The 144,179-nt window shown below is 48.4% G+C and overlaps 2 protein-coding genes and 2 long non-coding RNA genes across 19 annotated transcripts; 1 reads left to right on the forward strand and 3 right to left on the reverse strand.

The window, feature by feature from the left end:
• Nucleotides 1-4,307: 4,307 nt before the first annotated feature.
• On the forward strand, nt 4,308-116,502 carry LOC144738251 (ribonuclease inhibitor-like). Of its 12 annotated transcripts, XR_013589193.1 has the most exons (20): nt 4,308-4,466; nt 7,526-7,660; nt 18,269-18,403; nt 26,634-26,769; nt 35,036-35,114; nt 39,409-39,611; nt 42,887-43,272; nt 43,535-43,918; nt 44,178-44,561; nt 46,222-47,896; nt 59,231-59,317; nt 63,388-63,471; nt 70,827-70,913; nt 98,893-98,976; nt 99,539-99,625; nt 102,097-102,180; nt 102,748-102,834; nt 104,435-104,518; nt 105,293-105,516; nt 111,821-116,502. XR_013589193.1 is itself a non-coding variant. In XM_078621241.1 (19 exons), exons 7-19 carry the CDS (start codon nt 42,906-42,908, stop codon nt 105,378-105,380), a joined length of 3,582 nt encoding a protein of 1,193 aa, XP_078477367.1. In that variant the 5' UTR covers nt 4,308-4,466; nt 7,526-7,660; nt 18,269-18,403; nt 26,634-26,769; nt 35,036-35,114; nt 39,409-39,611; nt 42,887-42,905; the 3' UTR covers nt 105,381-106,137. The 12 variants fall into 12 exon arrangements, 11 of the variants coding, with proteins under 11 accessions (XP_078477367.1, XP_078477372.1, XP_078477373.1 ...); XM_078621241.1 differs by lacking the exon at nt 111,821-116,502 and having other exon boundaries at nt 105,293-106,137; XM_078621246.1 differs by lacking the exon at nt 111,821-116,502 and having other exon boundaries at nt 43,535-43,891; nt 105,293-106,137.
• Nucleotides 81,594-99,659, reverse strand: LOC144738246 (uncharacterized). The gene is made up of 6 exons (XM_078621237.1): nt 99,465-99,659; nt 87,418-88,669; nt 83,122-83,270; nt 82,677-82,821; nt 82,083-82,241; nt 81,594-81,892 (listed from the first exon to the last, which is right to left on the reverse strand). Exons 2-6 carry the CDS (start codon nt 88,412-88,414, stop codon nt 81,594-81,596), a joined length of 1,749 nt encoding a protein of 582 aa, XP_078477363.1. The 5' UTR covers nt 88,415-88,669; nt 99,465-99,659.
• On the reverse strand, nt 108,963-117,582 carry LOC144738256 (uncharacterized). Its single transcript, XR_013589202.1, has 3 exons — nt 117,468-117,582; nt 111,830-111,923; nt 108,963-109,182 (listed from the first exon to the last, which is right to left on the reverse strand). It is a non-coding gene; the product is annotated as an uncharacterized LOC144738256 (long non-coding RNA).
• A 9,469-nt stretch (nt 117,583-127,051) lies between these two features.
• Nucleotides 127,052-136,639, reverse strand: LOC144738254 (uncharacterized). Of its 5 annotated transcripts, XR_013589197.1 has the most exons (8): nt 136,470-136,639; nt 133,925-134,042; nt 133,057-133,126; nt 131,369-131,484; nt 129,409-130,464; nt 129,084-129,242; nt 128,003-128,098; nt 127,052-127,870 (listed from the first exon to the last, which is right to left on the reverse strand). It is a non-coding gene; the product is annotated as an uncharacterized LOC144738254 (long non-coding RNA). The 5 variants fall into 5 exon arrangements; XR_013589196.1 differs by lacking the exon at nt 133,057-133,126; XR_013589195.1 differs by having other exon boundaries at nt 133,057-134,042.
• Nucleotides 136,640-144,179: the final 7,540 nt, after the last annotated feature.

The raw sequence follows: 144,179 nt of genomic DNA on the forward strand, positions 1-144,179 counted from the left end.
TGGCGTCCGTGTTTCCCGCCAATCAATGGCGGCCCCTCAAAAACGGCGGGAACTTCCAGACTTTTGGCGCGAAGCGCCTTTTGGCGGGATCCCGCCAGCCTCGCTCCTTCCTCCAACCCCGCAGCCGTTTTCCCGCCCCGCTGGAACGGAGATCTCGGCCAAGATTGCAGCGGCGGCGAGCAGCAACTCCGCCAACCGGGAATGCGCGTCCTGGAGGCTGGTGTCGGAGGCAAGCGGAGCGTCGGCCATCACCGCGAAGTGCTGCATCGGCGGCAACTCCTCGTCCTCTACTCCCGAGGTCGGTGTCCCCGGTACGCCGTCGTCATCCCGACCTCGCTCGTGGGTACGGGTAGTCTTCCTTGTGTCCATACTTCTTGAAGACAGGTTTACTTCTGACGCCAGTTGTAATGTAGTAACTCGGCGGGAGACGACTTCACGGGTAACACACTCTTTATTTTATCAAACTTGGTTACAGGTGACTAACACCTACTTTGTATCTCGGGTGACAAACACCCACTTAGCTACTTGGCGACTAACGCCCACTGAGCTACTCGGATGACCAACATCCACTTAGTACTCGGGTGACAAACACCCACTTAGCTACTTGGCGACTAACGCCCACTGAGCTACTCGGATGACCAACATCCACTTAGTACTCGGGTGACAAACACCCACTTAGCTACTTGGCGACTAACGCCCACTGAGCTACTCGGATGACCAACATCCACTTAGCTACTCGGCGACTAACGCCACTGAGCTACTCGGATGACCAACATCCACTTAGCTACTCGGCGACTAACGCCACTGAGCTACTCGGCTGACCAACATCCACTTAGCTACTCGGCGACTAACGCCACTGAGCTACTCGGATGCACTAGGTCGTCAGCTCCGTCTTCGGGTCTTCAACTGGGTAACTCTCCCCGAGTGCTCTCGCGCGTCCCCCTTTATACCCCACCTGCGGACGTCGCTGCGAGCCCCCACTTATTCGACCAATCGCCGGGCGCTGGCTACGATCCTCTTTTCCCACATCTCATCGTGCCTCACCACTCACTCCGCGCCGCCCCGTCATCTGTCACTCCCGGCGCGCGCGTCCACACCACGCCCACAACGCGTGCCCAACCCCGCACCCCGCGCCGCCCCGTGATCCATCACTGTCACAGTCGGCGCACGTCAATACCACCACTACATATGTATGTGTGAGTCCATTTGTGTGTGTAACTACATGTGTCTGCCTTTTTTGCCCGGGCAACGCCGGGTACTAACCGCTAGTGGCAGTATATAGTACGGTATATGCTCGTGTGATGTAAGAGAATAAAGTTTAGATGGAAGCATATTATATAATTTTTACGACGTAGAATTAACGCATAGCCTGGTTGATTACGTATTTCAAAGATTGCTAAGTTAGAATTTAAGTGTGAAAATGTTTTCTGTCTACACTCGTTTTTTGTCGTTCTTAGGTTCTGCTCTGTCTGTGTGTCGCCGTTCCTCTTGTTTTTATTTTTTTGTCTTTCTTTGAAATTTTCACACTTAAATTCTAACTTAGCAATCTTTGAAATACGTAATCGACCAGGCTATGCGTTAATTGTGTGTTGACCGACTCTCTGTGTCGTTTTACATAACATTTCGATACTTTGCTAGGTTATTTAATTTAGTGTGTTCTTTCTCCCTCTAAGCCTTCGTAATCATTGACATGTAAATTATTTCTCTAACCCCCTCCTTCTCTCTGCCTCCGCCCCCCTCTGTCTATTTAAGGCCACCCCACAGAGACGATCACCCCTCTCTGTACCTGTGTTGCTCGATCTATGTATCTTGGTGCTCCCTCTAAGCCTTCGTACTCATTGACATGTACATTTTTTCTCTAAACCCCTCCCTCTCTCTGCCTCCGCCCCCCTCTGTCTATTTAAGGCCACCCCACAGAGACGATCACGCCTCTCTGTACCTGTGTTGCTCGATCTATGTATCTTTGTGATATCTGTCTGCTTATATGTCTGACTATAGTTGTCTGGTAAGATTTTATGTCGCTATTTCACTATACCTGATGATGATTGCTTGTGTTGCAATCGAAACGTCGTATGCTATTATTTAATTTATTATTTTATCTTTATACGTGACTTTACCGAAAAATCCAAAGAATAATTCCTGCAGTCACGAAAGCTCCAAAATTAAGATTGAACCACTTCTACGGGGAAGTTCCAAGTTTACCTTTTTCTCTCTCTGTGGGTTTTTTTCTCTCTCTGCCTGTATATTTAGTGTAATTTTTTCTGTCTACACTCGTTTTTTGTCGTTCTTAGGTTCTGCTCTGTCTGTGTGTCTCCGTTCCTCTTGTTTTTATTTTTTTGTCTTTCTTTGAAATTTTCACACTTAAATTCTAACTTAGCAATCTTTGAAATACGTAATCGACCAGGCTATGCGTTAATTGTGTGTTGACCGACTCTCTGTGTCGTTTTACATAACATTTCGATCATCATTACCCCATTAACTCCCATGTTAAAAGCTGAGCTACGTTTCAGCCCCATAATGTTGCACTCTTGAGCAAATTTATTACCGTGAGAGATACAAATTATAATTTAAAAGTAAATTAATAAAACATCAAATGTAACACCACACATTAAGAACCACAGTGCTTGCAGGTACCACCCACCCTTCCCCACCCTGCCACTGACCCTTCCCCACCTACCCACCCACCCTTCCCCTCCCTCCCACCCACCCACCCTTCCCCTCCCACCCACCCACCCTTCCCCTCCCACCCACCCACCCACCCTTCCCCTCCCACACCCACCCACCCTTCCCCTCCCACACCCACGCACCCACCCACCCTTCCCCTCCCACACCCACCCACCCACCCTTCCCCTCCCACACCCACCCACCCACCCTTCCCCTCCCACACCCACCCACCCACCCTTCCCCTCCCACACCCACCCACCCTTCCCCTCCCACACCCACCCACCCACCCACCTTTCCCCTCCCACACCCACCCACCCACCCACCTTTCCCCTCCCACACCCACCCACCCTTCCCCTCCCACACACACCCACCCACCCTTCCCCTCCCACACCCACCCACCCACCCTTCCCCTCCCACACCCACCCACCCACCCTTCCCCTCCCACACCCACCCACCCACCCTTCCCATCCCACACCCACCCACCCTTCCCCTCCCCCACCCACCCACCCACCCTTCCCCTCCCTCCCACCCACCCACCCTTCCCCTCCCACACCCACCCACCCACCCACCCTTCCCCTCCCACACCCACCCACCCACCCTTCCCCTCCCACACCCACCCACCCACCCTTCCCCTCCCACACCCACCCACCCACCCACCCTTCCCCTCCCACACCCACCCACCCTTCCCCTCCCACACCCACCCACCCACCCACCTTTCCCCTCCCACACCCACCCACCCACCCACCCTTCCCCTCCCACACCCACCCACCCACCCACCCTTCCCCTCCCACACCCACCCACCCTTCCCCTCCCACACCCACCCACCCACCCTTCCCCTCCCACACCCACCCACCCACCCTTCCCCTCCCACACCCACCCACCCACCCTTCCCCTCCCACACCCACCCACCCACCCTTCCCCTCCCACACCCACCCACCCACCCTTCCCCTCCCACACCCACCCACCCTTCCCCTCCCACACCCACCCACCCACCCTTCCCCTCCCACACCCACCCACCCACCCTTCCCCTCCCACACCCACCCACCCACCCTTCCCCTCCCACACCCACCCACCCTTCCCATCCCACACCCACCCACCCTTCCCCTCCCACACCCACCCACCCACCCACCCTTCCCCTCCCACACCCACCCACCCTTCCCCTTCCAGACCCACCCACCCACCCTTCCCCTCCCACACCCACCCACCCACCCTTCCCCTCCCACACCCACCCACCCACCCACCCGTCGCCTCCCACACCCACCCACCCACCCTTCCCCTCCCACACCCACCCACCCACCCTTCCCCTCCCACACCCACCCACCCACCCACCCTTCCCCTCCCACACCCACCCACCCACCCACCCTTCCCCTCCCACACCCACCCACCCTTCCCCTCCCACACCCACCCACCCACCCTTCCCCTCCCACACTCACCCACCCACCCTTCCCCTCCCACACCCACCCACCCTTCCCCTCCCATACCCACCCACCCTTCCCCTCCCACACCCACCCACCCTTCCCCTCCCACACCCACCCACCCACCCTTCCCCTCCCACACCCACCCACCCTTCCCCACCCACCTACCCTTCCCCACCCTTCCCCGCCCACCCCTCCTCTAACCACCCCTCCCCTAACCACCTTTCCCCTCTCCTTTCTGCTGCTACTGGAGGAGACTTCTTGGTGCCACTGCTGGCGTCAGGCCCTGAGACTGAGAGGGCGGCAGAGGAGGCGACACGGGGAGCCGGGCCGCGTCGCATCTGTCAGGGGCAAGAGACGCAGGCGACTCATCACTTCACAGCGTCGGTAAGTGTGGGGAGTTTATGGTGCGTGGGGGGCGATTGGTGGTGTGGTCCAAAATATAAAACTGCCTGTCGGCTACACGGCAAATATTTTAATTGGTGTATAAATGTCTGTGTGTGTATGTGTAAGATGGCGTAGTACGTGTGAGTGTGTGTGCGGTGTCTTTTTAGCGAGGTTACTGTGTGTGTACCTAAAATGAGTATCTGGGGCGGTGTGTAAATATAACACACGTGGTTCTGAAGACCCATCACATCGTGTGCCATTCCGGCCTTAATAGGGGAGCTACATGGGGGATGTTTGTGCTGGAGCTCGTGCTGTAGATGTAGAAGACGCGCGACCGTGGATCCTCTTTAGGGAGCACGCGTCTGCTGTGTGTAGCGTGGAGCTGCACGAGCGAACACCGACACAGCGATTTCCATAGCGAGTTACGAGACGCGCGTTGGAAAGCGATCGCGCTGAAGTGTGTGGCTGGGTTGATGAAGCGAGCACCACCTTGGTGTGCTTGGCTTGTATGTTCAGTCGTGATTAATCATTTTAATCCATTGTCTTTCACACCTGCCCACCGTGTCTTTGCAGTTTTCAATTTCTCTGTTAACCTTAATTGCTAAAAGATGTAATTCCATAAAATGTTTCACCAGCAAATTCTCTTGAGATTTAATGTCTCGTGCGCAAGCATGCCCGGGGTATCTGGGCTGGAACATTTGCCCAGTGCTTGGCGCACTGCACTATGAACCCTTGGACTAAAATCAGAGGCAAATTACAAATGAATCAGTCCCGCCCCCCTCGCTTCATCAACCTGCACTCGCCAGCGTGGTGAAGTATAGCAAAGCAAGAAACCACACGACCGACAGGGCTGAGGGTGCCCATTATCCTGCAGGACTTTACTTTATTATCATATTCAGGTCTGGTTGTGGATTTGATTATTTTTCTTTAGTTGTCTGTGTTGCATATACAACTTGGTGAGATGTTTCCTGCTTCATTTTGGTGCATTTACTGCTTTTTTCAGTGTATCTCTGCACTTGGTGTGTCGGTTGGATTTGTTGGTTGCATTGCGAGGTTAATCTGATGCGGTTTACCAGTACAGCACTTAGTGGCTTTCGTCACTTTACTGCACTTTGCATCAATGTATTGTATGGTAAAACGTAGTTTAACAGGAGAAGTGTCGACTTTAAAGTCGCGGTTTATGTGGATGATTCGATTGGCTCATACCTCCCTGTTCATAGACATTGCCAATCAGGGCTGAGGTCTATTACTCATGCCAAGTCAGTCAAGTGAGAAAGTGATATCCCTCACTGTCCCCTTCACCCCATGGTGCTGCCTATGGGACTCATTCTCATGTAGATGCCCGAATTCACAATGCGATATAATGGGGTCAAACCTACCTCGCTGTAAATATTTAAATGAACATAAAAATTGGATCTTTATCAAGGGTGCCATGTAACTTGGAGTCTTGTCATTCACAGCACAGTCCTCAATATATTCCGTCTCGCCGTCTTCAAGATCTTCCATTGACTCGCTCCTGCCTGCCTCTCCCTCTCATGGGGCGCCATGGGGGCGAGATGTTATCTCCCTAGTCTGGTATGCGTGAGGTCGTGGGTTTGGTCTTGACCCTGACGCCTGTTGTATATTTGTAGTTGGCATTTCTCCCCATGTTCACGTGGATTTTTCTTCAGATCTTCCGTTTTTTCTCTCCACACAGAATTATGCATTTAGATTATGTAGTTGCTATACATTTCCACGTGTTAAGCCACTTCGTTGAGCTATCATTTGTTTCCAGGTAGCTTCTCAAAAAGAGCTGAATAGCTCATGGACTTTACCTGATTAAAAAAACAATAGTCACTCCACTCATTTAGCCTTGCTCTCCTCTATCGCCCCTCTCATCGCTGTCTACTCCCCTCCGTCCTCTCTGCCCAGCAACTAAGGGAGCTTTTAGTCAAACTTGACTCATTAGCAGGTCACTTATTCTCCCCTTCTGGCACAATTCTCTGAGCCTGTCTCTCACCATCCACCCACTTCACCTGTGCCCGTCACTGTCTGTTCTCGCTGTATGAATGTATGCAGTCTGTACACGCCTCCTTATTCCCCATGATGCTTGTCTGATTGTTGTGCACTGCATGTTGAGATGCAGATATATTTGAGATGCTCTGTAAATGCACTCTCCATTGTATTATTTTCCACCCTGCTCCCTCCACTGCCTGTGTGCAACAAGGCTGGATTGGCCACATTCCGAGCTTGACGCAAATTGAGTTGTTGTGCCTTGGGCGTAAACATCAATGGGTGTCCATTTGTCAGTTGTCTTATTTTCTCAAATATTCTAGATGTGTGTGCTGTATGAGAAAGCTCGTGACTGAGCCCACGCCCCGTATCCCTCCCATTACATTCTCCCCTCGTACTATTTGACTGCTCAGCAGATCAGCAGAAAATTTCAGTCACGCAACTCTCTGCACATCAATCAATCAAGTATTTATTTCTATTGCACTATTTCGTGCAAAGGATGTCATTCAACGTCCTGTACAGATGAAAAAAAACATTATTAATAGACTAAATCACAAGAAGAATAAAAACAAATTCCATACAAAACAAAATTGCATTATAATAAATTACTGTCTAAGGCATATTAAAAAATACACCCGTAAATAATCTTAAAAGCAAGTTTAGAAAGGTGAGTTTTTATATTTAACTTAAACTTGCTTAATGATTTTAATTTGTAGCTTTCTTGACTGCAGGAATTACTCTTTGGTTCTTTCGGTAAAGTCACGTATAAAGATAAAATAATAAATTAAATAATAGCATACGACGTTGCTATTTATTTTATACCTGATGATGATTGCTTGTGTTGCAATCGAAACGTCGTATGCTATTGCTTAATGATTGTGAAGCCCTGGCAAATGATAATTGAAAAATGAATTAATAAATCATCAAATGTAACACCGCACATAAAGAAAAACAGTGCTTGCAGGAATCACCCTTCTACACCCACCCACCCTTCCACCCTTTCACCCACCCCTCCCCTAACCCCTCCCCCACTCACCCCTCCTCTCTCCTTCCTGCTGCTACTGGAGGATACTTCTTGGTGCCACTGCTGGCGTCAGGGCCTGAGACTGAGAAAGCAGCGGAGGAGGCGACACAGGGAGCGGGGCAGCGTCTGCGCGTGTCAGGGGCAAGAGACACGGGCGACTCGACACTTCACAGCGTGGGTGAGTGTGGGGAGTTTGTGGTGCGTGTGGGACAGTGGCTGGTGTGGTCCAGACTATACACCGCCTGTTTAGGCTACACAGCAGATTTTTTTTTATTGGTGCATAAATGTCCGTGTGTGCGTGGAAGATGGCGTAGCACGTGTGAGTGTGTGTGCAGTGTCTCATGAGCAAGGTCACTGTGTGTGTAACTAAAATGAGTATCTGGGGCGGTTCTTAAATATCACACATTGGGGAGACAAAGGCGGTCCCACGTAGTTCTGAACACCCACCCCATCGTGTGCCATTCCGGCCTTTATAGGGGCTCAATAAGAGTACTGCCCCACCAGTCTTTGGAGCTACATGGGGGATGTTTGTGCTGGAGTTCGTGCTGTAGGCGTAGACGACGCGCGACCTCTGTAGGGAGCGCGCGTCTGCTGTGGGTAGCGTGGAGCTGCACGAGCGAGACGCCGACGCAGCGATTCCCTTCGCGAGTCACGAGACACGTGCTGGAAAGCGATCGCGCTGATGTCTGAGGATGGGTTGATGAAGCGAGCACCACCTTGGTGTGCTTGGCTTGTATGTTCAGTTGTGATTAATAATTTTAATCCACCATGTCATGGAAGTTTTCAGTTTTTTTTATCCTTAATTGCACTTTTTTCTTTTCCATAAAATATTTCACCTGCAAATTCTATTGAGATTGAATGTCTAATGCGCAAGCATCATGCTAATTTATCTGCTCCAGCAGCTGCCCCAGTAGACCCACCTCTCTGCCCACCCACCCTCCCTCTCTATTTAAGGCCTCGACACAGAGGCATTGGGTCTCTGTGTGTCTATGTTGTGTTTCTTTCTCTGTGTCTCTGTGTTGTCTCTCTCTGTTTGTGTGTCTCCGTGTCTGTGTTTTGTCTCTCTCTCAAATTTAGTTCTACTTGATGACGGTTGCTTGTGTTGCAATCGAAACGTCGTATTTTATTATTTAATTTATCTTCTTTCTACGTGACTTTACCGAAATAACCAAAGAGTACCATCATTTGTTGCCAGGTAGCTTCTCAAAAATAGCTTAATAGCTCCAGTGGGCTTTACCTGATGAATATACAAAAAACAGGACCCTGCGGGGTGGGCTGGTAGGAACGACTAACCAAAGAATATAAACATAATGTATTATTACACTTGTTTAGCCAGGAAAACCCCAATGAGTCTAAAGGTTTTTGTAGGGTCCTGGCAAGTGTTTGCAGTAGGGGGCGATGTTGCTACACCTAATCGGACGATACGAAGGGAGAGTTTGAGGCCTAATTCTAGGCTTTAGGCCTAGCTGTAGGCTTTAGGCCGATGTGAGTTAATTTTTAATTTAAATGTTTTAATTATTTATGTAAAAGCTTTAAATGTAAATGTTTCTATTTAAAAACATCAGGGAATGTAACATTGTGAAACATTAACTCCCTTTCACACACGCGGGGGTACGATACGAAGGGAGAGTTTGAGGCCTAGTTCTAGGCTTTAGGCCTAGCTGTAGGCTTTAGGCCCCTGTGAGTTAATTTTTAATGTAAATGTTTTAATTAAAAGCTATATCAGGGAATTATAATTTTTAATTTAAATGTTTTAATTAAAAGCTATCTCAGGGAATAAAAGCTATCTCAGGGAATTATAAGGGAATGTTACACCTGTTTAGCCAGGAAAGCCTCACTGAGTCTAAAGGGTTTTGTAGGGTCCTGCCAAGTGTTTGCAGTAGGGGGCGATGTTGCTACACCTAATCGGACGTTGGACGGACGGACGATATAATCTATTGTAGGCTGGTTCACTTCGTTCCTACCAGTAATATTCACTCCTCTCCTTTAGCCTTGCTCTCCTATCGTCCCTCTCATCGTTGTCTACTCCCCTCCGTCCTCTCTGCCCAGCAACTAAGGGAGCTTTTAGTCAAACTTGACTCATTAGAAGGTCACTTATTCACCCCTTCTGGTACAATTCTCTGAGCCTGTCTCTCACCATCCACCCACTTCTCCTGTGCCCATGACTGTCTGTTCTCTCTGTATGAATGTATGCAGTCTATGCACGCCTCCTTGTTCCCCATGATGCTTGTCTGATTGTTCTGCACTGAATTTTATTATTCAGATATATTCGAGATGCTCTGTAAATTCACTTTCCATTGTATTATTTTCCACTCTGTTCCCTCCACTGCCTGTGTGTGACAAGGCTGGACGGGCCACATTCCGAGCTTGACGCAGTTTTAGTTGTTGCGCCTTGGGCGTAAACATCAATGGGTGTCCATTTGTCAGTTGTCTTTTTTTCTCAAATATTGAAGATGTGTGTGTTGTATGAGAGAGTTCGTGACTGAGACCACGCCCCCTCTCCCTCCCATTACATTCTCCCCTGGTACTATTTGACTGCTCAGCAGATCAGCAGAACATGTCAGTCAACTCTGTATGTCAAGACTTTCTCGAGGCGAATTTTTGCTGGTCAAATTCAGAAGAGTGCGGAGAAGTATGGTCCAACAACCTTTACGACCGCGACGGCATGGGGAGGACTGCCTGCAGCAGTGCATATGAAAATATGTATTTAATGTTGTTGTAAGAAGGAAGTCACTGATGTACAATATCTAGTTTCAAAATTACAACCAACACCATCAACAGTATAAACAGCACCATAAAAATTATAACCGCAATGAATGATTCTGAATATCGTTTTTAATTTCTATTTGTGTGCTTTACTTTTTTTACCATCTGAAGTATATTCCCCGTCATAGACACTATAGCAACCATTCATGCTGTCTAACAAGTAACAATTTTCATTTAAAAAAATCCTTATTCATGTTTGTGTGGGGATATGGAAGTAAAATTTACTGTAATTGAAAGTTTGGCTCCTGAATAAGAAATATATCTAAATTTAAAAGGTTAACATGACAAAAGCTAAACTCTTTGGTTGTTTCGGTAAAGTCACGTAGGTAGAAAGAACCAAAGAGCATGGATTCCTGCAGTCACGAAAGCTTCAAATCAAGAATTACTAAAGCTGTGGATTGCATGAGCTCTTTAGAGCGGTATGAAGCAGAGCGATTTTGCAACTTGTAGTATAATTCTTTCGAAAGTGAGAGCAGTGCAATATCACGCACCTCACTCGACAAACTGGACTAGTTAATTAAAAACCTGCGCAACAAATATGTTGGTTTGTTTTCTGTTTTCATTTTTACGTTTTTTTCTTGAACCTGCAACCGGGAAAAAACAGAGGTTAAAGAGATTTGCGCACGGGTCACGTGATTAGGAGCCACGCTCCCACTAGTTGTTTACGCTCCTCCTAACGGGGGGCTGTTTGGGGTTTGTCGGGTTCCTTTCCCTCCCAAAGGTAGTGCTAAAGATCGGGAGAGGAGCATTAGAGGGGGGAGGGGAAGGGTGGGGAGGGATATTCGGGGCAGGGGGGTTAGAACCAAATCAATGAAATGAATGGGAAAATAAAATAATATAAAGAACATAAGTGTGAAGCCTGCCTCTGCCTTTATCCCTCCTGGGGACCACTGTCGGTCAGAGTGTGGTACAGTGGTGTGATTCCTGTTACCCCCCCCCGCCCACTGGTTCTGTTCTTTCCTCATTACGTCTAGGTGTTTGATGTTACACGGGATTCTGAAGGAATAGGGTACATGTTGCCTCATGTAGTCATTTTTTCTTCCTCCCTTAATCGTGTAGCTGAGGTGCTCCATCGCTCCTAATGGAAATAGAGATCTCTAACAAGGCCTCCAGTTTCCCAGGACAGTTTGTATTACCAGAATATAGAAGACTTGGAGTAATGTGTGTTGGTGTGCGGATACCCCCACCAGTTTCAGGCCCCACAAGGATGAATCCATTTAAGGGCCGACCTCGGTGCCACAGATCGAGTTGAAGTAGGTGGCGATGTTCCAGTATATATTGGCAATGTCTGAGCATATCCACAAGGCATGCAAACATGCCTGTGTAGTGCCTTGTGGGCATCTGGGACAGTCTGAGAAGGAGTTAGAGATTTTCTATTAGATCACTTTCAATGGGAGCGACCTAGAACCGACTGCCTATGCTCACTATCCCTGCCCCCCCCCCTTTTATGTGGTGGGGCGGGGGTTGAGATGTCATATCCCAGCACTGCTTCCCACAGTTTCTTGTTTTTTAGTCGTATCCGCTCTTCGTCCGAGTTGAGCTGACACGCCTCTGCTCATTTGTACGTCTGTATTTGTCTCCACGAGCCAGTCCATTGTGGGGTTGGTCAGTGGCGGCTCCTGCAAAATCTCTCAGGGGGGGGCAAATGTCTGGATGATTGATATGGATAAGGTCCATCCATGCAATGGATAAATTAACAGCTTAAGCATGTAAAGGCAACTTCACTTCTTTAATATTAATGAAAAATAAAGTGACTCTTACAATACATCTTGTTTGTTTCTATACTCACTATTAATACAATCCACTCAAGTTTCTTTTATTAAAGATTCCACTAGGTGGCGACAAATTATATTGTTGGATGAAACGTGCTTACATATGATGACGTAAGCACGTTAGTGCGAGCCCTCCCGGAAGCCATAGAGAATGCATTGGAGCGCCCGCCGTTCGAAAAAAAAACATCTTTGAATGTAAGTCTATGGGGCCACTCGGGGCGATTCTCAGCCGGAGTGAAATCGCCCAAAAAGAGGCGGTACTCCACAGAACGTGACATGACGCTGATTGGACTATATCCAGAGGCACAGTGACGGCTAGCGTGACTCTGTGGTTGAATGACATTGGTGGTGCGTCGCCCAATCGCCCTAATGAAGAAACCGCCCCTGGGGTTGGTGCTCTGGGCAATGTTTTTGGTTGAGGCCTTGTTGATGGCTTTCCTGATGTATGGATACTTGTAGAAGTGTGACTGTGGGATATTCTGCTGTGCCTCTATCTGATGGAAATAATAAAGTTTCTCTTCTTCGGTCAACAGGTCCCCGATCTTGTCATTATTAGCTGATTTTCCATGCTGGCCAATTAATTAATTTACTCTGTATTTTAAGGGATGCAGAGAGGGAGAGAATGGGATCTGTCAATCTCTGCAGACTCCAAAGATGGTGGAAACGGTCCAGTGTGGCTTGAGGCCCCCTGAGAGAACAATCCCGGCGAGCGACCAGAGACTGATAGAACATGCTCCCCACTTAAATCTTGATTTAAAGCTTTCGTGACTGCAGGAATTCATATTATTTGGGTCTTTCGGTCAAGTGACGTAGATAGGTTCAAAGAAAATAACAAAAAACTACGACGTTTCAATCACTACACAAGCGGTCGTCTTCAGTCAAAGGAGTTAGCCTCTGGAGTTAGCCTCTGAAGGTAAAATGTTTGTAAAGGTTTTGGGATGGGCGTGGCCCCTGTGTTTCGGCAGCAACCAGGGTCCTGGGCAGTGCACCACTGCCAATGCAGCAATAATGACAATGCCGCACCACTGCCAATGCAGCAGCTATGTTAATGTGAGAGATTAGCATGCAAATGTAAGATTGCAGAGTTGCCGCCACGTTGGCGTGCAAGGTGGCTGTGTTAGTATGAGAAATTTAACCTGTTAATGTAATATCAGAGAGCCGAAAATAACAACTAACATCGGAACGTAGGATGGAAACATCACAGCCAGTTATGACTTAAACTGGTTAATAACGTCCTTCCAATGATTGCTCAGTTTGTACCCATCTATATATATATGGATGGCTTCATGAACGAATCTTTGTTCATAGCCAGTGGGTTTGCAAAGTACCTTCGTCTTGGAGAAATCTATTTCGCGTGAGCCCACCGTATTAAAACAATGATCAGCCACGGCGGAGGTATTGGTCCTCCCGTGTTTCAGATCTGCCTTATGTTCACGAACACGGTCCGAGACATGTCGCTTAGTTTCCCCAATGTAACTACTGCCGCAGACACAGTTTAGTTTGTAGATGCCGGGGTATTGCATGTCAGGGATCACATCCTTCACAGATAGGCTCAGATAATGGATTTTATGTAATGTCTTCAATCGAACCTGGATCATGTGTTTGCTCATGATTTTGGAAGTATTTTTGGTGACTCCTGCTATGTATGGCAAGGTGATGGTTTTGATTGGGTCCTCAGATGGTTCTTTCCCAGCGGTTGGGGTGATAGCTTTATGAATTGTGTGGTCTGAATATCCATTCATCCAGAGAGCTTGGGCACGTGTTCCAATTCACGAGCTAGGCAATAATGGTCGGAAATACATCGAGTTCTACGGTGTAGAGTTTTGATGAGGAAATTCTTCTCGGATGGATGGTGGTGGGAGTCAGGTTTTAGGTAGGCATCCGTATGGGTGGCATGCCTGTAGACAGTGTCCCATTGAGCCATATTGCCTCTTTTCGATTTAAACATCCAAGAATGGTAACTTGCCATCCTTTTCCACCTCCATGGTGAATTTGATCGCTGGGTGTATGGAATTGAAAAATGTTAAAAGTAAAAAGGCAGGAAGCAAGGATGAGAACCGTAGGTGGCGAAGGGTCAGGATTGGCCGAAGGGAGTGGGGTGATAGAAGCTTCCAGAGACGGGGCTTGGGAGGTATAAAATGGAACATTGGAGATGAGACAGAGCTCAAGTCTCAAGAACCAGCCCTGGGCATCGTTAGCGCTGTGTAGGAATGAAGGCTCTTAAAAAGTCACAACTTATGTCAGCGTCACTACACATCCATAGGTCTGCTTTTGCCAGGTGGACATATTTATCATCCGCCCTTGTAAAATGTGATTGCTCAGCAGATTATTTCAGTCATACCCCACTTTGTACGTCAAAACTTGCTTGAGGCTAATTTTTGCAGGCCAAATATAGATAAGTGTGGAAAAATATGGTGCAACAACTTCTTCGACTAACAGCATGAGTAAGACTGCATGCAGTCCATCCAAAAAGGCTTCATCATTTAAAGCTGGTATCAAGCATGCAATACACGTGTGCTAAAAGATCCTACTTAACCATTTGATGATCGTTGAGTCTCTGGATGTCAGCATTTCTGCTCTGATATTGCAAATTGTGGATACTTAGACTTTTTTTTTCATTTTTCTTAGGGCACCCCTCACTTTATGCTCAAATGACTCAGAGCAGGAGTTGTGGGGTTTTCGGTTGCTGTTGTTGTGGTGGCTTGCATGAGCTCTTCAGAGGGATATGACAAACAGTGATTTTTGCAACTTGGAATACAATTACTTCAACCTTGCTAGTTTTCTCCTCCAACTGCTGACCAGGTTGCCACTAGCATCTGTCATTGCACATTAAACATTTAAGTAGGCTCCCTGGAGTTAACCGACGTTTGCAAAGACATCCTTGATTAGACTGAGAGTTCTTATTCCATTGCTGCAGCTTTTCCATCAGACAGCCTCTGATTGTTCCAGACCTGGGTTTTGCATTGCCTTCTTCGGTCCTTGTAGTCTTCTATTGGCCCTTGTCGCAGTGTTTAAATTATTGTTTTTCCATTCAGCACCACGTTTCATTACTAATAAATTCTTTCCGAATACTGCAACGGGTTCTTGGGCAGGTCTTGGTGGCGTTTTTTTCATATATTCTTGAAACTGGTCCCAATCTGTCGGTTCCTCATTCGTCAGGAGCATGCGTTACCACTGCCCAGCTCTACATTACAGCCATTCCCACCAGCAGAATTATATTCAGAATGAGCTGGATAATATTTTGTTGAACATAGAGCGTACTACTAAGAGATGAGGTTTATGATCATCCCTACAAAAAACAAAGCATCTGGTTGGGTATTCTATGTCATCGTAATCTCCCCGCCATTCCGCATGAGTGGTGGGGCAGTTTTGGACAGAGTGGAAATTTTTTCAATACCTGGAAAGGGTGCTTATGACCAGCTCCAGTTTGGCAGCAGATGTTATGCTCCGAATCAGCGCGCTGTGAAAGCTGCCTTGCCTGTCGCTCCACGTAAATCTCTGGGTCTTCTCAGCCAGATATCCCCTCCCTTCCCTATATTTGAGAAAATTGGATCCCTTTTAAAATAACATCTACACTGGTTTTGCATATTCAAGTTGTCTACAATCCACCGTGGGTTTAACAAACTGGATTGTGTGAGCAGCTTAGATCCTTGAAAGATCTGGACAAATTCCCATCAGTGAGCTTCTAAGGCAGGTGAGGCAGCATTGGCTGTGACATGTAGCCCAAATGCCCAGTCACTGCACACCCAAGTAACTTCTGTTTGGTCAGATATAAGGGGCAAAACGCGAGTTTGACTGCTGTGTAACAGAAGGATGTGGAGCTGATTGGACTTGCCGCCAGCTCGTACCAGTGGTGTCAAATCAGCCTCTCTGGAGTAGTTTTGTGAAGGATGTCCACCTCCAGCAATAACGGAGGGCAGAGGAGTGATGCTCACAACAGCGAGCAGAGTGCAGGACGAGTAAAATGCAGCAAGTTGGAACAGTAGGGAGCGCAGGTGGTAGATCTGCCAGTCATTCATGCCACTCAAGCTATGGCACCTTTATCTATATTGTAACCTCCTGCTCATGAGATCTCGACAGTCCACATTACCTCAATGTGTACTTAGCCTGGCACAAGCACTTTGTTGACATGACAATTTTTTCGTGACATATGGCTGTTATTGTGTGTATGTATCCCACACCTTCATGTGCCGTACCGGCCTTCTTAGGTGCTCGCTCACAGAACTAATCCCAATAATCTGTCAAAAACTATATGGGAGATTTTCGTCGTTTGTATCTGTGTATATTTGTGTGCATAGCCTATGTGTGTGTTTGTAGCGAGTCATGGTACACAACAAACACAGCCACAGTTATTATTAGCACATGATATCTACACTACTTTTGGGCCCTCCTCTAAACTGAGTCTGCATTAAATGAGTGCCTGGTACAATAGGTAATCAGCAGAAACTATGGGACAAAGGTGTGGTACTGGACATGTATACCCCCCTTTGCCGTGTGGGCCTTCAAATGGGCTCAATAAGAGTACTGCCCCACCAGTCTGTGGAGCTAAATGGGGCATGTTTGTGCTGGAGCTCGTGCTCTAGGTGTAGAAGACGCGCGTCTGCTGCGTGTACTGTGGAGCTGCATGAACGAGACACCGACGCAGCGATTCCCTTCGCGAGTCACGAGACACGCGCTGAAAAACAATCAGGCTGATGTGTGAGGATGGGTGTATGAAGCAAGCACCACCTTGGTGTGCTTGACTTGTATGTTCAGTCGTGATTCATCATTTTAATCCATTGTACCTCACACCTGCCCACCGTGTCATGGCAGTTTTTAATTTCTCTGTTATCATTAATTCCAAAATTGGTTTTATTCCATGAAATATTTCACCTGCAAATTCTATTGAGGTTGAATGTCTCTTGCGCAAGCATGCCCAGGGCATCTGGGGTGGAACAGTTGCTCAGTGGTTTGTGCCCTGCACTACGAACCCTTGGATTAAAATCAGAGGCGAGTGACAAATAAATCAGTCCTGCCCCCCTCGCTTCACCAACCTGCACTCACTCGCCAGTGTGTTGGATTTTTCTGAGGATCTTCTGGTTTTCCCTCCATATTTCGAATTATGCCTTTACATTTAGGTGCTATAAATTTGCAAATGTTAAGCAACTTCGTTGAGCTATCATTTGTTACCAGGTAGCTTCTTAAAAAGAAACAATCGTCACTCCACTCCTTTAGCCTTGCTCTCCTCTATCGCCCCTCTCATCGCTGTCTATTCCCCTCCGTCCTCTCTGCCCAGCAACTAAGGGAGCTTTTAGTCAAACTTGACTCATTAGCAGGTCACTAATTCACCCCTTCTGGCACAATTCTGAGCCTGCTCTCACCATCCACCCACTTATGTGCCCATCACTGTCTGTTATCTCTGTATGAATGTATGCAGTCTATAGAAGCCTCCTTGTTCCCCATGATGCTTGTCTGATTGTTGGGCACTGCATTTGAAATGCAGATATATTCGAGATGCTCTGTGAATGTACTCTCCATTGCATTATTTTCCACCCTGCTACCTCCACTGCCTGTGTGTGACAAGGCTGGATTGGCCACATTCCGAGCTTGACGCAGATTTAGTTGTTGTGCCTTGGGCGTAAACATCAATGGGTGTCCATTTGTCAGTTGTCTTATTTTCTCAAATATTGTAGATGTGTGTGCTGTATGAGAAAGCTCGTGACTGAGACCACGTCCCGTATCCCTCCCATTACATTCTCCCCTCGTACTATTTGACTGCTCAGCAGATCAGCAGAAAATTTCAGTCACGCAACTCTCTGCACATCAATCAATCAGGTATTTCTTTCTATTGCACTATTTCGTGCAAAGGATGTCATTCAACGTCCTGCACAGATGAAAAAAACCATCGTTAATAGACTAAATCACAAGAAGAATAAAAACAAATTCCATACAAAACAAAATTGCATTATAATAAATTACTGTCTAAGGCATATTGAAAAATGATACCATTAAATAATCTTAAAAGCAAGTTTAGAAAGGTGAGTTTTTATATTTAACTTAAAATTGCTTAATGATTGTGAAGCCCTGGCAAATGATAATTGAAAAATGAATTAATAAATCCTCCAATGTAACACCGCACATGAAGAAAAACAGTGCTTGCAGGAATCACCCTTCCACACCCACCCACCCACTCTTCCACCCTTTCACCCACCCCTCCCCTAACCCCTCCCCCACTCACCCCTCCTCTCTCCTTCCTGCTGCTACTGGAGGAGACTTCTTGATGCCGCTGCTGGCGTCAGGGCCTGAGACTGAGAAAGCAGCGGAGGAGGCGACACGGGGAGCGGGGCAGCGTCTGCGCGTGTCAGGGGCAAGAGACGCGGGCGACTCGACACTTCACAGCGTGGGTAAGTGTGGGGAGTTTGTGGTGCGTGGGGGACGGTGGGTGGTGTGACACTTCACGCCGTGGGTGAGTGTGGGGAGTTTGTCGTCGTGCGTGGGGGACGGTGGGTCGTGTGACACTTCACGGCGTGGGTGAGTGTGGGGAGTTTGTGGTGCGTGGGGGACGGTGGGTCGTGTGACACTTCACGGCGTGGGTGAGTGTGGGGAGTTTGTAGTGCGTGGGGGACGGTGGGTGGTGTGGTCCAGACTATAAACCGCCTGTTTAGGCTACACAGCAGATTGTTTTAATTGGTGCATAAATGTCTGGGTGTGCGTGCAAGATGGTGTAGCACGTGTGAGTGTGTGTGCAGTGTCTCATGAGCAAGGGCACTGTGTGTGTAACTAAAATGAGTATCTGGGGCGGTTTTTAATTATCACACATTGTGGAGACAAAAGGCGGTCCCACGTAGTTCTGAACACCCACTCCATCATGTGCCATTCCGGCCTAATTAGGGGCTCAATAAGAGTACTGCCCCACCAGCCTGTGGAGCTACACGGGGGATGTTTGTGCTGGAGCTCGTGCTCTAGGCGTAGAAAACGCGCGACCGTGGATCCTCTGTAGGGAGCGCGCGTCTGCTGTGGGCAGCGTGGAGCTGCACGGGCAAGACACCGACGCAGCGATTCCCTTAGCGAGTCACGAGATACACGCTGGAAAGCAATCGCGCTGAAGTGTGTGGCTGGGTTGATGAAGCGAGCACCACCTTGGTGTGCTTTGCTTGTATGTTCAGTCGTGATTCATCATTTTAATCCACCATGTCATGGACGTTTTCAATTTCTCTGTTATCCATAATTGCACATTTTTCGTTAATTACATAAAATATTTCACCTGTAAATTCTATTGAGATTGAATGCCTCATGCGCAAGCATGCTCAGGGCACAATGCTAATTTCTCTGCTCCAGCAGCTGCCCCAGCAGATCCACCTCTCTTTCTCTCTGCCTACCTCCCCTCTCTCTCTATTTAAGGCCTCGACACAGAGGCATTGGGTCTCTGTGTGTCTATGTTGTGTCTCTCTCTCTGTGTGTCTCTGTGTTGTCTCTCTCTGCTTGTGTGTCTGCCTGTGTGTCTCCGTGTCTGTGTTTTGTCTCTCTCTCAAATTTAGTTCTACCTGATGACGGTTGCTTGTGTTGCAATCGAAACGTCGTATTATATTATTTAATTTATTTTCTTTCTACGTGACTTTACCGAAATAACCAAAGAGTACCATCATTTGAAGCCTAGGCAGCTTCTCAAAAATAACTTCATAGCTCCAGTGAGCTTTACCTGATGAATACACAAAAAATATTCACTCCTCTCCTTTAGCCTTGCTCTCCAATCGCCCCTCTCATCGTTGTCTACTCCCCTCCGTCCTCTCTGCCCAGCAACTAAGGGAGTTTTTCGTCAAACTTGACTCATTATCAGGGCGCTTATACACCCCTTCTGGCACAATTCTCTGAGCCTGTCTCTCACCATCCACCCACTTCTCCTGTGCCCATGACTGTCTGTTCTCTCTGCATGAATGTATGCAGTCTATGCACGCCTCCTTGTTCCCCATGATGCTTGTCTGATTGTTATGCACTGAATTCTTTTTATTCAGATATATTCGAGATGCTCTGTAAATGCACTTTCCATTGTATTATTTTCCACTCTGTTCCCTCCAATGCCTGTGTGTGACAAGGCTGGACGGGCCACATTCCGAGCTTGACGCAGATTTAGTTGTTGTGCCTTGGGCGTAAACATCAATGGGTGTCCATTTGTCAGTTGTCTTTTTTCTCAAATATTGAAGATGTGTGTGTTGTATGAGAAAGCTCGTGACTGAGCCCACGCCCCGTATCCCTCCCATGACATTCTCCGCTCGTACTATTTGACTGCTCAGCAGATCAGCAGAAAATGTCAGTCAACTCAACATGTCAAGACTTTCTCGAGGCAAATTTTTGCTGGTCGAATCCAGCAGAGTGTGTAGAAGTATGGTTCAATAACCTTTACGACCGCGACGGCATGGGGAGGACTGCCTGCGGCAGTGATTTGATATCTCATTTAAAAATTACAACCAACACCATCAAAAGTATAATCAGCACCATCAAACTTATAACCGCAATGAATCATTCTGAATATCGTTTTTAATTGTCATTTGTGTGCTTTACTTTTTTACCATCCGAAGTATATCTCCCATCATAGATACTATAGCAACCATTCATGCTGTCTAACAAGGAACAATTTTATTTTTTAAAAATCCTCATTCTCCTTCGTGTGGGCATATGGAAGTTACATTTACTGTAATGGAAAATTTGGCTCCTTCATAAGAAATATATTTAAAATTAAAAGATTAACATGACTAAAGCTGTGGATTGCATTAGCTCTTTAGAGCGGTGTGACGCAGTGCGATTTTGCAAGTGGGAGTATAATTATTTTTAAAGTGAGAGCAGTGCAATATCACGCACCTCACTCGACAAACTGGACATGTTAATAAAACATCCGTGGATCAAATATGTTGGTTTGTTTTCAGTTATATTTTCTTGAACCTGAAATCGTGAACAAAACATAGGGTAAACAGATTTGCGCACGGGTAACATGATTAGGAGCCACGCCCTCTGGGTGTTTATACTCCCCCTAACGGGGGGCTGATTGGGGTGTGCCGCCTTCGGTTCCCTCCTAAAGGGAGCGCTAAAGATCGAGAGAGGAGTATTAGAGCAGTGGAGAAGGGTGGGGGAGGGATAGTCAGGGCCGCGGGGTTAGAAACAAATAAATGAATGGGAAAATAAGAATAATATGAAGAACAACTTATATGTGGAGCCTGCCTCTGCCTTTATCCTTCCTAGGGACTACTGTCGGTCAGAGTGTGGAAGAGTGGTGTGATTCCTGTCACCCATTCCTCCTCCCCACCACCGCCCACTGGTTATATTCTTTCCTCATCACGTCCAGATGTTTCATATTACACGGGATTCTGAAGGAATAGGGAACATATCGCCTCATATAGTCGCTTTGTTATTCCCTTAATCTTGTTGCTAAAGTGCTCCATCGCTCGTAATGCATATAGAGATCTATAACAAGGCCTACAGTTTCCCAGGACAGTTTTTATTCCCTTGGTATAGAAGTCTTGGAGTAATGTGTGTTGGTGTGTGGATATCGCCACCAGTTTTAGGCCCCACAGAGATGAATCCACTTAAGGGCCGACCTCGGTGCCACAGATCGAGTTGAAGTAGGTGGCGATGTTCCGGTAGAAATTGGCAATCTCAGGACATATCCAAAAGGCATGCAAACATGCCTGTGTAGTGTCCTCCTTGATGTCGACGTGTGTGTGCGTGTGGTGTTCGGCGCACACACTCAGTTGGAGACGAGGTAGTTGCTGGAGGCACCGTCTCTCTCTATTTGCCAGACCAACGCTGCCATGTGGCTTGGCCTAGACACGACCATATCCACGTTACATCGACAGCGTCAACCTTGACAGCCAACTACTGTCCGGCCGCGCAATGATCATGTGAAGGCGGAGGCAATGACGACAGCGACGACGAAACGAGTCCACTCCCAGAACCGGCAGCATGGAGCTCTCAATCTCTGCTACTTATATTCTACTCGGCGAGGCCTGGCTCCGCCCTAGCCACGCCTCCCTTCTCGAACCCACCAGAGAGTTCCAGGGGCCTCCCTATGAGGTCTTCCGTGACCCTTGCCCCAGTTTTTCCGCCCTGCAGGCTCACCCGTATGTATGCTCAACGGAGTGTGCGCTAACTGTCCACCACAGTTGCCGCTGCAGGACAACAGTCAGCGCTGTGTCACTACACCTGCATAGCGCCTTGTGGGCATCTGGGACAGTTTGGGAAAGAGTTAGAGATTTTATATTGGATCACTTTCAATGGGAGCGACCTCGAACCAGCTGCCCATGCTCACCATACCTTTGCCCCCATTTTTTTTTGGGGGGGGGATAAGATGTCATACCCCAGCTGTGCTTCCCACAGTTTCTTGGTTTTTAATCTGGTCTGCTCTTCACCTGAGTCGAGGAGATGGCACGCCTCTGCGCGTTTGTACTTCTCCTTTTTCTGCATGAGCCAGTCCATGATGGGGTGGATGCTCTGGGCAAAGTTGTTGGTTGGGGCCTTGGTAATGGCATCCCTGGCGTGTAGAAATTTGTAGAAATGTGACTGTGGGATATCGTGCAGTGCCTGTATCTGATGGAAATTATACATTTTCTCTTCTTCGGTCAACATGTCCCCGATCTTGTCAATATTATATGATTTTCCATGCTGGCCAATTAATTAATGTACTCTGTATTTTAAGGGATGCATTGCCCCATACTGTCTATGCAGAGAGGGAGGCAATGGGATCTGTTGATCTCTGCAGACTCCGAGGATGGTGGAAACTGTCCAGTGCAGCTTGAGGCCCCGTGGTTTATCTTTGGAGGGTGCGAGAGAACAATCCCGGCGAGCGACCAGAGACTGATGGAACATGTTTTCCACTTCTTCCATATCCCCCTCTTTTCCGAGTTAATCCAGTGTTATCATAAATGCGTATCGGCACGTGGTTATTCGATTAAGAATCCCATTATAAATCTCTTAGAGCATGTATGCATGTATGTATGTTGAACTTATTTCGCAACGTACGTAGCCAACCATACTATTCGACGAATATTGTGGCAGAGAATGGCAACACAAGAGATTTCACCAAGCATCTTCTGGAAACCGCTCAGGGTGGTCTTACTATTCGTACCCACGAGGGACGATACTGCCCACACTCTCTGCTAGGAGATGGGTACTCACCACATGATGGTAAAACAACACGTTATAATATTTGATCCATGTATAAAAGTTAGTAGTTTCGTGCGTGTGTATATGTCTCACGGTATTTACATCCAAAATGTAACGCTGTTTCTTTTCGGCCTGTTGGTTGGCCAAAACAAAATTCACATTCGGGGATGTTAACACAAATGATTGTTTTATATTTAAAACACATTTTAAAGTTTAATTACAATGGAATAAAATAATTTCTCCGAGATTCCTGTTGTGAAACCCACGGAGAGAGAAGCCATAATCAACAACAGGCTGGATTGATCCCATTATTTCACAATTTTACAAACACAACGATTGACATTAGCAATGTGGTAATGTCAATCGTATTTTGGCAGGAACATTGTTAAAGTCACGGATTTTGTTGTTCAAATTAACTCTTGGCTTCTGCCTCCATGTTCACAGAGATCGTGAATAGAGGCTGAAGTCTGTTACTTGTGCCCAGTCAGTCAAGTGAGAAAGCGATAGCCCCACTGTCCCCTTCACCTCATGGTGCTGCCTATGGGACCCATTCTCATGTAGAAGCCAGAGTTCACAATGCGATATAATGGAGTGAAACCTACCTCGCTGTAAGTGTTTAAATGACAGTAAAAATTGGATCTTTATCAAAGGAAACCATGTAACTGGGAGTCTTGTCATTCATAGCACAGTACTCAATTTATTCCATCTCGCCTGTTTTGTTCATTGGTAAAGCTAAGGTCTTGGTGATCAAATACATGATCGCCCTCGCCGTCTTCAAGATTCTCCATGGACTCGCTCCTGCCTGCCTCCCTCTCATGGGGCGCCATGGGGGCGAGATGTTACCTCCCTAGCCTGGCGTGCATGAGGTCGTGGGTTTGGTCCCGACCCTGATGCTTGTTGTATATTTGGAGTTTGCATTTCTCCCCGTAGCCACGTGGATTTTTATTTGGCTCTTACGATTTTCCCCTCCACATTTAGAATAATGCATATATACTGGTAGGAACCTCCTGGTTACACCAGCCCACAGGGAGGGGGTGGGGGAGGGAGGGGCTGGGTGGAGAGGGGAGGGTGGGGAGGGGCTGGGTGGGGAGGGTGGGGCTGGGTGGGGAGAGGAGGGTGGGGAGGGGCTGGGTGGAGAGGGGCTGGGTGGGGAGGGTGGAGCTGGGTGGGGGGTGGGGAGGGGCTGGGTGGGGAGGGGCTGGTCACCCCGTGGTGCCCTTATAAAACTCAACTTTTAACCTACTCACGCCGGCTTGTGCCCGCCCTCACAGTCGGGCAATGACCCTGGCCATTGACCAAGCAACCCAACGTTCCTACCAGCTCCCTCCGCAGGAATGTGTTTTATTTAGTTGCTATGAATTTCTACATTAAGCCACTTCGTTGAGCTATCATTTGTTGCCAGATAGCTTCTCAACAAGAGCTGAATAGCTCAGTGGGCTTTACCTGATAAATATTAAAAAAACAATCATCACTCTACTCCTTTACCCTTGCTCTCCTCTATCGATGTCTTCTCACCTCCGTCCTCTCTGCCCAGCAACAAGGGAGCTTTTAGTCAAACTTGACTCATTAGCAGGGCACTTATTCATCCCTTCTGGCACAATTCTCTGAGCCTGTCTCTCTCGCCACCTAGCCACTTCTCCTGTGCCCATCACTGTCTGTTCTCGCTGTATGAATGTATGCAGTCTATACACGCCTCCATGTTCCCCATGATGCTTGTCTGATTGTTGTGCACTGCATGTTGAGATGCAGATATATTTGAGATGTTCTGTAAATGCACTCTCCATTGTATTATTTTCCACCCTGCTCCCTCCACTGCCTGTGTGTGACAAGGCTGGATTGGCCACATTCCGAGCTTAACGCAGATTTAGTTGTTGTGCCTTGGGCGTAGATGTAGTGGTGGTATTGACGTGCGCCGACTGTGACAGTGATGGATCACGGGGCGGCGCGGGGTGCGGGGTTGGGCACGCGTTGTGGGCGTGGTGTGGACGCGCGCGCCGGGAGTGACAGATGACGGGGCGGCGCGGCGTGGGTGGTGAGGCACGATGAGATGTGGGAAAAGAGGATCGTAGCCAGCGCCCAGCGATTGGTCGAATAAGTGGGTGCTCGCAGCGACGTCCGCAGGTGGGGTATAAAGGGGGACGCGCGAGAGCACTCGGGGAGAGTTACCCAGTTGAAGACCCGAAGACGGAGCTGAAGACCTAGTGCCCCGAGACCCCTAGTCCCGCCGTCCTTGTGGGGACCGGGGCCCTGTGTGGCTCGGAGGCGAGGCTGTGGGACCCGGGGTCCGACGCCCCCGTGGGTCGGGCTGGGGACCCACAGTCGAGACGGATACCCCGGGCAGGGAGTGTCCCGAGTAGCTCAGTGGCGTTAGTCGCCGAGTAGCTAAGTGGATGTTGGTCATCCGAGTAGCTCAGTGGCGTTAGTCGCCGAGTAGCTAAGTGGGTGGTTGTCACCCGAGATACTAAGTGGATATTGGTCATCCGAGTAGCTCAGTGGGCGTTAGTCGCCAAGTAGCTAAGTGGGTGTTTGTCACCCGAGATACTAAGTGGGTGTTTGTCACCCGAGATACTAAGTGGGTGTTTGTCACCCGAGATACAAAGTAGGTGTTAGTCACCTGTGAACGAGTTTGATAAAATAAAGAGTGTGTTACCCGTGAAGTCGTCTCCCGCCGAGTTACTACCTTACATAAACATCAATGGGTGTCCATTTGTCAGTTGTCTTATTTTCTCAAATATTGTAGATGTGTGTGCTGTATGAGAAAGCTCGTGACTGAGCCCATGCCCCGTATCCCTCCCAATACAGTCTCCCGTCGTACTATTTGACTGCTCAGCAGATCAGCAGAAAATTTCAGTCACGCAACTCTCTGCACATCAATCAATCAAGTATTTATTTCTATTGCACTATTTCGTGCAAAGGATGGCATTCAACGTCCTGTACAGATGAAAAAAAACATTATTAATAGACTAAATCACAAGAAGAATAAAAACAAATTCCATACAAAACAAAATTGCATTATAATAAATTACTGTCTAAGGCATATTAAAAAATACACCTGTAAATAATCTTAAAAGCAAGTTTAGAAAGGTGAGTTTTTATATTTAACTTAAACTTGCTTAATGATTTTAATTTGTAGCTTTCGTGACTGCAGGAATTAATCTTTGGTTCTTTCAGTAAAGTCACGTATAAAGATAAAATAATAAATTAAATAATAGCATACGACGTTGCTATTTATTTTATACCTGATGATGATTGCTTGTGTTGCAATCGAAACGTCGTATGCTATTGCTTAATGATTGTGAAGCCCTGGCAAATGATAATTGAAAAATGAATTAATAAATCATCAAATGTAACACCGCACATAAATAAAAACAGTGCTTGCAGGAATCACCCTTCCACACCCACCCTTCCACCCTTTCACCCACCCCTCCCCTAACCCCTCCCCCACTCACCCCTCTTCTCTCCTTTCTGCTGCTACTGGAGGAGACTTCTTGATGCCACTGCTGGCGTCAGGGCCTGAGACTGAGAAAGCAGCGGAGGAGGCGACACGGGGAGCGGGGCAGCGTCTGCGCGTGTCAGGGGCAAGAGACGCGGGGCGACTCGACACTTCACAGCGTGGGTGAGTGTGGGGAGTTTGTGGTGCGTGGGGGACGGTGGGTGGTGTGGTCCAGACTATAAACCGCCTGTTTAGGCTACACAGCAGATTTTTTTAATTGGTGCATAAATATCTGTGTGTGCGTGAAAGATGGTGTAGCACGGATGAGTGTGTGTGCAGTGTCTCATGAGCGAGGTCACTGTGTGTGTGTGTAACTAAAATGAGTATCTGGGGCTGTGTGTAAACATCACACATTGGGGAGACAAAGGCGGTCCCACGTGGTTCTGAACACCCACCCCATCGTGTGCCATTCCGGCATTTAATAGGGGCTCAATAAGAGTACTGCCCCGCCAGTCTGTGGAGCTACATGGGGGATGTTTGTGCTGGAGCTCCTACTGTAGGCGTAGACGACGCGCGACCGTGGATCCTCTGTAGGGAGCGCGCGTCTGCTGTGGGCAGCGTGGAGCTGCACGGGCCAGACACTGACGTAGAGATTTACATAGCGAGTCACGAGATAGGCGCTGGAAAGCAATCGCGCTGAAGTGTGAGGATGGGTTGATGAAGCGAGCACCACCTTGGTGTGCTTGGCTTGTATGTTCAGTTGTGATTAATCATTTTAATCCACCATGTCATGGAAGTTTTCCGTTTTTTTGTTATCCTTAATTGCACTTTTTTCTTTTTAGATTTAAAGCTTTCGTGACTGCAGGGATTCATCTTCTTGGTTCTTTCGGTAAAGTCACGTAGAAGGGAAGTAATAAAATAATAAAAATAAAACATAATAAATAATTCTCACGACGTTTCGGCTACAACGCAAGCAGCCTTCTTCAGGTGAAGAATGAGACACTACCAAGCTAGGAGCTTATATATATACGCTGAGTTGGAGGTGCAAGAAGAGCGCCTTAACAAAAAGAATGTGCATCTGAAGAGGAATTTAGCATATTCATGGGAAATGCGTAGGAGGTGGGCGGGGGGGTTTCAAAGTCATATTATGCCCATGCATTATGCAGGATCAGAAGCACCAAGGGAGGGTGCAGGGAGTAGCATTAACAAAGGAAAGGAATGTTAATAGTATGTAGCTGCAGTTACGAAACAACCACGTAGAAAATTCAACCGCATTAATTGATCAGACCAAACAGTTCTCGTTGAAACCTTCTGCAGCCAGGCCACCAAGATTATACGGCTTGCCAAAGATACATAAAGAAGATACACCTCTTCGTCCCATTGTCTCTACTATCAACTCCCCCACCTATAAATTGACTCGTTTTTTGTCTGAAATCCTACGGCCTTTCACTGGAAAAACCACCTCTGCGGTACTAAACTCTACTGACCTGGTATCGACAATCAAGGGGATTGCCCTGTCCCCAGACGACCTGCTTGTCAGTTTTGATGTGGTTTCCTTATTCACCAAGGTTCCTGTACCTGACACCATCGCAATCATTGAAGACTTGGTTCATCAAGGACTGAATGCTGGGGTACCCCCCCTGGTGAGACACTGCTTAACCAATACATACTTCACCTGGAATGGAACTTTCTACAAGCAAACTGAGGGCACCCCAGTGGGCTCCCCCCTATCTCCGGTTGTAGCCAACATCTTCATGGAGAAATTTGAGACGGACGCCATCCAGACTGCCACTCTACGCCCGACCTTATGGAAGAGGTACGTAGATGACACTTTTGTCATCTGGCCACATGGACGGCCTGCTCTAGACCAATTTCACGACCACATCAATTCCATACACCCAGCCATCAGATTCACCATGGAAGTCGAAAAAGATGGCAAGCTACCCTTTTTGGATGTCCTAATCAAAAGGAGACCTGATGGTTCAATGAGCCACTCTGTCTACAGGAAAACCACCCATACGGATGCTTACCTAAAACCGGATTCCCACCACCATCCATCCCAGAAGAATTCCCTCATCAAGACTCTATATCATAGAGCCCAATGCATCTCCGACCAGGAACACATTTCCAGTGAACTCAAACACGTACGCCAAGCTCTTAAGGCTAATGGTTACTCCGACTACACAATCCGCAAAGCCATCACTCCAACCATCAAGAAGGATCCTGTTGAGGAGCCTTTCAAGACCATCACCTTACCCTACATTGCTGGGGTCACAAAAAAGATCTCCAAAATCCTGATTAAACACAAGATCCAGGTCCGATTCAACACAGTACATAAAATCCGTGATCTGGTACCGTCTGTAAAAGATGTGGTTCCAGACATACAGTACCCTGGCGTCTACAAACTAAGTTGCCTCTGTGGTAGCAGTTACATTGGGGAAACCAAACGACATGTCTCGGACCGCATCCGTGAACATAAAGCAGACCTGAAACACGGTAGGACAAACACCTCAGCCGTGGCAGATCACTGTTACAACTCAGTGGGCTCACATGACATTGACTTCTCCAAGACAGAGGTTCTCTGCAAGCCATCTGGCTATCATGAGAGATTCGTTCATGAGGCGATCCACATATACAAACACAGAGACAATTTTAACCGAGAAGATGGATTCTGGCTTAGCAATCATTGGAAGGACGTAATAAACCATTTCGGATCTTAACTGATTGTGTTCACGTTTACGGTGACTTTCAGACCGCGTTTCCACTCACTGGCATTGTATTCTCCGCAGGGAATGGATTCTTTGCTCCGCTGCAAGTTTTTTTTCCCCCCACGACTCACCCATTGACACGACGGTCAATGGTACAGTGTATAATAACAAATAGTATAACATTTATATGCTTAATACAATGTACAAAGTAATATATAGTATCGTAATTGTATAGTAAACATATAGCAGTGTGATACACATTAAGGTGGGTAGGTTAATACATAGTGTTATATTAAAATGTATAAGGTATAGCGTGGCTTATAGCTATACAGTATGTAATTTAATGTTGGGTTTATCTATGGCAGTATATAATACGGTGTATGCTCGTGTGATGTAAGAGAATAAAGTTTAGATGGAAGCATATTATATAATTTTTACGACGTAGAATTGTAATGTATTACTTGCTGTGAGTAACTCAGCTTATTGTAGAGTATAGTAAGTATACTGATGGTGCTATGCAGTTTATACTTTAGTTTTTTATGTAGTTTATACTTTAGTTTTCTACGTGGTTGTTTAGTAACTGCAGCTACATACTATTAACATTCATTCCTTTGTTAATGCTACTCCCTGCACCCTCCCTTGGTGCTTCTGATCCTGCATAATGCATGGGCATAATATGACTTTGAAACCCCCCCGCCCACCTCCTACGCATTTCCCATGAATATGCTAAATTCCTCTTCATATGCACATTCTTTTTGTTAAGGCGCTCTTCTTGCACCACCAACTCAGCGTATATATAAGCACCTAGCTTGGTAGTGTCTCATTCTTCACCTGAAGACGGCTGCTTGCGTTGTAGCCGAAACGTCGTGATAATTATTTTATTATGTTTTATTTTTATTATTTTATTACTTCCCTTCTACGTGACTTTACCGAAAGAACCAAGAAGATGCACTTTTTCCTTTAATTCAATAAAATATTTCACCTGCAAATTCTATTGAGATTGAATGTCTCATGCGCAAGCATCATGCTAATTTCTCTGCTCCAGCAGCTGCCCCAGCAGACCCACCTCTCTGCCCACCCACCCTCCCCTCTCTCTATTTAAGGCCTCGACACAGAGGCATTGGGTCTCTGTGTGTCTATGTTGTGTTTCTCTCTCTGTGTCTCTGTGTTGTCTCTCTGTTTGTGTGTCTCCGTGTCTGTGTTTTGTCTCTCTATCAAATTTAGTTCTACTTCATGACGGTTGCTTGTGTTGCAATCGAAACGTCGTATTATATTATTTAATTTATTTTCTTTCTACGTGACTTTACCGAAATAACCAAAGAGTACCATCATTTGAAGCCTAGGCAGCTTCTCAAAAATAACTTCATAGCTCCAGTGAGCTTTACCTGATGAATACACAAAAAATATTCACTCCTCTCCTTTAGCCTTGCTCTCCAATCGCCCCTCTCATCGTTGTCTACTCCCCTCCGTCCTCTCTGCCCAGCAACTAAGGGAGTTTTTCGTCAAACTTGACTCATTATCAGGGCACTTATTCTTCCCTTCTGGCACAATTCTCTGAGCCTGTCTCTCACCATCCACCCACTTCTCCTGTGCCCATGACTGTGTGTTCTCTCTGTATGGATATATGCAGTCTATGCACGCCTCCTTGTTCCCCATGATGCTTGTCTGATTGTTCTACACTGAATTTTTTTATTCAGATATATTCGAGATGCTCTGTAAATGCACTCGCCATTGTATTATTTTCCACTCTGTTCCATCCACTGCCTGTGTGTGACAAGGCAGGACGGGCAACATTCCGAGCTTGACGCTAATTGAGTTGTTGCGCCTTGGGCGTAAACAGCTATGGGTGTCCATTTGTCAGTTGTTATTTTTCTCTCAAATATTGTAGATGTGTGTGCTGTATGAGAGAGCTCGTGACTGAGACCACGCTCCCTATCCCTCCCATGACATTCTCCCCTCGTACTATTTGACTGCTCAGCAGATCAGCAGAAAATTTCAGTCAACTCTGCATGTCAAGACTTTCTCGAGGCGAATTTTTGCTGGTCAAATCCAGAAGAGTGCGGAGAAGTATGGTCCAACAACCTTTACGACCGCGACGGCATGGGGAGGACTGCCTGCAGCAGTGCATTTGAAAATATTTAATTATTGTTGTTGGAAGAAGGAAGTCACTGATGTATAATATCTCGTTTAAAAATTACAACCAACACCACCAACAGTATAAACAGCACCATAAAAAATTATAACCGCAATGAATGATTCTGAATATCGTTTTTAATTTCCATTTGTGTGCTTTACTTTTTTTTACCATCCGAAGTATATTCCCCATCATAGACACTATAGCAACCATTCATGCTGTCTAACAAGTAACAATTTTCATTTTAAAAAATCCTTATTCATGTTTGTGTGGGGCTATGGAAGTAAAATTTACTGTAATTGAAAGGTTGGATCCTGCATAGGAAAGATATCTAAATTTAAAAGGTTAACATGACTAAAGCTACGGATTGCATGTGCTCTTTAGAGCGGTATGACGCAGAGCGATTTTGCAACTGGTAGTATAATATATATATATAAAATCGCATGTCTGTCTGTCTGTGTGTGTGTCGCCGGACCATACGCACTTTCATTGGACGGCGGTTGCCCCTGGCAACGGGTAGCGACGCCTTTGGCGCTTTCATTGGACGGCGGTTGCCCCCGCCAACGGGTAGCGACGCCTTCGCCGCGGGCTGCAGTTTCATTGGACGCCCATTGCCCCTGGCAACGGGTAGCCACGCCTTCGCCGCTTTCATTGGACGGCGGTTGCCCCTGGCAACGGGTAGCGACGCCTTCGGCGTGGGGTGGACGCCATTTTTAATTCCCGTTAAAAATATGCGCACGCATTTGTGCTATAAACTCGATATACCCAGCGTTGCCCGGGGGGAAAATAAATTTTAAATCTTATGAAAACTTTCAAACATTACATACCAATGAAAAAACAACTGTGTAATTACTTTTAAACCCGACGCGCCAAGAATGGATTCTGTGAATCGCGCAAAGGAATCGAAGGTTCTAGATTCCTTTAGATTCGGACGATTCCCGTTTACTATAAGTTGGTTAAAGTCGATATAAACTGCTACGAACGGGAAATATCCGGCCTTTACCGGGGCAAAAATGTAATTAAAAACTCATGTAAAAATAAAAAAACAATGAAATAACAATGAAAATGAAACTCTATCATTCAAAATGTAAACCCCCAACATACCAGGAATCGATTCTTTGAATCGCACAAAGGACTAATCGAAGGTTGTAAATTACTTTACGATCGCGCTTCCTGTTTATTATAAGTTGCTTATAGAGTTGATATAAACTGCTACGAATGGGAAATATCCGGCGTTGACTGGGGCAAAAATATAATGGTGAGGGCGGTTGTGAGTGGCGATTGTGAGTGGTGATTAGTGAGTGGTGAGGGGAGGTTGAGTGGTGAGGGAGAGTGGTGAGGGTGAGTGGTGAGGGTGAGTGTTGAGGGTGAGTGGTGAGTGCTGATTGGTGAGGATGAGTGGTGAGGGTGAGTGGTGAGTGGTGATTGGTGAGGGTGTGATTGGTGAGGATGAGTGGTGAGGGAGAGTGGTGAGGGAGAGTGGTGAGGGTGTGATTGGTGAGGATGAGTGGTGAGGGAGAGTGGTGATGGTCAATGGTGAGGGTGAGTGGTGAGTGGTGAGGGTGAGTGGTGAGTGGTGATTGGTGAGGGTGTGATTGGTGAGGGAGAGTGGTGAGGGTGAGTGGTGAGTGGTGAGGGTGAGTGTTGAGGGTGAGTGGTGAGTGGTGATTGGTGAGCGTGTCATTGGTGAGGATGAGTGGTGAGGGAGAGTGGTGAGGGAAAGTGGTGAGGGTGAATGGTGAGGGTGAGTGTTGAGGGTGAGTGGTGAGTGGTGATTGGTGAGGGTGTGATTGGTGAGGATGAGTGGTGAGGGAGAGTGGTGAGGGTGAATGGTGAGGGTGAGTGGTGAGGGTGAGTGGTGAGTGGTGATTGGTGAGGGTGTGATTGGTGAGGATGGGTGGTGAGGGAGAGTGGTGAGGGTGTGATTGGTGAGGATGAGTGGTGAGGGTGAGTTGTGAGGGTGAGTGGTGAGTGGTGATTGGTGAGGGTGTGATTGGTGAGGATGAGTGGTGAGGGAGAGTGGTGAGGGTGAATGGTGAGGGTGAGTGGTGAGTGGTGAGGGTGTGTATATATGTGAGGTTATTAAGAAATATATTTATCACTCGGGCAACGCCGGGTACTTATGCTAGTTATTTCTAAAGTGAGAGGAGTGCAATATCATGCACCTCACTCGACAAACTGGACTAGTTAATTAAACATCTGCGCAACAAATATGTTGGTTTGTTTTCAGTTTACATTTTAACGTTTTTTTTTCTTGAACCGTGAATAAAACCGGTTAACCAGATTTGCGCACGGGTAACGTGATTAGGAGCCACACCATCTGGGTGTTTACGCTCCCCCTAACGGGGGCTGTTTAGGGTTTGTCGGGTCCCTTTCCCTCCTAAGGGTAGCGCTAAAGATCGGGAGAGGAGTATTAGAGGGGGGGGGGGAAGGGGGGGTATTCGTGACAGGGGGGTTAGAATCAAATCAATGAATAGGAATTCATTGATTTGATTCAAATGATTACTAATCTACAACTCGCATCGTAACAATAGCCTGATTACTAATCTAGTATATAATTACAATCACTCCCCCCTTGAATCTTTGCACCTGATGAGTTAATGAGTTAATGATGACGTCACCCTGCTGCTGCTCTATATAAGAACGGGAGAAACAGCAGCGCCTCACCATTCTGGCGAATTGCCCGATGATGCTGGATGCAATTACCAGCGAAACGTCGTACTCAAATTGTAAATGTTGTGGCTTCAACACACCGGTGGGCTAAAGCAGTGAACTATTTGTCTTTTGTCAACGTGACACATTTTTTACTGATTGGCCGTGTCGGGTGGTGGAGGGTTACGACACATTTATAAATAACGCGATCTAAACCCAAAAACGTTGATTATGAATGAATAGGAAAATAAAAGAATATTAAGAAAAACATAAGTGTGGAACCTGCCTCTGCCTTTATCCCTCCTGGGGACCACTGTCGTTCAGAGTGTGGTAGAGTGGTGTGATTCCTGTCACCCATTCCTCCTCTCCACCCCACGCCCACTGGTTCTGTTTTTTCCTCATTACGTCCAGGTGTTTCTTGTGGGCATTTAGGGCAGTCTGGGAAGGAGTTAGAGAATTTAAATTTCAATGGGAGCGATCTAGAACCAGCTGCCCATACTTACCATATCTCTGCCCCCCCTTTTTGGGGGGGCGGGGATGAGATGTCATACCCCAGCAGTGCTTCCCACAGTTTCTTGGCTTTTAGTCTGGCCCGCTCTTCGCCCGAGTCGAGGAGATGGCACGCCTCTGCTCGTTTGTACGTCTTTATTTGTCTCCACGAGCCAGTCTATTATGGGGTGGGTGCTCAGGGGAAAAATTTTGGTTTGGGCCTTGTTGATGGCGTTCCTTAATGTGTAGATACTTGTAGAAGTGTGACTGTGGGACATCGTGCCATGCCTGTATCTGATGGAAATAATAAATGTTCTCTTCTTCAGTCAACAGGTCCCCTATCTTGTCAATATTAGCAGATGTTCCATGCTAGCCAATTAATTAATTTACTCTCTATTTTAAGGGATGCGTTGCCCCATACTATCGATGCACAGAGGGATATAATGGGATCTGTCGATCTTTGCAGACTCCGAGGATGGTGGAAAGGTCCAGTGTGGCTTGAAGCCCCGTGGTTTATCTTTGGAGAGTGCGAGAGAACAATCCCGGTGAGCGACTAAAGACTGATGGAACATGCTTCCCACTTGTTCCATATCCCCCTCTTTTCCGAGTTAATCCAGTGTTTAATGTTCAGTGTTATCCTTAATGCATATCGGCAAGTGGTTATTTGATTGGGAATCCCATTAGAAATCTCGGAGAGGCTTTACGCATGTATGTATGTTAAACTTCTTCTGCAACGTACGTAGCCAACCTTGCCAATCAACTAATCTTGTGGTAGAGAATGGCAGAACAAGAGTTTCCACCGAGCATCTTCTGGAAACCGCTCAGGGTGGTCTTACTATTCGTACCCACGAGGGACCACACTGCCCCACACTCTCTGCTGGGAGATCGGTACTCATCACATGGTAAAAAAAAAAACACGTCACAATATTTTATCTATGTATAAAAGTTAGTAGTTTTGTGGGTGTGTGTATTTGTCTCATGGTACTCACATCCAAAATGTAATGCCGTTTCTTTTCGGCCTGTTGGTTTGCCAAAACAAAATTCACAATCGGGGATGTTAACACAAATTATTGTTTTCCATTTAAAACATATTTTAAAGTTTCATTACCATAGAGTAAAATAATTTCTCCGCAATTCCTGTTGTGAAAACCCACGGAGAGGGAAGCCATAATCAACAACAGGTGGGATTTGATTCCATATTTAACAATTTTACAAATAAAACGATTGACATTAGCAAAATGGTAAAGTCTAACGTATTTTAGCAGGAACATTGCTAATTTAAAAGTCACCGTTTTTGTTGTTCAAATTAACTCTTGGCTTCTACCTCCCTGTTCACAGAGATTGTAAAAAGAGGCTGAAGTCTGTTACTCACGCCCAGTCCATCGACGGAGCGATAGACCCCCCCCCCCACTGTCCCCTTCATCCCGTGGTGTTGCCTATGCGACTCGTCGTTATATAAAAGCCTGAGTTCACGTCAATTGAACCGAAACCTCTGTTTAATAATAATACATCAGATAAGTTAGGGAGAGGGTCCGCGATTGCGTGTGTCAGGGACAAAAGAGGCAAGTGACTCAACACTTCACAGCGTGGGTGAGTGTAGGGAGTTTGTGATGTGGGGTAGGGGGGTGAGGTTAGGGGGCTATAATCACAGCCTGGGGCAAGTGGTGTTAGCGAGCGCCTATAATAGCCAGCATGGGGGACGATGGGTGGTGTGGTCCAGACTGTAAACCGCCTGTGTAGGCAACACGAGGGATTTTTTGTTTGTGTATCAATGTCTGTGTGTGTGGAAGATGGTGTAGCAGCGGATGCGAGCCCATGTCCTTGACACCAGGACCTACCGTGGAGCTGATCTGCCCTCTGACCATCGACTAGTCATCTGTAAGATGCGCCTGCCATTCTTCCACTCCGGTGGTGGGTGTACACCCAGGATCCCATTCCAACCAAAAGTGGCCTGGTCTCAGTTAGCTGATGAAAGTTGCAAGCGAGAATTTCATCATCGCCTGCAGCTGGGGTTGGCATCGTCCCCCACTCCACCTGATGTCGAGGGTAAATGGGCGAGGTTTAAGACTGTGACTCATGCAGCTGCAATGGCTGCTTTGGGTACGCGGTCCAGACCTCCCCAGAAACCCTGGCTGACAGAGGAGGTGTTCAGGTTAATTGAGAAAAAGCGACAGGCCCACTCTCATCGCCTACAGCATCCCACGTCAGAGAATGAGGAGGTTTACCGCAGCCTTCGCTCGGAGGTTCGGAGAGCCGTAAGGCGCTGTAAGGATGGGTGGTGGTCGCGGGTTGCTGAGGAGATGGAGTCTGCCTCAGTGGCCCGCGATCACAAATCACTATTTAACTCCATCAAAAAAGTAACCTGCAGCGCCACACCTATTACCATCATTAGAGGAAAAAACGGTGATCCAATCTCCGACCCCCAGGAACAGGTTTGCAGATTTGCTGAGCATTTCTGTGAGGTCCTGGGGGAGGGAAAATCTCTCAGCCAGGAAAACATCATGGCACAAAGTGGGGATAACCCTGCTGAGGCTGCGGTGCCTCAAATATTGGAAGAGGTCACCCCCTGTGAGTGGCTGGCTGAGGTACCAGCTGTTAAGGAAGTACTGAGGGCGATCCGGAGTCTGAGACCAGGGAAGGCACCGGGCAGAGATGATCTCCCAAGCGAAATGCTGAGGGAGGGTGGCGTTTGTGCACAGACTGCCCTATATGACATCATAACAACAGTCTGGACCACTGGACGAGTTCCGCAGGACTGGAAGGATGCCCTGGTGGTCCCCCTCTTTAAGAAGGGGGACCGTACCGACTCTAACAACTACAGGGGCATCTCACTCCTCAGTGTGCCGGGTAAGGTCCTGGCAAGGATTATTCAACATCGCCTTGCTAGGCACGCTGAGGAGAGGCTTGCGGAGCCCCAATGCGGTTTCAGGAAAGGGCGGTCCTGCACAGATGCCATATTTTCTGTCCGTCTGCTACAGCAGAGGTGTAGGGAATTCCAAAAAGACCTACATCTCTGCTTTATTGACCTGGTCAAGGCCTATGATACCATCAGTAGGACTGGGCTCTGGGTTGTTCTTCGTGCTTTCGGAGTCCCTGACCCTCTGCTCACGATCATTAAGGACCTTCATGATGGTGAGCGGGCCCGGGTAAAACTACGTGGCCGGGAGTCGGAGCCTTTCCCTGTACACCTTGGGGTGCGACAGGGATGTCCTCTGGCTCCCACATTATTTAACATCTATTTCGACTGCGTAGTTCGTGAAGCCTTCAATAGCTGTTCCGGGGGAATTTCCATTTGGTACAGATATAATGGGAGGCTGATCGACGCCCGGGTGCGATCAAGGAATGGCTCCCTATTGGTCAACCACGTTATGTATGCCGATGATTTGGTAATAGCTGCTCATTCAGAAGAGGAGTTGGAGACGCTGCTGCTGAGACTGGAGCGTGCCACTAAGAGGTGGGGCCTTACCATCAGCCCCACCAAAACTAAGCACCTGCCTGGGTATTTTGTACCATCGGACACTCCACCCCCACAACTCCCAATTGGTGATGGGGCAGTTGTGGAGAGAGTGGAGAGTTTCCCATACCTGGGCAGTGTGCTTATGACCGGCTCCAGTTTATCAGCAGAGGTCTCACTCCGAATCAGTCGAGCGGCATTATCTTTTCATCGGTTGCGTAACGCTGTGTGGAAGCTACCTGGTCTGTCGCTCCGCACGAAGCTTCAGGTCTTCTCGGCCACGGTCATTCCCTCCCTTCTCTATGCTTGCGAAACGTGGACCCCCCTAGTGGAGCATCTTCACCGGTTGGAAACATTTAGGCTGGCCTGCCTACGATCCATCCTGGGTTTAACCAGGCTGGATTGTGTGAGGAGCTCACAAGTCCTTGAAAGATCTGGGCAAAGTCCCATCAGTGAGCTCCTCCAGCAGGCAAGGCTGCGTTGGCTGGGTCATGTAGCCCGCATGCCCAGCCACCGCATGCCTAAACAGCTTTTGTTCGGCCGGATCGAGGGGGCTAAACGGGCGCGGCACGGGCTAGAGAAGAGATGGAGTGATGTGGTACAGGAGGACGTGGAGCTGAGTGGACTTGCCGATGACTGGTACCAGCGGTGTCAAGATCGGCCTCTGTGGAGGAGGCTCGTGAAAGACGCTACTGGGCAGTTGGAGGCAGTCGCCCTCCAACAACAACGGAGGGCGGAGGAGCGACGCTCACAACAACGAGCGGAGCGCCGGGTGGCTAAAGCACAGCAAGTTGGTACAGTAGGGGGCACAGGTGGTGCATCAGCCAGTCATCTCGGTCATCTCGGTCAGTCGACCCGTGGCACCTGGGTCTGCCCCGTGACCTCCTGCCAGCGGGCGTTCGACACTTCACGTGGCCTCAAGGTGCACATGGCCTGGCACAAGCGTCGTGGTGACGTCACCGCCACTTAGTGGCGAATGGCGGTTGTTGTTGTTGTTGTAGCACGGGTGGTCAGTGTGTGTGTGTGTGACTCAAATGAGTACCTGGGGCGGTGTGTAAACATCATACATTGGGGAGACACAGGCGGTCCGGTGTAGTTCTGATCACCTAACCCGGCATGTACCTTGCTGACCTTTATAGGGGCTCAATAACAGCACTTGCCCCACCAGTCTGTGAAGCTACATGGGGGGGTGTTTGTGTTCCATCATCATGGCTTGGTTTCGCGAACGAAGATCTAGGAAGGACTTCCACGTCTTCTGCAGGCACGCTGGTGGCTGAAGAGGCCTATGCGGGACAAGCAGGTCCTGCCACAACAGCTGCAAGTATAGGTCTGATCTGGGATGGGTGCTGAGGGATCATGGTTCCTCCTCCTTTTGTCCTCCATAGGGCCCTGCGGGTATCTTCGAAGAAGGAGGTGGCCTGGTGGACTGTGTGCCGCCAGGAGTTGCGATCAGCTGCTTGTGTTGCCCACTGATGGTGATCGATGCAGCAAGCAGCGAGGGACTTCTTCAGGGAGTCTTTGTATCGCTTTCGTGGTGCCCCTATGTCGCGATGGCCAGAGGACAGTTCCCCATACAGCACAATCTTAGGTAAGCGGTGGTTCTCCATCCTGGCGATGTGCCCTGCCCAACGAAGCTGTGTCTTGAGGACCATGGCCTCGATGCTGATGACCTCCGCTGACTCGAGGACGTGTTTGTGTTAGAGCTCGTGTTATAGGCGTAGAAGATGCGCGACTGTGGATCCTCTGTAGGGAGCGCGCGTATGCTGTGGGTAGCGTGGAGCTGCACGAGCGAACACCGACGCAGCGATTTCCATAGAGTCACGACGTATGTGCTGGAAAACAATGGCACTGAAGTGTGAAGATTCATGGATAAAGCGAACACCACCATGGTGTGCTTGGCCTGTACGTTCAGTTCTGATTCATCATTTTAATCCATTATATCTTCCACCTGTCCACCGTGTCGTTGCACTTTCCAATTGATCTATTTTTCTTCATTGCACTGTCATTTTTTAAATTATATATTTCACCTGGAAATTCCATTGAGATTGAATTCTCATGCGCGGGGATGCCCAGGGCATATGGGGTGGAGCAGTTGCACAGCGCTTAGCGCACTGCACTACGAACCCATGGCCGAATATCAGAGGCGAGTGACAAATGAATCGGTCCTGGCGCCCTCGCTTCACCAACCTGCACTGGCCAGTGTGGTGAAGTATCACAAAACAAAACAAGCAACTACGACCGACAGGGAATAGGGTGCCCATTATCTAGCAGGGCTTTACTTTATTATCATATCCAGGTCTGGTTGTGGATGTGATTATTTGTCTATAGTTGTCTCTTTGTTGCATATGTAATGGGTTCCGGAGACACTTGTAGAGGTAACTTTATTACAATACAACACTCCAACAGTCCTGATACTCTGTTACAGCCTAGGTACACAGCCTAGATACACTACTCTGGCTACGCTCTGGGGTCCTCCGGCTACAATTACCCGAGGGGAGGCTAATTGACCCGACCCAGCCAAGGTGCGGGTCTGGACTCTGGCTTCCTCAGAACTCGCCCTTACAAGGACGTAGAGCCGGGAGTCCCAGAGTCCCACCACCGGCCCTCACAGCGTCCCGGCCCTTACAAGGACAAGTGGGACGAGGGGGGTCCAGGGTCCTAGGCTGGCTGGCGGGTCTTGGGTCTTGAGCTGCGACTGGCCCCGATGGGCCAGGGAGCTGCTCTTTTATGCCTCGTCCCCAACGAGGGGTGGGGTTGTGTGCGCCCCCAGATATCCCACAGAGCACACACAGCCCCCCCGTTGGTGGCGCCAAGGGGCTTATGCGTCTGGGTTGCCTGGGATCCTAGTGCCTGGCCTTGAGGCGTATCTGTCTAGGATCCCAGAGCCCCCAGCAGCCCCTCTCCTCTTGGCCTGGCACAGTGGCCCCTCTTATGGCACTACACATATACGACTTGGCGAGATGTTCCCTGCTTCATTCTGGTGCATTTACTGTTTTTTTCAATGCTGGTGTTTGTCACGTGAGGTCAAAAACAAAGAAAAGATTTTATTTACCAAGTAAAATCCACTAAAGAATGGCTCACTTGCGTTTACGAACATGAATTCTAGATTTGAAGCTTTCGTGACTGCAAGGATTCATATTCTTAGGTTTTTTCGGTAAAGTCACGTAGGTAAAACATTAAATTAATGTTTTACCTACGTGACTTTACCGAAAAAACCTAAGTTTACGAACATGGTGTACAAAACTTGTTATAGTCTTATGCTCTCCTTGCTGTTGTAAATGCATGTGGTGCATGCTCACTGACGGAGCTGCTTCATTATTATTGATACTAATAAGGATTTCTTTTCATTCATTTATTATGTAAAACAAAACACGTTCCTTCGGAGTGGGCAGGTAGGAACTTGGTTGGACAGCGCATTCGTGCACGACAGCCAGACAACTCATACCTGGTGGGCAGTGTGGAACCTGTTGTTCCTACCTGTATAAAAGATAACTTGACTTGAGGTAGCCACGCAGCCAGCCAGGTAGCCAGGCAGCCAGCCAGGTAGCCAGGCAGCCAGCCAGGTAGCCAGGCAGCCAGCCAGGTAGCCAGGCAGCCAGCCAGGTAGCCAGCCCCCTTAACTATCGGCCCCTCCTCCTTGCTTAGGCCCCTCCCATTACCCCCCTACCTTAGGCCCCTCCCCTGACCAACCCCCCATATCCTTAGGCCCCTCCCCTGACCCCCCCCTCCCTTAGGCCCCTCCCCTGACCCCCCCTCCCTTAGGCCCCTCCCCTGACCCTCCTCCCTTAGGCACCTCCCCTCTCCGTACCCGGCAGTAGGTCTCCACCAATCAAAGAGCTGTTTGTAAGGTCTCCACCAATCAAAGAGCTGTGTGTATTATATATTTATTTATGCACGACAGACAGACAGTCAGACAATAAATCCCTGGTGGGCAATGTGGAACATTGTTCCTACCTGTATATAGGGAGGCGTTCATCCAGCGGAGAGAGACAATGGCTGCTAATGCTGTAACGTGCTGCTTATTTTGAAGGACTCTTAAGAGACGGTGTAGGTGGAGATTCAAAGGCATAGGAAGGTGGCTGCATAGACACCTGGACCACTGCTGTCCTGGATAAGTGATTTATTTAACATAATGAACATCACCGTAAAATTGACGCTGCCTCATGTGTGTACTTTAAGTTTTGGCTTCCCCACACAAACACACTGTACCTCTGCAAAGATCATGCTCACTAATTTCCGTGAAGCGTTTGTGACGTCATACCACTGCTAGACAACCTCAGAGCACCCCCTCTACCCATACATTGAGAGCATGTGAGTGCCCACTACATGGGGACCACCCAAGATCAAACCGGGGTTACACCCTCTGCCATTCCACCTCCATCCTAATCGACACTCAACTAGAGGTGACGCTATACCTCGATCATTGCACATCACAGCGCAATTCGCCGTCTGCGTGGCATCACGGTGGTCGTGGCAGTGAGCGCGTGGTGTCAGGCAGCTGCTTAATCTGCTAAACCTGTGTGGTGTTTTGAATTAGGTTTACATTTTACTTTTTTTGTCGTAGTGTTGTGTTCATATGAATGTTCATATGCTTGTACTGAAGAGTGTTTTGAGATGCCTAAGGTGTTTCGATGCTATTTAATGTATTTCCATAAATTCCAATAACAATTTGAAGTTTAAATTACAATTTAAAATATCTCAATGTATTCACAATCAAATACCTAAAGTTACAATTGTACCTAACCGAGACCTCTCAGATTTTAGTAGCACCATTTTATTTTAATAATTATATTTCCTTCCCGTACCTGGCTAAAATTACACTATGCCTACAGGTGACACGTGGTTTGTTTTCATTTTCTTCAGGTGACTCGATGCATTTGTCATGATGGCATCAAAAGTTTCTGCATATGAGATCATTAGAAGCAAGAAAGTGAAACTGCAGGAATACCTCCAGGCGAAGTCTTCAGAAGTGCTTGACCATTTCTATCAAACAGAGATAGTCCTGAAGAATGAATACACGACCCTCAAAAGTGAGAATGACCCCATTGCACGAACACGGCACCTGGTTGACCTGGTGCTCGACAAGGGAGAAGATGTCTGCATGAGATTCCTTAAAGACGTGCTGGTGCCACTGAGATCCGAGATCCCTCTCTTGGATCAGTGGATTTCACAGCATGAGCAGCAGCTCAACGTAATGGGTGTCGATCTGAGAAGAACTGCAGGTAAAGCTATCCCTGGAGCAGCTTCTCGTGAGTAATGGTCATATGCTTGCACTGAAGAGTGTTTTGAGATGCCTAAGGTGTTTCGATGTTATTAACAATCGGAGCTTACATTACAATTTCAATAACTCAATGTATTCACAATTAAATACCTAAAGTCACAATTGTACCTAACCGAGACCTCATATTTTAGTAGCAGCATTTTATTATAATAATAATTGTTTCCTGTACCTGGCTAAAATTACACGACTATGCTTACATGTGACACGTGGTTTGTTTTCATTTTTTTCAGGTGACTCTGCATTTGTCGTGATGGCATCAAAAGATACTGCATATGAGATCATTAGAACCAACAAAGTGAAACTGCAGAAATACCTCCAGGCGAAGTCTTCAGAAGTGCTTGACCATTTATATCAAACAGAGATAGTCCTGAAGAATGAATACACGACCCTCAAAAGTGAGAATGACCCCATTGCACGAACACGGCACCTGGTTGACCTGGTGCTCGACAAGGGAGAAGATGTCTGCATGAGAATCCTTAAAGACGTGCTGGTGCCACTGAGATCCGAGATCCCTCTCTTGGATCAGTGGATTTCACAGCATGAGCAGCAGCTCAACGTAATGGGTGTCGATCTGAGAAGAACTGCAGGTAAAGCTATCCCTGGAGCAGCTTCTCGTGAGTAATGGTCATATGCTTGCACTGAAGAGTGTTTTGAGATGCCTAAGGTGTTTCGATGTTATTAACAATCGGAGCTTACATTACAATTTCAATAACTCAATGTATTCACAATTAAATACCTAAAGTCACAATTGTACCTAACCGAGACCTCATATTTTAGTAGCAGCATTTTATTATAATAATAATTGTTTCCCGTACCTGGCTAAAATTACACTATGCTTACATGTGACACGTGGTTTGTTTTCATTTTCTTCAGGTGACTCTGCATTTGTCGTGATGGCATCAAAAGATACTGCATATGAGATCATTAGAACCAACAAAGTGAAACTGCAGAAATACCTCCAGGCGAAGTCTTCAGAAGTGCGTGACCATTCGCAACAAGCAGGGATAGTCCTGCACAGTGAATACGCATCCCTTAAAAGCGAGAATGACCCCAATGTGCGAACACGGGACCTGGTTGACCTGGTGCTCGAGAAGGGAGAAGATGTGTGCATGATATTCCTTAAAGACGTGCTGGTGCCGCTGCAATCCGAGATCCCTCTCTTGCATCAGTGGATATCACAGCATAAGCAGCAGCTCAACTTGATGGGTGTCGATCTGAGCAGAACTGCGGGTGAAGCCATCCCTGGAGCAGCTTCTCGTGAGTGATGCTAAACTTCACATAGCCATTCGCATGTCTCTGGGCAAGTTTAGGTGAAGGGGAGGAAAGGAGGAATGGATAATGAAAATGTGTGTAAATATAAAAACCTTACATCCACACTGGACCCCAACATTCATTAATTCACCATATCCCACACCTCCCTTTCCTTGGAAAAGACTTAAACATGGTGATTTTCTCCCGCCTCTTCAGACACAGACATTGTATTTAAGCTGGAAGAATATAATGAGCTATGAAGCTCTCTTTCAAGTGTCAAGCCCAAGATGGTTGGCCATGGCTGCAAACCCATCAGCTGCCATGGTCTCCATGACTTCGTACATTCTGGATTCCACCAAGGCCATGTCGTTGAAACTGTTCCCCTATGCAGGGTGAATGACCACCTCTCAAATAATTATGCTTCTAGTTCTTGACTTTTGGGCTGCGTTGGATACCACACACCGCTCCATCCTCTTGAATCGTCATGGCTATGCAGGTCTTGTCTGACAAACTTCTCTTCTGGTTCTGCTTAAACCTCTGAAATTGATTCATATTTTTCCATGCAAGGACTGCCTTCTGTTCAGAAGCCCCAATTCTGTGGTGTTCCACGTGGCACAGTCCTTGGCCATCTGCATTTCTCAGTACAATCTCCTCCTTTTGAGAAATAATTATTCATTTTTATTATCGACTATAACTCATATTTCTAATGACACCCGACCTTATATTGCCATTGACTCATATAAAGGAACCTACTTTCCTCTTACACCCTGACTTGGATTGGTTATAACTTCCTCCAGATAAAATGTAATTTTTAAGCCCTCGACGTTTATAAAAAGTACACTATTTCATGACTCGAAGTATTTGATTACGGAGATATTTAACACTGTCAAAGTTATGAGCCACTGGGTTCAATGTTTCCTTGGGAAGCCGATGGAAGTTGTTGAGCAAATTTGTCATAGGAAATCGCCAGTCTCCCAAATGTAGTGAATGCCACAGTGCTTGCTGATGATGCAGTAGCCAGATTAGTTGAAGTTCAAGTGAACCTACGATGCATCACGTGGGATGCTACGAGTTGTGTGATTCATGTGGCTGTTGTTGTGGTGCACGAGCTGCATCTTCTCTGCCTGCAGAGGACCGTGCCTGGTGTACTGCACTCCACCACAGTGTAGCGCCCGTGCTACGTGGTGTAGGCCAGCTTGAGATGGGAGAGGAAAAACGGCCCAATACCAGTGAAAAATACAAAGTAAAATTCAACATCCTAAACAACAAAAAACAATCATTGTAGGACAAGGCAGCAGTGACTTTTACACACAGATTTATAGAATTAGGTTGTGATGATTTGATGAATGCTAAATTAGGTGATACTATCTTTTTCACATACAAAACAAACAGGACAAGTGGTGGGAACATTTTTTGTCAAGATAAAAATATATTTTACAAAGGTACAGTGTTTATAAAAATTGGATATATGTAGAATACATATCGGGAAAACTTCCACGCAATAATTCATGATGCACATGATGTTGCTACATTATCCATGGTGAACGAATTTGCTATGCTTTTTTAAATTATGTAGTTGATTTCAAACATATTTGTCTGATATATGAATGTTTTTATAGTGTAAATGAAACTAATTTGTTCGTTAATATATTTCTGTTTAATTTAGATAACCCTGGTGATGATTACAGAGAATTCTTGCTGAAGCGGACATCATTAACACAAGACTACAACGCACGACCTGGAGAACCTGCAGTGTTTTTACTGGAGAGGATGGTGAAGCCAATTTTGGTTCTCTACTACCGCCATCAAGAAACCAAGGAGCACGAGTTACTAGCGAGAGGCAAGCAGCACGAGGAGCTGATGAAGAGAGTACAGAGAGAAGGGATGACTTACAAGAAGCTCTTTGATCCCATTGGAAAAAAAACACACCCTCGACTTGTTATTGTAGTGGGGATTCCAGGCAGTGGTAAAACCATGTTGAGCAAATGTATTGTGCACAGCCTGCTGTCAGGTGAGAGAGTGTTTGCACAACGCTTTGAGCACATTGTGCTCATAAGATTCAGGGAGATAAATGATATTGGAGAGGTGTCACTTGCAGAGCTGTTTTCTGTGCTGCACTCATGTTTGGGAAACAAAGCGAATGAGGTTTTCGCAAACCAAGAGAGAACCCTTTTTGTTATGGATGGATTGGACGAGTTTGGAAAGTGCCTTCACTATGCCAATGCTTGCACTGATCCACAGAAGACAGCAACAGTAGAAGCCATCATCGCTGCCCTAGTGAATGGAAACCTCTTGCCCAAGGCCTCGGTCTTGATAACGACCAGACCCATTGCCATGGAACAGCTGAGTGGAGTGAATGTTGATCGAGCTGTTGAAATTTCTGGGTTTTCCAATGAAGATAAAATTGAATTTTTATGCAATTTTTACCAAGATAGGAGTCTAGCAGAAAGGGCACTCAAGCTCCTGCAGGAAAATGAAACGGTGAATACATTGTCCCAGAACCCTTCATTCTGCCATATAGCAGCCATTATACTGAAGGAAAATTTACAAAAGTCTGATCATTCTGAGATTATCCTCAAATCAATGACCGACCTCTTCACACAATACGTCTTTGGGCTCATAAAACACCATGGGCGTGGCAGCCACGGAGTCAAGGAAATTGTATCGTCTCTTGCCAATATGGCTCTGAAGGGGGTTAAACAGAACATCCAGATATTCAGCCAAAAAAATCTAGAAGAGTGTGTTGTTAGTTCTTCTGAACTAGGAAGTACATTCATCAACAAAGTGTTCACATGTGAGGGCATTAAACAAGGGAGTTGTTATTCGTTTTCACACTTGACAATGCAGGAATTCTTTGCAGCTATAGCCGTGCATCTGTCACATTCAACATGGCCAGTGAGTCACATCATCAGAGCTATTGAGAATAGCAAAGATGGAAGGTTTGATGTGTTTCAGAGGTTTTTTTGTGGACTAGCATCAAGCACTCCATGGAAGTTCTTTGAGGGTATGTTGGATCCTCCATCTGCAGATTCTCAAAAAAAAATAATCATGTGGCTCAATCGCAGCATAAAGACTCAGAAGACAGACAAACACAAGCTCATCAGTCTCCTGCACTGTGTGCACGAGCTGCACGACATCAAGTCCCTGAGTGATGCCACTTGGTCCATGACTAAGATAGAACTGGCATTCACAAGGCTGTCCCTGCCAGACTGCGCTGCCATCTCCTGGATCCTGCTGCATCAAGATAAACCTGTGGAGATACTCAACCTGTCAGGCTGTGGCATCGGCACTGAGGAAATGAAGAGGCTTCAGCCTGGACTGCATAGATGTAAAGAGCTATTGTAAGACTGGCACACCTCGCATTCACTACTTCACAAATTGTGTGTGTCCGTGTGTGATATCAACTCGATCAAATGAGTACCAGGTGCAGTGTGTAAAACATCGCTACTTAGGAGACAAAAGCGGTCGGTCATGATGCTGGCCACCCCACCCCATCATATGCCATGCCGGCCTTCATAGGTGCTCCCTAACAGCACTTTCCCCAGGAGTCTGTTAAAGCTATATGGCAGATCTTTGTTTATAACACAGTACAATGTAAAGAGTATATAACACTCCTCGCTTAGTAACTGTGCACACACAGTACAATGTAACCCCATACTGAAGTAAACACTCGCTCTTGCATAGCCCAAGCATGAATACAACTTTTGACAAATTCTTCCCCTTGCCACTGCCATCATTGTCCTCACTCCTCACTTCACTCCTCCCCCGGCACTCCACGCTCACCCCTCCCCTTATACCCAACATTAACCCCCCAACCTGCTCCTGCCTTCACTTTTCCCATAACCCATCCCCCACCCTTGCCCATCCCTTCACTCTTCTTCCCCCATACTCACGCCCACTCATCCATTGAGGGATAATGTTTTGTGAGTGAGTGTGTGGGGGCCGTTGGCCCCCGGGGTCTCTCGCGCCATCATCCCCTATTCCGTTTATGTTACCCCACCTCCCTAATACCCGCTAGGGTTTCGCCGGCCTTCGAACGCGACGCCCCTACCCATACGGCTTCACGCAGCGCTCCCACGCTGCAAGCATAAGTGCGCACGGCATCATCAATCAAACGCCATACTCCCCCTCTTTACGCCGCTACGTACAGCTCTCGCACGCTGCGAGCGTGCGCCCGTCTACAGCCCTGTGCGGCACTCGCCTCCACGTCGAATAACCACGTTACCAATGCGCACCCGTATCCGACACGTAGCGAACGTACGCGCACTCACGCACACAGCTCCACACGCGATACCCACTCTTGCGCCGCTCTGCGCCGCGCTCGCCGCCCGCTGGCCGCTCACGTTATGATCGCGCACCTGGGGTACGCCGATTACGCACGCCGCGAGCTTACGCATACACAGTACCACACGCGTTCACACTTATGACACGAGATCACACGAGGCCACGATCAGCTATTAATGATTTATTGTCTGCTACCTGGGACTGGTGTTAAATCAGTGAGTCGACGAGGCTGGCCTATTCCACTAAACCTGTACCTATTCCCTATTTATCGGTTATGACCCTACTTCACCTCCTTACTCACCGTTAAGTGTCCACGGCGGTCCGCTGATCCTTGTGCTAACAGCGTACCTCGGTGCGTCCCATGGACGTCCGGGTCGCTGGCTGGAGCTGCGTCTGGTCGCCTGGCGCTGGAGTAAGAGAGCGATTTCCCCTTTGCGCTCCCCATTTATCCTCCCTACCTCAAAGGGAATGCGGCTCTGGACAATAGGCTCGCGAACCTCTGGCACGCGCACCGCGGTTCCGGGCGATTTTGATATGCTAATTAATGCTCAACCTGCGCGGCGCAAATGCTCAACCTGCGCGGCGCAAATTCATACATTCAGCTCAATCATTTACCCTCCCCAACAATTGTGCCTGCGCACTCAAGCGCAACTATCCCAACCTTCCGGGTACTATGCGCAAGAGCCCCTGCGGTCCTGCGACTCATGCTGTCCCGTCCTTCCCCTGCTGGCCTCGTCGACGCGTGGGGGGGGGTGTGTGTGGGGGATGCGTTTCAACCGTGGTGGCCGAATGCCCTTCGCCGCGGCCACACCATATTAAGGCCGGTCGCAGCGCCGCGGTGCAACGTAGCGTCGGGGGAGGTCATCCAATTCCCTGATCGCCGGAAACCGTGAGAGTTAATCCCGATAAGGGTTTCTCGGATAAAAACCGGTCGATCAGGTGTCCTCCCCTTCCCGCTCTATGGGGGGGGATGCGTGCGGGTGTGTTCATGTGAGGTGAGGTGAGGGGGACGTGGGGTCGGCTCCGTCGCTTGGTGGTTGCGAGGCCGCAGATGGGGCGCCTGCTGAACGGCTTCGTGGTGGCGGCATTACATAGCCCCCCGAGGTGCCAGTCCCCGTCCCGGGTTGACTGGAGCACCTTGCTTGGGCCGCGCCCACGAGGAAACGTTGTGGGGTCCGGGGGATCCGTCCGGACCTGGTGGCTGGTCTCGGGGCGGGTGGCTCCGTCCTCTGTAGCTCCTGCGGCGGCCTCCTCCTCCACTCCAGCGGCTCTCCCCGTCCTCCGGCACCTGTGGGCTGGGGCACAAACTCAGCAGCGGAAGGGTTTAGGGGCCGTCGTCCGCGTCGTCTCCTGACTGGATCGGGGCGTCTCGGGGTCCCGGCGAGGCCCATGTAGGGTGCGAGGCCCCCCAACACGAGGGGTGCGGGTACTCCGGGATTTCGGGGCCTTCGGGTGACGGGGTTCTCTCTCGCCGGGGCCGCTTTCCACGGTTTTAAGCGGCGGACGTTGACCACCGTCTCTCGATCCCTCTCCCCGCCATAAATTAGTACCGTCCAGGGGGAGATCTGTCGCACCACGGTCCAGGGTCCCCGCCAGTAGGTCGTCAGTTTCCCCACCTGCCCGGCCCCGACGCGAGGGGTGTGTAGCCACACCTTAGCGCCTGTCAGGAATAAGGGGGGTTCCATGCGGGGTCGGGTGCCCTGTTCCTGCCGCCGATGCGCGGCTTCCCCATGCGGGTATGCTCGGCCTCGGGCTTCTCGCAGGGTCTCCAACAGGTGTTCCACGGGGCGGCTTCCCTCCTCCGGCTGGGGGGAAGGGACGCCGAATAGCAGATCTGCGGGTAAACGAGACTCACGGCCGAACATCATTAAAAACGGGGTTTGTCCCGTCGACGTGTGTACGGTGGTGGCGTAGGCGAAAAGGGCGTAGGGGAGGTGTTCGTCCCAATCCCGTTGATTTGCGGCCGCCATACGTTTGAGTTTCCCCGCTAGGGTCTGATTCATGCGCTCCACCATACCGTTCGCTTGGGGGTGGTACGCTGTGGTTCGGTCCTTCTGGATTCCGAACTCTCGGCACAGTGCCTGGAACAACTCGGCCTCGAACTCGCTACCCTGGTCGGTGAGGACTCGTTCTGGGATCCCGTGCTTAAGTACGTAGTGTTCCACGAATGCCCGGGCCACCACCAAGGCCGTTTTATCAGGGATGGCCACTGCCACGGGGTAGCGGGTGAAATACTCTACTGCGACTAGGATATATCGGTTGCCTCGATGGGATCGCGGGAATGGCCCCTGTAGGTCGATCCCGACCAGCTGATTCGTGCGGCTGACGCGGAGAGGCCTTAGGGGTACCTGGTATCGTGCCGGTTTCGTCCCGCACTGCTGACAGGCGCGGCAGCCCTGTACCCAGGCCGCCACGTCTTGTGCCAATTTGGGCCAGAGATACTGGCGACGCAGGGTCTCTCGAGTGCGTCGTTCCCCATCGTGGCCCCCGAGTGGGTGGTCATGCACCAGCCGAAGCAGCTGGGGTCGCACCTGGGCAGGAACACAGATGCACCCCGGCTGGCCGGCCTCGGTTAACTCCCGTACCACTCCGTTCTGCACACACAACCGGGCATACAAACCACTCCAGGGTCCTGGTAGGGCGCTCTTTTCCTCCCGCAGTGCCGCCTCCACTGCCGCCAGATCGGGATCTCGCTGCTGGGTCTGTCTCAGCTGCTCGTCGTTCAGGCCCGGGAAGGCGCAGCCGACGTCCTCCTGGATCCGTCCGATCGGGTCCCGAGCCGCGGGTCCCGCGCTTGCCGTGCGGTCGACGGGATCCTCGGTGCCACCTGTGAGGGTCTCTGTAGCGCACACTGCACTCTCTCTCGCTGGGGGAGGGTCAGTGGCCGCGGCCGCTCGGGGGTCCGTTGCCTGCCTGCAGCGTCCCCCCACGAAGCACGGGCAGGCCTCCTCCGCCCTTGTCTCGGCGTACACCGTGGGTCGCCTCGACAAGGCGTCCGCGTTTGCATGCGTCCGGCCAGCCCGATACTCGATTTGTAGGTTGTACTCCTGCAACTGCGCCAACCACCGGGCCATCTGCCCCCGCGGCTCCTTGAATGTAAGAAGGAACTGCAGAGCATAATGGTCAGTGCGTACGCGACATTTCCTGCCGTACAAATACGGCCGGAACTGCTTACATGCGAAAATCACGGCGTACAACTCTTGGCGGGTCACGCAATAGTTAAGCTCGGCCCCACTCAAGGTCCGGCTGGCGTACGCGATGACTCGTTCCGTCCCATCCTGTACCTGTGACAACACCGCGCCCAGCCCGCTGCTGCAGGCGTCGGTGTCCAAAATAAAATCGGTGGTAAAATCGGGGAAAGCGAGGGTGGGGGCGTGGGTGAGGTGGTTTTTGAGAGTTGTGAAGGCCGTCTGGCAGGCCCCCGTCCACTGATAGGGGTGCTTAGGGGAAGTGAGTTGGGTGAGGGGGCGTGCAATCTCGCTGAATCCCTTTACAAATCGACGATAATAGGTGGCAAGCCCCAAAAATGATCTGATCTCCGTCAGATTCCTTGGCCGTGGCCACTCCACTACGGCGCGTACCTTCTCCGGATCGGTGTGCACGCCTGCCTCGCTGACGCGATGCCCGAGGTACCCCACCTCGCGTTGTGCGATGTAACACTTACGTGGCTTGAGCTTGAGATGAGCCGCTCGCAGTCGCTGGAACACCTCTCGTAACCTGGCCCAGTGCTCAGACAAAGATCTACTGAACACTATCACATCGTCCAAGTAAATCAGGCACTGTTACCATTGCAAGCCCCGCATCACCAACTCCATCAGCCGCTGGAACGTCGCGGGCGCATTGGTGAGTCCGAACGGGAGTACTCGAAACTCGAATAGCCCCATCGGGGTGGTGAATGCGGTTTTCGGCCGATCCTCCTCCGCCATCTCCACCTGCCAGTACCCGGACGCGAGATCGAGGGTGGAAAAATATCGCGCTCCGGCGAGGCTGTCAAAAGTGTCGTCGATGCGGGGTATGGGGAAGGCGTCGCCGAGCGTGACTGCATTCAATTTACGGTAATCGACGCAGAACCGGGTTGACCCATCCTTTTTCGTTACTAGTACCACCGGGGCTGACCAGGGGCTCGCCGAGGGCTGAATTATGTTATCGCGAAGCATGTCCCCAACCGCCTCTTTGATCTGGGCGCGTTCGGGTGCGCCCACTCGGTACGCAGGGAGTTTGATGGGTCGCGCTGCACCGGTGTCAATTTGGTGCTTAACAAGGTCAGTCCGAACCACGTCCGAGTCGTGTTCACTGAACACGTCGGCATACTCCTGCAGTAACTCGCGCAGCCGATCGGCCTCTCCCTTAGGTAAATCTGCCCATGGTACATGTAACGCGTCGAGTAGGGGAACGACCTCGGCTCGGGGAGTCGGGCCGACTCGCCAGGCCAGGTCCTGGTCACCCTCAGGACGACCGGGGTCCTCAGCCCAGAGTGCGAACACCGAGTCGTTAGAGTGGAGTGCGTGCAGGGGGTGTACGGTGGCTATCGGGGTGCGCCGTCGCAGTATCGCTGGGGTACTGTGAGGGTTAAACATCCGCATAAACAATCGGTCCCCATCTACGTTTACCAACGTGGCGGATCCCACTATCCCATACCGTTTTGCCAACTCCGGGTGAGGAGTTAGCATTACCTCCCCTGATGGTCGGAGCGCGGGGTCGGTGGGGGATGTTGCCACCGGCACCAGCATCTCGGTGAGCGGCCCGATGGTGACTGCCGTCGCCAGGATAGCGGCCACAGGTGCGAAGCGGGGGCGCGTTGGTTCTCGTCCCAGGAATGGAATCCGCTCGCCGTTGCTCTCCATGGTGGCGCATCGCTGGCGGGGTTGCACGTTGAGTCCCAGCTTTTCTAAGAGGTCGGTACCTGCAATACACTCGTGACACAACGCAATCGACACGTAGAACTCCTGGGTGCACATCTGGCTGCCTATGCGGACCTCTAGGGTGGCTCTCCCCAGCAACCCCATTCCGGCTCCGCTCGCCGTGTGCAGCGCGCGGTCCGGTGCCTGCAGGTGACGCATGTTGACCCCGATCGCGCTGCAGTGCGCTGCGCTCACGAGCGAGGCCACCGCCCCCGTGTCCAGCAGGATTCGGGTACGCACTGTTTACTTCCCCTTCCACCAGCGACGTGGCCCCCTTGATCCCCGCCACCAGCTCCCGTAGCCAGTCGCCATGAGTCACCGTTTCCGTGGGTGTTGTTTCTGGAACCTGTGTGGAGATCACTCGCTCGCCATTATTCTCACAGCTTGTTTGTGTCGGGGCTACGTCGATTTCACCCCCCGGTGGTCCCCTCTCTAGGGGGGCCTTAGTGTTTGACCTTAGCTCTTGTCTAGCTCGGGCGACCTGAGGACAGTCCCTCCTGAGATGCCCTAGCCGATCGCACACATAACACGCCCGGGGAGGGGTGGCGGCTCCGTAGTGGGCTCTCTGCCCACTCCCTCCTCCCCCAGTGCGCTGCTGCTCATACTCTGCTTCTAGTCGGGCTATCCTTCCAGTTAGCCCTCCTACCGTGGAGTCTAGTTCCCCCATCTCGGATCGGATGGTCTCAACGGAGGATTGCAGCTTGGTCATATTCTCACCTACGTTGGTTATCTTACCGTCCATATCTCCTATGCCGGTCTGTAACCCGGCTACCCAACCCGGGGTTGTTTCGCTGGGTCTCTGGGACTCCCTTGCCCGTCCCCTTACTGCGATGGCGAGCTCTTCCTCCTCGTCGGAGAGTAGGCTCGCTACGGCGCACTCTCGTCCCCTCCCTCGAGGATGCGCACGCTCACCCGAGAGTTTCTCGCATTTGCGCGCGCGCTCGACGAGGGTGTTAAAGGAGAGGCGTGTACCGTCGACATTTGGCTGCCACCACGGGGTATGTGCCAAATATCGCTGGATTTTACCGGCGGCGAGGCCCTCAATTATTTTGGCCTCGTACTCTGGGTACGCGAGCTGGGTCAACATGCGTACATCCTCGGCGTAATCTCGTAAATCTTCGCCGGATTGGCGGCGGCGTGCCTCTAAGGCTGCCTGCGCATCCTCCTCGTCATAGGCGCCGTTCGAGTTCGCACATTAATTTTTCCCACTGAGTTTGTGCGCTTGCGGGCAAAGCTTCCACAAAGTCAGCTGCCCGCCCATCTAAATGTAGTTCTAACTGCTGCAACGCCTCCTCATCTGACCACCCATTAACTTTTTTAGCCCCCCTGATGCTGCGGGCAAACGATTTCCATGATGGAATTCCTTTGCCCGTAAATGTGCATTTGATTTTAATCTGGGTTGGGGGGCCTCTTTCCCTTGGGGGTGCGGGGGATCGTCCCGTTTCTGACACCAATATGTGGGGGCCGTTGGCCCCCGGGGTCTCTCGAGCCATCATCCCCTATTCCGTTTATGTTATCCCACCTCCCTAATACCCGCTAGGGTTTCGCCGGCCTAAGAACGCGACGCCCCTACCCATACGGCTTCACGCAGCGCTCCCACGCTGCAAGCATACGTGCGCACGGCATCATCAATCAAACGCCATACTCCCCCTCTTTACGCCGCTACGTACAGCTCTCGCACGCTGCGAGCGTGCGCCCGTCTACAGCCCTGTGCGGCACTCGCCTCCACGTCGAATAACCACGTTACCAATGCGCACCCGTATCCGACACGTAGCGAACGTACGCGCACTCACGCACACAGCTCCACACGCGATACCCACTCTTGCGCCGCGCCGCTCTGCGCCGCGCTCGCCGCCCGCTGGCCGCTCACGTTATGATCGCGCACCTGGGGTACGCCGATTACGCACGCCGCGAGCTTACGCATACACAGTACCACACGCGTTCACACTTATGACACGAGATCACACGAGGCCACGATCAGCTATTAATGATTTATTGTCTGCTACCTGGGACTGGTGTTAAATCAGTGAGTCGACGAGGCTGGCCTATTCCACTAAACCTGTACCTATTCCCTATTTATCGGTTATGACCCTACTTCACCTCCTTACTCACCGTTAAGTGTCCACGGCGGTCCGCTGATCCTTGTGCTAACAGCGTACCTCGGTGCGTCCCACGGACGTCCGGGTCGCTGGCTGGAGCTGCGTCTGGTCGCCTGGCGCTGGAGTAAGAGAGCGATTTCCCCTTTGCGCTCCCCATTTATCCTCCCTACCTCAAAGGGAATGCGGCTCTGGACAATAGGCTCGCGAACCTCTGGCACGCGCACCGCGGTTCCGGGCGCTTTTGATATGCTAATTAATGCTCAACCTGCGCGGCGCAAATGCTCAACCTGCGCGGCGCAAATTCATACCTTCAGCTCAATCATTTACCCTCCCCAACAATTGTGCCTGCGCACTCAAGCGCAACTATCCCAACCTTCCGTGACTATGCGCAAGAGCCCCTGTGGTCCTGCGACTCATGCTGTCCCGTCCTTCCCCTGCTGGCCTCGTCGACGCGTGGGGGGGGGGGGTGTGTGTGGGGGATGCGTTTCAACCGTGGTGGCCGAATGCCCTTCGCCGCGGCCACACCATATTAAGGCCGGTCGCAGCGCCGCGGTGCAACGTAGCGTCGGGGGAGGTCATCCAATTCCCTGATCGCCGGAAACCGTGAGAGTTAATCCCGATAAGGGTTTCTCGGATAAAAACCGGTCGATCAGGTGTCCTCCCCTTCCCGCTCTATTGGGGGGGATGCGTGCGGGTGTGTTCATGTGAGGTGAGGTGAGGGGGGCGTGGGGTCGGCTCCGTCGCTTGGTGGTTGCGAGGCCGCAGATGGGGCGCATGCTGAACGGCTTCGTGGTGGCGGCATTACAAGTGCGTGCCTGCTTGAGTTGGTGGGTGACTTGGTGGATGGATCGATGAGTATGTTGAGTTAGGTGAGGATGTGAGTGAGTTGGTGAATGAGTGAATTAGTGTGTGAGTGGGTTGGTGAATGAGTGAATTAGTGTGAATGGGTGAGTAAATGTATAGTAAGTAGGTGGGTCCACAGTGAATGCTGCACTCGCTGCACATTAAAGTACAAAAGGAAGAAAAAGTATGCATATGCATGACTGCATTAACGCTTTCTATCATCTTCAGCAACATTTAATTAGCGATAATGATAGCCCTCACACTAGGTCCAGGAAGTGAGGTGACCGTCGGCCACACTGAAAAAATGGAGCCCTGATAGCGGCTCTTCAGTGAAGAGTGAGGGTAACGGTGTGATCCACGTGGCCGATTTAAGCCCCCTGGTTCACAGTGGATCATGGTTAGTGATGGTGTCCCCCACTACAGAGACAGCTGATATGTAATGGGTGTCAATCTTAGTTGTAAAGCATTAAAGAGACAAAGATCCCCCAAGTAGCCCATACAAACTGTTGGGGAAAGTGAGGCCAGTATCAGAGAACAAGCACACACTACTACACTGCACTTTAGATCACAAAGACAATCTACCAGTGGAGCCTGCATACACTTTTGAGGCAAGTGCTGATCGCACTTCCCTAACTAGTACCGTCATTGGCTGTCTTTCTCTACCCATTGCTGAGGTTTACACACCATACCAGGTATTCATTTAAGGCTCAGTCACCCTAGGGGAGTTCCAGGACCAGATTTTTTATCACTCACCACTGATGCTGTTACCAGATATTAAACGCAGGTCACTTAGTTATTATTGGAATGTACCAACAACTTTCCCACCATTCCCAAAAACGCATAAAAATACACAATGACAGACACTCGTATATACACACACATACATGTACACACACAAACGTACACATAGTGTACATATAAACTTACACACTCCTACACATGTACAAGTACAGCCTTTAGCCACTCTACTGCTGGAAAAGGTACTCCCACACCATGCAGGTCTTGGGGGTTATTTGACCATACATCACCACTTTTCAACCGAGAAGATGGATACAAATTGAACAATCATTGGAAGGATGTTATCAACCAGGTAATGCCTTAACTGGTTGTTGTTGTTTCCATCATTACCTGCCGGTTTACTGCTCGCTCCGCCCACGTCCCCCCCACCCCCAGTCTCACGTCCTCTTCCCCGAGCGCTCACGCGGCTCCCCCTACCACATCCCCCCTCTCTCTCCCCCCTTGCCTGCTCCCCCCTCTCTTACCTATATAACCTCTTGCCACGGCAGCTCTCCTGCCGACTTCAGCATTTTCTTGCTGTGGTTGTCCCACCTGTTGAAGATCGCTTGTGTTGCGATCGAAACGTGATTTATTTTATTTTATTTCTACCTACGTGACTTTACCGAAAGAACCAAAGAGTATGGATTCCTGCAGTCACGAAAGCTTCAAATCAAGATTATCACCACTCTTGTCAGTGTGGGTTTGTGTAGAGCATAGATGAATGTTGTTCCATTGCCATCACGCAGCTCCCCAGGCTTACAACACCTGTTGTTATGCATGTTAGTCACGGGTAGAAGCACCATCCAGACTCGATCCTATTTAGATTTTCAGATTTATTAGATCTTACATGTACACTAATATGCACACTCTCATATATGAATATACACACACTCACATGTACATGTACACTAATATCCATATACACGAATACTTGCACATTACTACACACACACTTATACACACCCCTGATTGAGTCTGCAGTTGTTTTAATGTTACAGTATTTTTTACATTAAAATAAATGCAAGCAATCTTCATATAATAAGGATTCACATCATAAGGCGCAATTCGTCCAGTGATCTGAGTGCGCCATGGACAAAATTAGCTAATACACGCATGTATGTGCAGGCAGTCCCAGGTTTATGGTAGTCCGAATTTACGGAAATGCTTCCATAAATCATGTAAAAAAAATCAACGTGTGGAAATGTTTGCATTAGTTACATAAGTGCAACTAGTGCAGCGAGTTGAGCTTGCGGATGTCTACTGCGGAGCGAGGCTTAAGCCCCGCCTCAACCGAGCTTTACGAGGATTAAGGTAAATTTTTGTATTGCATTACGTAATTATTTTCCTTTTGTAGCATTACGTAATTGCTTGTTCTCTATGCTTAGAACTATATATGTTCCCATGTTTCTATTGCTGGTTTTCATTTTAAGTTTATTGCATGAGTTATTTACTTGAGTTACTCTGTGCGTGTTGACGAGGTCTGGCAAAACAACACCATTATAAACACAAACACGTTTCAGATTATAAAGGTGCAGTGCAGTATAAATGAATGGATGATTGTGAGTAAACTGATATTTGTGAATGCCACCTATTATATATAAAATGTATAACACAGAAGCATTAAACAATGAGCAGCTTTGCTCATGAACGTGTGTGCTGTGGTCACGTGCACCGCCATTGTGAGTGTCCCTCACTCACCGCGTGTTTGACTCCGCGGCTCCCGTGGGCTCAGTGAGTCAGCGCTGTCCCTTCTCCCGTCCACCCGGTTTAGTCTGAGTCTCAACAAGATCGGAGATAGCGGCCTACGACTTTTAGCGGACGTGATGTTGGGGAGAGAAGGGAGTTTGGAGACGTTAACGTGAGTAATGTCCTGATGCACTCACACTTATATAAGTAAACCAATTAACTTATCAGCCACACTTATTACAGCACTTTTAACTACTGTTAAATAACAATACAATTACAATTGTCACATTACCTACTCTAACCAATGATATTGTCTTATTGGTTCTTTCGGTAAAATCACGTAGAAGGGAAGTAATAAAATAATAAAAATAATAAAATTATTCTCACGTTTCGTCCACAACGCAAGCAGCCGTCCTCAGGTGAAGAACAGGTCTGTCGAGAAGACCCAGGCTAGGAGCGTCTTCTCGACAGACCTGTTCACCTGAGGACGGCTGCTTGCGTTGTGGCCGAAACGTCGTGAGAATAATTTTATTGTTTTATTTTATTACTTCCCTTCTACGTGACTTTACCGAAAGAACCAAGAAGACGAATCCCTGCAGTCACGAAAGCTTTAAATCAATATTGTTTTAAACGATATTGTGTTAATACAGTAGATCATCGATTATATTATCCAACGGCTTCGGAGGGTCGAGGGTACTGAATAAAAACACCAGATAATCGCGTCATTATTTAAAATAGCTGATTTTTGCCCAGATGTTTATAGGTGTTCTGTATATATGTAGTGTTTAAAATAGTTTGCGATGTGAAAATCGCTTAAATAAACATACAAAGACAATAAATATCCTGCTGTAAACAGTGACTAATTACTGTACCGCATTCACCACCCCAATATCGAAGACTCTGCATGGGGTGATGTGCGTACTACGCTCTTGTTCAACAACTTGTGTTTGACAACAACTACTTGTGTTTAACAACGACTTGTGTTTGACGACAACTTGTGTTTGATGACGACAACTTGTGTTTGATGACGACAACTTGTGTTTGACGACAACAACCTGTGTTTGACGACAACAACTTGTGTTTGACGACAACAACTTGTGTTTGACGACAACTTGTGTTTGACAACAACTTGTGTTTGACGACAACTTGTGTTTGACGACAACAACTTGTGTTTAACAACGACTTGTGTTTGACGACAACTACTTGTGTTTGACGACAACTTGTTTTTGACGACAACCTGTGTTTGACAACAACTTGTGTTTGACGACAACAACTTGTGTTTGACAACAACTTGTTTGATGACAACAACTTGTGTTTGATGACAACTTGCGTTTGACGACAACTTGTGTTTGACAACAGCTTGTGTTTGACGACGACTTGTGTTTGACGACAACTTGTGTTTGACAACAACTTGTGTTTGACGACGACTTGTGTTTGACGACAACTTGTGTTTGACGACAACTACTTGTGTTTGACGACAACTACTTGTGTTTGACGACAACTACTTGTGTTTGACGACAACTACTTGTGTTTGACGACAACTACTTGTGTTTGACGACAACTTGTGTTTGATGACAACAACCTGTGTTTGACGACAACTTGTGTTTGACGACAACTTGTGTTTGACGACAACTTGTGTTTGACGACAACTTGTGTTTAACAACTACTTGTGTTTGACGACAACCTGTGTTTGACAACAACTTGTGTTTGATGACAACAACCTGTGTTTGACAACAACTTGTGTTTGACGACAACCTGTGTTTGATGACAACAACCTGTGTTTGACGACAACCTGTGTTTGATGACAACAACCTGTGTTTGACGACAACTTGTGTTTGATGACAACAACCTGTGTTTGACAACAACTTGTGTTTGACGACAACCTGTGTTTGACAACAACTTGTGTTTGACGACAACTTGTGTTTGATGACAACAACTTGTTTGATGACAACTTGCGTTTGACGACAACTTGTGTTTGACAACAGCTTGTGTTTGACGACAACTTGTGTTTGACGACAACAACTTGTGTTTGACGACGACTTGTGTTTGACAACAACTTGTGTTTGACGACAACCTGTGTTTGACAACAACTTGTGTTTGACGACAACTTGTGTTTGACAACAGCTTGTGTTTGACGACAACCTGTGTTTGATGACAACAACTTGTTTGATGACAACAACTTGCGTTTGACGACAACTTGTGTTTGACAACAGCTTGTGTTTGACGACAACTTGTGTTTGACGACAACTTGTGTTTGACGACAACAACTTGTGTTTAACGACGACTTGTGTTTGACAACAACTTGTGTTTGACGACAACCTGTGTTTGACAACTTGTGTTTGACGACAACTTGTGTTTGACAACAACTTGTGTTTAACGACGACTTGTGTTTGACGACAACTTGTGTTTGACGACAACTTGTGTTTGATGACGACAACTTGTGTTTGACGACAACTTGTGTTTGACGACAACTTGTGTTTGACAACAGCTTGTGTTTGACGACAACCTGTGTTTGACGACAACTTGTGTTTGATGACAACAACTTGTGTTTGACAACAACTTGTGTTTGACAACAACTTGTTTGATGACGACAACTTGTGTTTGATGACAACTTGTGTTTGACGACAACCTGTGTTTGACAACAACTTGTGTTTGACAACAACGTGTTTGACAACAACTTGTTTGATGACAACAACTTGTGTTTGATGACAACTTGTGTTTGACGACAACCTGTGTTTGACAACAACTTGTGTTTGACGACAACCTGTGTTTGACAACAACTTGTGTTTGATGACAACAACTTGTGTTTGATGACAACAACTTGTGTTTGACAACAACTTGTTTGATGACAACAACTTGTGTTTGACGACAACTTGTGTTTGACAACAACTTGTGTTTGACAACAACTTGTGTTTGATGACAACTTGTGTTTGACGACGACTTGTGTTTGACGACGACTTGTGTTTGACGACAACTTGTGTTTGACAACAACTTGTGTTTGACGACAACAACTTGTGTTTGACGACAACAACTTGTGTTTGACGACAACTTGTGTTTGACGACAACTTGTGTTTGACGACAACTTGTGTTTGACGACAACTTGTGTTTGACGACAACCTGTGTTTGACGACAACTTGTGTTTGATGACAACTTGCGTTTGACGACAACTTGTGTTTGACAACAGCTTGTGTTTGACGACGACTTGTGTTTGACGACAACTTGTGTTTGACGACAACAACTTGTGTTTGACGACAACAACTTGTGTTTGACAAGCGTCTGACTCGTGCAGCCTTCAGATCGGTGCTCTGGCGAACGCCGAATTGCATGCAATTTTATCCAGATCGCACTGTATGTTTACTGCATCTATTACTGTAATTATTAGTCATGAAAAATGTATATACGTTCAGCATTTCATCGTTTAATTTGTATGTAGTGTGTAATGTACTGTATATAGTATTTGACACTGAAATAAAGCACAGCTACTTGTTTTGTCACGCACATGGTGCCGATCGCCGGACTGGTCCAGCCTTTGCAGCGGTTTCACCGGATGTTGGAAGCCAGATAAGCACGCTCTGGATATAATCGATGGTCATCTGTATTTAACGTCATAGATAAAATTTTGACTTAAAACTTTCGTGATTTCAGGAATTCATATTCTTGGGTCTTTCGGTAAAGTCGCGTAGATAGGTTAAAATAAAATAACAAAAATAACAAAAAACTACGTTTCGATCGCAACACAAGCGATCGTTATCAGAAGAAAGAGCAGGGAAGCTGCTGAGGCAGGCTGTTTTAAAGGGTTTAAATGGATGTAGTCACCCATATGACCCTTGGACTACACCCATTCAAACCTTTAAAACAGCCTGCCTCAGCAACTTTCTCGCTCTTTCTTCTCCTGATGACGATCGCTTGTGTTGCGATCGAAACGTCGTGATTTAATTTACTTTTATTTATTCTTATTTTCATCTACGTGACTTTACCGAAAGAACCAAAGAGTATAAAGTGTATTTGTTTAGCCAGGTTTTTAACCTGGATAGTTTCAATTGCAAGTGTGATCTTTGTTATTTTATTTGAACCTATCTACTTGACTTTACCGAAATACCCAAGAATATGTGCAGTCTTCACAAACACGACCCTAAACCACTGTTCCGTCAACCACCACCACCTCTCACCATCCCCCACTCTGTGCCCAGACCCTCCACCCATCCTCTCTGCCCCCACTCACCGTCTCTTCTCTCCCTGCAGCCTGGATGAGTGTTCACTGATGGACAGGTCGGGTTCCTCTCTCAGTGTCATCCTCAAGGCCAACACAGGATTGAAGAGACTCAGGTAAGCTTTGCTGTTCGTTTCTCACATGTGCTCTGTGCACGAACTGTGCTAATTGTTGGTGCAACGCGTCGTGAAGTAAACATTTAAATGTGAACACATTTAATCTTGCTGTCCTGCTTAATCGAGTCCACTTTCAAAATGTTTTACTGTCATCTTAACACATTTGTTTAGTTTAACAAGTAGGCTAAAGCAATATTCATATTGTTAGTAGATACATTAATTGTAAACGTCTCCCTGTGTTCGTCGATGAAAATGTACTTGTGTGTGATCCTCTGTTGTAACTTTGGGTTTATATAAACGCAAACACTTTTCATATTATAAAAGGTACAGTGCAGTATAATTAAATGGATGATTGTGATTAAACTGATATTTGTATTATATATAAAATGTCTAACAGAAGTGTAATGCGGGCGTAAGCGACCTTCCGGAGGTGACGTCACGGGGGGTGGAGTCATGTGACGTGGGGGTAAGGTTCGGGGCTTTAAGCGGGTAAACCGGAAGGGGAAGGCAGTCGGGGTGTGAGCGGAAAAGAGTGAGGCCACGCGGGCAAGTGTGGAGAAGGGGGGGCGCCGACGGCGATCGGGAGCCAACCCCGAAGATAAGAGCAAGCTGCGGAGTGGTGTGCAGCTGGGGAGGAGACAGCCAGGAGGGCTGCGAGTTAGAGGCAGCGGTGTGGCTGCCAGGAGGAGCTGCGGAGAGAGAGAGAGAGAGGGCTGCTTGATAGAGGCAGCGGTGTGGCTGCCAGGAGGAGCTGCGGAGAGAGAGAGAGAGAGCAAGAAGCTGTGAGAGCTGCGGAGGGAGAAGAGCAGCAGAGAGTACAGCCAAGGGGGGCTGTGTGAGAGAAACAGCAGCGGAGCTGCTGTTGTGGATCGGGCCGACATTGGAGTCAGCACCGTGGAGAAGCTACAGAGTAAAGACAGCCGTGTGGGTGTACAGCACGAACCGAATAATAAAGGACACTGAGCCAGACATCGTGGTCCAGTCGTTTATTACACTGGTGTCGGAAGTGCAACGGCATGTCGAAACAAGTGAGGAAGAAAGTTAATCCGGCGCCTGCATCGGCTTCTTCGTCCGACGACGACGAACTCCCTCCAACCACGGATCCTGTTGGGGTGGTGGAGGAGAGCCAGGCTGAGGCGACCACGGGAACGGGAGTGGAGGATGTTGGCGCGGTGGCGGGTCCGTCGACATCATCAGACGCGGATCAACGATGGCAAGCGATGGCGGTACAACTGGAGGCACTTAAGGACGTCCTGGCGCATCTATGCCATCTCGTCACGCCAGGGACGATGGATGATGCAAGTGGTGCTCCGCGGGCCGCCACGTTGCCTGTCCTGCCGCCGCCATTGCCCACGCGGCAAGAGGCCGCCATTTTGCGCGCTCCGTGGCGCCAAACCGCCATCTTGGCCACGCCGCGGGCCGACGCCATTTTGAATTTGCCATCACAACCACCACCATTGGAAGACGGCGGGAAGAGGAGTCGGAGTCGCCACCTTACAACGGTTAAAGAATTTTCCGTCGGTGGGGACTGGAGCGCGTTCGCCTGCCGCTTCTTGGCGGCGGTACGCACAGCAAGATGGACCGATGCGGAGGCTTTGGAGGTGTTGCCGACTCTCCTGGACGACGAATCTGTCCGATTCTTCCGTTCCATAGCGACCGATAAGAAGGCAACTTTATGTGGTGTTTTTCAAGAAATGGCCGATGCTTATGAGCCACCAGATGATGCGCATCGGCGATTCGCTCAACGACAACGAGCACCAGAGGAGTCGCCCGTGGCGTTCAGGGGTGCGGTGCTGGAGCTGGCCATGGCAGCTTATCCTGAGACGCCACAGGACCTGCTTGAGCCTCTCATATTAGGGAAAATGTTGGAGCTGTCTCGGGATCTAGGGATCCCCATGCCTGTGTGTGGGCATGAGAAGCTAACTTCCCGGATGGCTGCTAAGTGTCTCGATGCGCAATTCAACCTCCGTCGCTGGAAACAAGTGACGGCGTGGACGGGGGGGCCCGTCAAAGATGGGGATGCGCTGGGATGGAACCCTGCGCAGGCCGTCTATGTTCCGGATGACCGGGGCCCTCAACAACTGACGGCCGCCTCCGCTCCATGGACGGGACGCGGCGGGCCGAGACCACGCGCGGTGCTACCAGAACGGGGCCGTCAGGAGGCGAGGCCTGCGCTTCGGCGCAACGAGGCCGAATGTTTCCGCTGCGGGCGTAGGGGCCACTACGCCAGAGACTGCTGGGCCCGCTTCCCGGCTCCGCCGCAGCAGGAGGCCTCGGCACCGGTCAAGTCGGCTAAAGATCCTCCGAAACAGGCATGTCGGCACGCACCAGACACTCGGCAAGGCTTTCCACCTCACCCACCACCTGTGTTGCGCGATCCTATTGTTGTTGTTAAAGAAAGGCCATCGACGGGGCCTTGTCATTCAGTTACGCAGTGGCGCAAATTGGCACGGAGAGTTGTCGCGGCCGCTACGGGTTCGTCCACTGTACCGGGGTCCATACAAGGTGTGGACGTGCGCATTTTGGTCGACTCGGGGGCGACTGCGACTATTATATCGGATGTCATTTTCCATCTGTTGGGCATTCCGTCGGGGGCTGTGCGTCCGGTTTATGGGTCGTGCGTCGCTGCGAACGGGGGTAGCATGGGCATCGTGGGTCAGGTGGATGCTAAGATATCTATTGGGGATGTGTCGGCCTCGGGTGTTGTGTTGATATCGAGATCTTTGGCGGTTCCTTGTTTGTTAGGCACCGATTTTTTGGCTAAGATGCCCATTTTGATCAAAATCAATGAGAATTGTATTGAACTGCCGGGGGGCCGTCAAATCTCGTTTCTGCCGTCGCCCTGGGGGCGACCTGCTTCGGCCGTACAAGTGCAGGCGCTGTCCGTCGCATCTGTGGACATCCCACCTGGTACACAGATGCTTATACCCTTGCGGTATCGGAAGCCCCTGCCTGATCGGCTAGGAGCAGTAGGGGTCTTGTTGTCACCGTCCGCCACGATAACAACCGGGTTGGCGTTAGTGGGGGCACAGACCATCGTCCGGCCGGATCAATTACCGTTTTTACAGGTGCTTAATGCGGGGGGAGAAAACGTCCGTGTCCCGGCCGGTACGGTTGTGGCACATGCCACTACGGCGTTTGCGACCCATGATTGTCCACATAGCCGGGGAGTTGTTGCTGGGGTTTCCGAGCCAAGGAGTTCGGATGATCGTTGGGTTGCTCAATTATGTGACGAAAATTCTTCCCTGTCCATGGAGCAACGTGGTGCGCTGCGTAAATTGTTGTTGACATATTCCGATGTGTTCAGCTCCGATGATTTGGATTTGGGCCGCACTTCCTTGCTTTACCATCACATTGAGACGGGCGATGCTGCCCCTATTCGATTAAATTCGCATCGGATGAGTCCTGCGGAGCGAGAACACGTACGGGGGGCAGTGGAAGACATGTTGGCTGCGGACATTATATCGCCATCTAACAGCCCATGGGGCGCTCCAGTCGTCTTGGTTAAGAAGAAGGATGGCAAATTGCGATTTTGTGTTGATTTCCGCAAATTGAATAAGATATCGGTGGCAGATGCGTACCCTCTGCCGCGTATGGATGACTCCCTCGACGCATTGTCGGGGGCTAAGTTCTTTTCCACACTGGACCTCTCTTCGGGATTTTGGCAGCTTCCCCTTGACGAGTCCTCACGGGAGAAAACCGCATTCCGTACGCCTCAGGGGTTATTTCAATTCAACTGTCTCCCGATGGGATTGAATGCGGCCCCTGCTACATTTCAAAGATTGATGGAGCTCGTTTTGACGGGGTTGCAGTGGGAGACATGTCTTATATATTTGGACGATATCATTGTCTTCAGCCGCACATTCGATGAACATTTGACGCGGCTGGAGACAGTGTTTACGAGGATGCGTTCTGCCAAATTGAAATTCAAACCAAAGAAATGTCACCTACTGCAACGGTCCGTCCGCTATTTGGGGCACATTGTGAGCGCTGAGGGAGTGTCCACGGATCCGGAAAAGACGGCGTGCGTCCGGGATTGGCCGACTCCGGCCACCGTGGGGGATGTTCGGCGGTTTTTGGGATTTGCCTCGTATTACCGAAGATTCGTGCCGGGTTTTGCGACGATTGCGAGGCCCTTGCATCTCCTTACGGGTAAAGGACGGAAGTTTGTTTGGGGACAGCCGGAGGAGGCGGCCTTTCGGAGTCTGCGTGATCTATTGGCCACGGCCCCAACATTGGATTATCCCGATTTCGATCACCCATTCATTCTTGATACGGACGCGAGTGACACAGGTATTGGGGCGGTGTTATCACAGTCTAAAGGGGGTGTAGAGCGTGTCGTGGCGTATGGTAGCCGAGTCTTGTCTCCTGCGGAAACCCGCTACTGTGTCACTCGCAGAGAACTATTGGCGGTTGTTTTTTTCCTACGGCAATTTCGACCATACCTCTACGGTCGTTCTTTTATTGTGCGTACGGATCATGCGGCCTTGCAATATGCCCTTAAAATTGACCAGCCATCCGGACAGTTGGCACGTTGGTTGGACACGCTACAGGAATTTTCCTTCCAAATTCAACATCGGAAGGGTGTGCGCCATGCGAACGCTGACGCACTTTCCAGATTACCGTGGCGCGGCCCTTGTAAATGTGAGTCGGGGACGCATAGGTGTTCGCCGATTCCAAACCCCCCTCAGCCGCTCACGCTGGCCGTCGAGAAGTCGGACACTCCGATGGAACCGGGACCGGCTGACGGGGTTTTGAATCTGCCGCGGTCTGTCTGGATCCGGGAACAGATGATGGATGAGTCATTGGTGTCCTTGCGGAAGCGGTCTGCTAAGGACAATGGGAGTCCGAGTACGGCTGTGGGGCCGCAAACCGCTCTCCGAGATGGTCTGCTTATGTGGCGGGAGGGGTTCCAGGAACGTTGGCGCCTGGTGGTACCAACGTCCTTGCGGTTCGAGTTGATTAGAACCCTCCATTGTGACACTCTCTTACATTTAGGGGTGCAGAAGACCTTGTTGACGTTGCAACGTCATTATTTTTGGCACGGCATGGCGACAGATGTCGTAGGGCACGTGCGCGCGTGCCCTGCGTGTGCACAACGTAAGCCGCCGAAACATCCTTACGTGCCGCCTCTCCAGTCGATTCAGGTGTCTCGAGTCAATGAATTGGTGGCACTGGACATATTGGGACCTTTTCCACCATCGGCGAGGGGTAATAAATATTTGCTGGTAGGGGTTGAGTACCTCTCCCGTTGGCCGATGGCCTGGCCGTTGCCCGATCAGTCGGCCGCGGCCATTACCGACGCCTTTTTGTTTGGGTATATTATGGATAAGGGGGCGCCTGAGAGACTCCTCACGGACCAGGGCAGGAATTTCTCTTCTAAATTATTGGCGGAAGTGTGCGCGGGCCTTGGGACTAAGAAAGTACGGACATCCCCATACCATCCGCAGACGGATGGTATGGTTGAACGGCTGAACAGGACATTGTCTGCCATGCTTTGCCATACCGTGAGTGAACAACAATCAGATTGGGATCTGCACATCCCCGGGGTGCTTTCGGCGTACAGGATGACGCCTCATGCGGCTACAGGATATTCGCCGTTTTACCTTATGTATGGTCGGGAAAACGTGCCGCCGGTGGATGTGCAATTGGGAACTGGGGTGAAGGGACCTCGGAAACCACTTCCTGAATACATCCAGGACACGGTTCGCCGAGTCACGGAGGCGCGGGAGAATGCCCGCGTGGCTACGGCCAAAGCCCAGGCCCGGAACGAGCGATATGCGCGACGGTCTGAGGGGGAGTGCCCTTGGAAGGTTGGGGACCTAGCCTGGCTTCATTGTCCACAGGTATGTCCGGGGACCTCGCCGAAATTGCACAAACCCTGGCATGGTCCCGTACGCCTCATTGCGGTTCCCAACCCACAGACAGCACGCGTCCAGATTGGGTCTCGTCGCTGGGTTGTGCATACGTCGCGCTTGAAACCATATGTTGCTCCCTTACATGATGCGTCATCCCCCAATATTGCCTTGCCGGGGTCTGTTGCTGCTGACTCTCCCCTGCCTGCGTCCATTGATCTCGCTAGAGCGCCTGTCGTACCTGTTCCAGACAGGCCGGCCGTGACATTGCGGGGGACGAGGGGCCCTGCTCGGAGGACGCCTGCCAGGTCTGCGGGACCTTCGAGCCCTGCAGCCCTTCCGACCCAGCTGCGGGCACGGTCACAGGACAAGCCCAAGACTAACTCTTTAGAGACACGGGACGGCGGTGGACTTCCAGCTGCGACAGGGGGATTACCCCCTGTCGTTCCTCGACTTTCATCGCGTTCCCGTTCTGCGAGTGGGCCGCCGACCGTCCGGGACGGGCCGGCGACCCGCACACGTTCCAAATCGCTTACGTTTCGTTGATTGTTGCTGTCTTGTTATTTTTTTCTTACAGTTGTATTTATTGCATGCTTTTGTACGATCGTTGATGTTGATTGCGTTGTTGTTGTTCTTGCTGTTACATTATATGCTTAGTGTCCTTTAGGGGGGGAAGCTCGGTTCGCCGCATTACGATTTGCTATTGGTCAGCCGAGGTCGGCTGGGATTTTTCTACGGGGGAGGGTGGTGTAATGCGGGCGTAAGCGACCTTCCGGAGGTGACGTCACGGGGGGTGGAGTCATGTGACGTGGGGGTAAGGTTCGGGGCTTTAAGCGGGTAAACCGGAAGGGGAAGGCAGTCGGGGTGTGAGCGGAAAAGAGTGAGGCCACGCGGGCAAGTGTGGAGAAGGGGGGGCGCCGACGGCGATCGGGAGCCAACCCCGAAGATAAGAGCAAGCTGCGGAGTGGTGTGCAGCTGGGGAGGAGACAGCCAGGAGGGCTGCGAGTTAGAGGCAGCGGTGTGGCTGCCAGGAGGAGCTGCGGAGAGAGAGAGAGAGAGGGCTGCTTGATAGAGGCAGCGGTGTGGCTGCCAGGAGGAGCTGCGGAGAGAGAGAGAGAGAGCAAGAAGCTGTGAGAGCTGCGGAGGGAGAAGAGCAGCAGAGAGTACAGCCAAGGGGGGCTGTGTGAGAGAAACAGCAGCGGAGCTGCTGTTGTGGATCGGGCCGACATTGGAGTCAGCACCGTGGAGAAGCTACAGAGTAAAGACAGCCGTGTGGGTGTACAGCACGAACCGAATAATAAAGGACACTGAGCCAGACATCGTGGTCCAGTCGTTTATTACAGAAGCATTAAACAATGAGCAGCTTTGCTCATGAACGTGTGTGCTGTGGTCATGTTCACCACCATTGTGAGTGTCCCTCACTCACCGCGTGTTTGACTCCGCGGTTCCCGTGGGCTCAGTGAGTCAGCGCTGTCCCTTCTCCCGTCCACGCGGGTTTAGGCTGAGTCTCAACGAGATCGGAGACAGCGGACTCCGACTTTTAGCGGACGGGATGTTGGGGAGAGAAGGGAGTTTGGAGACGTTAGAGTGAGTAATGTCCTGATGCACACACATTAATATAAGTACACCTAAACAATATATACACACACGTGGACACAAAACAAAGTATGACTACTATAATAGCCCAGAAATGTGTAACGCGCGTGACGACACTCCACATGCCACACTCCCTCCCCCGTCATTAATAATAAAATAATCATGAGCGGGTGGATTTTTACACTCACGCAGGTCGAGCGGAATTTTTTTTTTTACACATTCTCTTTTAATTAGACTTTTCTTAATTGAAAGTTAACCAAATAAATAACTCTACGCAGACGTTTCTTTACAGAAGGTGAGGGGGGGACTCCATGTGGAGTGACGTCATCCGCTCTTGATTATTGAGGGGGTGGGGGGCGTGGTCCACATGAGTGACGTTATCAGCTCATGATTATTAATGAGGGTGGGGGGCGTGGTCCACATGAGTGACGTTATCAGCTCATGATTATTAATGAGGGTGGGGGGCGTGGTCCACATGAGTGACGTTATCAGCTCATGATTATTAATGAGAGTGGGGGACGTGGTCCACATGAGTGATGTCATCAGCTCATGATTATTAATGACGGAGTTGCGTCCCGCACGTGAAGTCACTCCACGTGCCGCACCCCCCGTCAGTAAGAAGGACGAGCGGAAATATATTTTTCGCAAATTCGCTTTAAATTTGACGTTTTTTTTTATTGAAAGTGAATCCAATAAATAATTCTACGCAGCAACAAAGTGGATTTGGGGTATTTATTTTTTCTTCAGCACTTGAAACAAAAGGTAAGTCTAATTTATGCTTCTACATTTTAGTTAAAGACATTTCTCCGTGATTTTCCAGATATTGTACTGCAATCCAATTTATTTGAACCCCAGCAACCGAAAGCAGAAGAGAATAAAGTATAAGAGCAGTGAATTTGAACAAATTTAAGGTCAGTTATATACAGTGCTATTGTGAAATGCAGTTAAGTGTTTACTGACAAACTTTCGTGCAAGATTCACTGCCATTCAATTAACACAATATACAATTATACTCTGCTCATTTTTGTTCGTAAAAATTACAGCTTCCGTCCTAGGACGGGCAATAAGCAAGTAGCATAATGTTGTATTTTAACGTCTTTTATAATTTCTTTTTTTGCACTCATCAATTAAGTTATAAGCCACACTTATTCCAGCACTTTTAACCACTATTAAGTAACAATACAATTACAATTGTCACATTACCTACTCTAAACAATGATATTGTTTCAAACTATATTATGTTAATACAGTAGATCATCGATTATATCCAGATAATCGCGTCATTATTTAAAATGGCTTATCTTTGCAGATTCTTGAATAAGATTATGTTTTTAGGTGTTATGTATATATATATATTTAGTCTTTTAAAATTTAACACGTAGGCTTTCGCGACCAATATTGTTCATAATCAACGATTTTTTGGGTTTGGATCGCGTTATTTATAAATGTGTCGTAACCCTCCACCACCCGACACGGCCAATCAGTAAAAAAAGTGTCACGTTGACAAAAGACAAATAGTTCACTGCTTTAGCCCACCGGTGTGTTGAAGCGTGAAACCACAACATTTACAATTTGAGTACGACGTTTCGCTGGTAATTGTGATTTAAAGGTTTTTATTAACTTTTCAGCGGGTACAAGGAAAACCAAAGAGAGTACTGAAAACCACTCCTTCCCAGGCGCCCCGGTTGGCCCCTTCGAGTCTCCGTCACATCCGCGGGCTCCATCCACATACAATGCAACAAAAAAAAGCTCACCGCCATAACGCACACCGCCCCGTTCCCCTTATTCACATTCATCACCACCATTCACCCATGCGCTGCTCCATCACATCGCCTTCCCTCGATCGAACACGTACATTCCTCGCCCACACGACTTAGCAGGCCGGCTAAGATGTGCATGGCCATCCTTCACTATCCCTTCCCTATACCCGCCGGTCCCCTCGCTACCCCACCCCGGGAAGGGGCCACTTCCACTTCACACCTGCGGCCTTGTATCCCAGCCTAACCCGGTCTACTTCCATCACCCTTTCTAGCAACCTCCTCGCCCAATAGCACACCTCCAACGGTGATATAGGGGACCCATCCAACTCTTTTCTGCGAGCTCCCCACAAGGCCTCCTTTGTCGCGCCTATTATGGCCCACGTTCGATCTCTGTCATCTCCCCGCACCTCCCTTAAGACTCCCCACATAATGTCCCGACTTATCACCTGCGACAGGTAAAACCAGGACAACAGCGGACTGCTCAGTCTCCACACCTCCTGTGCGAAGGGACACTTCACCATGACGTGCACCGCGTCCTCATCTGTGTTGCAGCCCCTCGGGCATTTGGGCGAACGTGCCATTCGGCGAGAAAACATGAAGCCCCTCGTCTCCAATCTATCCCACACCGCCAACCAGGACAGATCTCTCTGTTCTTTTGTGAGCGCCGTTGATGAAGTGTTCCTCCACACTTGACGGTACATAGTCCTCTTCGCGCCCATCACCCCCTCGCAGGCCTCCCCTTCGTTTACTTTGGCCAATACCTCCTTGGAGTTCCACGGTCCCCCTCTCTGACTCAAATTGTACTCTTTTATGTAGTCACCCACCGCCGCATTCAGCCATCCTTGTGGCCAGGCCAAGGGCATGCCCGCCGGTAATTGGGTCATCCCAAGCCCCCTCAGGAGCCACATCAGGCGATACCTTAAATAACAAGCGGCCTTCCCCCGGGGCTCTTCGGAAAAGAATAACCTCAAAGTGTTGCACACAAAAATTGAGGACAGCACACGTGCAATATTTGGGGCGCCCTTCCCCCCGTTCGACGCGTTTACACATCACCACCCTCTTCACTCTATCCATCCCGCCTCCCCAAATGAATTGAAACAACAGCGATTCCAGGATTCTTGCCTCCCTCCTACCTGGCGGGTACACATATGCGAGGTAGTTGAGTGTTGGTAAAACCACCACCCTCACTACCAGAATCCTCCCTTCCATCGTGAGCCGTCTCCCGGCCCACTTGCCTAACTGTCCCTTTACCTGCTTTATCCTCCCGTCCCAGTTTCGTTCCGCCGACCTCTCTCGGCAAAAGGACACTCCCAAGACCTTGACTTCCTCCGTCTTTATCCCCAACTCAGGCGGCCGGCCCTCAAATAGTCTCGGGTCCCCGAAGGCCATCAATTCGCTCTTCCTCGCGTTCACTTTCAAGCCGGAGGCCAGGCCGAAGCGGTTTGTCTCCTTCATGGCCCCCCACACTGATGCCACGTCCCTACAGAGCACGACTACGTCATCCATATATAGCGCCACCTTCCCCTGTTCCTTATTCCCGGGGATGGTCACTCCCTTAATCTCCTCATTGTTTCTCATTGCCTGTGCAAGGGGTTCCATACACATTACAAATAGAACCGCGGACATCGGGCACCCCTGTCTCACCCCTGACTCTACTGGAATTGTCCCCGAGAGCTCCCAATTTATCAGTAGTCTGGTCTTGAGCCCTTGGTAAAGACGCCTCACCCAATCGACCAAGGGTCCCCTCACTCCTATTTTTTCCAACACTGCGAACATATACTCGTGCGAGAGGTGGTCGAAAGCCTTCTCAAGATCCAGGTTAAGAAGCCCTAGGGGGCATCCCCTCTCTCCTTCTACCTCTATTGCCTCCCTTAATAAAATCAGGGAGTCCGAAATCCTTCTTCCTGGCACCGCACACGTCTGGTCAGGTTCGACTACTCCCTCCACCACCTTCCCCAGGCGCGTCGCAGCTATTTTTGCCATAATCTTGTAGTCCGAGTTCAGGAGGGTAACTGGACGCCAGTTTCCCCAACTCTCTCCGGTCCCCCTTCTTATACATCAGTGTGATGAGCCCCTCACACATTTCTTCTGGCACCAGTCCGCCCTCCAGCATTTCCCTATACATCTGCAGCATATCCCCTTTCATTAAATCCCAGAATGTAATATAGAATTCTGCTGGAATTCCATCCAGTCCTGGCGTCCTATTCTTATTCTGCCTCCTCACTGCCTCCTCCACTTCCTCCATCTGGATCCTCCCTCCCAGTACCTCTGGGTTCTTAACCTCATGTCTTAGCTCCCCTAGTAGTGCCTCCCTTATTCCCTTATCCGTTCCCTTCCTCCCATACAACTCCCCATAGTACTCCTCCGCTATCTCTATCATACCCTCTGTCGTTGCCTGCCTGCCTCTGACCGGACTCACCAATTCACTAAGTGTGTTGTCTCCTGCCTTGCATTTCTTAAAGAAGAAACTCGTACATTTCTCTCCCTGTTCCGTTGCCCTGACCCTTGCCCTGTATGCCATTTGTTTGACTCTTTTCTCCAATACCGAGGATAACCTTCCCTTCAATCTCCGTATATCCTCACCCACCGGGAATCCCAGCTCAAGTAACCTGTGCTTCTTCTCAATTCTAGCGTTCCACAGCTGCAGTTCCCTGTTTACACTCCTCCTTCTACTATGTGTCTGGAAGAGGGCCTTTATCCGGCCCTTCACCATGCTCCACCACTCCACCCTCGTGGCAAAGCATTCCTGCAGGGTCGTCCAGTCTTCGTACTTCCTTACAAAGTCTTCCACGACCCTTCTGTCTTCCAACAGGCTTACATTCATTTTCCAGGTTCCCTTCCCCATCTTCAGGCCACCTGGAATACCGAGCTTTGCCTTCACCAAGTTGTGATCTGACAAGGGGAAGGGTTCCAGGTCTGCTCCATCCACCTTCACATTGGCAGACACAAAGATGAAATCTATTCGTGATTGCGTTCTACCGCCCTTGTCCGACCACGTGTATCCCGGTCTCACCGGGTGTACCTTTCTGAAGGTGTCAGTCATTTTAAAATCCTCTATCAGCTCCTTCAACTTCCTAGAGGAAGGGTCGAGCCTCCTCCTCCCAGCCACCGATAATAGGTCTGCCAGGCACAACGGGCAGTTAAAATCACCCCCCATTATGACTTGCCTTCTCGTCACGAGCAGGGTCGCTACATTATTCCATAGGTCCACTCTTTCTGTGCACGTCGTGGGGGCGTACACATTTATTAGTCTCAGGTTTGCCTCTCCATAAGACACGTCCACATAATGGAGGCGGCCCGGGATCACCTCTTGGGACCCGACTATCTGTATACCCCTCCTGCCTAGGAGGGTAACCACCCCCGTGCATCGATTTTCATTACTCCCGGACCAAAAGTAGTAGCCATCCCAGCTCTCCAACAGCTCCTCCCGGCCCAGGGTGTATGGTAGGTGGCATTCCTGGAGGAAGACCACCTCCCACTTGGTAGCCTGTAGCAGTTGTACTATTGCTCCTCTCCTCCCCTTTCCCTTCAAGCTCCTCACATTTACGGACGCCACGGAAAGTTCCATGTTGGGATGTGTCTCAGTCCGAAGCGGCCTTCTCCGCTCGCCCTCCGTAACTGTCTTCATTCGCCAGTTCCCGCAATTTCATTTTGCCCCTTGTTCTCAAGGGTTTCCCCCTGCGCCGGCTCTCCACCCTTTCCTCCATCCCCTCCCTCGAGGCCTCTGTGTCCAGCGAGGAGTCTGAGGATTCCGTGCTGCCTAAAGGGGCGCCTCTTTTTGGGGCTCTCCGTATCCTCCTTTTCCTTCCGATTGGTCCCTTCCATGTCTCGCTACCGCCTTCCTCCTGCTGTCGTTCCCCTTTTCCTTCATCCTCCTCCACCGCCTCCGCCCAGTCTTCCACGGTCGTCTCGGAGATGCTGCCCATGCCGTCGCTCTCCTCCCCCGCCAGCCCCTCTTCCTGCTCACTCGATGTCGATTCTGCTCTTTTTGCATGCCTCTCCCCTTCTCCCCCTCCATCCGTCGCTGGTGGCTGCTGCTCAGCCACCTCCCCACGTCCTTCCCTCACCAGTTCCTTATCCGGGTCCAGTTTGGTCCCACCCCCTTCCTCATCCCTCGCTCCTCCTACCCTATACGCCCTAACCTTGTTGGCGTACGACTCCGGACAATTTTTGTACAGATGTTCTCGGCTACCGCAGAGGTTACATTGTGCCGGAACACTGCATTCTTCTACCTCGTGGTCCAGTGCCTTGCATCTATAGCAGACCTTTGTCTTGCACACTGCGGCCAGGTGACCGCTGCCCCCACACCTCCTACACAGTTTAGGTTGTCCGGCATACACAACATATCCCCGGTTGCCACCTATGTTCAGGGCACTCGAGATGTGTCTCAAGGTCCCTCCCTCTGTTTTCAGCCGCACCCTCCATTGTCTTGCCCCTGTCCATATCCCCACCGAGTCCCTCACCTTTTTACAGCCCGACAGTACCGAGCAGTGCTGTCTTAGCCAGACCTCCACGTCGTGGTCATGTAGGGCTTCATTGTATAGGAAAATAGTCACCACCTTCGTGTCCAGCTCTGATAACAGTTGTAGCTTCATTGATATCAATGGCTTCTCCTCCGCCTTTTCCTCGAAGCGGGTCATAAATCTTTGTAGCAGGGGGCTTGAGTTGAAGCTTACATCAAACGCCCTCCCTCCCGGCAGAGTTATCAAACAGTACAAGTCTGTCGGCTCTATTTGTAGCAAGCCCATCATTATTGACTGTACAAAGGTTGCTCGGTCGATGGTCACTTCTTCCGCTACCTCGTCCTTCATCATTACTCTGACGCAATTATGTCGTTTGACATGAGGTGGTGTCAGACTCACCCCTGCCCCGCCTCGCCATTTCCCGTCTCGTTCCCGGGGCCTCCCAGCTCCCACCGGTCCAGCGTCCACTGTCGCGTTCTCCCTCCGGGCCTCCCCCTGCCCCAGGGTTGCTGGCGTCTCCCTGGCTTCGTTCCACACCCTCCGCTCGGGGGCACCCGCCTCTCTCCTCGTCGGCTCCTCTCCCTTCCTCGCCCGCTGCCACCAGGCGTCCTCCTCCACTCGCCTCGAGGTCGACGCTCGCGCCTCGTCCCTCTCCTCTGCGGGTCTCCCTCCTCCAGGCCGTCTCATCGCACCATCCTCCTCCTCTTGGCTCACCACCCCAGAGCCCTTGGTCGCCATGGCCCCGAGGGCCTGCGAGGCTGCCACTGGCCAGTCAGCCAGGGAGCCGAGACTAGGCTCGACACCAGCAGAGACACGGTAGAGACAAACCAGCCGTATTTAAGGTTTTTATTTCATTTCCAACAAGAGCAGGCCTCTGCTTTGTACAGCCAAAATAACAGAAAAAGACAGAAACAAAAAACACATGAACGTAACCGGAACAGGGGGTCTTTTTTACAGCAGATGCACCGAGTACGCCGCGGTCGAGTTCCCCTCTTCCACACCCTTTACTCCGAAAAGGCAAGAAGTCACCGTCCCAACGAGGGGGGGGGGGTACGTTCATCCACCCATTCTCGCCGAAAATGGGGGGGGGGGGGGTCGTTCCGAATTCAACCTATCCCGCACTTGGGTGGCGGCCATCGCCACTTCGCGTTTGTGGCACGCCTGCCCTTCGTCTCCCGCTCCACCTCCACCACCCTTTCCAACAGCCCCCTGGCTAGGCGGCATACCCCGTGGGGCGACATATACATGCCTTTAACCAGCTTCTGGCGGCCCGTCCACAGGGCCTCTTTTATGGCGCCTATTACAGCCCACGCCTGAGTCCAAAACTCGCCCGCCCTCTGTCTGAACCTCCCCCAAATTATATCAGACACCGTTGTCTTTACGGGGCAAAAATGGGACAGCAGAGGCCGGCATAACTCCCACACCTCCTGGGCAAATGGGCACTGTATGAGGGCGTGAGAAGTGTTCTCACTCAGGTTACAGCCTCTCGGGCAATCAGGAGAGCGGCCCATTCTACGGGAGCACATAAACTGTCGGCATTCCAGCCTGTCCCATGCCGCCAGCCAGGATAAATCCCGCTGTCTTTTCGTCAGGGCTGCCGACGTTACGTTCTCCCAAATTTGCCGGTGCCCAGTGCCCCGTGCACCTGGCACCTCTGAACAGACCTCCTTTTTGGAGATTTCCGCCAGGACTTCCCTGGGGACCCAGGACCCCCGTGTCCTGACCGGCTCGTACTTCGTAACGTATTCATTCACCGCGGTGCATAACCACCCCTGGGGCCAAGCCAGAGGGGTGCCACGCGGCAACGAAGCCATGCCTAGCCGCCGCAAGAGCCATGCCAGCCTGTACTGTACAAGATACGAGGCTTTCACTTGGAGGCCACTGGAGAAATACAGGCGCAAAAATCGTGTCCAGAATGCACGCGACGTTCGGGGCCCCCCTCCCACCGTTCTCGGCCCGTTTATACATTATCCCCCGTCCAACCCGGTCCATCCCATTCCCCCAGATGAACCTGAAGAACAGGCGCTCCACTCTTTTCGCCATCTGCGCGCCCAGCGGGAAAACGTAGGCCAGGTAGATGAGGGTCGGGAGGATTTCCACCCTCAGGACTAATATTCTGCCTTCCATTGAGAGGCACCTGTCTGCCCAACCAGCCAGCCTGCCCCTCACCATGCTCTCCTTTCCCTTCCAATTCTTTGCCGCCGATTCTTCCCTGTAAAATGTGACCCCCAGGATTTTGATCCCCTCCTCCTGGACTCTTATACCTGGGGGGTGACCCTCGAATAACCTGGGGTCTCCGAATATCATCATCTCGCTTTTTCTTACATTGACCTTAGATCCCGATGCCAGGAAGAATTCATGCGCGAGCCCTAGGGTCGCCCATACCGAAGAGACGTCCCCACAGAATATAACGACATCGTCCATATACATGGCGATTTTTGCTGGTTCAGTGCACCCTGGCATGCACACCCCTCTAATCTGCCGACTTCTTCTGACAGCCTGGGCGAAAGGCTCCATGCACAGTATGAAGAGCACTGGTGACATCGGACACCCTGGCTGCGAGGTTGTGGTATAGCTTCCTGATCCAATCGATCAGCCGTTTGCCCACTCCCATACGCTCCAGGACCGCGAACAAATAATCATGTGAGATGCTATCGAAGGCTTTTTCTTGATCTAAACTTAGCAATCCCAATGAGTTACCCCTCTCCTGTGTGACTTCCACTATCTCCCTCAAGAGAACAAGGTTGTCAGATATTCTCCTCCCCGGGACCGCGCACTTTTGGTCTGACCCAACCACCTCCCCCACCACCTTCCCCAGCCGCGCCGCAATAACTTTGGCTAGGATTTTGTAATCGGAGTTGAGCAAGGTAATGGGGCGCCAGCTCCCAAGGTCGCTGCGCTCCCCCTTGCCCTTGTATACAAGGGTTATCACTCCTCTTGTCATCGATTCTGGCACTGGGCCTTCCTCCAATATTTCTTTATACATGTGCCACATATCCTCTTGGATGGTACTCCAGAACGTGATATAAAATTCCGCTGGTATCCCATCCTCCCCTGGTGCCCTTTGCCGATGTAGCCCCGCTACCGCCTCTTCCAGTTCTGCCATCTGGATAGGCTTGTTCATCTTACCCGGAGCCTCGATTACCCTGTCTACCTCCCCTAGCATGGTGTCTCGTGGCCCCACCTGTGACTGTCTACTCGTGTATATTTCCTTAAAGTAACCCCTCGCAGCCTCTACTATTTCCTCCATTTGCGTAAGCTTACCTAGGCTGGGTCTTATTAGTTTGCGAATTGTTTTGTCCTCTTTCCTGCATTTCTTGAAAAGGAATCTCGTGCATTGCTCACCTTCTTCCACCTCCTTCACTCTCGCCCTAAAAGCGAGCTGCGCTGCGCGCCTCTGCAATAACCCGGAAACCTCATCTTTCAGCTGGCTTATTTCCCCCATGACTGGAAATCCCACTTCCAGCAGTTTATAGGCTCCTTCCAATCTCCCATTCAATTTTCGCAGAGCCCCCATCACACTCCTCTTCCTGCCCAGGATCTGGAAAAAGTCCCTAATTCGCACCTTTACCATCCCCCACCACTCGGCCATAGTGGAGAAGCAGCATTGTAGGCTCCTCCACTGCTCATATTGACTGACGAATTCCGCCACAACCTTTTTGTCTGCCAGCAGCCCCGTATTCAGTCTCCACATCCCTCTTCCCAATCTCAGGTCTCCTGGAATACGGAGCCTCGCGGCAATCAACTTATGGTCAGAGAAGAAAAAGGGTTCAATCTCCACCCTCTCTGCCCTCACTTTAGCAGAGACGAAAAGATAGTCGATCCTCGAGTGTAAAGTGCCCAAACAGCTGGACCACGTGTAGCCCGGCCGTTTTGGGTGCTCCAACCGGTAAGTGTCTTTCAGTTCGAAGTCACTAATCAGGGCAGCTAACCTCCTGGAAGAGGGGTCCAATCGCCGGCCTCCGGTGGCTGGCAACGTATCTGACAGAGACAAAGGGCAATTAAAATCTCCCCCCACAATTATGTGTCTTCTTGTTAGTAGCAAGGCAGCCACATTCTCCAGGAGCTCCACTCGTTCCGGGGAGCGTGTGGAGGCATACACGTTGATCAGACGGACCGCCACGCCATCGTATGAAGCGTCAATATATTGGAGTCGTCCCGGGACCACCTCTCGGGTCTCCTGTATTTCCACGTTCCTTCTTCCGAAGAGAATGACAACACCCGAGTTCTTATTAACGTTACTACCGGACCAGTAGCATCGTCCATCCCATTCCCTGGCGAGCTCCTCCCGACCGAGGGAGTATGGCAATCCACACTCCTGCAGGAAGTAGACGTCCTTTTTCAAGCCCTGTAGGTAGCTCAACACAGCCCTCCTCTTGGCCCTGCCCCTCATCCCCCTCACATTTACCGAGGCTAAGGAGAGGTCCATTCAGATTTGCCCCCCCCACCTACTCAGACACTTCGTCTAATATTTCGTAGCAGTTTTTATCTGCCAAGACCAGCAGCTGCCCCGCAGTCTTGAGCTCCGGGCCCGACCTTCTCCCTTGGTTGGTCTTTGTCCCCACCCCTCCATCGTCCGACGACCTCGCGTCCGTCGAGGAGCCCGTTGCCTCCAGGGCCCGTTTGGGGGTCGTCCTCGCTGGGCCGCGTGGCGCTTTCCGCTTCCTTTTCATCACCTTCATGAATTTCTCCCTCCTGGTGCTCCCCCTCTGCTGCTCCTCCCCATCCTCCCCCGCCTCCACCGCCTCTGCCCAGTCAACCACCGTTGGGTCGGGGGGGTTTTCCCACGGGCTCCTCGTCCTTGTCCCCGGGGTGCTCCACCTGCTGGCCCGTGGGATCCGCGTCTTCCTCCGACGTCATCTCCCCCTTCTCCCTCTCGTCCTGCAGTGGCGTACCCTGTCTGCCCTCCTCTCCACCCCCATCCTCCATCTTCCCACCGGGCTGCGTTGGCTTCAGCCCGTCCTCGGCCACCTCCCCTTCTCCATCCGCCACCCTGCTCCTATGTGCCCGGACCTTGTTTGCGTACGACAGCGGGCAGTCCCTGTACAGGTGGTCTTTATTCCCGCATAGGTTGCACAATGCCGGGGCGCAGCATTCTGTCACAACGTGGTCCCGTGCCTTGCATCGGAAACATATCCGTGCCTCGCACGCTGCAGCCAGATGGCCGCTTCCCCCACATCGCCTGCAGAGCTTCGGCTGCCCCGCGTATACCACGTAGCCCCTATTGCCACCAATGTTCAGAGCGCTCGGGATGTGTTGCAGAGCCGCTTCTGCCGTTCTCAACCTCACTCGCCATTGTCTGGCGCCCGTCCAGATCCCTAAAGAGTCCTTGACCCGCTTACTGTCCGAAAGCACCAGGCAGTGCTGCCTCAGCCACACCTCGACGTCGTGGTCTGGCAGAGCCTCGTTGTACAGAAATATGGTGACCACTTTTGTATCGAGCTCAGAGAGCAGTTGGAGCTTCAGCAGTGACAGTGGCCGTTCCCCCGCCTTCTCCTCGAACAAAGTCATAAAACGCTGCAGTAAGTTACTTGTCTTAAAGCTCACGTCAAAAGCCCTGCCACCTGGCAAAGCTATCAAGCAAAACAGATCTGCCGGATCCACCTTCAGAACTTCGACCATCACCGTCCGCACGTACCTCGGTCTGTCGATGGTGACCTCCTCTGGCACGTCCTCCTTAAAGGACACCCGCACGCAGTTATGCCGCTTAGCGTGTATCGGGGTGAAGTTTCCCGCCGATCCTCCACGCCACTGCCCTGCGCGCTCCTGGGGCCGCCCTGCCCCCACAGGTTCAGGACTTGCCTGGACAGCGTCGCTTTGAGCACCTTGCGCCTGCAGGCCCGCCGAGCTCGGTGCTTCCTCCGCCTCCTCTCCTGGGCTGGCCGACACCATTTCACTCCTCGTCGGCTCCTCTCCCTTCCTCGCCTGCTGCCACCAGGCGTCCTCCTCCGCTCGCCTCGAGGTCGACGCTCGCACCTCATCCCTCTCCTCTGCGGGTCCCCCTCCTCCAGACAGTCTCACCACACCATCCTCCGCCTCTGCAGCAGCCAAACTGGCCCGCTTACCTCGGCTCAACACCCCAGAACGCTTGGTCGCCATGCCCCCGAGGGCCTGCGAGGCTACCACTGGCCAGGCAGCCAGGGGGCCGAGCCTAGGCACGACACCAGCAGTGACACGGTAGGGACGACCCAGCCGCGGTCGGCGATTTAAGGTTTTTATTTCCTTTCAAGCAGGAGCAGGCCTCTGCTTTGTACAGCCAAAAGGACCGGAAAAACCACACAAACGTAACGGGAACAGGGGATCCCCTTCACTGCCGACGCACCGAGCTACGCCGCGATCAAGTTCCCCTCTTTCACACCCTTCACTCAGAAAAAAAACCAAAAATTCACCGTCGCAAAAAAGGGGGGGGGGGGGGGTGCGTTCATCCACTCATTCTCGAAAGGGGGGGGGGGGGTCGTTTCGAATTAGCCCATCCCGCACTTGGGCAGCGGCCACCGCCACTTCGCGCCCGTGGCTGCTCCGCCCGCTGTCGCCCGCTCCACCTCCACCACCCTCTCCAACAGCCCCCTGGCCAGTCGGCACACCTCGGGAGGCGACATATAGGCGCCCTTAATCAGTTTCTGGCGCGCCATCCACAGGGCCTCTTTTACGGCACCTATGACGGCCCATGCCTGAGCCCAGACCCCACCCGCTCTCTGCCTGAACATCCCCCAAATCATATTAGGCGCTGTGGCCTTTACGGGGCAAAAATGGGACAGCAGGGGTCGGCTTAACTCCCACACCTCCTGGGCAAATGGGCACTGTACGAGGGCATGAGCAGCGCTCTCTCCCAGGCCGCAGCCTCTCGGGCAATCAGGTGAGCGGGCCAATCTGCGGGAGCACATAAATAGTCTGCACTCCAGCCTGTCCCATGCGGCCAGCCAGGATAAGTCCCGCTGCCTTTTGGTCAGGGCTGCCGATGCTACGTTTTCCCAAATTTGTCGTGCCCGGGTACCCCGAGCACCTGGCACCTCTGTGCAGACCTCCTTTTTCGACATTTCCGCCAGGACTTCCCTGGGAACCCACGACCCCCGCGTCCGGTCCGGCTCGTACTTCGTGATGTATTCATTTACCGCGGTGCACAACCACCCCTGAGGCCAAGCCAGGGGGGTGCTGCGCGGCAACGACGCCATGCTTAGCCGTCTCAGGAGCCACGCCAGTCTATACCGAACATAATATGAGGCTTTCACCTGGAGCCCATTGGAGAAATATAGTCGCAGCGTATTACAGACAAAAATCGTGTTAAGGATGCACACGACATTCGGGGCCCCCCTCCCACCGTTCTCAGCACGTTTGTACATTGTTTCTCTCTTCACTCGGTCCATCCCTCCCCCCCAGATGAACTTGAAAAACAGGCGCTCCAACCTTTTTGCCATTTGCGCCCCTGGCGGGAACACGTAGGCCAGGTAGATGAGTACCGGGAGGATTTCCACCCTCAAAACTAACATTCTACCTTCCATTGAAAGGCGCCTGTCTGCCCAACCAGCCAGCCTGCCTCTCACCATGCACTCTTTTCCCCGCCAATTCTTAGTCGCCGAGTCCTCCCTATAGAACGTGACTCCTAAGATTTTGATACCCTCACCCTGGACCGTTATACCTGGCGGGCGGCCCTCAAATAACCTGGGGTCACCGAATATCAGCAGCTCACTTTTGCTTACATTCACCTTTAATCCTGAGGCCAAAAATAATCTATCCGCAAGTCTTAGGGCCTCCCATACTGAAGCAACATTCCCACAGAAAATGACAACATCGTCCATATACGTTGCAATTTTTGCTGGTTCCGCACACCCTGGCATTCTCACCCCTCTAATCAGCCGACTTCCCCTGACAGCCTGGGAAAAAGGCTCCATACACATTATGAATAACACCGGCGACATCGGGCACCCCTGCCGCACACCGGACCCAATTGGAAACCCTTCCGAGAGGACTCCATTTATTAGCAGGCTCCCTGTGAGCTTATGATATAGCTTCCCTATCCAGTCTATAAGCTGTTTCCCCACCCCCATTTGCCTCAAAACCGCGAACAAATAATCGTGCGAGATGCTATCAAATGCCTTCTGATCCAAACTGAGTAGACCCAATGAATTACCCCTCTCCACAGTGGTTTCCACCACCTCCCTCAACAGAACGAGGGTATCGGATATCCGCCTGCCCGGAACCGCACACTTCTGGTCCGACTCCACCACCTCCCCCACCACCTTCCCCAGACGCGCCGCGATAACTTTGGCCAGGATTTTATAATCGGTGTTCAGCAGGGTGATCGGGCGCCAGCTCCCGAGGTCGCTGCGCTCCCCCTTCCCCTTGTATATAAGGGTTATGACCCCTCTTGTCATTGAATCTGGCACAGGGCCTTCCTCCGTAATTTCCTTATACATCTGCCACATGTCGTCCCTGAGGGTACTCCAAAACGTAACATAGAATTCAGCCGGTATCCCATCTAAACCTGGTGCACTGTGCCGACGTAATCCCCCCACCACCTCATCCAATTCTGCCCTCTACCCCCCCTAGCAGTGTGCTCCGCGCCCCCTCATCTGACGGCCTGCTCCTGTACAATTCCTTGTAGTAACCCCTGGCGGCCTCCGTTATCCCCTCTGTGTTCTTGAGTCTACCTAACCTGGGACAAACCAATTCTCGGATTGTGTTGTCCGCTTTCCTGCACTTCTTAAAGAAAAAACGCGTGCAACGCTCACCCTCCTCGACCGCCTTCACCCGAGCCCTGAATGCAAGTTGCGCGGCCTGCTTCTCCCACACCGCAGAGATCCTATCTTTTAGTTGCTTTATTTCTCCCATGACGGGGAATCCCAGTTCCATCAGTTTATATCCTCCCTCCAATCTCTCATTCAATCCCCGCAACACAACCCCTACGCTCCTCCTTCTCTGGGACTGGAAAAAGGACTTAATTCGCCCCTTCACCATTCCCCACCATTCAGCTATCGTGCCAAAGCAGCACCGCAGGCTCCTCCATTCCTCGTACTGCCTGACAAATTCCTCCACCACCTTTTTGTCCTCCAGCAGTCCCGAGTTCATGCGCCAGATTCCCCTTCCCAACCTCAGCCCATCTGGGATTCTGAGCCCCCCCGCTATCATCTTATGGTCAGAAAAAGAGAAAGGTTCGTTTTCCACTCTCTCCACTTTAACCTTGGCAGAGACAAAGAGGAAATCAATCCTCGAGTGTGCGGTTCCCAAACAACTCGACCACGTGAACCCTGGTCGCTTTGGGTGTAACGACCGGTAAGCGTCAATCAAATCAAAATCTCCAACCAAAGCCCCCAGCCTCCTAGAGGAGGGGTCCAACTTTCGACATCCGGCGACTGGCCGCGTGTCCGCCAGGGTTAGAGGGCAATTAAAATCACCCCCCATGACGATGTGTCTTCGTGTTAGCAGCAAAGCTGCCACGTTCTCTAGCAACTCCACACGTTCCGGAGAGCCTGTGGGGGCGTACACATTGATCAGCCGGACCGCCGCCCCACCATATGCAACATCGACATAGTGGAATCGTCCCGGGACCACTTCTCGGGCCTCCTGCACCTCTATGTTCTTTCTACCTAGGAGGATAACCACTCCTGAGCACCTATTAACATTGCTTCCGGACCAGAAGCAGTGTCCCTCCCAGTCCCTAGCCAGATCCTCTCGACCAAGGGAGTATGGCAAGTGGCACTCCTGTAAAAAGTAAACGTCCTTTTTCAGGGACCGTAGATAATGTAGAATGGCCCCCCTCCTAGCCCTGCCCCACATTCCCCTCACGTTTACTGATGCTACGGTAAGGTCCATACCCAGCATCGTCTCTCCCTACCCAGACCCGTCGTCCAATAGTTCATACAGGTTTGTGTCAGCCAATCCCTGCAATTGTTCCCCTCTCCTAGGCTCCTTGGGCAGCCCTCTTCCCTGGTTGGTCTTAGCCGCCACGGCACCATCTTCCGACGACCTCGCGTCTATCGAGGAGTCTGTTGCCTCCAGGTCCCGTTGGCGGGTCGACCTCGCTGGGCCACGCGGCGCTTTCTGCTTCCTTTTCACCACCCTCTTGAATTTCTCCCTCCTGGTGCTCTCCCTCTGCTGCTCCTCTCCGTCTTCCCGCCTCCACCGCCTCCGCCCAGTCAACCACCGTTGGGTCGGGGGGTTTTCCCACGGCCTCCTCGTCCTTGTCCCCAGGGTGCTCCACCTGCCGGCCCGTGGGATCCGCGTCTTCCTCCGACGTCATCTCCCCCTCCTCCCTCTCGTCCTGCAGTGGCGTACCCTGCCTGCCCACCTCCCCACCCCCGTCCTCCATCTTCCCGCCGGGCTGCGTTGGCTTCAGCCCGTCCTCGGCCACCTCCCCTTCTCCATCCGCCACCCTGCTCCTATGTGCGCGGACCTTATTTGCGTACGACAGCGGGCAGTCCCTGTACAGGTGGTCTTTATTCCCGCATAGGTTGCACAATGCCGGGGCGCAGCATTCTGTCACAACGTGGTCCCGTGCCTTGCATCGGTAACATATCCGTGCCTCGCACGCTGCAGCCAGATGGCCACTCCCCCCACATCGCCTGCAGAGCTTCGGCTGCCCCGCATACACCACGTAGCCCCTATTGCCACCAATGTTCAGGGCGCTCGGGATGTGTTGCAGAGCCCCTTCTGCCGTTCTCAACCTCACTCGCCATTGCCTGGCGCCCGTCCAGATCCCTAAAGAGTCTTGGACCCGCTTACTGTCCGAAAGCACCAGGCAGTGCTGCCTCAGCCACACCTCGACGTCGTGGTCTGGCAGAGCCTCGTTGTACAAAAATATGGTGACCACTTTTGTATCGAGCTCAGAGAGCAGTTGGAGCTTCAGCAGTGACAGTGGCCGTTCCCCCGCCTTCTCCTCGAACAAAGTCATAAAACGCTGCAGTAAGCTACTTGTCTTAAAGCTCACGTCAAAAGCCCTGCCACCTGGCAAGGCTATCAAGCAAAACAGATCTGCCGGATCCACCTTCAGAGTTTCGACCATCACTGACCGCACGAACCTCGGTCTGTCGATCGTGACCTCCTCTGGCACGTCCTCCTTAAAGGACACCCGCACGCAGTTATGCCTCTTAGCGTGTAGCGGGGTGAAGTTCCCTGCCGAACCTCCGCGCCACCGCCCTGCGCGCTCCTCGGGCCGCCCTGCCCCCACAGGTCCAGGACTTGCCTGGACAGCGTCGCTTTGGGCACCTTGCGCCTGCAGGCCCGCCGAGCTCGGTGCTTCCTCCGCCTCCTCTCCTGGGCTGGCCGACACCATCCTACTCCTCGTCGGCTCCTCTCCCTTCCTCGCCCGCTGCCACCAGGCGTCCTCCTCCGCTGCCACCAGGCGTCCTCCTCCGCTCGCCTCGAGGTCGACGTTCGCGCCTCGTCCCTCTCCTCTGCGGGTCTCCCTCCTCCAGGCCGTCTCATCGCACCATCCTCCGCCTCTTGGCTCACCACCCCAGATCGCTTGGTCGCCATGGCCCCGAGGGCCTGCGAGGCTGCCACTGGCCAGGCAGCCAGGGAGCCGAGACTAGACACGACACCAGCAGAGACACGGTAGATACAAACCAGCCGCGGTCGGGGCCCTCCTCATCGGGCAATTCGCCAGAATGGTGAGGCTCTGCTGTGTCTCCCGTTCTTATATAGGGCAGCAGCAGAGTGACGTCATCATTAACTCATTAACTCATCAGGTGCAAAGATTTGAGGGGGGGGGGTTATTGTATTTATATACTTGATTAGTAATAAGGCTATTGTTACGATGCGAGTGGTAGATTAGTAATCATTTGGAATGTGTTCTATTGTGATTATGCTGCATTAATAATCAGTTAGTGCTTGTTTCCCTTATAAGGAATTGTAATGCATCTTATTTAATAATACGCTTCCAGGCCGCACTAAGCCTGTAGCTGTCTGAGCGATTAAAGTTATTTCTGTTTCTCTCAATCTCAATGGATTCTCTAATTAGTCTTTGCCAGTAGTAACTAGTTTTACACAACACTTCAACGTTGTCAAAATCAATTGAGTGTCCCTGTTGGCAGGCATGTTCTGCCACTGCCGACAGTTGTGTTTGCGATAGTTTAATATTTCTCTGGTGTTCTTTTAGTCTTACACTAACGTTACGCCCTGTCTGTCCAATATAGCATCTGCCACATACACAATTAATCCGATATACACCTTCTGTTGATAATTTAGGTAATTCGTCTTTAGTGCACGTTACTAGTTGTTGAATTTTGTGTACTGTACCAAATCTTACTGTAATGTTTTGCTTTTGCAAAACACGGGCTAATATGTCAGTTACTCCTGAGATAAATGGTATTTTTATTGTTTTAACAATCTGATCGCTTTCAGCAGTGTTGCTTTGCGATCGTGATTTGGCATTTAGTGCTCTGTTAATTTGAGCATTATTGTAGCCATTCTGTCTTAGTGCTTCTTTAACATGTTTAATCTCTCTCACTAGACTTTCATCATCTGACACTGTTTTAGCCCGATGTATGAGCGTCTTGATAAGAGAGGATTTCTGAGCTGGGTGATGATGTGATTCTGCATTCAGATAGGCATCAGTGTGCGTTTGCTTTCTGTAAACGCTGTGTGTTATTTTACCATTTAGGCCATGCCCAAGTAAAATATCCAGGAACGGGAGTGTGTTATTCACCTCCATTTCCATGGTGAACTAACTGAATGGCCGGGTTTTGTGCATTGAGATGATTAACTTTGCCATTACCCCACGCACAATTCCAGTGGATGAGATAATTGCTGAGGTAGAATCAGCAGTAAGACTCCTTCCACATAATGAGGCAAAGATGACTAGACACGAGGTTGCCAAAATAATTGAGAATAGTAAAGTACCGAAAGTAAATATTAGCTCGAACGAGGCAAAAGCCTTAAGAGAGCTTCGTCTAAATAAAGATATTCAAATCCTAGCAGCTGATAAGGGCCGCACTACTGTAGTGATGTCACGAGCCGATTATGATAATAAAATTAAAGATTTATTAGAGGGAAGTACCTACATTAAAATTAAGCGAGATCCAACTAATACTCTGGAACGTAAGACTACTGCAATCATTGCAAATTCATTAATCCCAAAAAATGAGCAATTCCTAATTAAGCCAAGGGCTTCAAAACCACCTAGACTGTATGGGCTAGCAAAGATCCATAAAATCGGCATCCCTTTACGACCCATAGTCAGTACAATTGGCTCTGCCACATACAAATTAGCAAAATATGTAACTAAACAAATACAGCCCTACATCGGTAGGACATCATCATTCATAAGAAATTCAGAACATCTTGTGAATATGATCAAAGATATTAAACTTAACCCTAATGATATTTTGGTGAGTTTTGATGTGATTTCGCTATTCACTAAGGTTCCAGTGAGCGAGTCGCTTAAATTACTTGATACACTGGTAAAGAATACAGATTTACCAAAAGATATTCCGAAACTCGCTGACCATTGTTTAAATAACACTTACTTCTTATGGAGAGGCGAATTCTTTAAACAAAGGGAGGGAGCAGCAATGGGCTCTCAAATTTGTACATGGAAAACTTTGAAACCAGAGCACTTGCCTCGAGCACATTAAAACCATCCTTTTGGTTTAGATATGTGGATGACACTTTGGTTGTCTGGCCACATGGTAAAGATACACTTAACGATTTTCTAAATCATCTCAATGCACAAAACCCAGCCATTCAGTTCACCATGGAAATGGAGGTGAATAACACACTCCCGTTCCTGGATATTTTACTTGGGCATGGCCTAAATGGTAAAATAACACACAGCGTTTACAGAAAGCAAACGCACACTGATGCCTATCTGAATGCAGAATCACATCATCACCCAGCTCAGAAATCCTCTCTTATCAAGACGCTCATACATCGGGCTAAAACAGTGTCAGATGATGAAAGTCTAGTGAGAGAGATTAAACATGTTAAAGAAGCACTAAGACAGAATGGCTACAATAATGCTCAAATTAACAGAGCACTAAATGCCAAATCACGATCGCAAAGCAACACTGCTGAAAGCGATCAGATTATTAAAACAATAAAAATACCATTTATCTCAAGAGTAACTGACAAATTAGCCCGTGTTTTGCAAAAGCAAAACATTACAGTAAGATTTGGTACAGTACACAAAATTCAACAACTAGTAACGTGCACTAAAGACGAATTACCTAAATTATCAACAGAAGGTGTATATCGGATTAATTGTGTATGTGGCAGATGCTATATTGGACAGACAGGGTGTAACGTCAGTGTAAGACTAAAAGAACACCAGAGAAATATTAAACTATCGCAAACACAACTGTCGGCAGTGGCAGAACATGCCTGCCAACAGGGACTCTCAATTGATTTTGACAACGTTGAAGTGTTGTGTAAAACTAGTTACTACTGGCAAAGACTAATTAGAGAATCCATTGAGATTGAGAGAAACAGAAATAACTTTAATCGCTCAGACAGCTACAGGCTTAGTGCGGCCTGGAAGCGTATTATTAAATAAGATGCATTACAATTCCTTATAAGGGAAACAAGCACTAACTGATTATTAATGCAGCATAATCACAATAGAACACATTCCAAATGATTACTAATCTACAACTCGCATCGTAACAATAGCCTTATTACTAATCAAGTATATAATTACAATAACCCCCCCTCAAATCTTTGCACCTGATGAGTTAATGAGTTAATGATGACGTCACTCTGCTGCTGCCCTATATAAGAACGGGAGACACAGCAGAGCCTCACCATTCTGGCGAATTGCCCGATGACGCTGAACGCAATTACCAGCGAAACGCGTTCCTGAACCGGTTCTCCCTGATACACTGCTGCGGCTCGTCGGTGTCCCGTGGGTTCTCCAGCCACCCCGGGGTGTGCGAGGGCCCCAGACCGGGTGGTCTGGGGTGGCCTTGCTGCCGGAGGGTGGGGGAGCCGCGGGCGCTGTGGGAGGAGTGACCCAGCTGCAGCGAGCACATGGAGATGGAGACGGAGTCGCGGCGCACGGCGCAGCCTGAGGAAGACACCCGGGGCGCTGCGAGAGACCGTAGGAGCGGGGCGGGCCCGTCTGGTGCGAGGGTGATGTCGGGTGAGGCGCAACAAGGGAAGAGAGTGGGGGGGGTGGAGGGGTTGGGGAGCGCGGGGAGGGAGGAGCGGGGAGGAGAACGAGGGGGAGCGCCGGGAGGAGGGGGTGGGAGTACCCCCGATCGGAAGGGGGAGGAAGGGGCAGGAGAGGCGCCCGCAGCCCAGGGGCCGGGAGGGGGGCAGTGGAGAGAGAAGACGGCGGGGGTTGGCCCGGTGGGTGCGGGGAGGCCCGGCGGGGGAGCGGGGAGGTGGCGCGGTGGAGCTGGGGCGGGCCTGACCCCGTTGCAGGCCAAGAGGCACAACTGCGTGCGGGTCGAGTTTAAGGAAGATGTGGAAGAGGGGGTCACCCTGGACAGGACAACCTTCGTGAGGTCGGTTGTGCTGGGAATGCTGCAGGTGGAGGTGGAGGACTTGTACTGCCTGATTGCCCTGCCGGGGGGGAGGGCATTCGACGTGAGCTTCACCACCAACATCCTGCTGCAAAAATTCCTTGCCCGTTTCGAGGAGAAGGCGGGGGAGAAGCCGCTGGCGTCTATGAGGACGCGGTTGCTATCGGACCTGGAGACGAAGGTCGTGACCGTGTTCCTTTATAATGAAGCGTTGCATGATCAGGACGTGGAGGTGTGGCTGCGGCAGCACTGTGTGGTCCTGTCGGGCTGCAAGAGGGTGCTGGATGCGGCGGGGATATGGACGGGGGCCAGGCAGTGGAGGGTGCGTCTGAAGACGGAGGGGGGGGCACTGAAGCATGTCCCGAGTGCTCTGAACATCGGCGGAAACAGGGGCTATGTGGTGTACGCGGGACAGCCAAAGCTGTGCAGGAGGTGTGGGGGAGGGGGGCACCTGGCAGCAGCATGCGTGGCGCGCGTTTGCTACAGGTGCAGGGCGCTGGACCACACGGTGGAGGAGTGCGGGGAGCCAGCCCTTTGCAACCTGTGCGGCAGCAGAGGGCATTTGTACAGGACCTGCCCAGAATCATACGCTAACAGGGCGCGGGCATGGCGGAGTGGCCAGGTGGAGGAGGCGACGGAGGCTGCCGAACGGGAAGCGAACCGGGAGCGGGAAGGGGAAGGGAAAGGGGAGGTGGAGGAACCGCGGCCCCCCGAGGAGGGTGAGGGAGGGGGATCGGCGGAGGAGGGAGCACCACCACCACTGGAGGGGGCGGAGGAGGGAAGGGGAGACGGCATGGAGGGGGAGGGAGGGGGATCGGCGGGGGAGGGAGCACCACCACCACTGGAGGGGGCGAAGGAGGGAAGGGGAGACAGCATGGAGGACTCGGGAACGCCGCTGGGGAACTGGTCGGAGGTGACAGGAGAGGAGGGCGAGGTGGGGCAGCGGGTGGAGGAAGGGGCGGATGAAGCATGGGAGGAAGTGGGGGGGAGGAAAAGGAAGCGGGACAGAGTCCTGATAGGAGCTAGTCCCCAGGAAGACACGAGCCCTTCAGGATCCACGCCGGACTCGGGAGAGTCGGGGTGGAGGTGGGGGGAAGGGGGGGAACGTTTGATCCGGGGAAAGCCCCGTAAATCAAAGGGGAGGAAAACGGTTAAGGGAAAGGCGGGCAAAGGCAGGAGGAGGGAGCGCGCGCCGGAGTCCGACACGGGATAAATCACGCCCCGGCATGGACATATCCGCAGCATCGGTCAATGTGAGAGGGATGAAGGGGAAGGGAAGGAGGGGGGCAATCATGCAGTGGCTGCAGCTCACCAGAAGCGATGTAATCTTCCTCCAGGAATGTCACCTCCCCTACACCCTAGGGTCGGAGGCTCTGCTGGACGGATGGAAGGGACAGTACTTTTGGTCTGGCAGCAACGAGAGCAGGTGCACAGGTGTGGTCACCCTTATAGGAAGACGGGGAATGAGTGTAGAAGGGACCCAGGAAATAATACCGGGTCGGCTTCTCTGTCTAGACGCTACTTACCAGGGCGTGCAGCTTCGGCTGATAAACGTGTACGCCCCGGTACGGTGCATGGAAAGGAAGGAGGTGTGGGAGAGCCTGGCGGGCCTACTGGCCACCAGGAGGCAGGTCATCGTGGGGGGCGATTTTAATTGCCCGTTAGGCCTGGCGGACCTGGTGTCGGTAAAGGGGAGGAGGAAGTTAGATTCCTCTTCCAGGGAACTGAGGGAGCTGATGGGGACCTTTGGGATGGTGGATACGTTCAGGAGGATGCACGGCACGCGGCTAGAGTTCACGTGGGCGGACAAGAGTGGGGGAGCACAGTCACGCATTGACTTTATCTTCGTTTCCGACAAGGTAAACGTGGGCAGCGCGGGGGTGGAACCTTTTCCCCTCTCGGATCACAGAATGGTGGTGGCGGAGCTTGTGATCCCGGGGGGGGTGAAGAGGGGGAAGGGCGTGTGGAAGATGAATGTGGGCTTGCTGGCGGAGCAGGAGTTGGTGGAGGATTTCAAGCGAGCGTATGCCAGCTGGAGGACGCTGCAGGTGTGCTTCCCCACGAGGGTGGAGTGGTGGGGGCATGTAAAGTGTAGGATCAGAACGTTCTTTCAGTGTTACAGTAGAAGAAAGGGGGTGGGTAGGGATTTGAGACAATGGAACGCTAGGTTAGAAAGGCTGTATGGGCTGCTAGGGCTAGGGTTCCCGGTGGGAGAAAGGATAGCGGAGATGAAGGGGAGGGTAGCCTCAGTCCTGGAAAAGAGGGCTAGGCAATTAGTGTATAGGGCGAGGGTCAGGGCAACAGAGGATAGGGAGCAGTGTACACGTTTTTTCCTTAAGGCGGGTAGGGAGGGAGACAATGAAATGAGGGAGCTGGTTAGTCCTACTAGGGGTAGACAGGTGACGACGGAAGGGATGATTAGTGTAGCGGAGGACTTTTATGGGGAGTTGTATAAAGGGAAAGGGATAGATGGGGGGCGGCGGGAGGAGCTGCTGGGAGCATTGGCGAAGAGGGTTGAGAACCCGGAGGCGCTAGGGGAGAGGGTTCAATGGGAGGAAGTGGAAGGGGCGGTGAAGGGGCTGAACAAGAACAGGACCCCAGGCCCGGACGGGATCCCGGCGGACTTTTACATAAAATTCTGGGAACTCCTGAAGGAGGATGTTGTGCAAATTTGTAGGGAAACGTTGGAGGAGGGGCAGGTACCGGACGACATGCAGGAGGGCCTGGTGACACTGATTTATAAAGGGAAGGGGGAGCGTAGGGACCTGGGAAGTTGGAGGCCAATAACCCTCCTGAACGCGGACTATAAGATCGTGGCAAGGGTGGTGGCAGGGCGACTGGGGAAGGTGGTGGGTGAGGTGGTGGGGCCGGACCAGACGTGTGCGGTCCCGGGGAGGAGGATCGCGGACACTTTGGTGGTCTTGAGGGAGGCAATTGAAGGCGAGAGAGAGAGGGGGTGTCCGTTGGGGATCCTAAGTCTGGACCTGGACAAGGCCTTCGACCGCCTCTCTCATGAATTCATGCTGGCGGTGATGGAGAGGATGGGGGTGTGCGGGCCCCTGGTGGAGTGGGTGAAGCGACTCTATGGGGGGCTCAGGGCCAGGCTCCTGATAAATGGGGAATGCTCCGGGATCATCCCAGTGGGATCGGGGGTGCGGCAGGGATGCCCGATGTCCCCAGTGCTATTTGTCATGTGCATGGAGCCGCTGGCGCAGATGATAAGGAATGACCAGAGGATTGGGGGGGTGGTAATACCGGGGAGCAAGGAGCAGGGAAAGGTGACCCTGTACATGGACGACGTGGCCGTGCTATGCAGGGACCTGGCATCGGTATGGAGGGCAATGGAGGGGATGGGGAGGTTCTGCGCGGCCTCCGGATTGAAGGTCAGTGTGGGGAAAAGTCAGCTCATGGTTTTTGGAGACCCGAGGCTTTTCGAGGGTCGGCCGCCGGAGCTGAGTCTACAAACAGAGGGGATAAAGATACTGGGGGTGTTTTTCTGTGGGGATAGGATGGGGGAAGGTAACTGGGAGAAGGGGGTGAGGAAGGCAAAGGGCTGCCTAGGTAAGTGGGCTGGGAGGCGGCTCACGATGGCCGGTAGAATTATGGTGGTTAAAACAGAAATATTACCACCCCTAAACTACTTGGCGCAGGTGTTCCCGCCAGGTGGGAGGGAGGCTAAGGCCTTGACCACGGCGATTTTCAGGTTTATCTGGGGGGGAGGGATGGAGAGGGTGAGGAGGGCCGTGGTGTGTCTGCAGGTCCAGAATGGGGGGAGGGGTGCCCCAAATGTGGGGTATACCCTGCAATCGACCTTTGTCTGCAATGCGCTGCGGCTGTTCTTCTCTGCGGAGCCGCGGGGCAAGGCAGTGTGGTATATGAGGTACCGACTGACGTGGCGGTTGCGGGGGCTCGGGATGACTGAGGCAGGAAGGAGCACCCCTTTGGACTGGCCGGGGGGCTGGGTTAGCGACGTGGTGGGGAGCTACGTCGGGCAGCACGGCCTGAGCCGGTGGGGGGGTCGGTGGGCCCCCAGGGAGGTGCGGGCTGCGGCGGAGAAGGAGGAGGCCTGTGACGAGGTGGCCGGTGCGAGGAGGGAGACGCACGGGAAGATTTGGAGGAATGTGGCGTCGGCAGTGCTCACGAAGGAGCAGCGGGACCTGTCATGGCTGGCTGTCCGAGACAGGTTGGAGACGCGGGGTTTCTTGTACAGCCGCCAAATGGCGCATACCCCCAAGTGCCCGAGGGGCTGCAACGCGGATGAAACTGCGGCGCATGTGATGATGGCGTGCCCTTTCGCCCAGGAAGTCTGGAGGAGGAGTAAGCCGTTGCTGGCCCGTTTCGCTCTATCAAGGGTGACGGCACGGGACGTCATGTGGGGAGAGCTGCGGGGGGTGGGGAGGGAGGACAGGGACCGGGTGTGGGCTGTAATAGGAGCGACGAAAGAGGCGCTGTGGAAAGCGCGAAAGAAGGGGCTGGAGGGGTCCCTGACGTCCCCGTTGGAGACATGCTATGCTGCGAAGAGACTGTTGGAAAGGGTGGTAGAGATGGACCAAGGGAAAATGGGGCGCGAGGCCGCAAGGGAACGATGGAAGTGGCCGCTGCCCAGGGTGGGCTAGGGCGGGGGGGGTGGGAGGTCCTCGCCGGCATCCGGGGGGTGAAGGTGTGCGTGGCTGGAAGGGGAGGCTTCCCCTCCGATGCTGTGGCACGGGTGATCCCGGCCCAGAGGATGGGTCGGTGACTGAGCGGGACCTTTAGGGCGCGAGTGAGGGGGCGCCCCCTCGGGATTCGGTTTGTTTTTCGGTTTGTTGTCACCGCCGAGATACTGAATAAAATTTAAAAACCGCAATTACCAGCGAAACGTCGTACTTAAATTGTAAATGTTGTGGTTTCACGCTTCAACACACCGGTGGGCTAAAGCAGTGAACTATTTGTCTTTTGTCAACGTGACACTTTTTTTACTGATTGGCCGTGTCGGGTGGTGGAGGGTTACGACTCTTTTAAAAGTGTTTGTGATATGAAAATCGCTTAAATAAATATACAAAGACAATAAATATCCTGCTGTAAAAAGTGACTATTCACTGTACCGCACTCACCACTCCAATTTCGAAGACTCTGCATGGGGTGGTGTGCATACTACGCTCTTGTCAACAACTTGTGTTTTTTAACAACTTGTGTTTGATGACAACAACTTGTGTTTTTTAACAACTTGTGTTTTTTGACAACTTGTGTTTGACGACAACAACTTGTGTTTGATGACAACTTGTGTTTTTTAACAACTTGTGTTTGGCAACAACTACTTGTATTTAACAACCACTTGTGTTTACAACAACTTGTGTTTGACAACACCTTGTGTTTAACAACAACTTCTGTTTAACAACAACGACTTGTGTTTGACAACTTGTGTTTGAGAATCGTCGGACTGATGCAGCCTTCAGATCGGTGCTCTGGCGAACGCCGAATTGCACGCAATTTTCGCCAGATCGCACTTTATGTTTACTGTTTCTGTTACTGTAGTTATCAGTCATGAAACATTTATATACGTGCAGTATTTTCATTGTTTAAGTTGTATGTAGTGTATAATGTCCTGTATATATTATTTGGCACTGAAATAAAGCATAGCTACTTGTTTTGTCACGCACATGGTGCCGATCGCCGGACTGGTACAGCCTTTGGAGCGGTTTTACCGGTTTCACCGGATGTTGGAAGCCAGATAAACATGAACTCGATATAATCGATGATCATCTGTATTTAACGTCATAGATTACATTTTGACTTAAAACTTTAGTGATTGCAGAAATTCATATTCTTTGGTTTATCTGTAAAGTCAAGTAGATAGGTTTCAAATAAACTTAACAAAAAACTACGACATTTCGATCGCAACACAAGCAATCGTCATCAGGAGAAAGAGCGGGGAAGCTTCTGAGGCAGGCTGCTTTAAAGGTTTGAAATGGGTGTAGTCACCCATATGATCCTTGGACTACACCCATTTCAAACCTTTAAAACAGCCTGCCTCAGCAGTTTTCCCACCCTTTTTTCTCCTGATGATGATCGCTTGTGTTGCGATCGAAACGTCGTAGTTTTTTGTTATCTTTGTCATTTTATTTGAATCCAGCTACTTGACTTTACCGAAATACCCAAGAATATGTGCACAGTCTCCACAAACACGACCCTTAACCACTGTCCCACCAACCACCACCACCTCTCACCATCCCTCACCATCCCCCACTCTGTGCCCAGACCCTCCACCCATCCTCTCTGCCCCCACTCACCGTCTCTTCTCTCCCTGCAGCCTGCTTGGGTGTTCACTGACGGACAAGTCGGGTTCCTCTCTCAGTGTCATCCTCAAGGCCAACACAAGATTGAAGAGTCTCGTGTAAGCTCTGCTGTTCGTTTCTCACATGTGTTCTGTGCACGAACTGTGCTAATTGTTGGTGCAACGCGTCGTGAAGTAAACATTTAAATGTGAACACATTTAATCTTGCTGTCCTGCTTAATTGAGTCCACTTTTTAAATGTTTTAGTGTAATCTTAACACATTTGTTTAATTTAACACGTAGGCTAAAGCAATATTCATATTGTTAGTAGATACATTAATTGTAAATATCTCCCTGTGTTCCTCGATGAAAATGTACTTGTATGATCCTCTGTTATAACTTTGTGTTGAGAAAACACAAACACTTTTCATATTAGAAAGGTACAGTGCAGTATAATTGAATGGATGATTGTGATTAACTGATATTTGTGAATGCCACCTATTATATATAAAATTTATAACACAGAAGCATTAATCAATGAGCAGCTTTGCTCATTAACGTGTGTGCTGTGGTCATGTTCACCACCATTGTGAGTGTCCCTCACTCACCGCGTGTTTGACTCCGCGGTTCCCGTGGGCTCAGTGAGTCAGCGCTGTCCCTTCTCCCGTCCACCCGGGTTTAGGCTGCGTGAGAACAAGATCGGAGACAGCGGACTCCAGCTTTTCGCGGACGGGATGTTGGGGAGAGAAGGGAGTTTGGAGACGTTATAGTGAGTAATGTCCTGATGCACACACATTAATATAAGTACACCTAAACAAATATATACACACATGTGGACACAACACAGTATTACTACTATAATAGCCCAGAAATGTGTGTAACGCGCGTGACGTCACTCCACATGCCACACTCCCCCCCCCCTCTAATTAATAATAAAATAATCATGAGCGGGTGGATTTTAACACTCACACAGGTCGAGCGGATTTTTTTTAACGCAAATTCGCTTTAAATTCGACTTTTCTTTATTGAAAGTTAAACAAATAAATAACTATACGCAGACATTTCTTTACAGAAGGTGAGGGGGGGGGGGCTTCATGTGGAGTGACGTCATCGTTCTTGATTATTAATGAGGGGGTGGGGGGCGGGGTCCACGTGAGTGACGTTATCAGCTCATGATTATTAATGAGTGGGGGGCGTGGTCCACATGAGTGATGTCATCAGCTCATGATTATTGATGAGGGTTGGAAGCTCCATGTGGAGTGACGTCATTCGCTCATGATTATTAATGACGGAGTTGCGTCCCGCACGTGACGTCACTCCACGTGCCGCACCCCCCGTCATTAAGAAGGTCGAGCGGAAATATATTTTTTTCACAAATTCGCTTTAAATTTGACGTTTTTTTTTTATTGAAATTGAATCTAATAAATAATTATACGCAGCAACAAAGTGGATTTGGGGTCTTTATTTTTTCTTCAGCACTTGAAACAAAAGGTAAGTCTAATTCATGCTTCTACATTTTAGTTAAATAGACATTTCTCGGTGATTTTCCAGATAATGTACAGTACTGCAATACAATTTATTCGAACCCCAGCAACCGAAAGCAGAAGAGAATAAAGTATCAGAGCAGTGAATTAGAACAAATTTAAGGTCAGTTATATACAGTGCTATTGTGAAATGCAGTGAAGTGTTTTATGACAAACTTTCGTGCAAGATTCACTGTCATTCAATTAACACAATATACAATTATACTCTGCTCATTTTTGTTAGTAAATATTACAGCTTCCGTCCTAGGACGGGCTAATAAGCAAGTTGCATAATGTTGTATTTTAACGTCTTTTATAACTTTATTTTGTATGCACTCATCAATTAAGTTATTAGCCACGCTTATTCCAGCACATTTAACCACTATAAAATAACAATACAATTGTCACATTACCTACTCTAAACAATCATATTGTTTCAAACTATATTGTGTTAATACAGTAGATCATCGATTATATCCAGCGGCTTCGGAGGAAAGGGGGTACTGGATTTTCAATAACACCAGATAATCGCGTCATTATTTTAAATAGCTTATTTTTGCACATTATTGAATAAGATGTTTATAGGTGCTCTGTATATATTTAGTGTTTTAAATAGTTTACGATATAAAAATCGTTTACATAATTATACAAATAAACGAAATAAATATCCTGCTGTAAAAAGTGACTGTATTTACTTTAACGCACTCACCACTCCAATATCGAAGACTCTGCATGGGGTGATGTGCGTACTACGCTCTTGTTCAACAACTTGTGTTTGACGACAACTTGTGTTTAACAACAACAACTTGTGTTTGATAACAACTTGTGTTTGATAACAACTTGTGTTTGATAACAACTTGTGTCTGACGACAACAATTTGTGTTTGACGACAACAACTTGTGTTTGACAACAACTTGTGTTTGAGAATCGTCAGACTGATGCAGCCTTCAGATCGGTGCTCTGGCGAACGCCGAATTGCACGCAATTTTTGCCGGATCGCACTGTATGTTTACTGTTACTGTAGTCATTAGTCATGAAACATTTATACACTTGCAATGTTTGCATTGTTTAAGTTGTTGTATGTCGTGTATAATGTACTGTATATATTATTTGACACTGAAATAAAGCAAAGCTACTTGTTTTGTCACGCACATGGTGCCGATCGCCGGACTGGTCCAGCCTTTGCGGCGGTTTCACCGCATGTTGGAAGCCAGATAAACACGAACTGGATTTAATCGATGATCATCTGTATTTAACGTCATAGATTACATTTTTACTCAAAACTTTCGTGATTTCAGGAATTCATGTTCTTGGGTCTTTCGGTAAAGTCAAGTAGATAGGTTCAAATAAAATAACAAAAAACTACGACGTTTCGATCGCAACACAAGTCACCCATATGACCCTTGGACTGCACCCATTTCAAACCTTTAAAACAGCCTGCCACAGCAGCTTTCCCGCCATTTTTTCTCCTGATGACGATCGCTTGTGTTGCGATCGAAACGTAGTTTTTGTGATCTTTGTTATTTTATTTAAACCTATCTACTTGATTTTACCGAAATACACAAGAATATGTGCAAAGTCTTCACAAATAGGACCCTCAACCACTGTCCCGTCAACCACCACCACCTCTCACCACCCCTCACCATCCCCCCGCTCTGTGCCCAGACCCTCCACCCATCCTCTCTGCCCCCACTAACCGTCTCTTCTCTCCCTGCAGCCTGCGTGAGTGTTCACTGATGGACAAGTCGGGTTCCTCTCTCAGTGTCATCATCAAGGCCAACACAGGATTGAAGAGTCTTGAGTAAGCTTTGCTGTTCGTTTCTCGCATGTGTTCTGTGCACGAACTGTGCTAATTGTTGGTGCAACGAGTCGTGAAGTAAACATTTAAATGTGAACACATTTAATCTTGCTGTCCTGCTTAATCGAGTCCACTTTCAAAATGTTTTACTGTAATCTTAACACATTTGTTTAATTTAACACGTAGGCTAAAGCAATATTCATATTGTTAGTAGATACATTAATTAATTGTAAACATCTCCCTGTGTTCCTCGATGAAAATGTACTTGTGTGACCCTCTGTTTTAACTTTGTGTTGAGAGAACACAAACACTTTTCAGATTAGAAAGGTACAGTGCAGTATAATTGAATGGATGATTGTGATTAAACTGATATTTGTGAATGCCACGTGTTATATATAAAATGTATAACACAGAAGCATTAAACAATGAGCAGCTTTGCTCGTGAACGTGTGTGCTGTGGTCATGTTCACCACCATTGTGAGTGTCCTTCACTCACCACGTGTTTGACTCCGCGGTTCCCGTGGGCTCAGTGAGTCAGCGCTGTCCCTTCTCCCGTCCACGCGGGTTTAGGCTGTGTGGCAACTACATCGGAGACAGCGGACTCCGACTTTTAGCGGACGGGATGTTGGGGAGCGAAGGGAGTTTGGAGAAGTTATAGTGAGTAATGTCCTGATGCACACACGCTTATATAAGTACACCTAAACAAATATATACACATATGCGGACACAAAACACAAAGATACTCGGTATAGCATAATAATGTACAGTATTTTAACGTCTATTATAACTTTCTTTTGTGTGCATCAATTAAGTTATTAGCCACACTTATTACAGCACTTTAAACCACTATTAAATCACAAGAGCATTACAATTGTCACGTTACCTACTCTAACCAATGATATTGTTTCAAACTATATTATGCTAATACAGTAGATCATCGATTATCTGGCGGCTTCGGGGGGAAGGGGGTGCCGGATTTTCAAAAACACTCGATAATCGCATCATTGTTTAAAATAGCTTATTTTTGCATTTTCTTGAAAATTATATTTTAAAGTGTTCTGTATATATTTAGTGTTTTAAAATAGTTTGCGATGTGAAAATCTCTTGAAATAAATCTACAAAGAAAAATGTATATCCTGCTGTAAAAAGTTACTGTATTTACTGTACCGCACTCACCACTCTTATATTGAAGACTCCGCAAGGGCTGATGTGCGTACTACGCTCTTGTTCAACAACTTGTATGTGACGTCAACTTGTGTTTGACAACAACTTGTGTTTGACAACAACAACTTGCGTTTGACAATCGCCGGACTGATGCAGCCTTCAGATCGGTGCTCTGGCGAACGCCGAATTGCACACAATTTTCGCCAGATCACACTATGTTTTCTGTTTCTATGACTGTAGTTATTAGTCATGAGACATTTAGATATGTGCAGTATTTTCATTGTTTAAGTTGTATGTAGTGTGTAATGTACTGTATAATGTATTTGATCCTGAAATAAAGCATAGCTACTTGTTTTGTCACGTACATGGTGGAGGTCGTCGGAATGGTACAGCCTTTGGAGAGGTTTTACCGGTTTCACCAGATGTTGGAAGCCAGATAGGCACGCTCTGGATATAATCGATGATCATCTGTGTTTAACGTTATAAATTTAAATTAAGAATTTAATATAACGAACGGCTGCAAGCTTGACATTAATTGGCCACCCATACGTTTATATTAATAACACAACAACATGATCCTTATTAAAGCCATAAAGTCACCAATGACTCTTATACGCCGACCCTATACATTTTAACATTATTTTTATCCTTACCCAATATACAGTTTAAACCAGCATTGGCCTCGTAATGGGTAGCGTGGGCTTCTGTGATAATGAGCTGCTTTATAGCTTTCGGATTCTCCAATTTAAATATTCAGATTTTCATTCTGACTGCCTGTATCTACAGTGGCCTTTCATGGACCAACGCAATGTTTAATACAATATATCGCACAGGCAGACCTCGCCGAATGCGAGGTGTTATGTTCCTGGAAAATGCCGTGTTGGACAAAGCCGCATTAAACAAATAATAGACAAGTAGGGTTGCGTTGCTGGGTCCGCAATGATCACTCCCTACCTCTTTGTTTAACTGATTCTACGAGATTTACTCCCTTGTAATTTTATTGAAGGATGTTGAGTGTCTCTCCATTTCTTGTGAGTGTACACTTTTTATTTTCCAATTTCACCCCACTCAGTGCCTCCTTCTCTCCCTGTAGCCTGCAGGGCTGCTCACTGATGGACAAATCGATCCCAGCTCTTCATGACATCGTGATCACCAACAAAGCATTGAGGGTGCTCGGGTACGCTCTGCTACTCGTGTCTCACATGTGCTCTGTTGCTACAGACAAAATAACTTCGATATCCAATTTAAAGCTTTCGTGACTGCAGGGATTCATATTCTTGGTTCATTCGGTAAAGTCACGTACAAGGGAAATAATAAAAATAAGTAAATAAAACATAACAACAAATTGTTATTTTTATTATTTTATTATTTCCCTTCTATGTGACTTTACCGAAAGAACCAAGAATACAACTTATATTCGTTAGTAACACTGTGGCCTTAACAGAACAAATATGGAAAAGGCAACGTTTTGGGCAATGGGCCTCCTGCATATGACGTTTATTTGCTATCAGAGCCATTGTCAGAAGTGGGATTAGTAGTGGATGTATTCCAGTGTATGTAATATTCATTATATCAGATGCAGGCACATGGCCAAACCACTGGGAATGCCCCCGATCTCAAATCTGCAAAGTAAGCAGTATTGACCCTGGATAGTGCTTAGATGGTTGACCACCGCACATAACCACAGGCAGCAGAGCTAAGTTGCGGGCAACAGACTGCGGTGTGCAGCACAATCTACCCTTGAACTATTCTACGATCCTAGATCTGCAGTCCTTCCCATCACAGACCTGCACTGACCTGTGTGATGAAGTATAGTAAAGCAGCTCTCATGGCATGGGGAGACGTTCATCCAGCGTGGTTGTTGTGGGGGCTACGTGGGTCTCGAACTGTGGGGAGCTGCCCGAGTCTCCGTGTGAACCCGCATCAGCGTGAACCTCTCTCTGTGCTGCAGGTTGATGGACAATGACTTAAGTGCGGAGGGGAAGCAGGAGCTGGGGAGCAAATGGCATCACCGAAGAGGCATGCGTATTTATGTTTAAGCTGAGAGGCGACACTGACGCTGCAGCAGACAGAGCTGCCCAACGCATTTCACCTCCACGGCTCCGATTGCCGGCACCGACTCTGAGACGACAATGAGCGGGGGAGCTCTCTGTGAGCTCCACACGGAGCCGATAGGTAAACGCGGCTCCAAAATGCTGATGAGCGTGGTGATTCTGATGTGTAAGTGTATTTAACACGTTCCTTCGGAGTGGGCAGGTAGGAACTTGGTTGGACAGCGCATTTGTACGATCCGTGTCACGCGGCGCAAGCTGCGTGGGGCGGCGCATCACATGGTACTGAACCCGCCCGAAGCGCTCTATGAAATACAAATCGAGGGCGTGGCTATGCACGACAGACAGACAAATAATCCCTGGTGGGTAGTGGGGAACTTGTTCCTACCTGTATGAATGTGGTATATAGAAACGATGTTGGGGGTTGTGGGGGAGGGGTGGCGGGGGGCATGCGGGCGGGGGGGTTTAAATGGTCTGGCAGCTCACCATGGTTTCACTGAGTAGGAAAGTTTTTCATAAATGTGTGTACATAGTGGTGTGTATCACACTCATGCACATATCCTAGTCTATTTATGACCTCAATAGTCACCCTATATCTGTTTAAAATGCATGTATTTTAACTTTCAATTGCGTTATGATCAGTCTAAAAATAATCTTCCAAGTCGACTTTAGCTAGAAGGAATTTATGAGTGATTGTTTGTGCAATGTTGTCGATTTCTTGCATAAAAGTTGTTTTTGCTCTGAATTCTCTTTCATTGCTCTAATTTATTAGTTTTCTATTTTGGTGTCTCAGATTACACTTGCAAATGAACTATCCAGGTTAAAAACCTGGCTAAATAAATACACTTGATATTTCTAATCTTTCCGTATACATATATCTGTATACCAAATAACAGCACTTCAACAGCCTCGGAATGCTTAACGTATCAATAATTCAATTTTAATGTACAATTTTATTGGGAGACTGTCATTGTCTGGGTGTGATCTGGGAATGTTTATTGCTGTTGTTTTACTGCCTTTCCCAAGCTTGGGAATTGATGCAAGTAGAACTTGCATTCTTTTATGTATTTATTTAAGTGACACCATGGTGGTGTGATGCTATCTTCCTCGCCTGGTATGCAAGAGTTCGGGGGTTTGATCCCGACCCTGACACCTGCTGTATAGTTGGAGTGTGCATGTTCTCTCTGTGGACGCTTGTATTTTATCTCTGGGTTCTCCAGATTTTCTCTCCAGATTTAGAAACATCCATTTAGATGATTTTGCTGCTATACATTTTCACGTGATAATCCACTTCCTCGAGCTATTATTTGTGGCCAGCTCGCTTCTGAAAAATTTGATAACAGCTCTGGGCCTTACCTGGTAAGATAAAAAAGAGTTTAGTTTAATTTGTATATTTTTAAGTTATTTGTTCACCTTCACTATACTTTGCACTCTTATCGTGTATTTGTGTTGGTTGTAACTTCCTGTCCTGTCTCTACTGCACTCAATGGATTTTACTCCAGTATAAATATTCAGATTCTGCGATTAGGTGTAGCTTTGTTATTGCATATTCAGTCTTAACTGATACCCATCGCAGTGTGTAAACATCAGCACTGGGGAGACAAAAGGTGGCCGATCGTGGCACTGGCCACACCACACCCTCGTGTGCCATGTCAGCCTGAATAGGTGTTCACTAACTGCACTTTCCCCAACTGCCTGGGTAGGCTACATGGGGGATCTGTGTGTTTCCTTGTGTGTGTGTGTACTGTATATGGGGGATTTGTGTTGTACTTGTGTGTGGGGATAACCGTGGTGTAGGTAGTGATGATGATGAAACACGGGAACAGAGAAGAGACTCCAAGTGACTCCATTCCTGCGTTCTGTGTCAACGCGTTGAGCTTTTGATGCAGGAGGTTTAGGAAATGTCCATTTGGCTCACTCCACTTGCTTCTCTTGCTTGTCAAGCATTCTAACTTCTCTCATGGACTACGTGCTGGAGAATACAAACTCGGTGTAACTCAGAACAGGAGTCTCCTGGTTACTCATGCGGTGTTGCAATGTAAAGGTTTCAATATTATTGATTAGTTTTGATATTGTACCCAATGCTATCATCGACCTTACTAATGGTGTCACGAGACTAATAATATAATCTGTTTGGATATCTCACTGTGCAGTGCAAGCATTTGTGTTCGAGAGCGGCCCACAACAGTGGATTTCACAGAGCAACCAGTCAAATGCCTTCCACTGGCACTCGGTTTCAGACAGACCCATAAACTCACAGATATCCGCAGGCGCACATTGAGATATAGAAACTCATATAGACACAAAAAGACAAACCAAGAAATGTATTCACACTGAGCTAGAGACTTACAGGGATGCATAGACTCACAGAGGTACACAGACACACAGTCTCGCTTTGACAAACACACTCACAGAGACTCATATCAACTCATAGCTATAGACTCACGAAAACGTCCAGAGACTCATACAGAGAGCAACTCTCCCACTAGCCCCGCCCACTCTACGACTAGGGATGCCCATTCCCTCACTAGACCCGCACACACCCCAACGAGGCCCGCCCACTCCCTCAATTAGCCCAACCAACTTCACGAGCCCAGCCTACTCTTCTAACCCATCCCACTTCACCACTCACCCAGCCCACTCTACCATGAAGATCTGCCAAATTCACAGGTTGCCACGCCCACTATATCACTAATCCCTCCCACTATTATTCCACTCCTAGTAAATGTTCTGATCTTTACCGATCTGGACCACCGTAATTCTCATTGTCTTGGTCTCCCTGAATCAACCCTCACTCTCCTCCACAAATAAAAAATGCTTCCGCACAAGTTATTTTGAATCTCCCATTTATTCTCACACTTTGCCTCTCCTCCTTCAACTCCAATGGCTTCTCGTTCACTACCGCTGTCTTTCAAAAACCTGGTCTTTAAACCTCTCCATGGACTTTCCCTACCTAATTTTGGTTCTCTCATATGCTTCCATGTCCTCTCTCATCCTCTTTGTTCCCAATCTTCTCTGTCTCTCTCTGTCCCTCCTCCTCCGCGCCAAATCTCATTTATGGTCTCTCTACTTAACCTTCTTCCATTCCTCTCTCAAAGCCCCACATCTTCTTCATTGCCCATTCTCTACCTCTTCTCTCCCATTAAGCCACCACTCCTTCTCGTCCCTACTCTTCTCTGATCCCTTTACCGTCTATTGCTGATACACCGCACTAGGTACTCATTGGAGACCTAGGGTTAGCCTAAAACCAGTTTAGTTAATCGGTACTGGTGTTGCCAAGTTCATTGCGCAATACGCGAAACACTATACAATTACCGGATGATACGCATACCCATACGCACACAGGCTTGTGCATGTGTTGGTGGGTTATTAATACAACAGTATGCAGCATGGCGGTCAGTCGGCACCTTCCGCAATGCACGTTTGTTATTCATGATGATGCCGATAATGACAATGCATGCATGGGCAGTCCACTCACATTCATGCATAACCAGGTGCACGTCCACTCCCCTAGTCACCCCTCCACTAATCTCACTCCCCGAGTCACCCCTCCACTCACCTCACCCCCATTCCCCGAGTCACTCTCACCTTGGCTTCTCCACGCTATCGCCAGTCGCCCTGAGGAGGCCCAACTTCGGAGCCTCCCCCAGTGCCATGTTCACTCTCAGCACGAAGATCGTGCAGTGCCACCCCCTCCTCTGCTGCATCCCTCCAACTCTTCCTCCGCCATTGCGAGAATCAGCTCCACGAAGAGACCCACGCTGTCCCCGTCCCTCAATGGACTCGTGTCCTTTGTTGATGAATGCCATTTCATAAAATAATAATACGTAGCCAACCGTGATAATCGGAGGTGCAGGGGAAGGACAACAAACTAAGCACAAAAAGTAGTTCTAAAGAAATTAGTTTTCAATCTAAAAGTAAAAGTGCACAGCTCCAGTGGCTTCCTAATATCATAAGGAAGAGCATTCAAGACGTCTGCAGAAGCGCTTCTGAAAGCGCGATGCAGCGACCGTCTTTGTTCGATGGTTTGCCAGAATTCGCTGTGGGGATGTGGCCAACACCATGCACGCGGCCACCTTTGTCTCTCCCAAGTGCTGATATTTATTATAGACACTGCACCAGGTACTCATTAGAGGGCGAGTCGACCGAGGGAAGGCCCAGGACTGGGTCACATGGACACACACACAGAAAAAGATGCCCTGTGTAAAATCCAGAGGCTTCTAAGACAATGGAGGTGTAAGAGGAATACAGCTGTTACATGGATGAAGGTGTATAATAGAGATATTTTTGTTAAGGTTGTGCTGCTCACTTGAAAACAATAACAAAATCCCACCGCTCATTCATCTGTTTCATCTTTGGTTGAAAAACGCGGCGTGAGACCTGCGACATGCGAGTGAGCTCACCCACTCGCTCACAAACCCACAACACTCACCCAGTCAATCAATTCTCACTCACCAGTCTACGGGTCTCTGTGAGTCTACGGGTCTGGTAAGTTTACTGGTCTCTGTGTGAGTCCATGGGTCTCAATGTGAGTTCATGGGTCTGTTATCATCATCTGTGTTCGAGTGAGTTTATGGCTCTCTGTGTAATTGAGTACAACATATCCTTGTTTAACGTGGGGGTTGCGTTGTCGAAAATTGCTGCTTAATTACTTGGTTATTTCGGTAAAGTCACGTAGAAAGAATATAAATTAAATAACAGCATACGACGTTTCGATTGCAACACAAGCAATCGTCATCAGGTACAATGAAATAGCGACACAAAATCTAACCAGAAAAAACTATAGACAGACATATAAGCACAGACATCACCAAGACACACACAGTGGGCAACACAGGTACAGAGAGGGGTGATCGTCTCTGTGGGGTGGCCTTAAATAGACAGAGGGGGGCGGAGGCAGCGAGAGGGAGGGGTTAGAGACAAAACCTACATGTCAATAAGTGAGCAGGCTTAGGGGGAGAAAGAAACACACTAAAATTAAATAACCTAGCAAAGTATCGAAATGTTATGTAAAACGACACAGAGAGTCGGTCAACACACAATTAACGCATAGCCTGGTCGATTACGTATTTCAAAGATTGCTAAGTTAGAACTTAAGTGTGAAAATTTCAAAGAAAGACAAAACATAAAAACAAGAGGAACGGAGACACAGACAGAGCAGAACCTAAGAACGACAAAAAACGAGTGTAGACAGAAAAAATTACACTAAATAAACAGGCAGAGAGAGAGAATAAAAACCCAGAGAGAGAGAAAAAAGGTAAACTTGGAACTTCCCCGTAGAAGTACCTGTGTTGCCCACTGTGTGTGTCTTGGTGATGTCTGTGCTTATATGTCTGTCTATAGTTTTTTCTGGTTAGATTTTGTGTCGCTATTTCATTGTACCTGATGATGATTGCTTGTGTTGCAATCGAAACGTCGTATGCTGTTATTTAATTTATTATTTTTTCTTTATACGTGACTTTACCGAAAGAACCAAGTAATGATTCCTACAGTCACGAAAGCTCCAAAGTTAAGATTGCTGCTTAAAGCAATTTTATGTGAAGCAGAACATTTTTCTACAAGGAATAACGGTAAAGGGGGAGGCTCCGTTTCAGTACAAACTTGTATTATTGTCTTAACTTGAGAGTACAGTACACTGTTTTCTATGTTCATTTTAAATGTAATGTGTATATGTAGAAGATCTCTTTTATAATCTTTAATTATACTGGAGGAATCTAAAAAGCGCTTTTTCACAGATTTTCAGTCAAGGTGGTACAGAAAGTTACAAGAACAAACGATGCAAAAACACAATCGGAGTGCAAAGTATAGGTAAAGCCATCTAAGCTATTAGCTTCTTTTTCAGAAGCGACATGGCCACAAATGATAGCTCAATGAAGTGGCTTATGACGTGGAAATTTATAGCAGCAAAATAACCTAAATAATTGCGTGACAGTGAAAGGGAGATATGGCGAGTGAAAACTATAAGGGAGTGAGTGAGATGACACTACACGCACAAAGATGCTGGAACAAAGGCTGAGGAAGAGGATGGCACACCATGTAACACAGCGCGCATCAGTACAGCATCAGCTCCCAGCATCACAGAACAACGCTGCCAACACCCACACCACTCATAAGAGCAGTCCGTCATGTGCTACTTGAGTTATAGTGAGTGTGGTGTGCGCTATGCGAAACACATTACATAAAAGACGAGGATGTACTGCATATGGTTCTCTGTGTGAGTGAGTCTATGTCTCTCTGTGTGAGTCTGTGCGAGTGACTCTGGTTCTCTGTGTGAGTGAGTCTGTCTCTCCATGTGAGTGAGTCTACGGCTCTGTGTCAGTCATACTTTGGCTCTCTGTGCGAGTGTACTCTGTGAGTGAGTCTATGGCTCTCTGTGGGAGTAAGTGGGTCTCTAAGGCCACCCCCCCCCCTTCTTGCTCCCTGCCCAGTGCGTCCACCTGGTTGAGCTGCAGGAGTCTATTGTCCACCGCTCCAGACCGCACAGATATCCAGACGTCCACCTCCAGCACAGACACCAGCAGATTCTTAAACCTGGTGGTGTAAGTAAGGACACGAGAGGAGTAATATTCAACCACCATTACCACCATCAATACCACCATTACAACCACCACAACCGCCACAACGATCACTATCAATATCAACATTACAATTCTCATACTCTTTGGTTATTTCGGTAAAGTCACATAGGTAGAAAAAATAATAGATCACGACGTTTCGATCGCAACACAAGTAACCATCATCAGGTGAAAAAATATAGCGAGAAAGCTGCTGAAACACGAAGTTATATAGGCTTGAGATAAGCTCAGCTCAAGAGTAAGTGGGCAGGGCTAGAGGGGGGATTTGAATGTAAATACAACACCACATCGTGGAAAAGGAAAGAGACACAGACACCTTCTTGGTTCTTTCGGTAAAGTCACGTAGAAGGGAAGTAATAAAATAATAAAAATAAAACATAATAAAACAATTCTCATGACGTTTCGGCCACAACGCAAGCAGCCGTCCTCAGGCGAAGAATGAAGCACCTCCAAGCTTGGAGCGTATATTTAAGCTGGGTTAGAGGGGGGGAGGTGGGAAGAAGAGCGCCTAAACAAAATAATTTGCATATCAAGAGGAATTCAGCATATGGAAAATGCGTAGGAGGTGGGCGGGGGGGGTTCCAAATCAATACTATGCCCGTGCATTATGCAGGATTAGCAGCATCAAAGGGGGGGGGGAGGGGGGTAGCATTAACAAAGGAAAGGAATGTTAATAGTATGTAGCTGCAGTTACTAAACAACCACGTAAAAAACTAAAGTAAAAAACTGCATAACAAACTAAAGTATAAACTACATAGCATCATCAGTATACTTACTATACTCTACAATAAGCTGAGTTACTAACAGTAAGTAATACATAAAAAATTCTACGTTGTAAAAAATTATATAATATGCTTCCATCTAAACTTTATTCTCTTACATCACACGCGTCTATACCGTACTATATACTGCCATAGGCAACCCCAACATTAAATTACATACTGTATTGCTATAAACCACCCTATACCTTATACATTTTAATATAACACTATGTATTATTCTACCCACCCTAATGTGTATCAAAATGGTTTATTACGTCCTTCCAGTGATTGCTAAGCCAGAATCCATCTTCTCGGTTAAAATTGTCTCTGTGCTTGTATATGTGGATCGCCTCATGAACGCATCTCTCATGATAGCCAGATGGCTTGCAGAGAACCTCTGTCTTGGAGAAGTCAATGTCATGTGAGCCCACTGAGTTGTAACAGTGATCTGCCACGGCTGAGGTGTTTGTCCTACCGTGTTTCAGGTCAGCTTTATGTTCACGGATGCGGTCAGAGACATGTCGTTTGGTTTCCCCAATGTAACTGCTACCACAGAGGCAACTTAGTTTGTAGACACCAGGGTACTGTATGTCTGGAACCACATCTTTTACAGACGGTACCAGATCACGGATTTTATGTACTGTGTTGAATCGGACCTGGATCTTGTGTTTAATCAGGATTTTGGAGATCTTTTTTGTGACCCCAGCAATGTAGGGTAAGGTGATGGTCTTGAAAGGCTCCTCAACAGGATCCTTCTTGGTGGTTGGAGTGATGGCTTTGCGGATTGTGTAGTCGGAGTAACCATTAGCCTTAAGAGCTTGGCGTACGTGTTTGAGTTCACTGGAAATGTGTTCATGGTCGGAGATGCATTGGGCTCTATGATATAGAGTCTTGATGAGGGAATTCTTCTGGGATGGATGGTGGTGGGAATCCGGTTTTAGATAAGCATCCGTGTGGGTGGCTTTCCTGTAGGCAGAGTGGCTCATTGAACCATCAGGTCTCCTTTTGATTAGGACATCCAAAAAGGGTAGCTTGCCATCATTTTCGACTTCCATGGTGAATCTGATGGCTGGGTGTATGGAATTGATGTGGTCGAGAAATTGGTCTAGAGCAGGCCGGCCATGTGGCCAGATGACAAAAGTGTCGTCTACGTACCTCTTCCATAAGGTCGGGCGTAGAGTGGCAGTCTGGATGGCGTCCGTCTCAAATTTTTCCATGAAGATGTTGGCTACAACCGGAGATAGGGGGGAGCACATTGGGGTGCCCTCAATTTGCTTGTAGAAGGTTCCATTCCAGGTGAAGTATGTATTGGTTAAGCAGTGTCTCACCAGGGGGGGTACCCCAGCATTCAGTCCTTGATGAACCAAGTCTTCAATGATTGCGATGGTGTCAGGCACAGGCACCTTGGTGAATAAGGAAGCCACATCAAAACTGACAAGCAGGTCGTCTGGGGACAGGGCAATCCCCTTGATTGTCGATACCAGGTCAGTAGAGTTTAGTACTGCAGAGGTGGTTTTTCCAGTGAAAGGCCGTAGGATTTCGGACAAAAAACGAGCCAGTTTGTAAGTGGGGGAGTTGATAGTAGAGACAATGGGACGAAGAGGTGTATCTTCTTTATGTATCTTTGGCAAGCCGTACAATCTTGGTGGCCTGGCTGCAGAAGGTTTCAACGAGAACTGTTTGGTCTGATCAATTAATGCGGTTGAAGCAGAAATGATGTTGTTGGTTTTGGAGACGAGGCTGTTGGTGGGGTCTCTTTTTATTTTTGTATAGCTGCCATCGTTGAGTAGTTCTTGAATTTTGTTGTTGTATTCTATTTTGTCCATGATGACAGTGGCATTGCCTTTGTCGGCTGAGAGGATGACAATGTCATCCCTCTTTTTTAATTGAGCTAATTCAAAACGCTCATCTTTGCTGATGTTGCTAGCTGGCATCTTAGCGTTTTTGAGGGTTACAGAGATTTCCGATCTTGCTACGTCTGCAGCGATGTGACTCAAGCCCTTGAGAGCTACATCTACTCGAGCAATTATATCATTAACTGGTATGTGTCTAGGTGTGACTGCAAAGTTTAGTCCTTTAGCTAAAACGGATTTCAAACCTTCAGAAATAGGACTGTTACTGCGATTAATTACGACTTTGTTAACATCTAGCTTTTCAATGTGTGGGTCCGGTTTCTTGTTTGAGAGGCGGTTGAATTTGGAAATCAAGTTGTCCTTACATTTAGTCGACATAGCGGCAGCTGAAGAGGCAGTCATTTTTTTCCACATGTTCCCAATCCGATGTGGACATTGTTGCACTCAAAGATAAGTGTGATTTGTAGAGTGTCTTGTCTAACTGATCTAGTTCGGTGCGCGTGAGTCTGATTTTCTCTGAGATAAGAGCTAAGCTAGTTCTAGACAGAATTCGTTTCGCATTAGAAGAAGTTACAGCAGCAGATGTTAGTGTATATGCGTTTGGTATTACCTTAGAGTCGCGGCATCTCTTCAGAAAGGTGAGAGACTCGATTAGCTGAGCCTTCTTATCCCGGAGCTTGTTGAAGGATCTCAAAGTTATGTGGAAACCCTCCCCGTAGAGGCGGTTAAATTTCGATTTAAAGCTTTCGTGACTGCAGGGATTCATCTTCTTGGTTCTTTCGGTAAAGTCACGTAGAAGGGAAGTAATAAAATAATAAAAATAAAACATAATAAAACAATTCTCACGACGTTTCGGCCACAACGCAAGCAGCCGTCCTCAGGCGAAGAATGAAGCACCTCCAAGCTTGGAGCGTATATTTAAGCTGGGTTAGAGGGGGGGAGGTGGGAAGAAGAGCGCCTAAACACAGACACATCCACACGCAGAGAGAGGCACACACAGAGACACACACGAGAGAGAGACGCATATAGAGAGACACACACACCGACAGAGACACCCACACAGAGAGACGCAGAGAGAGATAGACACACAGAGAGAATGACAAATAGAGAGAACCACAGAGAGAGACACACATATGTTTCTGCAATACAATGATAAGAACTGCAAAAATTATATATAAATTACTTGTCTTATGAAATTAAGGCAATGCATTTGAAAATGGTCCCCCATGGGTGTCTTAAAAATACCTGCTCGAATTACATAATTGCCCATGAATTACTATGGCGTGACAATGCCAATTACCAATGTCAAAGGGAATATTCATGAATTGTAAATGTGGGGTAATATCCTCAGAAAAGTATGTATATACATGTAGACTACGTTAAAAAGTAAAATAATCAGGCAACATAATATCACATATGGGTTCAGTTTAAAGTTTACTTATGAAAAATAGTACCGAAATAATTGTGCTCCATAGATTATCTAAATGGTCAAGTTACATAAACATCATGGACTCATTTAAGCTAACCATTTAAAAAGACATTAATTGCAAGATGTTGAGCAAAGGAAATTGTTTGGAAGTTCATCTCACACTAAGTACATTTTACTGTACATCTAAATCTGCATAGTTCAACCTTCTCGATCAGCAAAGACATTTTTTTATCACAAGCAAGGATTTCGGTGTAAAGCAAATTAACCACTGCACACGGTTTTAAAGTTCTCTGCCTCAAAGACAGCACTCTACCAAGTGTAACGACGCAGCTGCGCATGCCGCATGAAAATAGGCGGAATGAGTGAATCTAAGTAGATACTGACCCTGTCAAAGGGGATCCCATGTTTAGAGTATTTGGCTGGTGCTATATATTTCTACATGATTAGCCATTTCGCTGATCTATCATTTGTGGACAGGTCACTTCTGAAAAACAGCCACAGAGCTCACTGGGTCTCACCTGGTAAAAGAAAAAAATAGTTTATAGAGTTCGTTCTGCCTTAACGCGTGTTTTCATAACGCCATTTGGATATAGCACGATTAATGTATTAGGGAACACGTTTCATAACGCGAATGCTAATTGGATATAACGCGATTGAGTCAACAGAACTACGTCGCGCGAGTAGGAATGTGCGGCTGTACGGCTGCCTCGGCACAGCATCACACGAGGCATTGGGATGCTGCTGGATGCTTCCTGATGCTACCCACGCGCCTCAGTCTTTGTTCAGCCGACACACGCATCCCACGTGTCATCACGGACTGTGCTTTACCCTGTATTATTCGTTATAACCAGTGAGTTTACACAACGCGGTGTTCTTCAGCAACGCAACTACCGCGTTATAGAACACTGCAGTAGATATTGTCGCAGTGTGGAAGGAGCAATGAACGTCATCTTGTGGCATGGAAAGGCATCGCAGCCTTGCGAGCAGCCAGAGAGAAACCCTGCACGCACGGCAAAGTTGTGATTGACCCGGGGACTATTAGCAAGTGACGCGTAGTAACTAATGGTTACTCTAAATGATGATGTTGACATTGGTTAACGTGCTACAAATATGCTAAACGCACATCGCATTAGCTCTGACAAATAGCGTACGTTTTAAAAAAAAAAGTTATAATCGTTTACAATGGTTAATATGTATATCATGCCAAGTGAGTAATTTGCGGGTGGCTTTCCCAGTGGCAAATGTGGACCCTGACAGCGGCACTCAATGGGCAACTCTTGCGAATGCTCTCAGGGGATCTTTACTCACTCAGCCCCAATCTCCCTCTCGTGAACTCACCACTTACTCACCTCACCCTTCCACTCACTCACCTCCTCACTCATTCTCCATCTCATTAACTTACTCACTTCCCCCTCACCCTGCCATCCACTCCCTCACCCCCATTACCCGGCACTCACCGCCTGTCAGTGACCACCTCTCCCGTGCCTCCAACCACAAACACCTCCACCACCTCCTGCTGCTGTCGCGGTCTCCGCGTGGCGCCGCGTCTCCCCCCCTCCCGCTCCTGGCCCCTCCCCCTCGTCCCCCCTCTGCCCCTCCCCCTCTGCCCCCCGTCCCCCCCCTCTGCCCCCCCGTCCCCCCCCATCTGCTCCCCCCCTCTGCCCCCCCCCCATCTGCCCCCCCCCCTCTGCCCCCCCGTCTCCCCCCCCTCTGCCCCCCCGTCCCCCCACCCCTCTGCCCCCCCCGTCCCCCCCCCCTCCCCCCCCCGTCCCCCCCCCCTCTGCCCCCCCCGTCCCCCCCCACCCCCTCTGCCCCCCCCGTCCCCCCCTCTGCCCCCCCCCCCCTCTGCCCCCCCCCCTCTGCCCCCCCCCCCCTCTGCCCCCCCCCCCTCTGCCCCCCCCGTCCCCCCCCCCCTCTGCCCCCCCCGTCCCCCCCCACCCCCTCTGCCCCCCCCGTCCCCCCCCACCCCCCTCTGCCCCCCCCGTCCCCCCCTCTGCCCCCCCCCCCCCCCCCCCCCTCTGCCCCCCCCGTCCCCCCCCCCCCTCTGCCCCCCCCGTCCCCCCCCCCCTCTGCCCCCCCCGTCCCCCCCCCCCTCTGCCCCCCCCGTCCCCCCCCCCCCCTCTGCCCCCCCCGTCCCCCCCCCCCCTCTGCCCCCCCCGTCCCCCCCCCCCCCTCTGCCCCCCCCGTCCCCCCCCCCCCTCTGCCCCCCCCGTCCCCCCCCCCCTCTGCCCCCCCCGTCCCCCCCCCCCTCTGCCCCCCCCGTCCCCCCCCCCCCTCTGCCCCCCCGTCCCCCCCCCCCCTCTGCCCCCCCCGTCCCCCCCCCCCCTCTGCCCCCCCGTCCCCCCCCCCCCTCTGCCCCCCCCGTCCCCCCCCCCCCTCTGCCCCCCCGCCTCCCACCCTGCGCGGCCCCGCCGCCCATTGCAAGAATGGCGGGAAGCGGACGCGGGGCCTACTGCGCGCCGCCTCTCGCGTGATTGGCTCGCTTCGCGTCACGTGGGGAAGATGGAGGAAGACTAGGGGGAGGTGTGCGGTTAGGGGCGGGGCTATAGAGTCACGTGGTGCGCAATGATTGACAGGAAGTGCGGGCGGCGATGTCTGTTACGTCAGACCGCCCCATTTATCGTTGACGTCACGATAAATGACACGCCCCTTCGTGACGCGTCTCACACTTGCTTCTGTCCCGCGTGCCGTCAACACGAGCTGAGCATGGCGCTGCTGATCGTTGGCGTTCTGGTCTTGGCCCTGCTTTGGATGGAGATCTTCATTGTTCGTAGTTTTACGCTTTCCATCTCAGACGTTGACCATGAGACCACGACGCTGCAAACGGAGATGGGCCAGCAGAATGCGGAGCTCTGTCAGACGAACAAGACGCTCCATCTGAAGCTACAGTATCAGCAGGAGGAGTTGATGAAAAACCGAGAAACTCTCCAGAGAGAGAACAGGGGTCTGGTTCAACAGCTTAAAAAGCGCCAGTTGGAGCTGGAGTCCACGAGAGTGCCTTGCTGGGAGCGTGCGTCTCTCTGTGCGGATTTTATCCGAGACTGCAATGCAGCGCAACGGCAAAGGTCGCTGCGCTGTAAAAATCAAAGGTCTCTGTTGGTCGCTGCGCGCTCACCTGAGGGAGTTGAACTTCCTGAATCCGCAGAGAGGGCAGGAACAGTTTAGGCTGCGCGGAACGCTGGTGCGTCATGAGGACAAGTGGCACGGGGAAGAGAAGAAGCGCAAAGAGTGCCTGCATCTTAGTAGACAGCTGAAAGAGCTGAAATGCGCTATTTCTCAAATGGACAAAGATGCCACCACCACCGATGCCACTGCCACCGCCGCTGCCACAGCTGCCACCACCGCCACCAAGCCCAAGAAGATGAAGAGATTTATTAATTGGGTCCGAAAATGGCTGAAACGCAAGTCGACCATTTAAAAACATTGGGGCAATTTTGAAAATGACACCGCCCCAATTAAAACATTACACACAAAGACAAACGTTTCCCATATAGCATCAAGAGACTATTGGGGCAAGTGCTATTAGCGAGGTGCAGCACTTAAGGCCTCCACAATACAAACACAAAGGTCCCCCATGTAGCCTCAACAAACTGTTGGGGAAAGTGCTGTACAATATATATGTACCTATGTTGAACTTATTTTGCATCATATGTAGTCAACCATACCAATGGGAGGTGTTCACATACTGGAAGTGTTGTAAAATGTATTACGGTTTAACAAAAAATTGGAAGCATTGTCATAAATAAAACGAAATATTATACATTTGCAAGTTATACTGTAATAAATACTGTATCGTAAACAAAACAAAGTTACGTAAATAGAAAAAAAAATGTTTTATTGTCACCGTGAGTCTGGATGCGGGCCTGCTTGTCGGGAGGGGGCATAATGAGTCCCCATAACTGCACACGGGGATCTTGAGGGTGAACGCCCGCAAGCACACACACACACAACAGCGACAATCATCCCCCGAATAGCCTAACCAGAATGTTGGGGCAAGTAATGTTAGCCAGCAGCGCCTATGAAGGCTGGAATGTCACACGAGGGGGTGAGTGGACAGCACCACGCCCGGCTGCCTTTGTCTCCCCAGTGGTGATATTTACACACCACACCAGGTACTTATTTGAGGCTGAGTGGACCGACGAAAGCCCAGCAACCATTGATATAATCGTCACCGGTGTTGGTCGTGAGTGGGAATTGAACTGTGATCGGTGGGATGGTAGAGCATAGTGTTCACCATCGCACTGTCTCTCCCCACACACACACTCACAGAGGTATATGCATCCGTGCACACACACACAACAACAAGACAATAACTTCTTATTGGTTCTTTCGGTAAAGTCACGTAGAAGGGAAATAATAAAATAAAATTCTCACGACATTTCGGCCACAACACAAGCAGCCGTCCTCAGGTGAAGACAGAGCTGTCTGAAAGACAACGCTCCAATGAACACTGCTAAGCTTGGCAGCGTATTTTAAGCTGGGTGGGAGGAGAAGAGCGCTTTGACCAAGGAGTTTACATGTCAACAAAATAATTTAGCATTGAATAAACTGTGTTAATGTGAGAGAATTAGCAGGATGTTAAAGTCAGAAATTAGCATGCAACTGGGATATTAGCGTGATGTTAATGTGAGGAATTAGCATGTAACTGGTCACGGAAATGGCTATATTAAAGTCAGAGTTTACATGTCAACAGAGACATTTAGTATATTGACGCTAAAGAACTGCAACCACCCACTATCATACAATAAACCGATGTGAAAGAATAAAATACAATAACCGTCGTTTGCCCCTAAGTGGCGGTGACATCACCACAACGCATGTGCCATGCTAGGTGCATTTTGAGGTCACTTGAAGTGTTGAAGGCTGGCTGGCAGGAGGGCATGAATAGACACAGGTACCATGGGTTGACTTAGGGAGATGACGGGCAGATGCAACAGCTGTGCTCCCCACTGTGCCAACTTTCTGTGCTTCTGTCGTATAGCACTCTGCTCGTTATTTCGAGCATCGCTCCGCTGCCCTACGCTATTGTTGGAGGGCAACTGCCTCCACCTCCTCAGTAGTGTCTTCCATGAACCTCCTCCACATAGGCCGATCGTGACACTGCTGCTACCAGTCATCAGCAAGTTCAATCAGCTCCACATTCTTCTGTACCACATCAGTCCATCTCTTCTGTAGCCCATATCGCGCCCATTTAGCGCGATCTATCCACCCAAATTGAAGCTGCTTGGGGATGCGGTGGCTGTGCATATGGACTTCATGACCCAGCCAATGCAGCCTCGCTTGCCGGAAGAGCCCACTGATGAGCCTTTGTCCAGATATTTCAGGAAATTTTGGGCTCCTCACACAGTCCAGTTTGGTTAACCCCTGGATTGATCGTAGGCAGGCTAGCCTAAATGTTTCAAACCATTGCAGATACTCCTTCAAAGAGAGATAAAGGAGGGCATAACTGTGGTCCAGAAGACATGAAGGTTTGTATGGAGTGACAGCTCAGGTAGCTTCCATACAATGTTACGCAGCTGATGAAAATATAATGCCGTCTTCTTAGGTTTTTTCGGTAAAGTCACGTAGGTAAAACATCAAAATTAATGAAAATAAAATAAAATAAAAAAACAAAAATCACGACGTTTCGGAGACAACACAAGTCTCCGTCATCAGGTGGGACCGTAATCTGGCTGTGACGGTCCCACCTGATGACGGAGACTTGTGTTGCCTCCGAAACGTCGTGATTTTTGTTTTTTATTTTATTTTATTTTCATTAATTTTGATGTTTTACCTACGTGACTTTACCGAAAAAACCTAAGAAGATGATTCCTTGCAGTCACGAAAGCTTCAAATCTAGAAATATAATGCCGCTCGAATGATTCGAAGTGAGACCTCGGCTGCCAAAACAGAGTTGGTCATAAGCACACTGCCCAAGTACAGAAATATCTCCACTCTCTCCACAACTGCCCCAAAATACATAAGGAATTGAGGGAGGGGAGCATTTTGAGGATGTAAAATACCCAGGGAGGTGATTTGTTTTTGTGGGGCTGATGGTAACGGCCCACATTTTAGTACCATGCTCCAGATTTAGCTGTAGTGTCTCCGAACTCCTCGTTAGAGCGGGCAGTAAATACCAGATCATCCGCATACATAATATGGTTTACCAATAGAGAGCCGTCCCTTGACCGGACTCGGGCATCGATCAGCCTACCATTATATCTATACCAGATAGAAATTATACTGATACATCTGTAGTGACATAGCGCTGACTGTTGTACAGCAGCTGCAACTGCAGGTGGGCATTTAGCGCACACGACGTTGAGCATATTCACTGGTGTGCCGGCAGAGTAGAGGAAATGGAGCAAGGGTCACAGTAGACCTCGTGGGAAAGCCCCTGGAACCCTCTGGTGGGTTCGAGGAGGGAGGCATGGCAAGGGCGGAGCCAAATCGTGCCGAGGGGAATATAAGCAGCGGAGAGCGAGAGCTCTGGGCTTCCGGTTCTGGGATTGGACTCGTCTCGTCGTCGCTGTCATCATTGCCGCCCTCATCGCTGCCACCTTTCCAGGATCATTGCGCAGCCAGACAGTAGTGGGCTGTCCCGGTCGACACGGTCAGTGCAACGTGGACAGGGTCGTGTCTGGGACATGTCGTGCGGCAGCGTGGTGGTGAGAGAGAGGGGGCCCGAGTGGTAGCCTGAAATCATCAACAATAAAAGGGGAGGACGGTGCCTCCTGCGGCCACCTCGTCTCCAACTGAGTGTCTGTGCGATGCACACCACCCGCACGCACACACAAGGTTCGAGCAAGAGAACGACGAAGATGTGATGCCGCAGCCACGGTTTTCCCTGAGGCCAGGGAATTGACTGAGACTTTCCCCAGGCTAAATTACTCTGCGGCGCCGTGAATTAACATGGAAATGCACGATCACGACGAGGCTACGCAGCCACCGCGGATGGAAAAACACACCACACACACGGATCGGCGGGCAGGTAGTGGGGGGGGGGGGCCACGAATGGCGGGGAAAATGGGGTCGTCCCTCTGATTGGTCGGGCACTTAGTGGCAAACTCAGATGCGGACGTTACTGAGATCAACGGTTCGAGTGGAGCTAGGGTACAGGTGAGCGTTCTGATTGCCGGCAGATCGGGCTCTTGATGTAGGTAACGATAAAAGGACGATAGAAAGGGGCAAGAGGCTCTCTTTCTCCTCAAGTCAGCGATCGGGACGGACGACTCTTTGGTTCAGCCACTCGGACGTCCGTGCGACGAGTCGAGGTGTGCAGAGAGGACAGGCCCGCCAGAGCGCCATACGTATCGAACTGTGAGTAAGAGAGAGAGTTGAGATTTAGCCTAAAAGCCAAAGCAGCTTGAGTCCTAACAAACTAGTTAAATCTGGAACAGACCATAGGGAGATAATTTAATCCTGCCTTGCTGATTCCGACTGATTCGGTGAGAGTGGCTCACAGACGCGCCGATAATAAATCGTTAGTAACTGATCACAGCCTCGTGTGGATTCGGCGAGTGTGTGGAAAGTGCGTGGTGCTGTGTGTGTGTGTGCGCGCTCGTAACGTGGGTGGCCGGTGCTCCCGCGGGTGCACGCTTAGTAACTGATCACAGCCTCGTGTGACTTTGGCGAGTGTGTGGAAAGTGCGTGGTGCTGTGTGTGTATGCGCTCGTAACGTGTGTGGCCGGTGCTTCCGCGGGTGAACTCTGAATAACTGATCACAGCCTCGTGTGAATTCGGCGAGTGTGTGGAAAGTGCGTGGTGCTGTGTGTGTGTGCGCTCGTAACGTGTGTGGCCGGTGCTTCTGCGGGTGCACGCTTAGTAACTGATCACAGCCTCGTGTGAATTCGGCGAGTGTGTGGAAAGTGCGTGGTGCTGTGTGTGTGTGCTCGTAATGTGTGTGGCCGGTGCTCCCGCGGGTGCACGCTCCGTTCTGTGGCTGTGGATACACGGGCTGTGTGCGGGCTCACACCCACCGCGAACACCTGCCCCCACGGCCCTTTAAACGAGCCCTATCACCCTCCCACGGCGGCCGCACGTGTGCGAGCAACGCCACTGCCTCTGACCTCTGATCCCCCCCCCCCCCGTTCAGCGCGTGTGATTGTTGCGCGGGATTGTGCGAGCGGAGGCGTCGCGTGTGATTGGTTGAGAAGCGACAGGATGATTTCAGACGGCCGTGCGCCAGCCCCGAGCTATGCCTCACAGGCAGGATCCGCGGACTCGCGGAGGTGCGGCTCAGGGAGGAGAGCCGGCGAGCGGCAGCCCTTCCTCCGCCAGTGAGGACCTTGGCAGCAGCAGCTCTCACGCGAGTGAGGGGTCCAGAGACGGTGGGCCCCCTCTGGCCGACCCTTCGCCTAGAGGGGACCCGGGGGCCAGCGGCCCTAACAAAGAGATGCATCCATAGAAATCGTCTAAAACTACGTGGTCAAAGAATATGTTAAGTAATGTAGCAGCCACAGGACATCCGTGTTGCACCTTACTCACATATTCTATAATCCACGATGTCGATTTCCCATGAGAAACAGCAGTTGTTTTTCTATTGTTCATATATGCTTTAATTACTGTAACTCTGTGTTTTTATTTAGCTTTTGCCATTTTGGTGATCCAGGTCTCTTGCAAATGAGACTCATGTTGGTCTCTTTAGTTCTCGCCTGTTTTAACTAAATAAATTAGTACTCACTCACTCGATTATGAACTCACCCATTTCTCTTACTTTATGACTCACATAAATACGTCCTCTCCCTCCTCACGAGTCAATATTGACCTGATAACCCACGAGATTATTCACTGTGCCAACATCACTCACGCACTATTTCACAATCTCACCAATGACCTACTCTTCCCATCACTCCCTACCTTACTCACCATCCGCTTCCCTCATTGACCCACTGGTAAAATGGAAATACGCAGTCTAACACTCACATGTGTAAAGAAGCTCCTTCGCAGGTTAGATTTTCTAGATGATTTATTTCACGATAACGTATTTACAACGCAAGAGTACGACTCACACGAACCTTCTGTCGTACGGTACCCTGCACCTGTTTCCTACAGAGTTAGACTGATGGCCTTAATCTAAGTTGTCTTGTGGTTGTTGTTGGTTGTTTGACTTGCACCCACTGGAATTTGTGCACACAGCGTTCGTGTACGGTGTTTTTTCTACAATATTTTGCTGTCTTTTCTTGGATTTTCTGTTTGCACTCAGTCACATTTACTTTAAGATGTTTTTTGTTCATGTTTTTGGTTTGTTGCGGTTGCACCCGATTCAAGAGCCAAATGGCTCACAGGGCTATACCTAATAAATTAACTTGAACTTGAACTTGTTGCGAGAGGTCTGTGATATCATGGGCACTAAGAAAATTGGAATGCCACCGTACCACTGGCAGTGCGATGGACAAGTAGTTGGCTTAACTGCATGCTGTCCGCAATGTTGTGCCATGTTGTAAATGATGATCAGATGGACTGGGAGTTGCAAATCCCAGGGGTCCTAGGGCATATCATAGAGTGCCACATGCATCGGCCGGGCTCTTCCCCTTCTTTTTGATGTATGGGAGAGACCCTGAGCCACCTATTGAGGACCAACTGCTGGCTCTCCCTGCTAAAGTTGTGTTGTCGCCAGCCTCCCTCAGTTTGCCCTACAAAAGCTCTACGAAGTTCGTGGAGCCGTAATAGCAGAGTCAGGCAGATCACAAATATCAAACAAATGGTTGCGGAAAATAACGGAGACGCCTGTACCCTTTGAACAGGGTTATCGGGCCTGGTTATTCTGTCCTGAGGTCGGGGTTAGCACATCCGCCAAACTACACCGTCCTTGGCAAGGCCCAGTGGAATTGTCAAAATCCTCCGCCCGCAAAGTGTTCTCATCCAAATGAGACGCCAGAGATGGGTGGTTAATCCGAGTCGCCCTATTCCATATAGAGAACTACCGTCACAAGGGATCGTTCAGGCTCAAAAAGGCCATGTCCAGGAGCGTCGTGACGAGTGCCAGGGAGGGGAGCATCCTCTTCACGGAAATACTGCTCCCGCACTCTCCTCTCAGGATCGACCGGAATGAAGATCCCCACGATGAGGGAGGCCGACGGACTCATTTAGAGAGGTGCCGAGAAGGAGTGTCACCGGGTCGAATGTGCTGCTCGAACACACCTACATATTGCAGGCTTGTTGTAAATATAGGGCTAATGATGTTGCGTATTGTTTGCCTAAGAATGTACACCTTTGATAGGGTAGCCCACGTAAGAGTTTGGTGATGATACAACATGGTCAAGTTGGGTTGTAATGCCTTCCCCCCCTTGATTCAAGCACCTATGTTATGCATTAACCCAGAGGTTAAATGTTATGTACTCCATTCCCCCAGCATTGAATCCCTTGTGCGATCCCATTGTTTCCCACATGGAGTTCCCTATTATAAATTTGAGTTGTAGCCGGGACAGATATTTTTTTATGGGGGGGGGGGGGTGATGTAGGGTACTGTACATGGCAAAAGTTATAGTGGTGTCAGTGGAGATGGGTGGAAACAGGTGCATGGTACCGTACGAGTGAAGGTTCGAGGTAGAAGACGATAGAGTCTGCTGGAATAATCTTGAATTAAAGCTTTCATGACTATAGGGATTCATACTCTTTGGTGGAGACGATAGGACAGAGTGGTTTACCTTCTTTATGACTGATGTTTCCAACCCACTGTAAAAAAGAAAAAGTTAGTTCAACTCAAATTTTCAAGGCAACCGACTGCACAGAATTTTTTAGTTGAAGATATCAACTTAATTTTTTAAGTTTTGAAGAACAACAATTATTAAGTTGCGTCAGCTAAGTTAGTTCAACTCAAATTTTCAAGGTAACCGACTGCACAGAATTTTTGAGTTGAAGATATCAACTTAATTTTTTAAGTTTTGAAGAACAACAATTATTAAGTTGCGCCAGCTAAGTTTTTCAAGTTCGTACAACTAAGTTTTTTTAGTTCAAGTTACTGGAACTTTTAAGTCTGTAAAAGCTTACTATTTTGAGTTTAAATTACCCCCCCCCCACACACACACACACACTAAATCATCCACTGACAGTAAAACTGTTAATTTATGCATGTTTATTTGAACGACTTTGGCACAGCTTTACAATTCCATAATGACATCAGTATGGGCATTGGGCAATGTAAACGAGTTATACCCAAAGCAAATACATCTTTTTTTTTACTTTCCGACTCTTGTTGAGACCTTACAAATAATGCAATATTGTCAAAGATGACCGATAAACAGTTGTATAGTGCCTAAGTATTAATTCAGAAATGTGTAAATCCCCAGCTGAAAAAGCCAAATTGTCTAAACGTTCTGAATTATCTGAACTTTGAAATTAGCCAAAAATGCAAACACGCAGGCTATAACAGTAATTGTGAAACACAGCTTGCTTCTACTGAGAAACAATCAATATTCTCGTGACAGTTATATGACAGCTACAAATAACAGATTTTTTTTTAGTCAAAATAAAAGAACAACATAAAAACTATAAGGTGGTCCATGTGAAGACTTACAAAATATCCAAACATAAATGAACAAACATGATAAAATAAATCTTCCCCATGGAAAATGAATCACTGGTTTAACAGCTTGGTCTTGAAGCTCCGGACACGCTGTGAGCAATTGGTGGACATTTCCATGAAAATGTGCTGGATAGTTTCACAGGTATACTTGATGTCTTTTGGGAACTCCATGTTAAGGGCATAAAGCAAGCCAAAAAGATACGCAAGCGCAGTCGGGGTGTCTGGGATGTCTTTCAGGACAATGGTTTCCTCCAACACAAGGGCAATATTAATGACTGTGTCGTCATCATCATCAAGCACTGTGAGGACCCCCATCTTGATGCCTTTCACCTGTTTGTCATCTGCATCAGTTGCCTGACAAAACAAAAACACCACTGAAATAATGTCCTGTAGAAAACTAGTCAGTAAAGAGTGATGTCTATTTGTGTATGGCCTCTTTGCTATACAACACTACTAAAAGCTGAAGGTCTTCCAAGCTGCACTCACCAGGCATCTAGAGAAAAGCTTCTCAGTATTCTCCCGCAGAAATATGGGAAGACCTTCCACAGCTGCCTGTCTGCGATGACTTGTGATGTCAGATGTCTGTTTTGGAAGAATATAAAAACAAACAAATACTTTTGTTTAGCTCTGTGAAATGTACTCCTGTATGTGCACTTGGTTCCATTTGTATTCCCATCTCTACAATTGTGCATGTAGGCAGATAAAATAATTGCAGGCTCTGTTAGTTTGTTAGTGTTTATTTTTGTCTTTTAAGGATAAGTTCACTATTTTGCACTTTGAGCCCTTGCACTTTTATCTTGGCTGAAATAGAGTGTTTGACGAACACTCAACGAACACCACTAACCAATCGGTGAGTTGCACATCTTTGAAAACGAACGTTTAGGGTTGATTTAAAGACAGGTTTGTGAATGCATGTAGCTAGCCATTCTGAAGCATGGCAGGGCCGATTCTAAATCAGCCAAAAGCTCAAGACTGGACCAATAGTCAAAATTCGGGTGTCAAACACTATTTCATCAACCCACAGAGGAGGCTCAAAGTGCAAAACCGTGAACGTATCCTTTAAATATTACTGTATTAAATAGACAATCAAGATGGAACTCGCTCACCAATGTAGCTGATGCAAAAAAATTATTAAGTTATATTCCATCAAAAGTGCAGAGTGCTAGCTTGGTAGTTCCTTCTTGATTAATGGTTTAAATATTAGTGGACAAACTGAAGAAAAGGGTAACACTTTACAATAAGGTTCATTTATTAAACATTATTTAATGTATTAACTAACATGAACTATACATTTGTTATAGTATTTAATAATCTTTGTTAATGTTAGTTAATATGAATAAAGCTGTTCATTGTTTGTTCATGTTAGTTCACAGTGCATTAACTCATGTTAATAAGATTTTAATAAAGTATTAGTAAATGTCGAAATTAACATTAACAAAGATGAATAAATGCTGTATAAGTGCAGTTCATTATTAGTTAATGTTAACTAATGTAGTTAACTAATGTTAACTAACGAACCAAATTGTAAAGTGTTACCAAGAAAGGGCCTTGTAGTCAATATAACAACCTGTTTGTCAAGCATTTCCAAAAGGGTTTCCATCTCTCGACTAAAGGCGCACTTCCTGGCACGATACAATTTCAGCAGACGAGGGGTCAACATCTCAAGGGCAGCTTTAAATGTTCCCATCAGGTCCTTGGTGGTCACACGAGTGAACTCTTGACAAATCTGAATTAAACAAATGCAATACAAATACAACAAGCTGATAGTGTGATTTCATTGTTATAATTAAGACTGCAAACTCAAAGCCATAATACAAATTAACCTACATACACTATCATGGAAAAAACATAACACAAATGCACCAAGTTCAAGAAAAAAAAAGATTCCTTACCTGTTCTTCAAGAAATAGACCGGGCCACCTCTCCAGAACCTCTGAGACCATGGGCTCCATCTCTACAATCTCCATTCTCCTAAGGGAGAATGTGATGTCCATCTTCTGTTTGATGAACTCCATGTCCTTGTTTTTCTTCTTCATGGCTTCAACCAGGGAAGACCTCAGGTCTTCCAAGTCATCCTGGGTGTAGCTTTCAGGATGATCTGGTACATGGTTGACCTCACCTCGTTTTGGTTTTTTCAAGGAAAACCTTCCCTCCGGACCACCATCCCCATCATCATCATCTCTTCTTTGCCTGTTGACACCATGATCATCCGCCTCCTCCCTTCTTGATCTCCTGTTGACACCAACCTCATTACATCCAGCTTGACGTAGTTTTGATCTGTAGTTCCCCATCTTGTACTTTATGCTGGTTGTCCATCCCGCATATCCAGTACCACCACCAGGCTCTTTGAGGCAGGGATGTTTGTTGACAAGTTCAGCAGCAACAGAATCAAACTCATGTTTTTCAGGGTAGGCTTTCACAGAAAATATTTCTTGTGCCAACTTGTCCAGAATCTCTTTTTTCACATCTCTGGTTACATGTAAACCCTTCCCTAATAATTCAAACGTGTCATTCCCCTTGCGGAGTATCAGTTCCACATCATATGAGAATTCTGGTACTGGGAACGGAGTGGGCCACTGTGAAACATTCCTCCTATATGTCCGCACAACTGAAGATAAGCTGTGGATTGAGCCTGGAGATCCAATGATGGCTGTGTCAAGGGAAGAGATGGAGGATGACCGAGTTGGTGTTGGAGGTGGTGGTGATGGCATGTCCTCATTGCTCCACAGAATATGCAAGACAGCCTTTTCTGAAGGTAACTCTGCTATGTCAATCAGGTTGCAAACTGCCTGGCCAAAGTCTGAGTCTTCATACTGTATACAGAATTCACCCACAAGTTCAAGTTTTTGACGCAGTTCATTGTACAGTTCCTCTAAAGTTTCAGGAGCTTTGGTCAGCCGAATCTTACGGACGAGTTTGGGATTTATGTGGACCAGAAGCAACAAAGCCTGTGAGGACAAAAGAAGAACAGATATTTGCATGACACTTTAAACTGAAGCCATATACAGTCATGGCCAAAAGTATTGGCACACCTCAAGAATTGTTGGTTTTTAAGCAAAATTCGCAAACTTTTGAAGGTTTTTTGATAAAATAACCAAACCAGGATATTTTCAATAGCTCAACACAACTGAAACAACAATTGGTTTCCCCAAATGTAACAGAATATATCACCAAAATACTGTGGAAAGTGAATACTGCATGGTCGAAAGTATTGGCACCCTTCACAACAAGTGTCTTTTGCCGTGATAAAAGCACACTTTTCAGTGTTAAAATCCAGTGCTAAGGTTATGGGTAGTCAGACGTCAGCTGTGGTAGCACTCCTGAGAAATATCAGCCCATTTCTAACGGACAAAAATCTCCAGTTTACTTACTATACATCTGTTGGTTTATATGGACAGTATAAGGTTTTCTTCAAGTAGAATCGACTTTATTATCCTTTAGAAATGGGCTTATACTTCTCAGGAATGCTACCACAGCTGATGTCTGACTATCCATAACCTTAGCTGTGGATTTTAACAATGAAAAGTGTGCTTGTATCACAGCAAAAGACGGTTATTTTGAGTGCCAATACTTTTGACCATGCAGTATTCACTTCCCGCAGTATTTTGGTGATATTTTGTGTTGAATTTGAGGAAACCAATTTTTGTTGTTTCAGTTCTGTTGAGCTATTGAAAATATCCTGGTTTGGTTATTACATTAAAAACACCTTCAAAAGTTTGTGAGTTTTGCTCGAAAACCAACACATCCGGAGGGGTACCAATACTTTTGGCCATGACTGTACCTTGAAGACTTAAAATCAAGTCATTAACACATGACAAAATTATGAAAACATACAAACAGAAAGGTGCTTACCATTTCAATTTACTGCAGTAGCCAAGCCCTTGGGGTCACCATCAAAGTTCTACCAACTTGGTATGCAGCCAATGGGTGGTAATCGTTCAAAGTCTCTGGATCCAGGATCTCTACATCTGAGTGACAGTTATCAATAAGTTGGTAAGACCGATAATGTTCCATGTACCAAGATGATAATCTTGCGGTGACAAAATACACTTTACACCACTTGTCCACCAATATGTGTAGTATTCTAAAGAATTCTGGCAGTCCACTGCATTCACCCGCAGACACTATCATGTCCCTCACATACTGGGTCCCATACAAATGTACTTCTTTAGCAAGAGACACATCATCTTCATTTGGGTACTTCTTTTCTAGTCCTGTCCTGAGCTTTTCATCTAAAGATGATATTTTCACTCTATCTACACTACCAACATGCAATTTTGGCTTGAACAATTGCTGTGTGTAAAGAAGATATGCCATGAGGTGTTGATGCTTAGTGGAAAGGGTGAGTAGTACATTCTTAAAACAGTGAGCATCATTGATTGCCTGTTTGAAAAAACTATGCTTAGACTCAAATCTAAACGTCCACAGATCCACTAATGGCCCAAAGCACCGTGTGAGATGCACATAGTGATCAATGAAGTGATGCTTTGGTTTCAACTTAAATTCAGGAAAGGTGTCAGTGAGTAACTGGCGATGGTCAGACAATTTATTCCCCAAGTAACATAATGTTCCCTCTGATAACGTAGTAGACACCGTAATCTCCACAATCTCTTTAAGGTCCATTAAAATTTCCCATGACTGCTCTTGTTCAGGTATATAGTTCCCGATCAAGAGAGGTAGCAAACGTAAAAGTGCCCAGTTTTCATGTCCGTTACCGTTTACCTTTCCAGATACAAGGCTTGTCTTTGTAATTGCATGTGGCTTGTTGACCAAATCAGAGAATTTGTATGGAAACTGTTTTATGCGGTTATTCAGTCCATCGAATGTAATGAAACCTTTTCTAATCAATTCTTTTAAACACAAACTTAATTCCGCTGCGACAACACCTTCAAATAGATCATGCAAAAGATCAGGGGGAAATCCAGTAACTGGGTGGAAGAAAGACAACTTACTTAAAGCACAGGATGATTTAACACCATTCACACATGGCTTAGGCTTATCACTCAACTTGAGTTGTTCCACAAAAGAATCGTGTTGCGTAGCAGTTCTCAGTGGAAAGTTCCTTGGCTCACAATTTCCAATTTGGTCTCGACTGATGCAACAAAATCTGCAGAATTTTTCGACATTTAAAGCTTCCTGAAAACCTGCTAAGCTATGTGCACCAAGGTTATCAGCACAGACACAGAACACTGTTCCCTTTACAAATGTATCTAGAGTCTCAATATACACTCCTATCTTTTCAAGATATCCAAGATCCTTAATCAAAGGATAAAGAAAGGCATCATACCCAAATTGTCTGACATCGACAGTTTTTCCAAGACAAGCCAGTTGAATTAGGGGGAGAGTAGAGCGAAACTTGCTTGGTAAATTCAACAAAATCCAATTGACAGCAGTAATTTTATGGATTTTTTTTGAGGACCCCAAAGGATTACATAGTTCCAGGTCATCTATGTAAAGTCCTATAGAGATACTTGCATCTTGCACACCCAGAAGACCATTGTCTTTGTAGTACTGTCCGTCTCGAAAAGAGCAAAATTTACCTGGGTTGTCCCCTTGACTAAACACCAACTTCTCCACAAAATCTGGCTGTCTCAACAAAGTCCCAAGAACCTGGAGGATTGAAACATAAACAAATGTTTGTTTATGGGTTATTTTATATGTATACTCAGTAGGCTGAATTACAGGGAACTTATCTTTAAAAAAAAGATTTCTCCTGTGATCAGTGGCCAATGCACCCTTTCCTTGAGTGCTTACAATTAATGGATTTGTTTCCAAGACAGCATCATTAATCTTATGGAGAACGCTATCATCTAATTCAATGCCGTGTTCTGCAAGCACTGCTTTGATACCTGGTTGCGAGTGGGATTTTGAAAGATGTAAAATATCATTAAACCCCTCAACTATTTTCTGTACAGCGTGTCTACTAACATGTAATTCAGTTTGCATACGTAGAAAAAATCCAGCAGCCCTGTGTTCAAGAGTCTCAGCATCTACATACTCCTCCTTTTCTTGGACATCTGAATTTCCAGAACTACCTGGAAGTGTATCTTCCTCACTACAGATACCTAATGGTTGGTCAGAGGAATCTGTCTCAATGGACACAGGTTCATTTTCTAAGTCTGCTCTTAAACAGGTTCTGATATCACCATGCTTGTGTTTCCTACTTTTGTGTGAACTAAAAGTCTTTAGATTGTTTGTTTTAAAACTACATCTCAAGAAGGGGCAACACACAGTCTCATGTTTTTTTAAATGGCGTCCAAGGTGTTTGAAGAAAGACTGTTGCGTGCAGATTTCCCGGAATTCACATAGATTACAAAAAAAGGTGAATTTATCATGTATTTTGGCTGTCCTAAAATGTGATCTGGTCAAATGTGACTTTAAGGCGCCAGGTGTTTTAAAAGTACATACACAGTCACCGTAAACACACGGCCAGTAAGCTCCTCTACCGTGCCTGAGCCGATGGTGCCTAAGCAGACGTTCTTGACTGGCACTGGCAAAGCTGCAGAAGCGACACTTCATAGAAAACCTAGCACAAAAATAAGAGGAGAAAATTAACACAGTGACATACTTCGCAACCGTTCACATTAATGCTGTTGAGCTTCAGGGCTAAAACACACAAAGGTAGGGCTGGGTATTGTTCAAAATCTTTCGATCCGGCGCCAATTTCGATACCTCAGTTTCGATACCGGTTTCTAGCGATACTTTTTTCGATACCAATTTTATGAAATCCATTTTAAAAAGATTACATAACTAGGGATGGGAACCGAGAACCAATTCTTCTTCAGAACCGGTGCCCAGTGAATCAATTCCTTGGAACCGTTAGCATGCCTGCTTAACAATTCCGCGTATCGGTTCCGCTCGTTGCAAATGTGTCATGATGTCACACACGCGCTGCATTGTTTTGATTAAGAACGTGGCAAACATGGCAGAGGCAGAAGTTCGACGCAGAAGTATAATGAGGCCTTTAACGGGACGCCATGTTGCTTTCCGACAAGCCATCGCGTGCTATCTCACACACATTCATACACTCACTCACTCTCATGCGCACACACACACACTTGCGCGCGCACACACACTCTCTCGCGCTCACTCACTCACACACGCGCACACATACACACTCACTCACTAGTGCTCACGCACACACTCTCGCTCACTCACTAGCGCACACACACTCTCTCGCGCTCACTCACTCACACACAAACGCACACATGCTCACTCACACACACACTCACTTTGAGAAGTAGCTCACCTATACTTTTAGATTTGTTCTGAGGTTGCTACACATAATTTGTGTATACAGTATGTGCTCTGTCTTCTGATCAGATATTAAAGCGAGTTAATACAAACAAACACATTTGTACTTATTCCCTCACCCAATGAGAATCGATAAGGAATCGGATCGATAAGCAATCGTTAAATCCTTATCAATTCCCATCCCTATACATAACACATTACCTCAGAAAAACTTTGGTTTTATTTTTTTAGTTTGACTCATGCTCCTTAGCCAGTGCACAAAGGAACACATTTTTTTTATAAAGAGCTCATGCTCACCAAAACTGATTTTTAAAAAATAAAAAAATACAGTAAAACTTAATATTGTGAAATAGTATTACAATTTAAAATATTATTTTAATATATTTCAAAATGTAATTTACTCCTGTGATATCAAAGCTGAATTTTCAAAATCATTACTTCAGTGTCAAATGACCCTTCAGAAATATGAAAACAGTTTGCTGCTTAATATTTTGGAAACTATGATAATTTTTTTCATGATTATTTGATGAATAAAAAATTCAAAAAAGATTTATTTAAAAACGAAATATTTTGTAACATTACACGTTGTAATGTCACCCTTTGATAACTTTAATGCATCCTTACAGAAAACAAATTCTGACAAACCAACACATTTTTGAACGACAGTGTGTAACGTTACATTCAGTAGGTTATTTATTGAAATATAAACACTGGAGTGATCAACAAGGTATCTCTTCATTTACCAGTCGAAGACGGAGCAACTTTCTGCTCTTATGTTTACTCCGTGCACTGTCAAGGTCTTCATCATATTTGTCGTGGTACCGGTCTTTGCAGCAATTATTTTAATGCGAATACTGAATCGCGCGCTGTTGGCATCGAGCCTGGAGAAATGTACCCACACTTTTGATCGACTTTTCCACATCTTTAAGGTATTATGTGTGTGTGCTCGCGTCTCATATGAATATGTGCGCGGAGAGTTTGTGTGTGTGTGCTTGCGTCGTCTCATATAAGTATGCGTGTGAAAAGTTGTGGGTGCGCGCGCGCGTCTCATAATATGAGTGTGCGTGAGCGACTTTATGTGTGTCGTTGTGCATTTCATATGTATTTGTTTGAGCACTGACGTTGACGAGTTAACTCCTTAGGTAACGTTATCGAATTCTGGAACTGGAACCGAACCACATGTCATTTTTAGATAAAGTTACTCGATAGTATCGAGGCAATTCGGTCGGTAACGTTACCTAAAAAGTATCGAACTCGGCAACTTACCCAGCCCTACACAAAGGTCGCATGCTAGAAGCTATATAAATCTAGTTAACCGTATCAAACCGAAGTTTTGTATCAAAGTTTTAGCACGTTAGTTCTACCTTGATCACGAGCAGCAATGTGAACTGTTACCGCCGGTGCTTCGGTTTCAGGTCAATGAGCAAAGCAGACGTGCATAAAACAATGCCATATCATTCATCGAGAATAACAAACATAACGGCAACACAAATCTTTCAATTAATATGTGGACAAGAATTATATTGAGCTTAGCTGTTCAAAATAAGCTACGTTAGCTGCTAACCAATTAACGTTAGCAAGTGTGGGATTTTGTATTGCCATTAACGCCTCGCCTGGTTATGATTTATCGATTTTGTTTCGCGCAATGAAATGTAATACAAATACCAAATGCATATACATATTCATATGATTAGCTTACCTGTTAGAATGAATGTTGTTTATCTTCGGCCAAGAAGTCAGAGAAATTTACCGCTGGCATCGTGACAAAATGGCGGACGCAAACTTTCAAACTGTCGAAGAGAGCTCCTGGCAAAATCCTTGGAAACCCCGTGGCAGCCGGTTGCCATGACAAATTTCAAATGAGCATGCGCAGATTAGTTGACCTCACTTTAACTGGGTGTCAACTACAACTTAAAAATAAAATCAACTCAATTTATAAAGTAAGATGAACTTTTACTCAGAAACGTCTGAAAGTGAGTTCAAGTGGCTTACAACAGATAGTTCAAGTTCCAACTAGCAATTTTATTGTCAGTGAATGCAAAAATCTTAGTAAGGTGAACAATTTTGAGTTGTCATTTTTACAGTGTACCTGCCTATGTCAGCTGTTATTTCCGACTCTTTGTGTCTCTTTTTATGCCTCTCTCTTAGATCTCTCATGCTTACATGTCCTTTGCATTGCACCTTAATGCATTTGGATTGCACTCTAATGCTCACATGTCCTTTGGATTGCACTCTCATGCTCACATGTCCTTTGAATTGCACTATCATGCTTTGGGATTGCACCACTCTTCGATCTTACATTAGCATGCTAATCTCTCACATTAACATAGCCACTTCCATGCCCTCGTCGAAGAGGCCGCTCTCCGTTCTTACATTTACATGCTAATTTCTCACATTAACATCACTAGCCCCGCCCACTTTTTTATGATCCTTGAGCTACACCCATATCAAACCTTTTAAAACAGTCTGCCTCAGCAGCAGATCATGCTTTCACACCTGATGATGGAAGCTTGTGTTGTGCCTGAAACGTCAAAGTCTTAACTGACTGTGATGTTTCTATCCTACCTGCCTGTGTTAGCTGTTATGTCCGACTCTCTGTTTGTGTCTCGCTCTATGCCTCTCTCTTAGATCTCTCATGCTCACATGTCCTTTGCATTGTACTCTCATGCCTTTGGATTGCACTCTCATGCTCACATCTCCTTTGGATTGCACTCTCATGCCTTTGGATTGCACCACTCTTCGATCTTACATTAACATGCTAATCTCTCACGTTAACATAGCCACTTCCGTGGCCTCGTTGAGGAGGCCGCTCTCCGTTCTTACATTGACATGCTAATATGTCACATCAACATCACTAGCCCCACCCACTTCTTTATGACCCTTGGGCTACACCCATTTCAAACCTTTTTAAACAGTCTGCCTCAGCAGCAGATTATGCTTTCCCATGTGATGACAGACGCTTGTGTGTCACCCGAAACGTCGTGATTTATTTTATATCTACGTGACTTTACCGAAAGAACCAAAGAGTATGGAAGATACCAAATCAGCTTCATCCCAATTGTGGTGTTTGGGAGAAAGTTCATCTATGAGTATTATGGTAGGTTTTTACCCTTTTAACTGGTACAAAACTGACACCTTTATTCAAGGCATCATGTTTGCAATGACCACAACACAAGTAGTCAATAAAGCAAACAAAAAGAAGCAACTCTGATAAGGATAATAATATGCACTGTCCTTGAAGTTGATTGGCCCACACCCGAGACGGCTTTCTTTAGAGCCTAGTCCGCATTGGTGTAGGGCCAGATGACACCAGAAGGCGTACAACTCAAAAACAGTGCAATATCAGAGTATTGAGAGTTCGGGGTAAACATTTACACTATGAGATCTCTTTTACCAGTGGCAAAATATAATGGTAGGTTTTTACCCTTTTAACTGGTACAAAACTGACACCTTTATTCAAGGCATCATGTTTGCAATGACCACAACACAAGTAGTCAATAAAGCAAACAAAAAGAAGCAACTCTGATAAGGATAATAATATGCACTGTCCTTGAAGTTGATTGGCCCACACCCGAGACGGCTTTCTTTAGAGCCTAGTCCCCATTGGTGTAGGGCCAGATGACACCAGAAGGCGTACAACTCAAAAACAGTGCAATATCAGAGTATTGAGAGTTCGGGGTAAACATTTACACTATGAGATCTCTTTTACCAGTGGCAAAATATAATGGTAGGTTTTTACCCTTTTAACTGGTACAAAACTGACACCTTTATTCAAGGCATCATGTTTGCAATGACCACAACACAAGTAGTCAATAAAGCAAACAAAAAGAAGCAACTCTGATAAGGATAATAATATGCACTGTCCTTGAAGTTGATTGGCTCACACCCGAGACGGCTTTCTTTAGAGCCTAGTCCCCATTGGTGTAGGGCCAGATGACACCAGAAGGCGTACAACTCAAAAACAGTGCAATATCAGAGTATTGAGAGTTCGGGGTAAACATTTACACTATGAGATCTCTTTTACCAGTGGCAAAATATAATGGTAGGTTTTTACCCTTTTAACTGGTACAAAACTGACACCTTTATTCAAGGCATCATGTTTGCAATGACCACAACACAAGTAGTCAATAAAGCAAACAAAAAGAAGCAACTCTGATAAGGATAATAATATGCACTGTCCTTGAAGTTCGGGTGTGGGCCAATCAACTTCAAGGACAGTGCATATTATTATCCTTATCAGAGTTGCTTCTTTTTGTTTGCTTTATTGACTACTTGTGTTGTGGTCATTGCAAACATGATGCCTTGAATAAAGGTGTCAGTTTTGTACCAGTTAAAAGGGTAAAAACCTACCATTATATTTTGCCACTGGTAAAAGAGATCTCATAGTGTAAATGTTTACCCCGAACTCTCAATACTCTGATATTGCACTGTTTTTGAGTTGTACGTCTTCTGGTGTCATCTGGCCCTACACCAATGGGGACTAGGCTCTAAAGAAAGCCGTCTCGGGTGTGGGCCAATCAACTTCAAGGACAGTGCATATTATTATCCTTATCAGAGTTGCTTCTTTTTGTTTGCTTTATTGACTACTTGTGTTGTGGTCATTGCAAACATGATGCCTTGAATAAAGGTGTCAGTTTTGTACCAGTTAAAAGGGTAAAAACCTACCATTATATTTTGCCACTGGTAAAAGAGATCTCATAGTGTAAATGTTTACCCCGAACTCTCAATACTCTGATATTGCACTGTTTTTGAGTTGTACGCCTTCTGGTGTCATCTGGCCCTACACCAATGGGGACTAGGCTCTAAAGAAAGCCGTCTCGGGTGTGGGCCAATCAACTTCAAGGACAGTGCATATTATTATCCTTATCAGAGTTGCTTCTTTTTGTTTGCTTTATTGACTACTTGTGTTGTGGTCATTGCAAACATGATGTCTTGAATAAAGGTGTCAGTTTTGTACCAGTTAAAAGGGTAAAAACCTACCATTATATTTTGCCACTGGTAAAAGAGATCTCATAGTGTAAATTCATCTATGAGTATATATAGGCTGGCCGACAGATATGAAGTTACTCCTTTGGTGGTAATATACAACAAAAACAATAATAAATGTATACCCATTGGCATACCACTGATGGGTGAAGTCTTCCCATACTGGATCAGTCATGAAGATTGTTTCACCATACGCCATCATGCTTCTCAACGTGTGTTGATGACGAAAAGGCTCATGGCCAGTTTGTTTGATTTTCGATTTAAAGCTTTCGTGACTGCAGGGATTCATCTTCTTGGTTCTTTCGGTAAAGTCACGTAGAATGGAAATAATAAAAGAATAAAAATAAAACATAATAAAATAATTCTTACGACGTTTCGGCCACAATGCAAGCAGCCGTCCTCAGGTGAAGAACAGGTCTGTCGATAAGACAGAGTCTGAATGACACGTCCTAGGCTTGGAGCATCTATTTAAGCTGGGAGGGAGGAGGAAGAGCGCCTTGACAAAATAATTTGCATATCAAGAGGAATTTTAGCATATTTATGGGAAATGCAGATATGCGACTAGTACTACTTGTGAAATGCGTAGGAGGTTTGGCGGGGGGTTTAAAGTCATGTTTTGCCCGTGCATTATGCAGGACCAGCAGCATCAAAGGGAGGGGATAGGGGGAAGGAATGTTAACAGTATGTAGCTGCAGCAACCAAACCACCACGTAAACAACCAAAGTATAAACTACATAGTATCATCAGTATACTAAAAATACTCTCCAATAAGCTGAGCTACCAACAGTAAATAATACAACAATTCTATGTTGCAAAAAATATAACACGCCTCCAGCCAAACTTTATTCTCCCACATCACACGGGTCTAGCCCGTACTACATACTGCCACAGACAAACCCAACATTAAACCACATACTGTATTACTATACACCACCTTATACATTGTAATATTACACTATGTATTATTCAACCCACCCTACTTCACACCACACTGCTGCATATTCACCATACAACTACGACACCATGTATTACCTTGTACATTGTATTAAACATTGCAATTTTATACTATTTATTATTATACAATCTGCTATATACTATACCATTGACCGTCGCGTGAAAGATACTAAGAGGAAGCAGCGAAATATGTCAATGGGAGAGTGGTTGGTTAGAGACTTGCAGCGGAGCAAAGATTCCATTCCCTGCGGAGAATACAAGATATATATAGACTTTCAGACCGCGTTCCACTCACTGGCATTGACTATATATCTTGTATTCTCCGCAGGGAATGGATTCTTTGCTCTGCTGCAAGTCTCCAACCACCACTCATTGACATATTTCGCTGCTTCCTCTTAGTATCTTTCACGCGACGGTCAATGGTATAGTATATAGCGGATTGTATGATAATAAATAGTGTAAGCCTGAGTACAATCTCATCTGTTGTTGCTGTAGAGTATTTTCATTTTAACAGTGGGTCAATGAGGGAAGGGGATGGTGATTAAGGTAGTGAGTGATATGATGGATGGGTCATTCGTGAGAGCGAGAAATAGTGTGTGAGTGAGGTTGACACACTGAATGATCGGGTGATTGTGTGAATGATCAGATAAATATATGACTCATGAGGAGGGAAAGGGAGTATTTACGTGAGTCATAGAGTAAGGAAAGTGGGTGGGTTCATAATGGTGTGAGTGAGTACCAGTTTATTTAGTTGAACTTGGCGAGAACTAAAGAGACCAGCATGAGTCTCATTTGCAAGAGAAACCTGGATCACCCAACCCAAATGACCAAAGATAAATAAAAACACAGAGTTACAGTAATGAAGGCAAATATATATTATACAAAACAACTGCTGCATCACATGAGAAATCGACGTAATAGAGTTAAGGGATGATGGAATACGTGAGTAATGTGCGACACGGATGTCATCTGGCCCCTACACGACTTAACATTTTCTTTGACTACGTAGTTTGAGACGATTTCTATGGATGTACCTGTAGAATTTCTATCTGGTATAGATATAATGGTAGGCTGATCGATGCCCGAGTCCGGTCATTGTATGGCTTTCTATTGTGAAACCAAATCATAAATGCGGATTATCTGGTGATTACTGCCCACTCTAAGGAGGAGTTGGAGACACTACAGCTAAACATGGAGCATGTTACTAAAATATGGGCCGTTACCATCAGCCCTACAAAAACAAATCACCTCCCTGGGTATTTTACATCATCAAAATTCTCCCTTCCTCAATTTCTCATGTATTTTGGGCAGTTGCAGAGAGAGTGGAGTGGGCAGTGTGCTGATGACCAACTCCGTTTTGGGAGCTGAGGTCTCACTTTAAATCATTCGAGCAGCATTATATTTTCATCATCGGCTGAACATTGTGTGGAAGCTAACTGGCATGTTACTCCATACAAATCTTCATGTCTTCTCGGCCACAGTTATCTTATCTCTCTCGAAATGAACATCTGCGCTGGTTTGAAACATTTAGGTTAGCTTGCCTACGATCTATCCAGGGTTTAACCAGACTGGACTATTAGGAGCTCACAGATTCCTGGAATATCTGGACAAATGCCTATCTGTGGACTCCTCCGGCAAGCGAGGCTGCGTTGGTTGTGTCATGTAGTCCGTATGCATAGCCACCTTATCCCCAAGCAGCTTCAATTTGGCTGGATAGATAGCACTAAATGGGCGCGGAATGGCTAGAGAAGAAATGGACTGATGTGGTACAGAAGGATGTGGAGCTGATTGGACTTATTGATTACTTGTATCAGCAGTGTCACGATCGGCTTCTGTGGAGGAGGTTCATGAAAGGCGCTGCTGGGGAGGTGGAGGCAGTCGTCTCCCATGAACAGCATAGGGCAGAGGAGCGAGGCTCAAAACAACGAACAGAGCGCCAGACAAGTGAAACAAATAAAGTTGGCACAGTGGGGAGCACGGCTGTTGCATCTGCCCAGCATATTCCTAAGCCAATCCATGGCACCTGCGTCTATTACAGTACATGACCTCCTGCCAGCCAGCCTACGACACTTCACGTGGCCTCAAAATGCACGGAGCATGGCACAAGTGCTGTGGTGATGTCCCCACCACTTAGGGGTGATCGACGGTTGTGGTTGAGACGAGGCAAAAAAAAAGCCGTTTCTGGTGTGGACCAATCAGTTTCAAGGACAATGCATATATTTTCAGTGTATTTTTTTTTGCATTTTGACCACAAGTATTGTGGTTAATGCACACATGATTCCTCGTAAAAATGTTTACAGTTTTGTTGTCAGAAAAAAGGAGATAAACCCTATTATATTTTGGAACTGGCAAAAGAGGTCTAATGATTAAGACGGTTGTGTTTTTGTTGTGCGTGTGTGCACGGACGCATGTACGCCTGTGAGTCTTGTGTATGGAGAGAGATAGAAAGGCAGCCGGGCGTGGTGCTGGCCATTCACCCCGTGTGCCATTCCGGGCTTCATAGGCGCTGCTCGCTAACAGCACTTGCCCCAACATTCTGGTAACGCTATACGGGGGATGATTGTCGCTGTTGTGTGTGTGTGTGCGGGCATTCACCCCCCTCCCACCGCACCCCGTGTGTGCAGTTGTAGGGACTCATTACACCTCCTTCCGACAAGCAGGCAGCATCCAGACTCAAGGTAACTGATAATAAAAATATTTTTTTTCATTTACGTAACTTTATGTTTTGTTCACGATACAGTATTTATTAGTGTTACATGCAAATGTACAATATTTTGTCTTATTTATGACTTTGACAATGCTTCCCTTTTGTTGAACCGTAATATATCTTTAAAAACTTACAGTATGTGAATTTAAATACAGTACACTATTGTATTCAGACTTATGAACCGTAAGACTTACGGACAGTTCTCCAGAATGGAACCCATAATTTGTACTATTCGCTAACAGCACCTCTCATTGGTACGGTTGACTACATACGATGCTAAGTAAATTCAACATAGATACATATATATTGCACAGCACTTTCCCCAATAGTCTATTGATGCTATATGGGGTACGTTTGTCTTTGTGAGAAATGTTTTAATTGGGGCGGTGTCATTTTCACAATTTCCCCAATGTTTTTAAATGGCCGACTTGCGCTTCAGCCATTTTCGGACCCAATGAATAAATCTCTTCTTCTTCTTGGACTTGGTGGCGGTGGTGGCAGAAGTGGTGGTGGAAACGGTTGCGGTGGTTGAAGCTGTGGCAGCGGCGGTGGAAGTGGCGTCGGTGGTGGTGGCATCATTGCACATTTGAGACACGGCGCATTTAAATTCTTTCAGCTGGCTACTGAGATGCAGGTTCTCTTTGTGCAGCCTCTCTTCCCCATGCCACATATCCTCGTTACGCACCAGCTTCCCACGCAGTCTAAACTGTTCCTGCCCTCTCTGCGAATTCAGGTGGGTGATCAGCGACCTACGGAGATCTT

The sequence above is a fragment of the Lampetra planeri genome, chromosome 79 (genome assembly GCF_965212315.1).
Source record: "Lampetra planeri chromosome 79, kcLamPlan1.2.h2, whole genome shotgun sequence".
NCBI lineage: Eukaryota > Metazoa > Chordata > Hyperoartia > Petromyzontiformes > Petromyzontidae > Lampetra > Lampetra planeri.

Coding starts and splice junctions, on each gene's coding strand:
- LOC144738246 (XM_078621237.1), bottom strand. CDS start 88,414: ATGGTGTCGGCCAGCCCAGGAGAGGAGGCGGAGGAAGCACCGAGCTCG. Junction 83,271..87,417: donor TGGGGAGGTGGGCAGGCAGG/GTACGCCACTGC, acceptor CTGCCTGGCCAG/TGGTAGCCTCGCAGGCCCTC. Junction 82,822..83,121: donor CCGCAGAGGAGAGGGATGAG/GTGCGAGCGTCG, acceptor GTGTCCTTTAAG/GAGGACGTGCCAGAGGAGGT.
- LOC144738251 (XM_078621241.1), top strand. CDS start 42,906: ATGATGGCATCAAAAGTTTCTGCATATGAGATCATTAGAAGCAAGAAA. Junction 70,914..98,892: donor GGGAGTTTGGAGACGTTAGA/GTGAGTAATGTC, acceptor CTCTCCCTGCAG/CCTGCTTGGGTGTTCACTGA. Junction 104,519..105,292: donor AAAGCATTGAGGGTGCTCGG/GTACGCTCTGCT, acceptor TCTGTGCTGCAG/GTTGATGGACAATGACTTAA.